At 37.9% G+C, this 144,179-nt stretch overlaps 3 protein-coding genes across 7 annotated transcripts; 1 reads left to right on the top strand and 2 right to left on the bottom strand.

Annotated features, from left to right (window-relative positions):
- Positions 1 to 5,489: 5,489 nt before the first annotated feature.
- On the bottom strand, positions 5,490 to 14,359 carry LOC116445492 (sterile alpha motif domain-containing protein 9-like). 2 transcript variants are annotated; one of them, XM_032112117.1, is made up of 3 exons: positions 14,209 to 14,358; positions 13,924 to 14,024; positions 5,490 to 11,774 (listed from the first exon to the last, which is right to left on the bottom strand). In XM_032112117.1, the coding sequence occupies exon 3, from the start codon at positions 11,771 to 11,773 to the stop codon at positions 7,010 to 7,012; it is 4,764 nt and encodes a 1,587-aa protein (XP_031968008.1). In that variant the 5' UTR covers position 11,774; positions 13,924 to 14,024; positions 14,209 to 14,358; the 3' UTR covers positions 5,490 to 7,009. The 2 variants fall into 2 exon arrangements, with proteins under 2 accessions (XP_031968008.1, XP_031968017.1); XM_032112126.1 differs by lacking the exon at positions 13,924 to 14,024 and having other exon boundaries at positions 14,209 to 14,359.
- Positions 14,360 to 21,764: 7,405 nt separating this feature from the next.
- HEPACAM2 (HEPACAM family member 2) lies at positions 21,765 to 47,913 on the bottom strand. 2 transcript variants are annotated; one of them, XM_032112095.1, is made up of 10 exons: positions 47,650 to 47,913; positions 41,792 to 42,142; positions 40,375 to 40,659; positions 34,532 to 34,828; positions 31,530 to 31,655; positions 31,421 to 31,445; positions 31,258 to 31,295; positions 29,886 to 29,959; positions 27,613 to 27,725; positions 21,765 to 24,396 (listed from the first exon to the last, which is right to left on the bottom strand). In XM_032112095.1, the coding sequence occupies exons 1-10, from the start codon at positions 47,717 to 47,719 to the stop codon at positions 24,387 to 24,389; spliced, it is 1,389 nt and encodes a 462-aa protein (XP_031967986.1). In that variant the 5' UTR covers positions 47,720 to 47,913; the 3' UTR covers positions 21,765 to 24,386. The 2 variants fall into 2 exon arrangements, with proteins under 2 accessions (XP_031967986.1, XP_031967996.1); XM_032112105.1 differs by lacking the exon at positions 21,765 to 24,396 and having other exon boundaries at positions 27,609 to 27,725.
- A 2,435-nt stretch (positions 47,914 to 50,348) lies between these two features.
- Positions 50,349 to 135,284, top strand: VPS50 (VPS50 subunit of EARP/GARPII complex). 3 transcript variants are annotated; one of them, XM_032112061.1, is made up of 29 exons: positions 50,350 to 50,487; positions 52,839 to 52,907; positions 59,080 to 59,202; positions 59,816 to 59,887; positions 64,471 to 64,524; positions 69,966 to 70,036; positions 70,444 to 70,561; positions 70,658 to 70,693; positions 73,090 to 73,172; positions 74,781 to 74,823; positions 77,579 to 77,677; positions 80,666 to 80,806; positions 83,931 to 84,066; positions 88,696 to 88,793; positions 89,489 to 89,583; positions 90,230 to 90,328; positions 93,575 to 93,665; positions 95,185 to 95,361; positions 100,318 to 100,436; positions 101,783 to 101,889; positions 109,174 to 109,295; positions 110,319 to 110,375; positions 113,251 to 113,331; positions 125,196 to 125,344; positions 127,080 to 127,176; positions 127,322 to 127,480; positions 129,894 to 130,015; positions 132,929 to 133,118; positions 134,532 to 135,284. In XM_032112061.1, exons 1-29 carry the CDS (start codon positions 50,455 to 50,457, stop codon positions 134,649 to 134,651), a joined length of 2,961 nt encoding a protein of 986 aa, XP_031967952.1. In that variant the 5' UTR covers positions 50,350 to 50,454; the 3' UTR covers positions 134,652 to 135,284. The 3 variants fall into 3 exon arrangements, with proteins under 3 accessions (XP_031967961.1, XP_031967952.1, XP_031967972.1); XM_032112070.1 differs by lacking the exon at positions 70,658 to 70,693 and having other exon boundaries at positions 50,349 to 50,487; XM_032112081.1 differs by lacking the exon at positions 110,319 to 110,375.
- The last annotated feature ends 8,895 nt before the right edge of the window (positions 135,285 to 144,179 follow it).

Here is a 144,179-nt window from a genome sequence, read left to right as displayed (position 1 = left end):
AGCACCAGTTCTGTTGAAGATTTATAGGCCAGAATGGAATCCAGCTCTCTGGCCTTTAATTATCCTAGCTCTATACTGCTAAAAAGCCTAGGAAAAAAATATCAAAAGCCACGGAATTAGGCAGACATAACTTTACAAGCTCTTGGGACATACTAATTTCTAAAGACAACATAGCAAATCAAAATAAAAAAAATCCTAAGTTTCAATCATATATGGACTTGAATAAATAGAAACAAAACACGAAATCTCAAATTGCACTGTCAACAATCTACTGTCATAATTTTCTTTGGAGACCTTAGCTTTTAAATGCCTATTTCATTTTGACTACAAATTAGTGGTGAAATCTTGAGAAGTTAAAATGGGCAATATGTAATAGTCACCTAGTTAACATGAATGTTTTCTTAACTCTGTTAAAGTCTGCAAAATGAGAAACAACTACCTTAAATCCTAGTTTAACTCAATAACTATTTTGCCTCTGAATAAAGCTATTGCATATTAAGTGTTTGATTTTAATCTCTTTGTTATAACTGGGAATTTACTCACCAAATTACCATGTTCATGTCAATATAAAAAAATATTGTATGTGTATCACAGGAGAGCCCCTGAATTCAAATGGTAATGAGATCTTTTCTTTTCTGTTTCTGTGTTACTGGACTGGATTGTGCTGTACTGGGGCTTCTTAACAGTTTGATGTCTGTGGAACAGATGGCTGAACAGAATGAGTTACTGATGCAGATGCAAAGTTGACACAGAACCATCTCCAGGCTGTGATAATAGAGATGGATGGCTCTGGGAGGGAAAGTTCACACAACAGTATATCTTATCAGCACACTGTAGACCCTAAGTATCTGACAGTTCAGCTTGCTCTCAAGAAAGATGATTTCTCTTTGCTATTATCCTTAGTTTCTTTTGCTGCTGGCCTTTTCAGGGGAAGTGCAGACTGAAGAAATTTAACTATAAAGATTAGTTGTTATAATATAAAAACCCTACTTGAAAGACTAGTTATAAACAGCTTTGCTAGATAGGACTTTAAAACACCATTTTGTTTCTCCTTTTAACAAGACTCTCATTCCTGCTCTATCTTTGCCTTCTACGTGGCCTTTTGGGAGAGCAGGTCCATATACTAACATGTAACTCACAAATGATCATCATCACTATCTTGAAATCTATACATTGATGCAAATAGGAGTTTTACAAAGGATCTCAGCTGTTTTTTCTTGTTTCTGTTCTGTGCAGTCCATTGGGCAGTCTATCATGAGGTGGTAACTCATGTCTGAGGTATGCTTTGTAACTCTTCCTAGGTTTTGTTTCATTGGAGCACACACATTCCATCATGTGCATAAACTGGATCCATCTTGACTGCTTGTAAGAAACCAGTCAGTTTGTATTCTTTACTCATTTCCCTTAGTTACAAGACTTACACACAGGAGTTATCATTGAAGACAGTGGAAGTTAGCACAAAACCAGGTCTCCTTTTTTCCCTTCTTCCTCACTTCTTCTTATTACCATTATTAATTCATAAATGTTTCTATATTCTTTGCTATTGCAATTTTCTCCTTTAGTCTTCCACATGCTGTGAAGCCAAACCTCTCCCAACATGACCATAGCTGCACTGAAGCTGGTGCTCCAGTTTACTCAGCCAGAAGTGGTGGAGCCCTAAGATGCTCTCAGGGAACACAACTGCTGAGTAGGAAAGGGAATGGATTTCATTCTGAGCTTTTAAGCAACAGTGAGGAACAAGCAAGGGCCTACAAAGAGGAAGTCAGAAGTCATCTTGTGACAGGTTACATAAAGTGAAGATTTGTGGTTCCAATAGCCAAAGGGAAACCAGAAGAAGATTTCTGCAGCAGACTCCTCAAATAAGCAATATGTATTTGTCACAGCCAACACTCCTTTCACTGAAAGGGGGGTTGTGCTTCTAGCCTGAATCAGCCGAGTGAGAACTCCTTGTGGTGTGCTGGCTCTCCTCATTCTCTTCGGACAAGGTAAGTCTCTCCAGCTGAGCCCAGCCACTCTCATCGCTCAGGATGCATTAACCCTTGCCACACTTGACACGTGGGTCGGGCCCGTGTGAAACTTCCCAACACGGGTGTTTGTGTTTAGACAAAGTCCATGTCACTTATTGCAGCCCAGTCGGTCTCTAGTCCTCCTGCTCAGCATCTGCCCAAACAGTGGCAGCGATGGAGAGGGACATTTGCCACGGCCCTGGCACAGATGACACCCTCACACAGGTCCACGCCCAGTCCCCTCTCGGTACCACCGCTAATTCCTCTCACATGGGTTCGCGATGCAGTCGGGAAGGCCCTGTCCCGCCCAGGATGGATTTCGCTCGCGGTTGTCCTTGTGCAGCTCTGGAGCGATTTCCCCACCTCATCCGTGGGGATGGCGTTCTCCGTATCTGCCTCACGCAGGGCGAGGGGGTCTCTTGCTGCAGCGACCAAAGCACGTGGCAGGAGCGTGTCTTTCCAGAGGCCATTGTGACTACAGACTGTGACAGTCTCGCCACCACCACCCCTTCAGGCGTACACTCGGAGCACATCTCTGCAAGGGTGTAAGCCTTGAGTCCAGCCCGCGACTCTTGTCCCTGGTATTTCTTCGCACAGGCTGCGATGACCGCCGCGCCCCGCTGTCCCCGCCCCGCTGCCGCGGCCCCGCCATGGCGCGGAGCAGCAGCGCCCCCTGCCGGGCCGCGCCGGCAGCTCGGCATCCCGGGTTTCGCGGCTGCGGCTGTGGAAGCGCGGCCCGGGAGCGCCGGGGTCGCCTCTCACGCAGCGCCCGTGCGGGTCAAGTGTGTGAATCGTCTCCGTCGCTGCTGCCATGCATCACTGCCCGTGAGATAAACCCAGCGCTCATTTTTGATAAAATCCCTCCTGCCTTATTTTCTCGTTCCATGGATGTATTAGTTTATTTCAGCCCCAAATCTTTTACGTCCCGTACACATTTGTGTGAGAAAAAGCCCCGAGAACCCATAAATAAGCAGAAGTACACTTGTTCTGCAGACAAACTTGGGCCACGCAATTTTGGTTTGAAATAGGAGAGTGAAGTGTGAGAGCTAGAAACACTACTCATTGCACCAGGCAGAGGTGAGGGGAGGACTAGGCAGCAGCAGTCCTATGTTATTTTAACATAAAAATACCAAGTAAGTTATTCTTACATCTGTAGTATGAGTAAGTATTAATATGTTTCATTTCACAGATAGAAATACTGGCATAAAATTGCTTCCCTTATATCCCATGGAGACTAAATGACAGACCTAAGGTTTCAGTTCAGGCATTACCAGGTAACACATGTGGTGCATGTGGCTACCCACCTAAAATTTAGGAAAAGACAGTTTTTCCTATTGTGTAGATAGTCATTATAAAGAAATAGCCATAAAAGGATTAACATGCTTTACTCAAATCTCATACTTTTGCAGAGATATGCTCAAATCTTGAAGTGGATAGCTGGACTTATAGAGGTTCTGGTGACAAGACTGTCACAGTCTGTAATCACAAGAGCTTCTGAAGAAAAAGGACATGCTCTTCCCATTGAATTACTCACATTTTCATAGGCACATTCTTGGCATAATTTTTATCTCTGCCTCTAAGAGAATATCCTCTGGTGTTGAACAGCTAGGGGATGTCCTTTTATTCCCTAGGAGTATCCAGCATATACCAGTCTATCACTTTTACTGATACACTTCTAAAAAACTATTATTGTGGTATAGCTTGAATCTTTCCTATGGTATGTTTTTACTCTCACTCCATGGCCACCTTGGGCATGTAGAATATTTTTCTACCTTCCTTTTTATCCACTCCTTTGCAGAAGCCCTTTATCTGTTAGAAGACTGTATCCTCCTCTATTTTTCTTTTCTAGAAAATCTCCTTGTTCTGTCTTACCTCATGAATCCTACTGTTCCTGCTCTGGCCACAATCTAGAGAATATTCAGCCCAAGAAGTATTCCCTTCCCTTTTTCCTTCCCTTTTTCCTTCCCTTTTTCCTTCCCTTTTTCCTTCCCTTCCCTTCCCTTCCCTTCCCTTCCCTTCCCTTCCCTTCCCTTCCCTTCCCTTCCCTTCCCTTCCCTTCCCTTCCCTTCCCTTCCCTTCCCTTTTTCCTTCCCTTCCCTTCCCTTTTTCCTTCCCTTCCCTTCCCTTTTTCCTTCCCTTCCCTTTTTCCTTCCCTTCCCTTCCCTTTTTCCTTCCCTTCCCTTTTTCCTTCCCTTCCCTTCCCTTCCCTTTTTCCTTCCCTTCCCTTCCCTTCCCTTCCCTTCCCTTCCCTTCCCTTCCCTTCCCTTCCCTTCCCTTCCCTTCCTTTTTTCCTTCCCTTCCCTTCCCTTTTTCCTTCCCTTCCCTTCCCTTCTCTTCCCTTCCCCCTTCCCTTTTTCTTTCCCTTTTCCCTTGTGATCCATTTAGCTTCTTTCCCTTGAGCATCATAACTCGCCATATCTGCCTCTTGTTTCATCACCTGTTGGTACCTGTTTCTCAGCTCTTTTCCCTTCTTGCCTAGTCTAGACCCTGCCACAGTTCCTCTCCTAAATCTTACCAGCCATGCTCCATTCTGTTTCCCTAAGTTCTCCTTAGTGAAAATTTCCCTTTCTGTTACTGGTTGTGAAGCCCACTCCATGTTGTGCACTTCTAGCTCTTTTTAGACAGGGAAGGTTCCTCAGTACTCTTAACTTCCACCCCCTAAATACACTCTTCCAAGAGAGGATTCCTCAGCCTCTGTTCCTATGCAAGAGTTTGCAGTCCACAAATGCTACTTGAGCATGATGGGAACCCTGACTGCTCCTCCAGCACAGTGGAGGGAGCTGCTGAGAGAGCATCACAGTGGTTTGTGAAAACCACACAGCTCCTTGGGCCTCCCTGTCTCTCCTCCTTCCTGCAGACCTGCCTTTGGCTCCTGTACAACCAGGCTGTATCAGGTTGTCTCCTCCAGGTTTCTAGCCTCAGGACTGTCAGTGTGGGGCTGAGCTCTTCACACTCAGCTGGCCCATCACAGCCCAGATCTGCAACTTCTGGGGTTGCCACCTGTGTATAGACTCTGCTGTTAAATCCCAAGTTTGCATATGCCCACCTAGCCCACATGTGATTGGCAGTCTTTTCAGGCCTTGCAACTTGGCAAAATTAGGCCTGTGCATACAAATTTCCCCTCTCTTATACCTTTTTCCTTCTAGCAGAGTAAAGCCTTATTTGAACATGCTCCAAAAAAATTCCTGAGCATGCTGGGAAAAGCTGGTAGAGGTGTTTAACTTAGGCAATACAATATATTCTTTTCCTTGACCTCACATTTGGAGGCTACTGAGGCTTTTGGCCTTAATTAACACAAAACACATCTGAGGTAGATATTTTGTGTGGGAAAGCCTAGTTTTCAAAACACAAAGATTGATCAATTCACAAGCCGTGTAAAAAAAAGTCTTACAAAGTAGTGGAAAATAGGAAATTCTTGTAAAAAGCAATTCTGTCAGTCTTTTTCTGTGATACATAATCAAATAGAGTTCCACACTGGGCAAATAAGATTGTTATCAAACATCTGCATTTATTATTGGACTACTGCTAAAAATACAATTTTATAACAAGCAGACTACTGTATACAAATAATAAAATCTCTAGTTCTGTAAACTAAGATAGGTATAGAGTGCAGTGTTTAGCATGTAATATACTGTACTAGATCCCAAGGGTTATTAGTAGATGTACAAATCTTGCAGGCAGAACAGTCTTGACCTGGGGAGTTTGACAGTTTATTGCCAATTGCAATAGTGCAGAGTGGTCTGCTGCTTTATTCTATTTGTCAAATTGTTTTTACGAGTCTATCAAGATGTCACTTGTTTTTGTCTGGCTCCCGAAGAGCAAAGAAGACTTTTGGGGTGAAGAAAGAGTTGTCCTGCAGACCTCTTTCAGGCAGTTAATTGCATTGAACTCCACTGATTTTCATGAATCATATGCACATAGACAGTAGAAGTAGCAGTAGTAACTTCTTGGTTCTGGTGCTTCACACCAATATATTTTAATTTTTTTTTTTTAAAGTTAATTGTGTCTAAACATAGCAGGCAGTTTTATACATATGAGGAAGGCAATGCAATCAATGGCCAATTTAAGCATTTAAATTTCCTGGTTTTTGCAAAGATCAAAGTTGATGTGAAATCTATCACCTGAAGAAACTAATGAAACTTGTAAGTAAAGGAATGACCAAACTGGATCAATTTTATATAGAGCAGAAACAGACCCACTGTAACAGAATAAAATCTACTTAATATGGACATCAGATTCCAAATGGTAGGTGTTTTTGTAATACAGCAGAAAGTAGCGGTATCTTTAATAATCACATATTTAGAAATGCTCTGGGTAAGTTGGAGACCAAAGCTTCTGTCCTCCCACAAGATGTATGTTTTGGCTCTTCATACAGTCTCATATACAAAAGCATTACAGTCAAGCATGTACATAAACAACAGAAAAAATCCCACTGCTTTGCAATTGAATGGCCTTTCACATTACCCTTGTGCCAAAATAACAACAGATAAAATGGAACATCAGGAAATGTTACATAATATGTGGTTTCTAACATATATGCCTTGCTCTTACATTACTTATACAAGAGTATGAAAATCGTGTTGAGACATCTGCAAGCAACGGCAAAAAAGTTAGCAAAGCAGTAAGGTTCTCAAAAGTAATAGCATTTAAAAATAACATTTCCAGAATATTATTTTATTCAGAATTCCCTTTTTCTTCCCCTTATGATTTTTCATGTTGTTACCAACTGAAGAACTTTGAGCAATAGTGACCAGTCTGCAGAACTAACTGCACCAACACTTCCATTTGATTGACTGTCTGAACAGCAGTTATGACAGTAGAGATAATTCTGCATGGAACTGGAAGACTAACATAGTGAGGAAGGAAATACAACAGAGAGGTTGTGATTTGTGATTACTGACCAAAAAAAAAAAAAAAAAAAAAAAGCCAAAAAACCCCAACCCAAACACTAGTTAAAGGATAATTTTTACTGAAAAAGTCTTATGACTAAGAAACTGAAATACTTATTGTTTTAATGACAGGCTTTGTATGTTGTATGCCAGGAGACCAGCAACAGAAAACGCAAGGTAAAAAGACACTCTTTCTATGTTTGGGTCATTTTTCACTAGGCCTGAGGGAACAGGTTGCACTGGTATCCTGACGTTTTCATTTCTACCACAGTCTATGTAGATAAGGTTATCCTCAACTTTTCCAACCAAAAGAAGCAAAAGATCTTGAACAGCCTGATTCTTCCAGATATTTCCACTCTGCCAAAGGGAATTCAGTTCCTGTTCTGGAAGTGAACTAAAAAGCTGATCTATTTTTCCTTTGTGAACAAATCTGTTCAAACCTTTGCCTTTTGCCAGATAAAAAAGAGCCAGAGGCTGCCTTGAATGATGCACAGTTCCATAGACCTCTTTGAAAGACTCACTTAAGCGTTGAACAAAAGTTTGCATTTTCCCGGAATCTTCATTTAGTTGTTTTTTATTTTGGGGCCAGAACAACAAGGAGGCTAGGAAGAAAGGCTCTACACACGTTTGTTTCACTTCCTGCAGAATGCTTAGAAGCAGACTCTTCAACTCCTTAGGACCACGTAACTTGGCAGATTTAGGTTTAATGCAGTTAAGAACAATATTTGCCAAAATCAAATTCTGTTTGTCTTTCTGAGTTGCTTGTTTATCCTTCTCACACAAAATTGCATATGCTCCTACTATGTCTTCTATTTCTCTGTCAGCATTTCTGTGGTTTCTGTGAAGGTAATTCAAAATGCCGGAAAATGAGTGTGCTTTGGAAGCTTCCACAGCATCCCTGTATGCTTCTATATACTGAGAAATGGACCACTCTGAGTCCTGTTTATTTTTCAGTTGTTCAAAACTGAAATCACAAAATATTTCTGTGTATTTGGTAAAACATTCTTGAACCTTCCCATACAACTTTGCTTCTACCATTTCTTTTTCTCTGGTCTGTGTTTTGAAAAGCACAAAGTAGTCTTCAAAAAAGTCAAATGCCCTTTTCAACCTTGATCGCAAATGACACAAAAAGCTGGAATAACGTCTAAGAACCTTGAACATTTCACTGTCTTCACTGGAGTTTTCTACATTCAAAACGCTATTTCCTGACAGATAATTTGTCATGCTTTTTCTACAGTGTGAGTCTTTTTTGCTGAAAAAAGGAACATGCCAAAGGACATCAATAACATAAAGACCAGTTTCTATTTCTCCCTGATAGCCAGCAGTATTGTACACTTGAAACTTCCTTTTAAGTTTTTGATTCTGCAAATATTGTTCATTGACTGCATTTTCAGCTTGCCTCTGAGATTCTTGGAAAGCCTGTGAAGCATTCTCAGCAAGCTCTAGCAGGTTGTCCAGTTTCCCAGCTGTCAGGGCTGCACTCTTTTCTTTGCACTCTACCCAGTCTCTTAGCTCACCTTTAAACACTTGACCTAGTGTGTCTGATATGTATGAATTGTGTTGTGCTCTTTCTTTGGCTGCTTTGGCCCAGTGCAATGCAAGGTCAAATTTCCTTTCTTTAATGTAGAACCTTGCTAGGGCTTGGCAAATGTAAACATTTTGCTCAAATCTAGCAGATGCTTGTTCTAACACATGTTCCACATCACCACGCTTTTCCTCCTTATGAATGGCTTCAATTAAGGGGGAAAATGATGTGTCAGACTCATCACCATGCTCTTTGCGCTGCCTAGTAATCAGCAGGGTTTGTATATCACGAACAAGTTTGTCTTCCTTTAACAATAAATCTTCTTTCAACAGCTTTGATGTAATTTCACTTTTAGACAAGCCATAGGTTAGTTTCAATTCTGTTAGGCAGTGAGATGCTATCAACGGATGAACGATACGAAGACCTTTGTATCTCATGTGTTTATGTGCCTGATCAGATATTAGGATATTGGAACAAATTCCCATCTTTTCTATTAGTTTATCTTTATTGCAGACTGTGTCTCGAGAATTAATTCCTAAGTATTCTTCGCACAGTGATAGTGAAATCATAGATGTTGTTAAATACGAGTTTAACAGAGTTAGATAGCAAACAAGTTGTGCTGGTTTAGAGGCAGTATCTAAGTCATGCAAGGTATTTTTTACCACTTTTTCTATATACTGTGGATCAAAGTTTTTCTTCATAATCATAAATGAATAGAAATTGGCAGAATTTGAATGCACCTTTTCAATATATTCTAGTTTCTGGTCAAAGGCCCTTTGCTCTTTTTCAGAAAGCATTTGTTTTAAAGAAACACTGTTCAAGAAATTGATGGTCGAACTTTCATCAGGATTTTGAGATCTCATACAGTTTAGAATTACCACTAAAGGTTTTACATACCGAATGCCTTTTTCTGTTATAGCTGTCTGAATTTCTTTCTGCAGAACATTGACATTTTCTTGCTCTTCAAAATCATCCACAAGAAGTAACACTGGTAAATAACCTGTGTTGTCATTTGCTCCACAGGTGAGTAAAGTTGTCACCTGTGTTCCAATATCATGTGGTTTACTTTTCAGAACAGCACATCTGAATTGCTTCCGTAAATTCCAAAGGATATGCATAGATAATGTTGTCCCACCACATCCTGGGTGGTGGTAAATGTTGATAATTTTTACAGGTGAGTCATTAGCACTGTCAGATGAAGACATGATTAGGCCTTCAAGCTTTTCATAACTGTCCCTTCTGATAAAATCTGAAGTATAGTTTTCTTCTGAAAAGTAGAAATTCCACCATGATACTTTACCACCTCGATAAAATTCTTCTTCCCGCTCTTTCAGGAAATTTTGAAATCTATCTGTATCCTTTTCTATTTCTGTGTCTTTGCATTCATTTTCACAAAGTATTTCTAATCCTGCCATGGAATCTTCTTTGCTCTTTAGAAGACGAACAGTAGAATGATCAACAGAGGGCAGAAGTCTTTCAGAAGATTGCATGTCTGACGCTAGTTTTATGATGGTACCATTTACCATTTCCAGGGTTAGAGTAGAAATACATTTCTTTGAGAGTGCTTCCTCATGGATGCCTCTAGCTTGAAGAAGATCTTTCCATCGCTGGTGTGTACCTGTACCTATGCAAATGCAGACCATATCTTGTAGTCCCTTTAATTCTTGGTAAAATGTCATAAAAGTTTCAGTAAGGGGATCTACTGAATCTTCTACTATGGAAAGCAAAAGAAACACTATTAAAAACTTTTCATTCTGCTTTACATCTTTGTGTGAAAGAAAGGAAATCATTTTTCTGACACCAGCAGCTCTGTCTCGTTGCCATAAAGTTGAATCCAGTGGTAGCTCATTATTGCCTTTGAAGTCTGATCCACCATTGCATAAAATCCAGTTGGTCTCTTGACGTAGTTTTAGCCTTTTAGCTTGTTCAGAAACGGAACCCCCCATGTGTTCATAGTAATCTGGGAAGTAAAGTTTGGCATTTCGATGTTTTTGGTAAGTCTTAAACACACCATTCATTTCTGATTCAGAATCAAAGTCAAGCACAGCAAACCATTTTATTTCATGTAAAAAGTCTAAGTCTGAAGTTTGATTTGGGAGGCACTTGTTTGTTACCAAAATGTAGTAGTTATAATAAGAGTTCTCTAGTGAGTCCCTGTTACCCGTGAGCAGACTAACTAGCTTTAGTCCTTCCTTTGGTGACTTCTTTGGCTTAAAGTTATGCTCTTCTTCTGCTCTTCTACGACGATCTGCTAAAGTTGTCAAGGAACGTTTAAATTTTTCGCATTCTTTTGTATTGTAAATATTTGTGGAACTAGCTCCATCCCGGATGAAAAAAGCTTTTTTCCAACTCTTACTCTTATATTCATATGTGTTGGTGCAGAAATATTTTGTATCACAGAAGCAGTGTTGGGGAACCACATCTATTTCAATGACAAAGAGATCTGCTGAAGTTCCATTTTGTAATAATACTTCCACAAATCTAGGTGGTCTAATGCAATATTCTGCAATGATGGTGTAGGGGTCATTAAAGTACTTTTTGATGTGTATATTAAAATGCTTAATGTATACTTCTTTGTTGGTAACTTTTATTCCTTCTATTTTCCCATGTGGATTGTCATGTACTCCAAAATGAATAGTGCCATTTGTGCGGGAGTTCATGCAGGCTGCAGCAAATCGAAATGCTTCATTGCTAAATTTCATCAAGATTTCATCTTCCTGTGCATTCTCAGTGTTGGTAAATAATTTGAATTCGTGTGCTGGATCCATGAGATTGGATGCCCCTGTTTCAGGGACATTAAGAATATTATACTGCTTATATCGACTACCATCACTGAAATTATCAAAAGGATGTGGCATACACATCTTTCCAGCTGGCTGCTGGCTGCTTGACAGTGGCTCATCTGTTTCATTCTTTTTGCCAGCTTTGCTTGCTTTTGTGTCTTCTATGGGCTTCATCTTAGAATCCTTCAGTATACTGGAATTAAGTGATTCACAGTTCTTCTTGCACTCTTTCTTTGCCATTTCTCCATCTTTTCCTCCTCCATCAAAACTCTCTTCAGTGCCTTCTTGTTCCACAGCCTGGTTTGAACCCTTACCTAGAATGTCAAGCTCTTTCAGGACGCACGTGATCTGAAAAGCAGGCCCATGAGGCATACCCATTTCCACAAGATCTGCTTTAGTCATCCTCTTCAAAGCAAAGCCAGTCACAGCTTGGCGAAACAGGATTTCTGCATGTTCCTGGTCAATCTTAGCTACTTCAGTTGCCCATTGTTTGACTTGTTCTTTTGTCCACTGTTCAATATGCTGATACGAATATGATTCCTCATTTTTTTTAGTGGTTGCCTTTTCCATTCTTTAAGGGAAAAAAATCACAAAATTACTAAACAAATGAGTGAAACAGTTGCCTAATAGCTGACTAACACATATTTCCTTGCTGTTATTAACCATTAATTTCTTCATTTTAGGATGTGACAGGAAGAACAGCATCTTACATTCTAATTGGTCTCAGTGAATATGGACTTCTGCAGAAAATTTAAAGAAAGAGAAAAAAATTCCCCTTAATAGCATCTAATTTTGCTTTATCCTTTCATTTCCTCTGGGAGAATTATATTCATTCTTCTGGAATTTTAAGCTTATGGAATTGCACCCACCTATAGTTGTAGCATTAGTAGTAATTGCCCCTAGGTGTCAGGCACCTTTTCCTGTTCATAGCTCAGTGTTCCTGAAACCAAATTGCTGGGGAGGATGAAAGTTTGGTAAGAAAGTTTCACAGGTATGTAGGCTTGGCAGAAAGATCTCTGAATGTAGAAACTGGGGATGAGATAGAAATGAAAGCAAGTTTTGATATAGAATAAAAGATGTTTTGCTGAAACAGTGATTGATGAGTAACTGAGAAGGCAAAGGTTGGAGATAAGTTGGAAGGAGATTTTTAAGAGTAGGACAAAGGTATGTGACTACAAACAAAGACATGTTTTTCACCAACTAAATAAATCTCAAAAAGAGCATAAGTAAATAGAAAACATGTCTTTACCAAAAAGAGAGATATAGCAGGCAAACAAGAAGTGTTGATGTAGCAAGAAGAAGAAAGGTCTGAGAATTTTCCACTGTAAGCTTAAATTGTAACTTACTTACTCTTGTGATTGGATAATAATGACTATAATGTGGTGACGGTAGTAGTTATGATAGGCTATAGGCAAATGTAAAGGTATTGTGTATGGTGTTTATTGGTTGTTATGTGTTAAGATACTCTGCAAAGAAAAGTATCTAATGCTTTGTAACTTGAACAGAAAGGGGCTTCAGGTATGCCTACAGCTGGAGCTGGCAGCTGTAGGGCTGGCTCTGGATACCCACTCCCTGAAATGCTGTAACTTCGCCTATGCAAGAAACAGCTTTCAAGAGAGCCACCTGAAGTCCAGACATCCTTCGTGAAACTTTCTCCTATACCAAATGACTTCTTAGATTTTTTCAGCAAAACTTTGTTTTCTGAAAGTACACTTGGTTATCTAGGCCACTCTAGTGACATGCTTTCCTTAAATTACTATTTGATTTCCTAAACTGTAAACTTTATTGAGATGCAATAGTAAAGATTTCTTATACCTGGTAGGGGAAAACAGCTGTCCTACTTTTGGCCAAGCTGCCTCCTGTATTAACAAATGATGAGAGCAGAGAAAAAAGTGGGGCTGTGAGCTATGGTAGACTGCAGTTGCTTTTTCGCTTATGGAGTCTTGCTCTTGCTCAGAAAAACTAGTTTCTAGTTCCTTAAAATTCTACTGTGGTAAGCACATATTGTCAAAAATTGAGGGTGCAGGGGGAAAGAAGCTCCATGTTTTTATTCTGCGGCTGAAGTAACTGCTGCTATTCACTGGTAACTCCACCCACGGTATTTGAAAGCCGAGAAAAGAAACTGAAACTAAAGCTTTTCGTGGAGACAGACTTAAACCCAGCAACGTAAAAGAGTGATTTGAATTCCCACCCAATCCATACCTTCTCATAGAGGTACAATTTAATCCTAACATAAAAGCAAACATTGTTATGTCCTTATAACAGTTTTTCCATGTTTTAGTGTTTGGAATCCCCCTGATGAGATCTCTCCTGCGCTGGAGAGAACAGGATACTTTCATTCCACAGACATAATGCAGTGTTTGTATCTTTCATGGTACGTGCTGGTTAATGATTCTGGCCAAATGAAATAGTTGAAAGATGACCTTTTTCCAACATGGAAAAACTGTATCACATAATATCTGCAGAATAGTTTCTTTGAGGTCATATTCTTTAGGATTATTTCACTGTAATCTCATAACAAAAATTTTTCATGTGCAGACATTCAGCAGATTTGGAAGACTTTATCTTAGTAGATTATGGGCAATTTTATATATAAAATTTATGTCCCAAGAAACCTAAAACCCCAAACTGCAAACCTCAACCAAAACACATGGTATCAAAATAAGCCATCAGATCTTCATAAAACTTTTAATCCTAGAAGTAAATATGCATGTACTTACTGTAACTGTTCTGTTCTGCAGGCTTTTTCCTATAGTTGTTCAACATACATATTTTCTTCAAACAGGAAGCCCAACAGCTAAAATTCAGCTGAACTGCTCTTCTAGAGTATGGGAGAGAAAACCCTTTAAAATCACCTTGTAAACTTCTAACATAAGCATAAAGTCAGAAAGAGAAGGAAGGAAAAGAGTTTTCATAGATGTATGATCAGTTTTCCCCGTGGCAAACATTCATCTCTAGAGGAGACAAAGAACAGTGCCTGATAGAGAATATTTATTATTCCTTACCTTTCCCTTGGCAAAATGGACCTTCACCCTTCCAACACTGTGTCTAAATGCTGTCAACTGGGCAAGTCAAGCTGGGTGTTGCAGAGAAATGGGAGGATATAGGAGCAGGGTGTATGGGAGGTCCTTCTGCTCCTATTACTTCCTCTCTTTCCAAACAAAGTTGCTTCCGGTCTGCTTCTTTCTAACTTCCTGTTTGGGAAATCATTGTTCTCTTAGGAAATTAAGGTCAGAATCCTATTCTGGTATGTCTTTTTAAAAACACTTACACAGCACTGTCTTGAGCTGTTATCCAGAAACTTGAGAAATTAGGAAACACCATCTGAGTAATACTTGGCTAATAAAATGCAGAGAGAAACAGCTATGCACTGACCAAACTGTTATGAACTGACCACAGCCCCCCATTCTCCATGCCACTGGGCTGCTTGGGGTGGCAGATGAAGGAGGTAGGAGAGTTGGGAAAGGAGTGAAGTTGAGGCTGGGAAAATGGAGTAGGATGGAGGAAGATGTTTTTGGTTTTTACCTTGTTTTTCACCATTCAACTCTATTTTATTTGACAACTAATTAAATTAATTTTTCCCAAGTCAGGTCCATTTTGTCCATAATGGTAACTGGTAAGTCATGTCCCTGTCTTTTTTTTTTGACCCAGAGATTTAGCATCTTATTTTCTCCCCTATTCTGCTGAGAAGGCAGAATGGGAGGGTGGCTGCATGGGTAGCTGGCAGCCAGCCAAGGTCAACTCACCACAATCCATCAGAATGATACCTGCTCTGAGAAAAATTGGGTGAGGTCATCAGAACACCGCACATTTTAGACAGCAAAGAGCATCTCCAGCCACCACAAAGCCAGCTGTGGACAAGCCAGCATCTCTTTCAGTTGTTGATGCTGTTAATGCTACTGTTGCTTCCTATCCTTATATGCTTTCCTGTGTACTTTAGCTATGGGTGTTTCTGAAGTTCTGGCACGCACCCATCTGCTATTGCACAGATTCTTACTAGGAAAATTCTTACACCTTGAATCTCTAATTGCTGCACTTGTCTGGAATGCATCCTCAATAGATTGAATGGTATGGCTGTACATTCAACAATCCTGTATGTTCTCATGTCAAGGCCAAAGGAGACAAACAATGCTTGATCTGATGTAACAGATATGTCACCTTCCCAGGATATGGTACAGCTCTGTCATTATTCTAATCATTCTGCTATGAATAATTATAAGAAATAATAATACTGTCATTGACTTAGCATGTGGGACTCAGAGAACCCTAAGAACCTTGAAATGCAGCATCTGCTTTAGATGCTGCTGACCCTGAGCACTTTGTATGTGAACACTGCTGCACCCTTTTTGCTTGGGGGAGAGAGACTGCTTTCTCTGGCAGGGGCCTTTGTTTACAGAGGCATAGCCTGCATCCCTGGAGATCATTCAGATTTTCTTTCTGTAGTTGAGTGTGCTTGCTGAGGCAGCTGGCTACTTCTCATCTATAGGAATCCAAGTGATGCCCAAACCGAGCTGTTGTCCCAGAGGGACTGTTGAGTTTCCCCATCTGCATCCCAGTTCATAGGGTGACAGCTCTGCTGCCAGCTAGGGAGGCTTGCTCAGTGTCCAGGTTGCCTACCCCATATTTGAGGTGGCTGGCTGGGAGGTTGTGCAGACAATATATCCTGATATTAACCACATCATTGTTGCTACACATGGATATCTGCAGTTTTTTCATCTGTATCTGTGTATATGTTAGCTATTTCCATTAATCAGTTAACCAGGTCTGCTGTTTTGGTATGGTATGTTTTGCTTATTTGGCCATCAGCAGCATCCCTTCCCCGCAAATTTTGTTCCTTCAGATGCTATTTGCAGACATTAAAGCATGGAGTTTATTTATGTGGTTCTCTAGCATAAAATCAATTCTTCTGGAATGACTTCATTAAAGTAAAAATTCTTATTGTGCATCAGGTCTACCCTGTAATCTCATTATTCAGCAAAACTGAATCAGAAATACTGTCTTGTTTCTCAGTGACTGGTGTGGAAACCCACCATTGAAATCCTATTGTCCACTGCAACTCACAGAATTTGTTCTCTAATGTATATCAGTAATTCCTGTAATGTTACTGTTCCTTCTGCATTTCTTTACCCACTGAAATTAGAGATCACTAGTTATTTCCAGTGTGATCTGTAGATCTGACTGCCAGCAGTTCTCCAGTTTCCAGTTATAAAGATTTACAGAGTTATTTTTATTGCTGCTATTTCCTCTAATTTCGTCATATTTGACAAATCATTACATGTACAATATTATTCTGTGATTTCAGCCTTTACTCTATCTTTTGACACCTCTAATTCATGATTATTACCTCACTGTATTTCTGTTACCTTAATAATTCCTCCTATCATGTTGTGCATTGGCACCCGAAATAATCCAGTCAGCTCCTTGAGCTCTTCTCGTTAGTGAAAAAGCACCACGTTTGCCTGATCTTTTACAAAACTTGCTTCTTCTTCCCTTAAAAAAAAAAAAAATTAAAAACCAACCTCTTTTCCTTACTTTGTTTCCTAAGTTATTACATATCTTCTATTATGTTGTTTCTCATTGCTCTCCAACTGGTACTCACTGATATTTATCAGTTCCAGCCTCTGCTCTATTTCTTAAATGTGGGGGTCACAGAGAGGCCTCCAGGGCTTTTTGTCTTCAGAGGAAAATAACTTCTGTGTCCACTCTGGCAATAGTCTATGAACCTTTCTTTAACAAGTCTTACTAGTCACAAAGGTCTGTATTTCCCTGATGCTGATGTGACTCTGTGTCCATGTCTGTCGTAATTTCCTGTTTGCCTATCATCCTCTCTCAAAACTTCCTGCATGTTACTCTTCCATGTAGGATTGCACTTCCCAAGACTTCTCTTTAAAGAAAGGAAATGAGAATGAAATTTCAATTGCAGTCAGAAATACGCACAAATACAAATACAGTGATCACTGCATTGCATTCTTCATGTTCTCTTGCCTGCTGCCACTGGCCTTGCCCACAGGAAGATCTATTCCCTGGCCTTAACTTAAATACTCAGTTTCCAAATAGGAAAAGTTCAATGAACTGAAAATGATCCTTTTCCCTGGGAATGAGTCCTGCAAGCACTGTAATGATAATAGAAACCAGTCCAGAGACAGCAGAACCTGCTAGGAGCAGTAATCAGGTTGGTGTGGATACTTTCTCTGTAGTTTTCGATTTATCAGCCAGCAGAATTGATGTTCAGATTGAGACTCACACCAGCCTTTCTTGGTTGTGCACTTTGATGAGCTCACAGCCTCAGGGAATCCCACAGGCACTAGCCTGCATCTACATGATCTCAGTGCTCAGGCAAAGAGCAGCTGTACTCCTTTGATTTTTGCAGGCCTGTTATCTGTTGAGCCCGTCTGTGGGTGTTAGTATCATTTTCTTAAATTGCAGCTGTTTTCTGATTGTATGGTGTCATACTGTGTTTCCCTGAGCTGTGTTGTATGGGCTGATGTGACAATCATTCCTTCCCCCAGTTCTGGCCTCTTCCTTTGCACTAGATGACTGTGGGACAAGCTGGTCCAAGGAACTGCAGCAATGTTACAGGTCAGCTTAGTCTATGGACAGGTCAGATCTGGTCAGCTTTCTCTGAGGCTGCTTGAGCTCCTTACCAGCATGGAGCAGACCATGCCAGTGGAAGGAGTCCTTTTCCATGTCTTATTAAAGATAGAGAAAAAGTGATCACAGCTCCTTTTGTTAGCATAAATCTTTCTACATACTGGAGGACTTCATCTTTCTTTGTATCTTTTTACTCCAAGATAAAATATTTTTTAGGCTTATTCTAAACTTTTTTCCTCATTTATTTTGCTTCTCAAAGGCTTTCCACATTTGGCTGTATTTTTCAGACACACTTCAAAAGAATTTCAAATAGAATCTACTTTTCTCAGTGTCCCAGCCTGCTGTTTAGAAAGGGGTCCTGAATATTCGAAGGTACTTGGAATTTTCTGTACTTTTAGATACAACTTGTGGATGGGACTAAGCATGAGGGACTTAAAGGACTTGAAAAGTGATTGAAAGTCAAGTTTTGATTTTAATATGGTTTGATAAATCAGCATACCAAAAATCAGCAAGCTGAAGTTAAAGAAGAAAGTGTAGTTCTAAGGAAAACATATGAAAGATGCCCAACACAATTTTTGTTTTCTCCCAGATAAACGTTTGTCTTGACTTTTCAAGACATCCTTATTCCATTATTATTAGGATGAAAAAAAGTTATATAGAAGCTACTTTTTAGCCCTACAAGAAATATAAAATTTGTAGCTTGATGAAGATATCAGTGTTGACATTGGACAGTACTTTCCTAAATAAGAACATATGTTATATTTGGTTGTGGTATGCTATTGTAATGAGGTACTCTAGTTCAGAAGCCCTGCCCTAATATTCATACATTTAATTGTATCTGAGTCATGAGATGCTCTGTGACCAGCACTTTGGACTTTGCCCTGGAACACAGCACATAGCCTGAGGAGATACATACATATTATCTTTTTAGGTGGAGCAGGATTTCCAACATGCTGGTATTTGCATTTCATGTTTAACTGAACTGGGATACAGATTTATACTTGAATGGGCTCCTTAGATGTCTAATCTTTTATTTGTCTTCTTTGGTCCTTGTCTGTTGTATATTTACCACAGATTCTAACCAAGAAATGATCCTTTGCTTTTTTTCCTCGATATTTAATGACACAGCACAACTGTCACTTTCCATTGCAAGGCTGCATCAGTTTCATTGCCTACAATGGGATCCCTTTAAATCTGTCTGTGATGTGTTTGGAAACTTTTGCCACAGTTCCGTCTCTTTCTACAAAAGCCTTGTGGTTTCCACAGAAAGGCAGTGACAGAGCTAGACTCCTCTGTAAGAACTGGGCTCATTTCATACATTCAGGAGTTTTTACAAAGAACTACTTGTTGAGAAAAACATTTCCGTACAAACTGACATGGACTTTTATATTGTCAGCCAGTGATAAATTTTGGGTACTGCACATTGTTTTTAAAAGATGCTTATGAACATTTTGAAGTGTGTACATTTTTGTGTGTGAGTAGAGAATATACTCAAAAATACATCATGACTGACTAATGTGTTCTAATATAATGGCATTAAAAAACATCCTTGGCTGGATGCAAAAGTATTCTCAATACAGACATTTAGCCACCTAGAAAGTAGCTTCTATTAATCAGGAAGCCTCTTACAGGACACAGCATTGAGGAAACAGTCCCCCTTCAAATGTACAAGTCACATGGGACATGATCAATTTGCACATCTGTCAGAAAGTTAATGTTTACTAGTATTAGCTCCTTTCCCTTTGTCCTTCTCACTGTCCCAAGCATAGTTCCCATAAACTCCTGCCATGTCCTGTGGGAAGCTGTTGCCCTCTAGCTCCCAGAAAGATGTACGATATAAATGCATTGATAGCACCACACTGGTGACAGATTTCCAAAGGAATCGTGCTAACACTGAAGAAAGTCCATAGAAAATATTGTATTTTAGAAAATTATATTTTGTCTGAGTAAAGCAAAAAGTAATAAAAAAGAATAAAGCTACTTTAAAAACTTTTAACCTGAGATCATAAAACAATGAGGTGTCTCCTTTTCAAGGCTAAGCTTTCTACAGGTAAAGCATGGAGGTACATGCACAGTATTGTGTTTGTATTTTGCCATCATATCTTGCTTAGCTGGTCATGCATATTTAAGGAGGTGTTTAATGGAAGCATACATTCCCTTTTCATTAACATGAACTCACTGTGTTGTAACTGCTGCTGTCATTTTTGCTGAGATCTACCTACTAATCATCTCCCTCCCTGAGCTCACAGAATCAGTGTGACTGAGGCTGGAAAGCACCTCTAGAGATCATCTGGTCCAACTCCTGCTCAAAGCAGGGTCTCAGGAAAATCTCATTCCCTAACTATTATACCAATTAATCTTTGTAGTATAAAATAGTATTAACTTTCTTTAAACCATATGTATAGTTTACCTTGGATACTGAATAGTCATGCTTAAGCAAGCAAACTAAAGAACCCCAGCTCATTGTAAGAAGGACAACCTGGTTCACAAGATAAGGACTTTGCTTCTTGGAATTTTAATACCTGTCCACGAAGAATAAAAGATACTCCTGGGCAACCAAGATAATGCTAGCATTCTAGCCCCTCTAACATGTATTTGAAACCCTCTCACTGTCTGTCGCTATAGATAAGTAAGTACAGCAAGACTGACTCTGGGTGCATCTCATCAATAGAGAAGCAGGAGGATGAAGACATCATCAAAATGTAGTTGCTTTGCAAAGTTTTATTATGATTAGTAAATATTAGTGTGTGTTTGTTAATCAGCAGTAAGTGAAATATGCACCTGAATGCCTGCACTGCTTTGAATGGGACACCTCCTGTGCATGAATAAAAGAACTACTCTCATAATTCTATGCTTTGCATCACAGCTGGTCTCCTTATATGGCATGGTCCAGTGCAAATTTTAGTACAAAGGTCAACTACAGCAGGTTGCCTGGGACTGCATCCAGTTGGGTTTATAGTGTCTCCAAGTATGAAGACTCCAAAGCTTCTCTGGTCTGTGACCACCTCGACAGTATAAAAAGTTTTTCATGTATTATGAACATTGGTAAGATCTCCCTGAGGCATCTCTTCTTCAGGTCCCAGCTCTCTCAACTCACCACTGTATGTCAGATGATCCTCATCATCATTGTGGGTCTTTGCTGAATTGCTCTGGTGTGTCCATGTCTTGTACTGGAGAGCCTAGCACTGACTGGACTCAGCAGTCCTGGCGTGGCTTCAGCAGTGCTGAGGGGAAGGGTCACCTCCCTCAACCTGCTGGTAGTGCTTCTCCTAATGCTGCCAAGGATACTGTTGGCCTCCTTGATTTTGCTGCAGTCTTAAAAGGACTGTGGAATATAGTCTGGTGGCCTGTAAGGGGTTAATATTTCAAAGCCATAACAAAGTGCAAGATGGAGCATTCCCATATGAGCAGTGGTGAAAGCTGATACTCTTCAGTATACTTACAAATTGCTTTTAAGATGTGTAGTAAGAAAGACCAAGTACTACACACCACCTTGTGATATGATACAAGTGCCTGAAGGTGCTGTGACTTCTGTTGCTGTTCCTACACTTCAGAATCCCAGAATTACGGCTTATCTGCCCTACCTTTGATCTCAAGTCCACACCACAGCCTTACTTCATCAAAGAAAGATGTTCTTGACCCTCATCAGCAGGCAAATGAAACGGCAAAAGCCTCCACCAAAAGGAATGGGGGGAAAAAAACAAGAGAGGATTTTTTTAATTCCCCCTGTCCCATTTCACATTGCTTTCTCATTATCCCCATCTCATATTTGAACTTCCCAGTGTATACATCATCTAGTTCAATGGACACACACTCCATTTGCTTTGGTAAAATTTGGAATAGATTTTACATCAATAAATAAAAGCTTATCAATCTCTTTTGAATGTTGTGGTAGCAGTGAAAAAGGGGCAAGCGTACAATATGTAAAGGTTTTCTTTGTCATCCATTAAGATTCTGTGACATTTCAGAATTGGTTTTTTCCTCACAGTTTATTGTTTTTATACCTCCACCAAATGGATTTCTCCACCAAAAGTAGCTCAATGCACTGTGCAAATTTTGGAAGAACTGTAAAGAATGAGCACAGTTTGAATAGGAATTTATGCCAGCCTATTTTTGGCTAACATTCAGTAATACACAAGACACAATGAAACAAAAACAGATGAGAACAATATATTATAAGCAGAAGATGACTTGCTTGTGTTTGCTCTCTGTCTGTTTCAATAACGTATTCCTATTTGCAGAGCTGGTTCTGCTGCCATAGCTAGAAGAATTATTTAAGACAGTTTTTCTTCTTTCTGTAGTAAAATAAATTTCCCTACCAGTTCAGTTTTTCGCTGTGAATTTTTGTTGTAAGTGGAGAGTAGGAATGTGGCAGCCACGACCAGCATACGGGGCATCCAAGGAACATTTTACTTGCAACAGGCAGGTTTTTGTTTCTTATTTCCAACCTAATGATAGGTGTCCTTTCCAGTGAAAATGCATGGACACACAGAACTGTTAGACATTACATGATGCATAAACAAAATTGTTTTATTAAATTTACAGGTATTTTTACAGGCACTTTTCAGAAGTTTAAAAGACTGTTATGGTGGACTTTTGTATTGGACTGCTGAAGTCATCTCACACTATTGATGAATGGCTTGATCCAAAACACTCTGCTCATCTTTTACTGGGACATGAGCACAGATTCTGAAACAAAATCTTTTGGGACCCTTAAAATGCACTTAGGCATATATATATAGGTGAGCTTAAAAGAATGTAGACTGGAACTGAAATTGACCTGATTTCTTTTTTTCCCCCCACAAAACCTTAGAAAAATATATATGATTGTCAGTTTTGAATACAGAGGGTCCAGAGGTGGAGAAACTACTTTTTCTCAATTTATCTGCATTTCCTGCCCTGTGGCCTGCAGTGACATGCAGTGTGGTAAGATGGAATGGTCTCAAGCACTTCAGAAATCAGCATGCTCCTTTCAGAGCAATTAAAATTATTGCTCCACCAAGAAGAGGAGGAAAAAAGAGCGTGAAAATCAGACTTTGCAAATCCCAAAGAGCTGTCCCAATTTGAAACACACATGAAATCAGCTTTGACTGAACAACGGAGGAATTTATGCGGAACTCTCTAAGTTTCTCAGTCTTTCAGAGTTCTGCCCAAATGTTCCTACTTAGAGCCTCTGCCTTAGATGCCTTCATGTCAGATGGCTATTTCTTAGGGAGCAAATCTGGTGACTACGTTATCTTTGAGATCATGTCACTACTTCTTGCATATTTGGGCTTCACCTGCTGCCTCTGTGAAATGCCAAATCCTATTTTTCTCATGCACAATGGTGCAATTGTTTTTTCCCTTTTTTTTCAGCCTCACAAGATCAGAATGCTCACTGAAAACCATGTTATTTTTCCTTGTCTTTGAAAGATGGAGACCGGAAGAATATTTAGTAAATATGGATTAAGGAGATACTTTAAATAAGTGCAAATTATTTTTCATAATACAGAGTGCTCTAAATAATACCATACAGCCCATCTTAAAGCGTGGACACACTGTATGCTTTCTCATTTTGTGCACAATTAACCATTCCTGAAGTATCTTTTTTTTTCCTGTAGTTTAATTCTGTTAATATTTCTTCTTTTCCCTGACTGCATCTAACTGACACCAACTAATAGCTGACCTTGTGGAAATAATAGTGAATTTTCCTGCAGGATTCAGAAGTCAGCTAACAGAAGCTTCTGGAAGAGTGTTCTTCTATTTGCAAAGGGACTTGTAGCACACTGTTTAAACAGAGTAATATTGGTTTCATTTGCACTGGAGAATTATCTTAATGTACAAATACCCTGAACTTTCTGCAGCTTTTGGAAATAACTTGAATATTACTTGCTCTCCTAGTCAGTGAGAAACAGGCTCTTCATCAGCAAATAGAAAACCAGTTAAAATGCAAAGGAAACAGAATTTAATGAGAACACATTGTTCTGAACAATATATGTATGTACATTTTAAAACTGTAACTGCCTGACAGATCAATATCTATGCTTGTAAATTATGTCACATTAAATGAGTTAAAAGACTGACTTTACTTTAAATCCCAAATGTATTTTGCCGTCTGACATACTGCATTTATTATTTTTCAGGCCAGTATGGAGGTCTTCTCCTGTGAAAACCAACCCAAATACAAAAAACTCCTGTATGCTATTTTTTGCAATTTTTTAAATAAAACAAGCATGGATGGCATCTTGGGCCTGATTCCTACTTGTGCCTCTGCCGATTGTTTTTAAAAAAAAGATGCATGTTTTATAGTGCATTTTTTAAGCTATCCCTTTGTCTTTTGTATTCAGTGATAAGAAAAAAAAAAAGAATTAAAAATATCCATATTTTCCAAGGAATTATTACGTAAAAAAAAGAAAAAAAGAATTAAGAAATGGGCAATTTGGAGCACCCCAAGGAAAGGGATTGTCAGTCTGAAGAGAAGTTGCTATTTCAAGAAAAGGTGGCATAAGCCTTTGCTACTCTTGGAGTTGTTGGCATTTCCTTTCAATATATCATAAAGAAAGAGAAGTAACTTTGGTATTTTCAGATGCTTTGATTTCCTGTTCCCGTATCTTCATATACATCTAGGAAAGAACATACATATATATATGACAATTGTCCACAATACTGTTTTTCTGTTCTTTAAAAGAACAATTGCAAACATGTAAACAAACCAGCAGTTCTAAACACAAAGCAGTTCTTCAGCCTGAATAAGATCTCTGGGGACATATTTGCAACACACTGATTTTTGACTAAATTTTTAGTATGCATAGTATGTCTAGTTTTTAAAAGACAACAGAGGTTTGAGCCATAAATAACATAATGCTTAATATGGCATCCTGCATTGCTGCTCTTTCTGTACAGCGATTTCAAGCTGCTCATATTGTACAACAATAGTGTGCCTGCCAAAGGGTGGTGGTAACCATGAACTGAGCCAGTGCAGTCCACAGTACAACCCTGTGCCGAATGCCTGGCAAGGCTTTGCATCCTTACTGCTCTTCAACAGCTGGCAGAGCAGAAAGTTGTGAAGTGGTTAATGCTAGATATGAGAGAAACAGTAAGGATCAGAGGAGAGGAAGATGATGTAAAATTATCTTCATTTGGAGTGAAAATGAAACTTAAGTTACAAACAGTTTTTGTAAGCAATACAGTTATGAGCTGTCAGTGCTTATCTGTGAAAGCTGGCTAAACCTCTTGCTCATTAGCTTTGGCAGTCATTTTTGGATTTCTTTCATATGAGGAAGAACCTGTTGTTCAGTTTGTCACAGGATTTATATTTAGTGTAAAAAAATGTCCAAGGATGAGAAAAGAATCAAACCAAAATGGCTTAAAAGAATCTGTTTAATGAAATACTTGAGTATGTGACTATCCCGTAACTCCCTGTGACTATGGAGTCCAGAGATGGAGCAGAACAATTTCCTCAAAATCTGACTTCGTGTTTTCCCTTTGATTCTCTGGAGGAGCAGAGGAGGTGAATCTACAAAGGACTGTTGTGAAAAGCAACTAATGGAAGCACATGAATGTAAAAGTGCAAAGCCAGCTATCATCTCACCTCCTGTTCTGACTGCAATTAAGTTGTAAGTCTGCCAGTCCAAACCCAAGAGGGTTAAAGAATTTAATTATTTTCCAGTAGTATTTCTACCTTTCAAGAGCTGGTGTGCATCAAAAATTTTGTAATTATTTAGTGTCAAAGGCAAAAGTGCATTTGTGAATGAAAGGATAAAAAGACTGCAAAAAGCATGACGAAAAGTGGAAATGGCTATTCCCAGGTGTTAGGCATTGACTAGTCTGCAAATTTTCTGATACTGTCACTGGGATTTCTAAGAGCAAGAGAGAAAACACCAGCTAATTCTGGTGAAGTTACATTCAAAGTGAGGATTTGAAAGATTCTCAAACTGTAAATCTGAGAATTAAACATTGCTTTTGACTGATTTTTCTTTACATATTTATTTTAAGAAATCAGTGAAATCACAGCAGTTCCAGTCAGAAGCACTTGGAATAAGAATAAAGTGACCACTTAACCAACAAATCTGTTTGGCTCCCATAAAATCTGTTCTCTTGCTTTTTACAAGGAGAGATTCCTGCCATAAACAGAGTGCAGACAAGTTTTGTATCATTTTTCCCATGAATATTGCTGATTATTGTACAGATGATTGCATACCAAGTCTGTGGGATTCATCCATAAGCAATCATTACTTTGCACTACAGGAGTCTGCAACTACTTTCCCAGCTTCATTCTCTGTTCTGTGGTGTTTTGTTTCTCCCTTATACTGAAAGCTGAAGCATCCTGCTGTAAGCATCAGAATTGACTTAGTTGTCCTTATTTATTTACCACTCAGAGTGCTCCTTCTCAGCAGATCAGGGAACTGGAAAATTCATGAATGTGGTCTTTCTAATCTGAGTACTTTACTCAGCATCATGCTTAGCAGATTTTGTGCTATTAGTGAAAATTTTTCCTATGTTTCCTTTTCAAAATATGAAATATGAAAAGAGCAGAAAAAATTGGTTTATGCAAATGAGTCCTTTACAACTACAGAATATGCTTTGCAAAGTTTTAGTTGAACTCTGAATTGTCACAAAGTTCAAGTTACGTTGTTGTTGCATTTATTCCTTTTTTCAGAGAGGTCATGTATCAGTGAGAAAGTTGAGAAGGAAGGCGTGTAAGAGGAAGAGTAAGAAAACACGTACTTTATGAATGGTATTTTTTTACATCTGGCTTTAAAAATCTTAGGGTTCAAAGTGAAAAATCCCAAGCAGAACAAAAACATCATTAGCAATTCAGTGTTGTTTTCTCACTGACCAGCTTGTTTTGACAAGCATGGCTGCATGTTTTCATACATAACTTGGACACACAGTTGAAGATATAACCTGCACAAAATTTTTTGTAGTTTAAGTACTGCATACTAATGTAGTCACATAAACATTGTGATTACTCAGGCAAGTGATTAGCATATTGTTAAGAGTGTGTACTTTTCAAGTATAAAAGAAACAAAACACATTAAAAAATCATAGAAAACGTGATATAATAGGCTTGTTACCAAATAAAGTCTTGTGTGCTGTTCTTAATTTGTAAGAAATATGTTCAATATTCACAACAGATTTATGGCAGCTATACCACAACTACAGAAACTTTAGTGTATTCACCCTTCTTATGCCAGTAAGTGATAGTAGGTGATTTGAACAAAACCAGGTCTATGAGACATAAGCACAATGTGCTGGGGCCTTCCTGGTATTTAACTCAGCAAAAGTGTTTCTGTGGAGTTCCCAGCCAGGGTAGCACAGAACAAGAATTCTTTTGCTATGGAGACACTGCTTACTCAAGTACTAGTCTGTTAATATTTCAGTGACTATTTCAACAACCACTGATTATTATACAGCTGACCAGTTTCAACATTGCAAAAAACCCCACCCTAACTCTACTTGGCACATGGCTGGCAGGTCTGGAAGCTATGTGCCAATTAAACTGCCTTGACTGAATATTTAACCTGCTCAGTAGGAAGTGCTGATGTTTTGGTGCCCTATTAAATTAAGTGGGAATTTTCATTTGAAGCTGTGTTCAAAGATCTTACCTTTTGTTTTTCACACTTTAACAAAACTGGCATGATGAAACAACAGACTGGAGTCTTGAAGAAAAGTGGGGGATTGGATAGGAAATAGTGGAGGAATTAAGGTAGCTTATATCTTTCCTTCCATAACGCTCTCAGTGGAATAAAAAAACATCTACCAATATGTAAATTGTTCTGGGTGCAAAAGTATTTGTCTTTGAGCTACCACGTGAGTGAACACAGTCTGTAACTTACTGTTGGTGGTCTTGTTGCGGCTGCTCAGGAATGTGCTGAATAACTTCATAAACCGTACTTAGCATATCCTGGCCTGCGACAAAGTCAGAGCCAGGAACAGATTGACTTGAAACCTGAAAGCAGCAAAGTGTATTCCTACTATAAGTACAAATAGGAAAAGATTCAACAGAAATTAAACAGATAATGTAACTTGTAATTTTTTTAACTTTTCATCACAATTTTGCTTGTGGATTGAACAGGTAATCTCTGCTAGTTTACATTTCATTTTGGGTAAGTTCTCATCACATTAATAGTAAGGCAAGTAATAGTTTTAAATACATTTAGCCCCTTAAAAGATTTAGGATGCAGCTTTTGCATTTAATACAGCAAATACTTTATATTAACATACCACAAGTCAAGAAAGAAACTTTTAATAAAGAGCAAAGCAGGAGAACAGACAGTAAAAAAGCAGGAAATATTCAGGGCATGGGCTCAGCATAAAGCTCCTACTGGCCGGTCAAAGAGAGAGAAATGCAAGTAATTTTCATAAGTCAAGTAATACTGACTGTTCAATATGTTAAGTATATTAATTTCCTCTTATGTCAAGACAGATTTACCTAGACTCTGCATCCATAAGGAAATACCAATCTTTCTGCCTATACCCAACCTCCAGTTCTTCATTATCACCACTTTCTTATTTTCCCCTTTCTCTGCGGACTAAAATGAAGCAGTGGATCAGATGTGGACTTAACCTACAATGCTATAAATTTGAGTAGCTGAACATAAACCAGTGGAGTTTCTCCTCTTTCTTGAAATTTTACTGGAAATTATAGTAGATTTCATGGCTTGTTCATCCATCCTGTTGTTCTTTACACTGCTCTCTCCCTCCTGACCTACATAGGCCCTGATCCTGCAAGAATGTGATACTGTGATAGGATCAGCTTAAGGGATATAGAATCATAGAAGGTTTGGGTTGGAAGACCTTAAAGATCATCCAGGTCCAACCTGTCTGCCATGGACAGGGACATCTTTCACTAGACCAGGTTGCTTGAAGTCCAGTCTGACTCTGAACACTTCCAGGGATGGGACATCCGCAACTGAGGCAACTTGTCCCAGTGCCTCACCATCCTCACAGTAAAGAATCTGTTCCTAATATGTAATCTAAATATACCCTCTTCAGCATAATATCACTTACGTGTGATTATCACTTAGTGTGCTTAAGGCTGTAATGATTTAGGGCCTGATCTCTAAACTTAATTAGACTCTTACTGGCACAAATTATAACAGATACAGTTCAGCTCCTCTGTTTTCTAAAAGTCTTTTATCTCTGCTGCTGTAAAAGTCTGTCCTCTCCACTAACATTTGTGGTAGCACTTTAGCCCTATAAATGTGTCTTTCAAACATCTAACTCCATCAGAGAAGATAATTAATTAATATATGACTGGTTTTTGACATCATGTATTATGAGTACTAATCATAAAAAAAATTAGGTGTGACCATGTGACCATGCTTTAAGAGCTCTCCCTTACCTGACCAAATTGATGCTCTCCGAAGGAACAAGATTACATTGCTGACAATTTTCCCCAGCAAAGGGAAAGTCTTTCTTCTACTTCCTCCAAGTTTTACCGTTGTCCCTAAATTTTGTGGCTGTTTCTAATTTTTTTCTTTGTCCTTTTAAATCACATCAGAATGATCTCCAACTCCTATACAGTAATGTCAGCAAAGACACAATGCAAGGAAGCAGCAAATGTTGCAGGATTTTTTTATCTGCAAGGAAAATTCCTTTGCTTAATTCCTCCCCCACAATACATAAAGCTAACAAAATAATTTTTGTGAAATATAGCTGAGACTTAGCTTACATTCAAACTTTAAATACTCCCCCTGAGCCTCTTCTGCCCTGCCATGGTTGAATGCTGCATGAGCAGAAATATTAGGGTCAAGGAAGAAAATGGCGTCACAATAGTACTCTTGTCTGTGTGACACAAGTGCTTCAGTGCTACCCGACTACTCAACACTGCAAACAGCCTTTTAATATAGGCTAGTTGACTGGAGATTGCTGTCTTTAGAGCTTGGTTATTCCTTACTGCACTATGTCGATTACAAAGTACTGAACTACTAACACAGGAAGGAAAGAGCAAGTACTGGGTGAACAATAGCCATGAATATGGTGTCATACAGACATCCATAAAAAGCAACAGAAGCAAACCTACAGAAGGATTCTAGTACAGATTTTAGTATACTTAGAGAAATAGAAGAGAAACTAAACTGTCTGTTTATGATATAAAACCACATACCCTAGAACCACTGGTAAGATCTGGAAATGTGATGAACTCATATATCCCAAAATCATCTGAAGCACTTTCATGTCCTGAAGTTAGAACAGTGATTAAAAAAAGAGACGCAATATGAACCTGGAAAATAATGACTGGCAATGTATTTTGCCCTAATTCTTAAAACACCCAAATACTGGTTATGTGATCTGCTTTAAACCACTTCCCTGCCAAACTCCTAAACTGGTATGGAGCAAGGCAGGACAGCTGCAGAGCTGCTTGGTGATTTCCCACACCTTGGACCAAGTGAGGAGCCTCTTCCTAACCTCAACCTCTTCCTAACCTCAAAATCAACAATTTTGATAGAGACATTCAAACTCTCTATTCTGGAAGGCTAAAATGACCAATTTACTTTCATTTCCCATAGAAAAGAGGCTGAATTCATAAATTCAGCACAACTATAGTGTAGTGAAGCAGTAGCACCTGAATGTTTTATAATGCTGAGAATAATAAAAGGGAACATGGTACTAATAGGTGCCACAGTATTATTTGGGTCTTCAGATACAGCGTGTATTTAGGTGTAGTTAGTCTCTTTATCTACCCTCGTACTGTCCAGGAGATCTGAGGCTCTTGGTTGTCTCTTGGGCATTACTCCACAGCAAAGGTTGCAGCACTAACAACAGGGTTGAGATTCCAGCCTTTGATATGACTTGCCAGGGTGATGGGCCCTCTGTGCTCAAGTGAATTTCTTACCTTCCTAAGCTTCATATACCTCCCTATCCTTGTGCATGTTTATGGTCTGCTCTGATGCTTTGGTAGAAAGGAATGGGAATAAAAGTGATATCCTTCCAAAGGATGGCTAGTCTCTAGCATCTCCTGCCTAGGATCATGTGGGAAGGATTGTGGAAGGAAAAGAGGCAGTGAAAAAACCACTCTGGGTCCTGATGACACAGAAAATAGTACAGAATATGGTAGAAGGTATGTATACTGCAATGTCATTGTCTCATGATTTTGGTAACAGTTGATGCCACAAACATTTTCAATTGTAATCCTCCCACAGCGTATCACCTCTCACTGCTATCCCAGAATAACACTGATTTAAGTCATTTTGGTCACAACAGCGGAATACAGGTATTCCAATCCCAGAATACTGGGACTAACAGATAGAATTCAAGGCAACAGTACATACTGCTATGAGCTCCAGACATGAGCTAAACCCATGCTGACTTCTCATTTAGGTCTTATCTTAATTAAGTGATTATAGAGGCGTGCAACCCAACATAAAAATACACTTTTATTCCTTTTCTTCTTTTTTTTTCCTCTATGTGGGGATGCTATTTTTCTTTTTCAGGAATGGATTTTGACCTTATGCTCACACTTATTTCATTACCATTACCTGAAAAGGCCTGTGCCTTTCTGTAGTCAGCCTCTGCCCTAGAAAACATAAACATGTTTCTCAGTTTGACATCATAAGCCAAGGAAAGAAAATTAATATTAATAAAAATGCAATTCTCTGGATGGAAAGGACTTGTAGACCTAAGAATGAATTATTTTTGTACCTCCTCTGTAGCTTCTGTTGTATCACTGAAAAGAAGAAAAAAAGAAAAATTATTCTTTTTGCTCCAATGGTCCAAAAGAAGAGCTGGACTGTGCTTAACTTTTACATACCTTTATGTGGCTGATAGCTTTTCCACAGGAATAAAAAGGCCATAGCTAGGATCAAAAATAATGAAATTCCTGTTATTACTGCAAGAGAAGACAAAGATTTTCCTTTCTGGGCCAGCTTTTCCAACCCTGTGACAAAAAAGATGAGTATTGTATTTAATTTCTTGTTCTTTACAATGTGCTACAATGACACAGAAAAATTCATCTTTTTTAAATTAATCTGAAGCTAGTAAACCTGCATAGGGATACAAAACAGATACAAAATGTGGGGTCTTGTGAATGGGTAATATCTATTTTTCCCCACAAATCTCCTGAACTGAAAAAGCAATGATATGCATATCAGATAAGACTCCAGAGCAAATTAGTGCCTAGAGCTAAATGAAAGTAAGTAAATGTAATCCACAAATTACAGCACCAGAAAAAGATGCATATTATAACTTGAGGCATAAAGACACTGTACTACCAAAAAATAGGGTGAGAGAGCAGCTTGTGCTAGATTGGAGGGAAATCCTCCTAGCAGTAGGATCTATAAAGGAGGAGAGGACGAAAGATCCATTAGGCTTTTTCTAAAGATTTTCAGATCACTGACAGTCTGGTTGTTTATCAAACCACATCAGAAACCAATAAATTATCACAGAATCACAGAATTAATTAGGTTGGAAAAAACCTCTGAGACCATTGAGTCCAACCTATGGCCAAAGACCACCATTGCACTAAGTTCCATGCACAGTCTTGCCTTAAACACCTCCAAGGATGGTGACTCCACCATGTTATGTTTGTTTGTATTCATATCTAAACATATTCAAAATATTTCTTTCCTTTGCTCAGGCCTTTTGCTAAGGTATGCATTAGCAGCAGTTTTCCAGCAGGATTTTCTGATACAACACAAACACAAATTGCATAGATTACATACTTAAAAGCACATGGAAAACATCTGCAGTGAGTTTGCAAAGACAAGAATGTGAAAGTTAGGAAACGCCAGACATAGTTGCTTGTGCACTCTTAATTTCCTCCTTTTGCTCTGAACTGCGCAGAATTAATGTAATTAGAGGACGTGTCACAATCCATACAGGTAAATTAATGTTGCATATTTGCTAGTGCCAGATTTATTAGTACAATTAAAATGTATATTATTTAGCTGGATATGTTTCCAGTAGTAGATGAGCTCCTGTGCAGAGAGCTAGAATTGCTTACATCTACTTACATCTCCATGTAATTCACTGGCATTGTGCTGGCTAAATATGCAGTGGTTTTCATGAAGATTAAATATGAGGATTTCTAGCCAGATGTGTCCTAAAGACATGGGAAAACAAATCACTGCAATTTCACCAATTATTTTGTAGTCCTTCAGTGTACTGCTTTCCTTAGAAAGGAAAAGTCCAAACGCTGGAGAATCAGATGAGTCCTTCAAATTGTTCTTTAAAGTGAGTCATTTCAAATGGAGACTCAATAAATCACATCTCCATAGATATATCAGTGCAGAAAACAAAGACATGCTCTTTGCATGCATTTAACACACTCAAGCTGACTAAACTTGAAAACTGAGCAATGACTTGTGTACATGAGATACCGCATCTTATTTTAGAATGTTGGCTAAAACTGGGTAACAACTTACTGCAATTATTCATATCATTGTAACTTACTAAAATCATTGTTTCATTGATAATTTTTAGGGTTAATTAGGCAGCTGTCTATAGCACCATATAGGTGAGTTTCTGTCCCATGGGGAAGTTGTGTAAGATCTTCTGAAACATCAGAGTTCCTGTCGCTACTGAAAGTGGGGTTTCCACTATTTTGAATGCCATGGTCCAGGCTCTGTATCTAGGATTATGGGGATAAAGAAAAGAAATATAGACAATTTTCATAGTCTTTGCTTAGTTGGTTTATTCAGTTGCAATCAGAATTTAGCCTGAGCAGCATCACTGAGAATGAATTATGTGTGAATTCACACCTCCTACAATCAGTCAGTGCTGCTCTGCAAAGTATAGCCTTGACATCTGGGTTTAGTGCTATTTGAATAAACACTCATCAAAAAGAAAATGGCTATAGAGGGAGGAAATTTTCTTTTTTATATTTTAGATACACAGGATAAAATGTTTTAATAAGATTTAAGTAAAATATTTGAAATTAGCAAATCTATTATTTTAAGTGCAACTAAACATGAATCTGTGGAGTCTTTCCTTCTTTTTGGCCTCTGAAAGGAAATCTCAGCTGAATATCATAGCTTACATGAACTTCCTGGAGAAATGTCATGTTTATTTCTATCAACACAGTTCTGGTTGCATTTGCTTTCACTACTAACCACAATATTTAGTTTTTGAGTGCAGTATTCTTACTACGAAATTGCAACACATCTTCCTTCCAGCATATTGAAAGCCCTGGATTTATGATGAATCAGTAAGTCAGCCTGAAAGATGGACATCTCCTCTTCTTGTTTACCAGACTAACAAATGGTTGACCTCTTTGCTCAGCACAAGTGAAATTGCTTTGTTAAATTTTCCAATAGGCAATCTTAGTCTATCTTGTTGAACATCAATAGCATAAACTCCTTATTTGGAAATACTTGTATCCACCTGTACTGAGAAGACATATCAGACTTCCTCAATATCTTGTTCTTCATTCTATGCTGCTGGAGATTTTCTGAAAAACTGCTTTGTTGCTGTCGAACACAATTGTACAGGAGCTGAGATTATAGTGTATGAGAAATAAAGGCATGTGTTCTTCAGAACCCAGCAATCAATCCAGAGATTCATAAATATGACAGGGAAATCATTTGCATGAACATTGTAACAAAATCCCACAAAACTTCAGTGTCTTAGTGGGTTGTGTTCTGAGCAGTGTCATACTGCAAGTAAAACCTGTATCTCACAGAATGTCCAAAAGCTCCTTTACTATATACTTAGCAAGACCTCAATTTTGATACATACTCTAAGAATGACTTCCTTTTTCTGGGGCTGACGCTCCACTCACATGTTATGCTGACAGCAATGAAGTTACATTCTTACCTACAGAAGTAACCACAACTGTGAAACGAGTTTCATCTCGTTTTCCAGTCACATTGTTGAAAGCACAGCACATGTAATCGATTGTCTTCTGGGCCACCTTATCAGATACCACTTCCAGATGGGGTCCATATTTGATTACTTGAGTGGTATTGTCATCCCTCTGAATCCATGAATAGATATTTGGTGGATTTGAATCTGCCGAGCAGTCAAACAGTACAACTTCCCCCATGTCAACGGTAAACACTGCCCCTATATTCAGACCTTTGTCTGATTTGACTCTAAGTCCATAAGGTCCATCTGCATTGGAAAAAAAAAGGGAAATATAGTGAGAAAATGAAAATCAAATCACATAATTAAACTTTAATCAGAAGTGTATCTCTGAAGTCAGAATATTTAAATTAAACTAGCCTTTAGAATGGCTGGCATTCAGTCATTTCAATTAAAAGGCTTTCTGTTCAATAACTGGACTTGTGCCAGGCTTAGCTCAGGCTAACCCATTTAATACTGGTCTAATTGCTGTTTAGGGAAAAAGCACGATTATGTATTTCTCAGTATGATAAAAAGAATGAAAACTGAAATCAGTTGGATTTCTATGAAGTAAAGGAGCACATCTTCAGGGACATAATTAGATTTCTACTTCAATGTCAAACTTACTGGCAGAAGTGATTTCTCTGCACATTTAAAAGTGTACAAATTAGCCTTGGAATATTACATTCACTGCAATAATTTACAGTATAATAATTATTTAGGGAACTACCTTACAGGTATAATATTGAGTGGGATGTACCTTAGATAAGTTCAGAAAAATGTTTCCATAAATAACTGCTAGAATAAACTTTAACTTTCCCTCCACTTTAGTAGGCTTGTACTATTCCAACAATTGTGTTTTTTTCAAGAGTAAGCCCTTCTGCTGAAAGAAAAGTTGTTTTCCTGAATATACTTAGAAGAAGCATATGTTGTTCCATAGTCATGTGTTCATTACTCAAAAAATTTAGCAGATCAGTATTATTAGTGTAACCTGCATAGGAAAATAAAAAGGGAAACAATATACTTAAATATTAAAGGAATATTTCTCATGCTATTTTTACTAGAACATTTCAGATCATTGGGGCTTTTATTATCTTTACACATTAAAATTATTTTTACAGTTATCAAAGTAAATTAATGTAGAGCATATAATATTTGAAGTGTGCCTTATTAAATCACTTTTTCTAGTTTAAAAAGCCCCAAAACAACCTAATGATTTCAATGTTGCTAATTCCCTGAGGACTTACATGGATAACCAAAAATGTACAGACCTAATACTGAGAGAGCCAAAGAAGAAAATATGCAGAGTATCTTTTTGGTAGGATCTCTGAAGATCAATAAAGCTGCCTCACACAGAGTGGTGTAGCACAAAATGGGGACGGTACAGTGGAATTGAGTAGTATCTCCACCTTCCTATGGCTGTCTGGAAGAATTAAGATAATGTTGCTGGGTTTGAATGGGAAAGTCCCTGTTACATGAAGCTGCACACTGGTACATTTCAGACTCTATTTCCCACCAGGAAATCCAGGATGCTGTTAGAACTTCCTCTAATATACACTTCTATTTACTGTCTTTTTTTTATAAGACTCATTTATTCTCAAGAACACCTAAGCCACCAGCACACAGCACAAACCAGGCCATTTTGTGGTTTTTTCTGTTTAAGTCTTAGACAAGAGAATATAGATCACCACGTATGACCTCAGTTTAGTCCACATTTAAGTAAATGTCCACATTTCACAACATAAACTTGTCAACCTTTCCGTTTTCTCTACTTACTTCCTAGTGGTAAGCTTTTTGCAGTCTCATTTTAAGGAATGGCCAACATCACGCATAATATTTTCTTGGGAAATGAAATACAAATTCACTTCAGCATGAATTAGTGTTGCTCCCACCTACATTGCAGCAGCCACTCTGAAGAATCAAAGCATTTCTTAAAGTTCTAGATGCTGGGCTGCTTCCTCACAGGCTCTGCAGTTCCTGAGCCACTTGCTTTATTGTCTCCAAGAGCCAGCTGACTCTGTAATGACCATTTCTGTGAAGTACAGACCAATACCCCACTGTTTTGGCTTGGCTGACCTCACTTGGGCTGCATGTTTCTGTGGAAGGGGAGGTTTTCACAGGGGCTCACCTCATACAGGTATTTACTTCCCTTTTTTTTCAGATCCAAAAGGAGAAGAGATGTACTGATCTTTGACACTTTCATAAATGAAATAAAGCCCCTCACACACTATTTATAGGCAGGAACATACTTTTTTTACTTTTCAGAGCATTCCATGGTTCTTCCAATCCAATTCGCCCTTCTTAAGAAAATTAGCTTTTATTTTCACTGATAATATGGCTTTGATATGCGTTAACAGAGATTAATGGTAAGAATAGCTGACTGGTTCCCATGCCCCCTCACTGTAGTGGGTGGTTTGCCACAGCCTTCAAAAGAATCAGAACTGAGTTCTGCTTTTTTTGTCAGTATCATAACAGTGCAGCATAAAGAGATAACATGGAGAACTAGATTTTAACGAAAGCTGCAAGTTGAAAAAAATCATTATATAAACACTGACACACACTGGCTGGGGAAGTAACTTTGAAAAAATCAAAGAGAGATTATCTTAAGAAGTAGCCAAATTTTGGCAAAATCTGAAAAGTGGCATTCCTTGCTGAAGTTAACACAAGGATCGGGTTACCCTTCTGCTTTGCCTGGAGCAATCTTTTGCCTCTCCTGGGCACTGTGTACATCAAGGTCCCTAAACACGGTGTAACTGACAGATATACACAGCTTCAAGGATGATTCTAAAAAGCAGGCAATGAACCATTACCTCTCTAGTACTAAGGATACTCTATCTTTTGGAAGACTTGAGGAAGAGAATCCCACTTGGTCTGCTAAATTCAACTCTATCAACACAGTACAACAGTGTCTGCTGCAGCCTACAGGACAGCAGCTTCTTCCTGTCTTGAAATAACTTGTTTCTGAGTCACACGGCTGCAATAGCCATGTTCCAGGCTGCATTATCATCATAACTAATGGAGAAGCAGGATAATATTAATAAAATGCGAATTAAAAAACACTTCTCATACTCAGTAAAAGCCCACAATTACAGCCTTCATGGATCCCTCAGCTCTATTTTCCCTTCCCAGTATTGTTCTCTACAGAAAACTGCCTCTTGTCTCAGTAAAACCAGTTAACTAAATGATGTGTAAAATAATAAATCAATCTTTCTGAGTAACAATTTACTGCTCTGTGGGAATATTTCCAATTGCTCCTGTCACTACGAGACTCTTACAGTTTCCAAGCAGATGGCAGGTATTTACCATGAGTGACCTTTTCTTTATCACCTCCAGTAACTCCCCCACAGCACTGACATATGGCAGACAGAGATCCCGGGGCCTGTTCTGGATTGTTATTGACAACTGGGAGCTGGGAGACAAACTACTTCTGCAGGCAGAGGTTGAACCAAATTAGGTGACTTCATATAGCTCAGGAAGTAAGACCCCAATTCCCATCACTGACTTGGATATAGAGAATACCATATATATTTGCAGCCTTTCAGCATTGCATTGTTTGCTCTTAATACTTTTTTTTTCAGATTTTACATTATGCACAAAGCAAACCCTCAGTTCTGATGAATTACAAAGGACATTCTGAAAATGCATACACAATAATATTTACACACATGGAGAAAAAGTGAATCTCAAGGTTTTTGATAGAGATGTATAGCACAACCACTCAAACAGCAGAAGATTCAAGAAATGTGGACACTTAAGTAACTTTGCGATTTTAAAATTCTGGTAAACAATAGGTCAAAACCAGGTTTCCAATTTAGAACTTGGAAAGATTCTACAAATTTGCTGACAAATGCATGTAATTGAGTGAGGAAGACGGGAAGAAGCAGTACCAGAGCTGGGACTGAAGGGCACACACGTTGTCAGAGCAAGTGTCCCAGGCACCTGTCAGCGTGATCAGTGCTTTGGAGACAATCCTGTGTGCAACAGGTCAGAAATTCAAATCTCATACGGGCTGTGCAACAAAGAGCTGTCAGAAAGGCAGCAAGAGTGGCAGATGTTTTTCTAGCCTGACCTGACTTTATTGCATTGGAAGAAGGCTGTCAGGCTGGATACAGTGTCCCAAGTTTGAAGAGAGACCTGTATAAGGTTGATTCACAGCTCATTAAAGTGAGAAACACAGTAGAGGAACTGCATTCATACACCTTCAGCTCTCTTTCTTAGCACTTTAAGCACATAAGTGAGCTGAGACTGTTTTCTACAAAAGCAGGCATATAAAAATGTGCTACCTTGAGGAAAGAATGTGGTTTTTTTTTTTAATTACAGTAGTGATAAGTAAAAGCTCCATCAGTACTGGTTATTTCCTTGTAGATCAGAGTATCATGATTCCTCTGTATAATGAGATGAAAGGTCCATTAATATTTGCCCTGTTTAGGACTCTTTGAAACTGCTTCTTCAAGTCTGCACTGCTGTCAATCTTATAAGCTTACATCAGCTCATATCTAACAATGTCCTTGTTCACCTCTGCTAATTTAGGCAGTCTTTTTCTCTTCTGGTGCAGTGTGGAGATTTCCCTCATAGTTTAGATGCAAGTCACCCCCTTACCCAATTCTTCCAAGTTACAATTAAAAAAGGGTAGCAAAATAGATAATCAGAGATGAAAGGAGATAAAAGGAGGAGGAGGAAAATATGAGAGCTAGAGATGTAAGAGATGTAGGTTTTGAATATATTGGGAGTGCAATCATAACAAGTTGAGCATGGGCTGCCTACCAGCTGCCAGATGACAGAGCCTGGTGAAAGCAGGAATGAGCACCACTCCTTGGCTGGACAGGAATCCAGTTCCAGTCCTTGCACTGTGCCTTCCACACTGGCCCCTGGGTAAACAGGCTATATATGAATAGGACTGGTGGCAAAGTAAGTCCTAACCTAATTTCAGCTCTCCTCTGAGAAGGATAATTCGACCCCTGAGGACATGAGGATTAGAGCATAGCAGGGTCACATATGTGTAGCATGTGCTACTTGAAAATTGAGGAGGCACTGGGAATGCCTGACATGGACCAAAATGAGAATGCCCTAAGATTTATAGTATAATTGTTGAATGCTGATTAAATCAATCTTGTTTCCTGCAACTCAATTGGTTTTTCAGGTGCCTTCATTTCCAGTCAAAATACATGGCTGAATCATGCTATCAGTTCATAGATATCGTGTGATAGCTCAATCCCCCAGGCTCACTGCCTTGATTACTTTCCAATCAATCTCAATCTTATCAGCAGAAGTTCATGTTTTTTATTCTCTGAAAGGGCATATCCATTTCCTTTTCTACTAGCAAATTTCATCCCAGCTCTATTATTTTGTCACTGTCATTCAGCCCTCCTATTTAGTGTCATAAATGAAGTTCATTGAGGTGCTCCCTATCTTTTTTCTGGTGCCATTAATGGAAATATTAAAAAGGACTGGACTTGAAATGATTTTGAAGAAACCCATTAATAGCAGTCCTTCAGCCTGGTACTTCCTGTGCTTGGCTTTTTGATACTGTTTGTTGTTTCCATTTTGAACAATATTTTTATGTAGACCAATCTAATTATTTTTTTCCTTTGAGTCACATCTGAAGACATCTGTGAAAATCTTGAAGTTCCTATTTGAATTCCGCAGTTGAGACTGATCTTCACAACTACACAACACTGAATAATTTTATTATCCCATTTTAAGTTAGAGCTATTACAAACAAGCTCAACTGTTTTCTGCCTGTTTTCCTATTTGGAGGCACTCCTTCCAGAGAAATTATTCATACAAAGATAATAATGAATATTTCATATACTCACAATATATGATTGGTGCAATTATCTCACTTTCCATTGCACTGACAGGGTTAGATACCAGACAGCTGTAATTTCCAATATCTTCTTTTACAACAGGAACAATTAGAAGTGTAGCATTGTTTGATGAAAAGATATAATTAGGGCCAGCATGGAGATGCTTCCCATTTTTCATCCACTGGTAAGCTACCCTTGTACCTCTATCCACAGTACATTTTAGGGTAATATTCCCTACAAACTCCACTACCCCTGAAGATGGTTCAGTATGTACAGTTGGCTTTGTGACTGGAACTGTAAAATAAAGAGATATGAAGAGTTGTTAAAGTGATAATTATATTACATTCATGATTACATGATTATATTACAGTCATCATGGTCAAGATAGTTCAAATAGCAATCATCATTCTCTCTGGAAATTACTCATATTTCAAGTTTTATCTCTTAAATGTAGTTAAAGGTTAAAAAAAGAAGGCCATATTCTCAGCTGGTGGCTGTAAGAATTGTTATGGTGCATAAATAAAACCAGACTGTTTATATTACTGGTAATAGGATAAAGGCTGCAGTCAGGTGTACCACGGCCTCTTGCCTCTTGTATACAAATCACTGAGTCCACAGAAATGAAAAGAGCGCAAAGCATGACATTGCCCACTGTGTGTGACTTCTCAGCACAACTGCCCACAGCTTTGCCCACACTGGGCACCACTGAAATATGGGTGCTCCGGTCATGAAGATGTCTGCAAACTGGGATGGGTTTGGGAGTAAAATGGCAGCTACAACTTTGTCACCTCAAGACGTCATTCATCTCATTCCTTTCAAGCCCAACAGCTACAGGGCTATATAATCCTCTGTATATATACCTCTGTATAATCCATACATTACAGAAGCCTCTTGTCATCCTTTTAGATAATTCTTTCCCATTTCCACTTTCTTTTAAGTCCCCAATACAGAAAGCAGAGTCTAAAGAGAAAATTTCAGTACTTCATGAATTCAGATCTGGGCTTCTTTTACAGACACAGGGCTACAGTCACCAGCAAAAGTCAATGACTTCTTTTTGTTACAGGAGGTAAAGCTGTTCAGAGAAAAAGACTATTTGAAATTCAATGCATCCTCGTGATAGCACAGCAGAAACTTATCAAATCATATTTTTTAGAAGTCTGTCTAATTTAATCTTAAGTGTTTCTATACCTCTTCAGTTTTTTTCCTTATGATATAGAAACATCAGTGAATATATTAATTTTGCTTAAAGATATATTTTAGTATTCCCTCCAGCAGCAGTAGAAAACAACATCACTTAATTGTTAGCATTTATTCATGTATGGTTGCATTAAATGAGACAGTATCATAACCGGATACTAAGAACCAGTACTTCAAAACTATTGTAATTTTATTTTCGAAATGAAGATACTATCTGTCACTGACTTACCATCAACAGCTACTTGAATCTTTTGACTTGCAGCTATGGTCCCATTTCCACGGACATTGACTTTTACAATGTAATTGCCTTCATCACTGATATGCAATGGATTAATCCTCAAAGATGCATTCGGTGGTATAAGGGTAAATTTATGCTGGTATTCCAAGTCTGGAACTACTCTTTGATTTACAGAGCCAAGCAAGTATTTTGGATTACTTTGAGATTTCTCAAAAAGCCAAATTATCTGGATTTCAGAAGCTGTAGCATTGAAATTGTAGTCAACAGTAAGATGAAGTGGTTGCCCCTCAATACCATGGACGGTATGAGATGGTACTGTCAATTTTAAGGCAGAACAAATACCTGCATAAAAATGAAAGAACAAACAAATAAACAAACCCAAAACACAAATGGAAAACCAGGAAAATTCAAATGAAAAATTCTCACTGTGGAAAAACTCTCAAGGCTAAAACTTACATTTTTTTGCATGGTTATAACTCAGATTTTAAGTAAGAAAGGGGCAAGAGCTCACTGACCTTGAAGCTGGATCTAGCCACAGAGCTCTAGCCTCAAACTATACAAAAAGCCAAGGGAAGGATCTTTTACTGTTGAAAGTTTGACAAAAATGAGATAATGTACATTTACCTTAATGTATAAAATATTTTTCCTTCAAAATATTTCATATTTCTAGGTCTTACACTAACAATCTTGGATTGATCACTCAGTTTTTAGGATTTTTTCGGGGTTGGTTCAGCTACAAAGGAGCTTCTTAGGTACTCTGCCAGTTATACTGAGAAACTGACTGAAAATCTGACAAGCAGCACTTTCACAGATGTCTGACTAAAACTACATATTATTATTGTTGCTGTTATTATTGCTGACTGCTCTGTACCTGTAAGACTAAATTCCAGAAACAATACTAAGCTTGCAAAAGTCAAGCATTCCAGTCTTAAGAAATTGGCAGAATTAAGGCTTGCTGTTGATACACACAAAAGTGAAATATTCAGCCACATGGTTAATTCTGTATTCCAAGAATTCTGTCTCTGTTATGGTGCAAAAAGTTCACTCCTCAGTTAATCATTGCCTTTCCCATATATTTTTTAAATAATTTTTCTTGTGCTGGCTTAAGACATATTTATAGAACACCATTAAAACTTTAGTCTTGGGACTAAGCGATTGATTTTCACATTAACTTTTCCATGGCACTCACGAGAATAGCAATGAACTGATCTCACAACACCATTTTAACTGATAGAACTTTACAGATGAAGAATTTAAGCCCAGAGAAAATTAACAGCAAACATACAGACTCATTTTGGATGATCAATTTGAAATATTAAAGACAAGATTTTTCAAAATACTTATAAAGACATTTTAGTATGTTCAAGATGCAACCCCAATTGACTCTAGTTGCAGGTTTGATTGCTCAGATTTGTGTTCAATCTTGCTGAAAAGCATGCTGCAAGTGCTAAAAAACCCTAGGAAAAAGAAACCCCTTACAAGTAAGAAATGAAAAAACTGTGATTTAAGTAATCCATCTGCTACTGCATAAGAACACACTGGAGACTGAGAACACACTGCCCAGGACAACATGCAACATTTTCCACCATTCACCATCTATTCTCGTCCTGCTAATGATCATTTTTGGTTGGACCTTATGATCCTTGACGTCCCTCCAATCTGAGATTTTGTGATTCTTGACATGCTCACAAATACCTGTAATCAAAAAGTAACTTCCCAGCTGATGTACATGGAATCAATTTCTACCTGGAGAGAGGAGGGTGGGTAGGGAAGGGCAGAGGGAGCTATGTATGAAAAATATGTGACTGTGTTCATTAATATGATGCAGAGGTAACTTTATTTCTTAAATTCCTACTTTCATATCATTATTCTTTATGACAGAAATTGTCAAAGGTTCATTTTTGTCTAATTTCCTAGGTTATGTGACAGAAAAAGATAAAAATATCAACTCAGTAGCATAATATGGTATCTGTACATACCTTTTGGGTTAGAATGATCAAATTTTAGTGCACGGTTTGCCACAACTTAATTGCAAGGAAAACCTGTTGGGGATCAGGGTGGGGACACAAAAAGGGGGCAATGGCTACAGATGCAGCAGTAGTGCCAGTAATTATTGTCAGAAGTACTCTGGAAGGGCATGCAAAGTAGCAGAGCAGATGTGTGAGGGGACTGGCTCATGGGTTGCCAGCAATGCTGTACAGAATCTACCCCAAGAAAATAATTTTGTGGCTGGCTTCACTTTTCATAAAGCTGAGCAGTATTACACTCAGCTAAAGATAGCTCACAGCATTTCTGAGGGCATGACATGAAAACCAAAGGAAATGCTGCAGAATACTAACAGGGAAATATACAGAAAGTGAAATCCCTTGACAGAGTATCTGGCAAGCCCTCACTAATGGGGGCTAAAGAGGAAGCAGGCAGAGGGCTTCAGGCTGCATGGACTTTGACTTGCAAAGAACTGGCTGGGGTTCAGCTGAGACAGGAGGAGAACAGGGTAAAAAAAGTGTAGAAAAAATGTGAAATGGCTTAAGTGGGGGTACATAGGACAGAGATGTTTACATACTTAACTTTCTAGATGAAAAACCTAAAACGGATGATGCACATCAAATTGAAGGCTGCTCCCCTAGCCCTTTTTAACACTATTTGTAGCCTGCTGTTCTCGCAGTTTTCTAACACTGCACAACTCTTTGAGGATTGCTAGACTCTGGTTAACAGGAGATTAAGTATTTTGTTGTTCTAACACTTCTCAGACGTTAGTATGCTCCCTGACAACCTTACAGTACAAATCAGATTTAAACTGCTGTTGTCCACTTGAAAAAGAGAGACTCCTTGGGAGAATCCTTCACAAAATATTTAATGCTGGAGATCTATTTCACATAACCCACCAATTATATAACCACCCATTTCAATTTTTAGATCAACTGAAACAAACACATCTCTCAAACACAGAGAGATCTGCAACTAAAAGATCTGTCCATAAACTTACTCATTCTTTATGCACAATGCTGTTCAATTTTTGGGTTTATTTAGCTGTAAATAGGTGATTGTGCTGTTGGACAACATGCCAGTAACAGAAGCAGTGCAGTCACAAAATATGGAAAACAAATAATATTTCTCACAGATCTGTTTGTGCAAAAAATTAGCACAAAACCTAAGCAGATCTTGTGAGCACCAGGATAACTGGGACCACCAGTATGGAAGGTAACAGCATAACAGAGTAAAGAAAAGAGAATAGGGGCTGGAAAATCTATTTTCTCTGCAGTTAAAAAACTGTGGGAATAGAAACTGCAAATTAACTTTGTCCCACTTGATTCACAGGGAAAATTGGCTCTGTGTAATGTCTTGGAAAGAGATTTTGATCTGCAGTTACGGAAACTATTTTAGCTAGGACCAGAGGCGGTGAGGGCAGAAACCCCATTTTCCCCTCAGTCCATTCAGGAGTGGCTTTGGATAACTCCAGTTCTTGTTGCTCTCTCTGGCTTTGCTGGGGTGATTTTGTGGAGTGCCAACATCACACAGGAGCTTCTCCATGGTTGGCAGGGCAAGGGAGAAGGCAGGCTGAGAGTGGGGCAAGTTATTAAATAATGGTGTTCTGTCAAAAGCACGGGTTTTACAGGAGCAGCGATGGCAGAATTCTGGTCTTCGCAGAGATCGTGTCTTCTTCAGTCTGGAATATTCTTTATTGAGAGGGTTATGCTCTTCACCAAAAGTGTTGTCAGGCATTGGAATGGGATGCCCAGGGAAGAGGAAGAGTCACCCTCCCTGGGGGTACCTAAAAGATGTGCAGATATGGTGCTCAGGAACATGCTTTAATGGTGGAAATGGCAGTGTTGGGTTTATGGCTGGACTTGATGCTCTTAAGAGTCTTCCCCAACCTAAAAGGTTCTATGATTCACTTGTGTTAGACTAATTTTAATTTTTAATTTAAACTGAAGACTGTTATGACTAATCCTTGAATTAATGTTAATAGCAAAATCAAGTCAATGTGTCAAACTAAATTCGTATTTATCAGGCACAAATTCCATAAAATTTAAGCCTATCCCTACAGCTTTCCAAATATAATACACTTTTTTCGAAGACAATGGAATTCCAAAACCTAGTTTTTGTAAAATGATCGTAAGGGCTGTACCACAACGACCTCCATTTGGAGCTCAGTGATCTGTGCTTTGCTTCCATCTCACTTTGCTATCACCAGTATTAGCAAGCACAACAGAATTGTTGTTGACATAAAACAAGAGCTGCAGTTTTAGTTTAAATAAAAAACTATGACATAACTTTTGAGTTTATGGCATAAACTGAAACCTGCCTAGCGAGGTTTTAGCATTCTCTGAATTTAACATGCACATCTCCTTGTCTAAGTGAGTTTGGATTCTCAACGGCTTTTCACCAGAGTGTTCATTTACCCTTTCAGCTCTCCTGAAATGTGAGAAATGAAAATGTTTCTAGATCAGTGATAATATTTTTTCCCCCCTTTTTACAGGTATGTTCATTTATGAAAAAAACCCCAAACAACCCAGATGTAATGGTCCAGGGAAGCTGCAATTTCTATACCTCCATTTATATCATGGAAAACTCAGGCATACTCTTCCCTGGATTGGGATTTTTGCCCAAGAAAAAGTTCCAGTGAGCTTTGTTACAGGACTCAGTTTTATTTGCTGAGGTCAATGTCTTCAGTGGCCTTTGTGTCATGTCTCCAACGCACCTGATTCTCATCATGATATAAAGTATGAGCAGCAATTTCCCTTACTAGAAAATGAGTATGGGTAAGGGTGTGAGACTTCCTGGTGAACAAAGATGTACTCTAAAGCACTCTGCTTGCATGACAATAGCTCTTGTAGGATTTTAATGAGAAATAGCCAATAAAGTGATCAAGTAGGTAAAGAACAAAGTCACTGGTTTTTATCAACCAAATATTTTTCATTTTTAAAGAAGAGATCCAATATTCGTCATATAAACCATCAATTATTACGAAGCCAAAAGTCTTGAAAAAGTATTGAGCTCAAAATCAAGGAAACTAAGTGACTCTATAATAAGCTAGAACTGTGACGTTCACAAAGATGATAAAAGAAAAATTGTTCTTATACGTGAATGATTAGAGGAAGCACTGCATTTGTAACATATATTTCCTCTGTTGACATTTACAGAAACAATTAAATATAAAAAAAGGTTGTTACAGTAGTTTGTAGAAATAAGTTTATCTAACATTTGATCACAGGATATTTCTGCCAAAGTACATAGAACATCTATTTTTTATCCATTGCACGGATAACAAATGCACCCTAATGAGAACTGCACCCAGACACCAAACAAATGCACTATTAACGGGGAGACATTCTTCAGTTGACTAAAAGCTTAACTTAGTTTCAATACCAATTACATTTAGGTATTACATATAAATTAATCAATCATAAAGAAGTGAAAAATAATGTTATCAGTGTTGTCTCAATAAACTTTTAAAGAAGTGCAACAGCTTCTGTATAATCCTTGGTTCAGAACCTGTCCAGCCTGATTTGTCAAAAAGAATGCACAATGTATATATTACTCAATAAAATGTAATGATAGATATTTAATCAATACTCAAGTTTTAAATGTAGATTATATATATTTAATCAATACCCACGTTTTACATAGAGATTATGTATAGCATTCATTTTTGTTCAGCTGCTAAAACTTTAGCTTCAACTACAAAACAAGTTGCCACTATCTGATGAAAAGCTTTTAGGCTACCTTCCTGAAATAAAACATCTGACAATACAACAGAAATATCTTTAAATTTATAAAGATAAATCTTATATAATCAATTCACATTTCCACAATGGCAATCAAATATAATTCATATCGTATCTTACCTACAAGCAGAAAATATATTTTGCACTGTAAGTCCCAAAAGAAGTTTGCTAAAGGGCTCCATGGAAGCATCCTGTCCCACACAAGTGCCACCTTCTCAGCACTAAGCCAGGGCTTGGACCTGCAGCTGCTGGTTTATTTGCTAGGGAAATCAGCAATGAGTTAACAGGTCCTATCCTGTCCCCTGCCTTACGTGATTTGAATATGTGTATACAAAGAACAAAGGGAGTGGAGCACCTGTTAGATGAGCACCCATCTTCATTGCCTCTGACTTTATCATAACCGTGCCCCGACAGTCACAGCAAATATGACACAGAATGTAATAAATGGGGCACACAATACAAAGTACATTTAATTAATAGAAGTAAGTAAACGCACCAAGTGAACAGGTTATACAGTTATTAACTTCCTTTAGTTACAGTTTCGTAAAAAATACCATGATGCTACATGCTTCTGCTTATTTCGAACTAAAACTGGTATTCAGAATATTTTTTCAGATCTTTTCTAATGACAACCTCTCATTTTCTCTTAAAAAAACCCCATTAAACAGCTATTAAAGAGCCTTACTAATTTTTTTCCTTGCACTTTCAAACCCATAACTTTTCTGTATTTTTTTCCTTAACATAACTCAGCAAAGAATGAATTCCCTTTCTCTAAACAACATGTGATGCCAAGTGCCTCTGAGACATCTTTGAAATGAAAATCCTATGGCTGGAGTGGTGAGCTTACTACAATTGTTAACTGCTGATTATTGTTTCTTCTCCATTAACTTACATCAGTTTAAATTAATATTAATGTAGGGTTTGGATTTTGTCCAAAGCTGTCACTCACCATACAAATCAGCAGCAAACTGGACAAAACTTCCCAGAGCTGTGCAGCAACAGTTTGCAGCAGCAAATGTTAGCGGTGACAGAGATGGTTTATCCATACAAAACCACACAATATTTTTCACTAAACAGCACTTAGGCAGACTATTACAGATTAACAAATATCAGGCTAGACTTGTATCCTGCTTTGTGCAGGAGGGACTGGCAGCAAGGTATTGCCTCCCTGTCACTGTGTGCTAGGAGCAGGGATCCAGCAAGGTGCTAAGTCCCCATCAGAAGGGCTGAACACTCAATTTTTACCTCAGTTAAAGAGAGGTGAAAGCACCCAGATGCTTCCAGGTCCAATTTAAGAAACACAAGGGTTATTTCAGGTTAATAAAGCAGAAGTACAGTGGTCCCACCAGAAATAATATCACCACCTGACATATGTCAGGAGATGATTAGGGTATTTCACATATTCCCAAAGGCTTTCTGGCTCCATTGTCCTGCCCACCTGAATGTTGTTGTTTATAATCGGCTTCATCCACTTAACTGTAGGCTAGATATATCAAATTGCAACCTTTTATAAAACCTAGGTTAGAAATTATTATCTACTTGATTTCACTGTGTAAGAAAATATTGGTCATAGGTTCTAACTAAGTTCTAACTGAAATAATGGGACCTTTTGCATTGGAATAAAGCCTGGGTTGGTACTTTAAATGCCCCATATGGGCAAAGAAAATAATAATAAAAAAAGGAACAGATTAGCACAGTTACGTTTTTCAATTTCAAATTCCAGCATTTGAATATATTCTTGATGTCATTAATATACTGCAAGTTTTTACACAAACTCACACAAATTTAGTGCATGTGAAAAATGGGTATTTCTTCCGTAGAACTGTAGCTTGTGCTAGCTGTTAAATGGCATTTAGACTTAATACAAATCAAACCTCCCTCCTTTTGAATAGAAGCAACTGCATTAAAGCAACACTATCTGCAGCACCAACAATCTGAAAATTTTAGTTATTTTATTAATGAGAAATAACTTTGTTATGTGCTAAACTTGTTAGAAGTTTTCCACAAAACAATTACACGTTATTCCCAACGGTAGCCAGAAGTAATGAGCTCCTACTAAAGAAAGCAGGGAGGGACCATCGGTCCTGACCCTCCCTTTGTCAGTGTGTCGTTTCAAAGCCACCTGCTCTTACTGCCCTACCCTGCAACAACACACCAGCAGCTGGGGCGCTGAGCAACAGCAGGATCAGGAAACACGCTGAGCTGACCCATGTGCACTCTAGAAGGAAAAAAAAAACCCCTTTTTCTACAGGTACAACCGTGCCACAGTGGATGTGCCGGTAGTCTTACCATCGAATGCTGTCTCCACTTAAGTAAAGACTGCAGGATAAATTCTTTCTTTTGTTGCACTGATATAAAGTAGATTTAAAAAAGCTATCTGGTGGGTTTTGGTGTAGGGTTTGTGGCTTTTTTTTTTTTTTTTTAATTGCTATCTGTACAACTAAATAGAGCGACACAAGTCTGTTACACAAGTCTGTTTTGGCGACGCAAAACTACCTCCGTCACTCGTGAACAGGCCAGGCGCGCTTTGTGCGTAACGCCCGTAATAACCCGGGACAACGGGAAATGCTCCTTGTCTACGTGTATGCTTCAACTTGTCTCCATAGACAGAGTCTCGTTTTTCCCTCTCAGGCAACCGCTTTCGAAAGCCACACAGGCGAACTGCGATGTTCGAACACCCCACGCAGCCGCAGCGACTCCCGCTCCCCCCCGGCCAGCACGGCCCCTCAGCCGCAGCACCCGGGCCCGCCCCGCCCGGCGCCCTCCCGGCCGCGCTGCCGGGACTTGTAGTCGGGCCGGCCGGCCGGAACTACCGCTCCCAGGGAGCCGCGGGCGGGCGCGGTCAGGTGGCGCCCAACATGGCTCCGCCGTGCCCCGGCGTCTTGCGCGGCCGCTGAGCGCAGTCGGGGCGGCGGCGGGGCCATCATGCAGAAGATCAAGTCGCTGATGACCCGCCAGGTGAGCGGCTCTTCTCGGGGGGGGGGAGGGCGGCGGGGTTCCGCCGCGGCGGTCCCGGGCTCTCCTCGGGGCCGCCGTGCCCGGGCACTCCGGGGAGCCGCCGGTGCGCGGGCATCGCCCTCTGCCCTGCCCGGGGAGGGAAGGCTTGGGGCGTGCGAGCTCTTGCTGCACACGCATCCACCTTGTTTTTCCCATTACGCCGAGAAATGGAAGCGTGCGCAGGTGCCAACGCGTAGCTTGTGTCACAACAGAGAAATCGTTGTTGAAGATGACAGGGCCGGCCTGTGTCAGTTTGCTTTTTTGACATGTAATTTTGAGCGCTGGACTGTGGTTCTGTAACATGGCTTTGTCTGGCAGCAAATGCTTTTGGTCCAAAGGAAGGCGAGGCTGTGGAGGTGTCAGGGGCATATTTGGCTGGGCACATAATGAGTGTGTGCCAGAGCACTCGGTGTGTGTCTTTCAGCCCGCTGCTGTATGCCACTTGTACCAGTTGTCTGCACGATTATGTAGATCTAAGCCTACGTTTGGACCAGTACTTCTAAGGTTGAGACTCTTTTTAAGGAAGTGTATCAGCAGAATATTCCAGTCATTCACATATATCAAATACCTTTGAAAAGAAGCCTGTTTATCTGTGTGTCTAATTGGAGAACTTAAAAAATCACTTGTGTCACCCACTGCATCAGATATTCTAGATAGTTGTAGGAAAACATGGGAAAGTCAGAAACTTTTATTTTCTAAATCTATGCCCTCAGAGTTGTGATGCATATGCAGGAGACAGGGCTTAAAAATGAACACTGACATGGAAATGAAATTGCCAAAATAATGCTCTGTTCCGCTTCAGTAGAGGGGTACATGATTCGTTTTCAGCTTGACTAAAAGGAGTGCTGGGAAGCCTGCCCAGTGTGGAGATGATGTTGTCTGCAAATGATATAACTTAGGCAATTTTCAGGCCTTGGGAAGGTTCCATTTACCATTTGCTAAGTGAAACCTTTTATTTCTTCTGGAGATAAGCCACTAGAACTGTATATTTTTGAGAGGACTTGGGGAAGATTTTGTGTGAAGTATGAGGAGCTGCAGCAGTTGCTTTGCTTGTTCCTTACCTTGAATTTGTGATGTGTAGAGGTGAGTCACCTTTGATGGTGGCAACTGCAAAGGGAGGATGTTTTGAAATGATGTGCAAAAAAATCTGAGAATCAAAACCAAAATGGAGAGGTTTTGCATCTTGGGAAGATGAAACAATTGTAAAATGATGTAGTTAACACCAAACTGATGTACAGCACTTTGTCAGTTTCAAAGAACAAATACAAACTTTCTCACCATAAATTAACATAGTACTTGCATAGGTCCTTTTAGAAATTCAGGTACCAAGGGCCAGAAAGGGGCTTGGGAAAAATACTGTTAACGTCAATCACAAGAGCAAGAGGGAAGTCTGCCTGAAACTCGTGACTCACAGGAACACCCAGAAGTCTCAAGGGAAGCTGCAGTCAGAACCATATCTGAAACTTGAATGTATAGATTCATTTCTGCCTAGGGAGCTGGTAGAAAATATGCTCAGCAGGATGTTCTGTGGTATTGCTTCATGAAATGGTGAGATGCTGTTTCAGGTTGTCAAGAGAAGTTATGGATGCCCCGTCCCTGGAAGTTTTCAAGGCCAGGTTGGATGGGGCCCTGGGCAACCTGATCTAGTGGAAGGTGTCCCTACCCATGGCAGGGCTTGGAACTAGATGATCTCTAGATTCCTTCTAATGCAAACCTTTCTATGAAAATTGTGAATACATTTGATATTCAACAAACATACATGCTATTTGTGTGGCTATTTGTGCTTTAAGGAGTAATAATTATATAAAGCAGCTAATGTGGATTATGCAACCTTTTCAGTTCAGTTACGTATAGGAAAAGCCAGTCCTAGAGTATGGTAAGTACAAAAATATGCCGTCAAGCAAAAATAATCTTTCTATAGACTAGATGACATTCATTTATTTGATTCCATTAAACCATTAAGTTAGTGGAACAAAGTATGCTATGGTTTTTGGACACATGCTCATTCTAAAATTTAAGATAACATCTGGACATTGAGAGGAGGATGCGAGTGAATTTTATAAAGAAAATGTTAGTGAACTGTACTGAAAAGGTACACATTCCAGCATAAAACTGGAAATGCTTAGATGTTTGAGGAGCATAATTTATATACCAATGGTCCTGCTGAAATGTTTCTAGAATGAGGTCTTAACCTTCCAGCTACATGTCAGAGTGTTAAGGGACCTGTAGATATCTATTCAACATCAGATAAAACTTGATTGCAAGATACATAAAGCAATCAAACTTGACTGATTATTAAAATTCTTTTAAAGGGTCTAAGAAGTCCTCAGGAGAGCGTTAATGACCTCAGTCCTATTGAAAGCTTTCGGATTCCTACTAAGGTATGATACAACATCCCTTCCCTCCCACTCTCTTTGGGTTTAGTTTTTCATTTTATAATTAAATGACACTTAGTTGTGTCTCATGCAGCCAACTCACATTGGGAGGTATCTCAGTAGGAAGTAAGTGTATAGTAGTTTGAGTCTGTGATAAAGTCTGTAGAGAAGCCAAATCAGAACTGCAAGGCTGGATATAACAGGTTTCCCAGAGAAGCTGTGGATGCCACATCCCTGGCCGTGTTCAAGGCCAGCTTGGATGGAGCTCTGAGCAACCTGGGTCTAGTGAAAGGTGTCTGTGACGGGGGAGTTGGAACTAGATGATCTTTAAGGTCCCTTCCATCATTCTTTGATGATTCTTTGATGATTCTATGATACCTAGAAGAGGAAGTTGTCTGTGGAAGGACATAATACCTTTTTTGACTGAGATACCTTACTTTATTGGCATACCCTGATTGCCCAGGGAAACTGTAATTCTTTTTCAACCACTCTGTTATTGTTGTTTCCCAAGCTGGTAACAGTTTTGTTTAGCAGATTCTGTAACAAAAGGCTGAGGTAGGTATTTTGCATGCTTGAATTAAAGTGTGTTGGGTTAATGGTGAGTTGACTTCGAATTAGGTTATGTTTATTCTCATGATAATCAACTCATGTGCAATATACAGATATTATTTGACTTTGTAGCTTATCATGGTAAATAACACTGAAATTTTACTTTTTTTAATGCTTTTTGAATAGCTATAGAAGTGTGGCTTTGTTAGTTTGTGTGGGTTTCTATTTCCCCAGCAGTAGCTGAGTGCTCTTCAGGAGGGCATTAAGTGGTGGTGTGGCTGTGTTCTATGGATAAGCTTTGTTGTTCTCTCCATCAGGAGAGTTGTTTTCGAAGTATAATGTTTGTTTTGGTAGAGTGAGGGCTTTTTAATTAGCACTCTCTATACATACTGAACAAGGAAAGATCAAAAGGAGGTTCTGGGTATTTTGTATCAAAGATAAGGAATACCACAAACTTCTCTGTGGTACTGCCTTTCCTAGCTGGGGAAGGGGGAGGGAGGGGTGGGGCGGAAAAGCAAAGTTTATAGATATAGTTATACATTATATGATACGATTTTATATACATTAATTGTTATATAAAATACATAGAGATATATTATATTGCCGTATAAAATATATATAGTTATATAATATATGTGTGTATCGTTATATTAAATATATACTGTTATAATATAGTATAATACATAACAATATAATATATACGTTAGGTTAGATACTAGAGAAAGGCTCTTCACCCAAGGGTGGCTGAGCACTGGAACAGCTCCCCAGAGTAAAGGTCACAGCACCAAGCCTGGCAGAGCTCAGGAAGTGTTTGGACAGTGCTCTCAGGCACATGGTGTGAATTTTGAGGATGGTCCTGTGCAGGGCCAGGAGTTAGATTTAATGATCCTTGTGGGTCCCTTCCAACTCTGTATATTCTGTGATTATAAGACAAATATAATCTATATCTTTGTATACAGATAAAATTAAAGGATTGTGTTTGCATGTGTGTATACAGATACATATATAAATGCTTTACTACTTCTTTTATTTCACAGTGGTACAATGTTGCACTATACCTGCTGATTGAATCTGTTGAGCACGGCCCTCATCCTGGTATTTAGGATTAGCTTTTAACACAGGTGTTATCCACTTTCAGAATGGAGGGATATAAATCAGCAGCATATTTGTTTGTGTGTTTTTGGCTCATGACAAAGAGGGAGGCTGTGTCCAAATGAGTATAGCACAGACTTGGTCCCTGGAAATCTCTGGATAGAAGCGCACAGGCTGTTGCTGAACTTTAGCTTTTAACTAGATTAGAAACTGTTTAATTTTTTTTTCTCTGTGTAGTATCAGTTAGCTTTTTTCAATGTCTTCACTTCTCAGTCTTTTATATGGTAGTGACTAGAATGCACAAGATGTTTGCTTGTACTCCTTACCAGTAATGCTTCATTCAACAGAGCAGTATTGGTTTTGCTGCTACAGGCTACACAGCATACAAAGAGTGTGGGAGTGTGACACACTGGGAAATAGCTGGGTAGACATTTAAAACTTGCTGAACTACATTTCAGATGAGTCTGCAATGAGATGACTCTTCTGAAATATATTTCAAGGAATTGCCACAGGCTTCTAGACTGTAAACTCCTTTTTCCATAGAACAGAGAGACAAAATGATGCGAGAAGTGTGTGGATGCAAACACTGTGTTTTATTTAACAATGGCTTTGAGTACGCAAAGCTGACAGACTTCTTTTTCCTTCTTTCTTTTCCTTCCCAGAAGCTGTCTTTCACTGATCTATTTAGGTGGCATTATGAGAGAGACCTGCTGCTGTGGGTTTCACTAATGGTAACCTGATGGGATAAAGTGTCTTTCCATGAAAGTATGATCCCAAAGTACTGGGGAAAAAAAAGTACAATTGGTACCACAAGTGACACAAGTTTTAGGTAGGAGGTGAAGCCTCTTGTTGAATAAAACTTTGGAAAAATGAGTAGCCTGTGAAACAGTATCTTAGAAGGCTATGTTGGCCCATTATTGCTTGGAGAGTTCCTGCTGTGGAATGTGTGGATTAACCTAGATATGTGGATTGAAGTGAGTACTGTGGGGTCCACCTTGCCAGTATGCTGCTCTACCTGGCCTCCTATGTATCTAATTGATTCAGTTTAGCAATGGCAAAGTTCTCTGCAGGGGTATTATCATGAGATTCCCTCTGTGGCAATTTTTTATAGTTTTTTTTATTCAGAATAGCACTTGGAATTGCTGAATTAACATAAAATGTTAAATGTGTTTTAATGCTTTTTTTTTTTTAAGGAAGATACTTATATGGCAATAGCTAGAAAGGTTTTGAGGTGGAAAAATACCTTGAGGGATTTAATAGAACTTCTCTCTTTCCTTCTACAAAGTGTCTGAATACAAATAGACAGAGCTAACCCGGCCCTTCGCCAAGACCCCTGAAACGATGAGCTTATTTCTATATAGTAAAATCGTTTTTGTGTATCTAATTGAAAGGATGAGGAAAATGAAAAGGAATCAGCAAATAAACTTTAGCTAGGAATTGTTGCCTCCTTTAGTGGTGACTCAATAGATTGGCCTTCCCTATGTTGGTTACTTCAAACTACTGGAGCATGATGTGCTGAAAGCTGCCGGTTATCATGGCAAAAAGTCTGGTGTCAGATATTGTAATTCATGTGGCAGCTAAAATTTATCCTGGAGAGTTGTTCTAACTAGACTGCTTTTCTAGAAGAAAATGAACAAGGTAAAGAAAAACCTTAAATATTTAATAAATATTTAATAAATATTTAATAAATATTTAATAAATATTTAATAAATATTTTCCTGGGTAGTGTTTTAGCAAGAAACACTGAGACAGGACAGGATAAAACGGTTTCTTAGTAATTTTCCTAGTCACTTCAACATCAAATCCAGAATATATGTCCATAATGGCTTTCTTAATGCATTTTTAGCAGATGTAAATCACGACTGACCTATTGCACTGAGATATTATTTCACCAATATGACAAGATATCAGTAGTCCAGAATTTCAAATGATCCTAGGCATTTCTTCTCTGGTTAGTTTTTTTTCTTTTTTACTTTCAGGAAACAGCCATGCAGGAACTTGTAGGCAAATATCAGATGATAAATTCAGTTATTCCATTTGCAATGGTTCAGTGGACCCTGTTGCCTCTCTTGGATAATTTTTAATTTTAGTTTCATATAGCTAAAACTCAATGTACTGTAAGATGTGAAACTAATTTACAGAAGGATGTACAATATAAAGCTACCATTTGTTAAGCAGTCTAGAGGGAAATAATTTTTTTTCTGTTTTAAAGGGCAGGAATGCATATGGCTAGTTAATAGCTCCATTGCTTTTTAAATTAAATTAATGAAAGAGCAGCATGCCATTGAATCTGAATGTGTGCATCCTCGGCCAATGCATGCACCCTCACGTGGGAAACCGCAAAACCATACGTTAAAAAATTGAAACAGACTCTGAAGGGACTATTTTTCAAAAATCTTTTTGCTCTCATCCCTAACCAGCCCTCCTCTCCTCTGTTCCTCATGATCACAATAAAATGTGAGGTGGAAAGGTGTCACTGCTGGTGAGCTGGGTGGCTGGAGCTGACAGGAGAGTCCTGCCTGCCTGGAGTCCTGTGTGTCTCTTTGGTCCCGGTGTGGAGCTGCAGGCTCTTCCCTGCCAGCTTCCTGCAAACTTGTGTTGGCACCTTCTGTCGCCAGTGGTACGGAGCTGACCCAGCCTGTGGCCCGGTCTCAGCAGAGCCACGTTGTGGCTCTGGTGCTGGGGACGTGTGCTCGCTTGAGAGCGGGGCCACATCCAAACGTGCCTTTGAAGAGTTTGTCTAAAGAACTGCATCAGTTTCCTTTGATATTGTTATTTATTTTTGTTATATATATAGTTATACAGATATATAACGATATAACTATTATTTCCTTCTTTCTCTCGGTCTGTCGGTGCAGTCCATGCCCTTCCTCTGGCTGCGGGTGGGTTGCTGCGCTCATTGCGTTGGTGGCAGTGACTGCATCAGGCGTTTCAGACGGAGGTCGGAGGCGCCTGGAACTTCACGGGGAGGGAGAAGGTGGCTGCTCGAGGCTTTTCTCCGGTTCCCGGCTGCTTCCTCGATGGTTTTTCTCCCGTTCCTTGCTGCCCCATGGCGGCACGGAGCCTCCCGGCTGCGGGCTGGCCCGCGGCCCAGCGGGGGGCGCCCGAGCACCGCCTGAGGCCTTCCTTCGGTGTCGCTAGCGGGTGCTCGGGGACGCTAAATACGCTTGAAACCCGTTTTCCTCTGTATCAGAGCCATTGCTTTTTATTTCCTCACCGCCGCGCCTTTATTTTTTTCCCCCTTTTTCCCCCTCTTTTATTTTCTTGTGAGAGGTATTTCAGAGGAGCAGCAGCTCCTCTGATGTTGTTGCAAACCGTCCACTTGTGACCCCTTGGCTGCCTCTAACTGCATAGAGAAACAGCCCCTTGCTGTGTATTGTAAGTGTCGCTTTGCCTCGGAACGCGTACACATTGACCTTACCTCGGCTGACATGCGAAATAAGCAAGTCAGTGGTTGTTCAGTCATTTAATCTAAAATCGGATACCACTAGCTGGTGAAATAAACCTTTGACCTCTTTGTGGTGAAAATACCAGCGCCTTGCCTCACAGTAACAACTCAGCGCTGTTGGGAGGCTCAGGGTCATTATGGGGCTCTTCAATCTGCTGGATTGCTTCACCACAGTTTAATTTCATTATCAAGCAATTTGATCTGTGTAATTTTTTTTTTGATGAAAGAATATTCTAACACTTCTCCCTTTCGAGTCCTTGATAAAGGATTTTTCATTCTTTTTGAGGGAACAGCATCCAGGGGAGGGCCAGTATTAGTTGCAATGTGCAGTGCAGCAGGGGAATAGGAGGTTCAGGCTGAGTCCTTGGTTTGCTTCAACCACCAGAAGCATCTGGATTGTTGCGAAGACCTTGCAGAGGAGATAGTGACAGCAAGGATGGGGATGCTTCTCTCTTGAATATTAGCTTTCAGAAAGCTGACAGCACATCTCTGCTTAGACCGCTGTGCTAAAATCTGAGAGCTGTTAATCTTGTTCAAAGAAGGCAGGTCTGTTCTGGTTTTACCTGTAGAAATTCGAGTGTTTAATGGCATGACTTGTATTTCAGTGAATTGTGAGGGCTGAGCTGAAAAGTTATGCATTTGTAGTGACACTATCTACTTGTCACTTACAAAGAGGGTTCTTCTGTTTTTAAAAGTTCAAGTTTTATTAGCTTTGTTTTTTGCAATTTTTTTCTCCTTCTGGAGAAATAGTCTGCCAGTTTATTTTTAGTTTATTATGAGAATTTCTAAAGTTAAGGAGGAAAAAACTGTGGACTCAACATGCACTTGGTGCCGAAATGTATCGAGGAAGAAGTGTTTAAGTGGGCTGCAACATTGAGGTCTACACTATGTTTTTTGAAAAGTTTTTAATGTCTTTCTCTGCCTAATGGGAAGTACCAGCCACAGTGTACTGATCTTTCTGGTTTTTTGCCATTGCTTCTTGTGCTAATGTTGGAAGTAGCTTTTGAAAGATGCTTGTTTTGTTGAAACATTGTTCTTTCTAGGATGTAATGTTGTTACATTATGGAAGTTCTTTTTTGTTTTGTGCAGGAGGAGCTCAGAGAACTGCATGAAGAACCAACTGATCCTCAGGCACAACAGGAAATAATTAACAGCATTGAAGAAGTTTATTTTTCCAATGACTCCTTTGATATTGTGAAGTATGAGTTAGAGGTGAGCTGTCATCTTAAAAGAAAAAAATGGTAGCTTAACAAAAATGAAGACCTAAAGTATGCTTGTTTTAATGAGCCGTTTTTTGTTTCTTAGATCTTGCATTAATACAACACTGTATTCCCCTACATCATCTTGTAGTTGTACGGAGCTTCTAGCATAGAGTATTGGTGTATATATATATATAGTATATCATCTCTTCTTTTAATGTGGTAGAATTAATATCAGATGTGCTAACAGGCATTTCATAATTTAAACTATAGTGAAAAAGTCAAGAGAACTGAGGAAAAAATCTGTTCTATATTTTGTGTATTTTTTTAGCAAACTGCCTGAGACTAATTTCTGTGATTGGGTGGTTGTGTGTATACATAAATGGCATAAAATAAAGTAACTCTGAGGTAATGACATTATTTAATGAGGCAATTATGATCATATGTTGTATAACAACACTAATTGATTTCAGTATCCATCGTTTGAAAAAATGGATTAATTCTGTAAATTAGATTGCAGAAGCCATAAGAATGTTTCTTTAATGAAACTGATTGCCTAGCTTATACATTGAGTGAGTTAACATTCTTTAATTTATCACTGATTTTAATTTATTGTTTAAATGCAGAGGCTTCCTCCGGTACTTAGTCTTCAAGAACTGGAAGAGTACAGAGACAAACTAAAACAACAGCAAGCTGCTGTAAGTAAAGTTTTTTCCTCCATACCCTCACACAATTTGTTGTCTTGTCTGTAAGTCTAGCAAGAAGTGTAACTGAAAAAGTTTTGATTTCTTAAATGCATTAGATATTAAGTAGTTTTTTTAATATTATGTTGTGTGCCTTTATAGTGGAAAATCATCACCAAATCATATAATCATATGAAATCATGGAAGTAAATCTTAGTGTTAAGTATTGTAACAAGGAGCAAATGTGCTATTTCTGTAGAAACTTGACTTCTTGAATGTTTATCTTGCAGTGTTCAACACGGTGCTGAATAGTTCAGTAGTATTTCTTTGAGGGATTTCTGGCAATGTAAGACATAAAATGTTTTAAATACTCTCTCTTTGAAGATGCTATTTTCTCTTACATTTCATTTGCCAATATGTTAATTGTTTACAAGGGTTTTTAGTGAACATTGATACACAGTTACTATGTAATAAACCAAATGAAATGTAACGAGTAGTCACTATGAGGAATGAAGAGAAATCGGAGTTGCAGCTTTTGAAAGGTGCTTGTTACATTGCAGACTTTAAAATTTTCTATTCATGTATTAATTGTTGTTCCATTGCTCTTTTGAGATGAATAACATAATACGGGAAACAAATCTATTAACTGTGGAATTCGGAGAGTATCTGCAAGTAAAATAGAAGTAATAATCCTAATTCATGTCTTTAAATAAATGAAGTGAGTTCAACCCAGAATGTTGCATTGTTAACAATACATAGAAAGCAAGTGCCTTCTGCCTTAGACTGCTTTCCCCATAATATACCTATGAAGTTTTGTGGAAGATTAATGAGAAGTTGAGGAAATGAATACTCCATGTTTCTCACCAAGATTTATAAGGAAAGAAGTTGGAAGTGAGTGAGAGGTAGTAGTTTTTTTGTGTTTGTTTGTGTGGTGTTGGTGATGTTTTTTTAAGTTTAAGAGGACATCTGCCGGTCACCTTGTTTTGCAAGGAAGTGCTCTCAAGACTGAGACGACTTCCCTGAGATATGCTACATAATCCCAATACGTGTTATCAATGTCATGGCCGTTTTTGCTTGCAGAACGGAAACTGGCTGCCACTGGAGGAGCAGTTTCAGGGCATGGCTGCAAACATTTGAACTGGAAAGTGCGTGCAGCTAATGAATAATAGGGGAGAGAACTGAGCACAAGGTTTCCAGTAAATGTGACCAGATGTGTCTTTCTTTTAGAATAAAAACAGGTAAAAACTCTCAAAGCCAAAACTCTTGACAAGAAACATGTGCCTGGTTCTTCCCTCACCATCCCCCCCAGTCAGGATTGGTCCTTGGTTGTTTCTTTCTTAATCTCACCAAAATGTGTTTCTGGTAAGGGAGGAATTATTTCCTCCTTGGGCATGTGCCAAGGTGCTAAAATTTATGATATGCTGTATTTCATATTCTTATGTCATATTTTCGGGTAGAGTGTGAGAGACTGTTGCATATTTTGTTCTTCTGTCTCAGTTATTATCCATTTATCTTGTGATGGATCATTTAGAGTACTGTCTGCCATAAAGGACATTAGTGTCTTTCTTGGAAGACAAAACTGCAGGATTTTATATGTTGTTATTTCAGTCCTAAAAATATTTTGATGGTGAATAGATTATTAGATAGAGGATTCAAGAAGCCTGTTGACATATCACACAGTACCTTTCTTTTTGCAAAAAACTAAATACTGCCTTTTTCGCTTCAGTGTCTGTATCTACAGCTGGCATAGGGATTTACGATAGTAGTTTGGAGATAACAGCAACTTCTAAATTTCTCGAATGCAAAGCACTTATATGAGCATGAATTACAGGTACTAGAGCTCTGATCTTCCACTTCTTGCTGACTTTTACCATCTGTTTTTGCCCAGCTGATCTTGGTCATCCCTTCGTTTTCAGGGTCACTATAGACTTCTTATTTTCTGTAGTTTGCTCATTAGTTTTCCATTCCACTGGAAGGATCCCAACTTGCTCAAACTTTTTTAAATGTATGTATCATGACAACTTTAATTTGTAATTGTCTTGGTACAGACTATTTGGATTAGAAAGGCTTTTTAGTTGTATGTCTGCTAGACTTCATTTTAATTAGTAATCTAATATCCTTAGCTATATTGTTTTTTCTTTTTCATCAGGAGATGAAATATTTTTTACTGATGTGATTAGGAAAGAGAAAATATGTTGTCTCTTCAGCAAATGTTGTTGGCAGGCATTGATAACCACAGTCACCTTCAGTGCTGGCTAGCAGTTGCAATTCAGGATTCCAAGACTTAGCACAATTGTATGGAAGATGCCAAAAGGGGTGTGACAGTTTGGAGATGACTGAAGTAATTTGGGATAATATTGCTCATCTGAAAAAAGTATTTGAGAGAATAGCTTGGAAGCTCAGAAAGAAAAGTAGCATCACTAAGGGAAAGGAAAAAAGTGGCTGTGGCAAGTGCTTGACAGTGTTGAGGTTGTTATTAGTTAAGGGTAACTGAGGACTTGCAAAACAAAAAGAGTGTAAGAACTGAAAATGAAATGTATCTTTTATTCACGTGTACTGCTTGAACATTGTTTAACAGTGAAGAATCAAACAGTTAAGTTTGTACTAGAGCATTGAATAACTAGCAGATATATCCATGTCCTAAAGTTTTTTATAGGTACAGGACTAGAATGAAGAATATGTTGAAAAAAAGAAAGTGAAAATTTCACGGTGCATAGACTGTGGAGTGAACAAAATTTCTTAAGAGCCACAAGGTCATGTAGGCTTGTGTAGCATTTGGCCTGATAGTATCCTATCCTGACCCCACCTCCCTCTGGAGTGGTTCTTTTGCTGTCCTGCAGAGGAAAGCTGTAGTAGTTATAGAACACCTATGAGGTTAAGAACAACTGAAAAGTTTTAAAATTGCTTTGTGATTCTGGCCTGCTTTTGCTAGGGAAGGAGGAAAGCGTAGCTGGTTATATGCTCCTTGTCAAGATTGCCAGCCGATGACATCAGAATATTTTGAAGACCATTTATGTGCAAGTGCTCTTCCAGAGGATGGGAATGGAGCTGGTGGAGCCAATATGAGTTTGTTACAGAAATGCTGATTGAAGAGCTCAACTTTGTGCTATGTTTGACTAAATAGTCAAGTTTAGAAAAACCTCTTTGTTTCTCTTCGCCAGTAGTGCATTGTGGGCTGGCTGTCATAGCCAGTTTTATTTTATTTTCATTTCTGGGAGTATTGTTCCCCCAAAAGAATATAGAGCAATACCGATAATTCCTTTGTTATGTTTGAAACTGTTTCTTAAGTATTTTTAGTCCCTGCTGAAAAACAAAACTAGATACACTATTCTCAAGCTTGCATTTATAAGACTGGTAGTGTTGGTTTTCTTTTTAAGCTTCTGTGTTTGTGCAGAAGAGATTGATTAAGGTGGCAATGCCCAGTTTTTAAGTTCAATACAGACAGCAGATTTCAGGAGCATTCTACTTAGAATTCTACTCAGAGCAATGGAGAAAATTTTAAAATATACATATTCTGTGTTCTAAAGAAAGGGTATAATGTGTAGAGGGTGAATATTAATTTTGACATAGTTTTAATTTAATGCAGTATCAATCTGAAAGGTAGGTGTCCTCATGGCTCTCTTAGATCTCCACGTGTTGTGGTTTAACTCTAGATGGCAATGGAGTATCACTCAGTCTCTCACTCACTTCCCCATGGGGGGGAGGGGGGGGTGAGAATGGGAGGAGTAAAAGTGAAAAAGCTCATGGGTTGACATAAAGGTAGATAATGCAAAAGAAATAGCTGAAAAATAGGTGAAACATAAGCAAGTGAAGCAAAACAAGGAATTAATTCACTGCTTTTCATGAGCAGGCAGCTGTTAAGCCTTCTCCAGGAGAGCAGGGCTCTATTGTATAGCAGTAATTTGTGAAGACAAATGCCATCACTCTGAGCATTATTCCCTTTCCTTCTTCTCCCCCCGGCTGTATATGCTGAGCATGACACCATATGTTTGGGGTATCCCATGGGTCAGTTGGGGTCAGCTGTCTCAGCTGTGTCCCCTCTCAGTAGTTTGTGCACCCCCAGCCCACTTGCAGGCGAGGTGGTTCGAGGAGTAGAAAAGGCATTGATCCTCTGCAGGCGCTGCTCAACTGAAACACCTCTGTGTTATCAAAACTGGTTTCAGCCCAAGTCCAAAACAGCCCCATACCAGGTTCTTTGGAGAAAATTAACTACCCCAGCCCAAGCCAGCACACCATGCTGTATGGTTAACTTAAATTTGTACTCTAGCAATAGCATGAGCAGAATGTAAACATTTGCAGTGTCCCAAATTATTTCTATTTGCTATTCTAGCATATTGCTCAACAAGCAGAGAGTTAAGTGAGTAGTCTAAAAATGCCCACTAATCCCTAGATGGAATTGTGAACATTTTTCTTATCTTGGCTCTAAGGAAAGCTGATCATAATTTTTATGATTTTTTTTAATGTGTTGTGGAATATTTATTAATACATTTGAAAAATGCAGAATTTAATGATAATCACAAACGTGTAGAACTTTAGTATGGGGATAGCCTACTTAATTGAGATTGCTATGTATCACATGGAATATTCTTCTTTTTAAGGTATCTAAGAAAGTTGCAGATTTAATCCTTGAAAAACAGCCTGCATATGTTGAGGTAAGATAACTAACAGTTACTTTTCAAGAATAAACTGCTCAATTTTGTGCTGTTATAATGCTGCAGTTGTGTTGTTATGGTAGTACTATTTGTAGTAGGGATGCTAGTGCCTGGTTGGAACCAGCTATTTTTGTATGCTAAAGCTCTATCTCTGTAGTGGAAACCAAGGGTGTATTGAGTTGAAGGTCCTTAACATGATAAAGGTTTTGGCATATGCTCATTTTAAGAAGGCTTTCTGAAGACTTGAATTCATAGGCTTGGCTAATACCTATAATGGACTTGGAACAGGAGCTGCTTTAGTGCCTGTGCTTAGGAGTGGTTTCACATCTTAGTCCATAAGAGAAAGCAGCAGTGACCTTTCGTAAGATCACTTAACTGCCACTAATCTCAGGCAGTTGTGAGAGTCACAGAATCACAGAATATGTTGTGTTGGAAGGGACCCACTAGGATCATCCAAGCCCAGCTCCTGGCCCTGCACAGAACTGTCCCCAAGAGTCACACCATGTGCCTGAGAGCATTGTCCAAATGCTTCCTGAACTCTGGCAGGCTTGGTGCTGTGACCACTTCCCTGGGGAGCCTGTTTTAGTGCCCAACCACCCTGTGGGTGATGAACCTTTTACTGATATCCAGCCTAAACCTCCCCTGCTACAACTTCAGGCCATTCCCTTGAGTCCTGTCACTGTGCCCCACAGAGAAGAGATCAGTGCCTGCCCTCCTCCTCCCCCTCATGATGAAGTTGTAGGCTGCAGTGAGGTCTCTCCTCAGTCTCCTCCGGGCTAAAAAGACCAAGTGACCTCAGCCACTCCTCATACAGTTTCCCCACAAGGCTCTTCACCATCTTCATTGCCCTCCATTGGATGCTCTTTAACTTCTTAATGTCTTTCTCATATTGTGGCTCCCAAAACTGCCCCCAGCACTCAAGGTGAGGCTGCCCCAGTGCAGAGCAGAGCTGGACAATCCCCTCCCTTGCCTGACTGGTGATGCTGTGCCTGATGCCCCCCAGGACACGGGTGGCCCTCCTGGCTGCCAGGGCACTGCTGACTCACGTTCAACTTGCCATCGACCAGGACTCCCAGGTCCCTTTCCACAGGGCTGCTTTCCAGCCTCTCATTCCCCAGTCTGTCTCTACATCCAGGGTTGTTCCCTCCTAGGTGCAGAATCTGGTGCTTTCTCTTGTTGAACTTCATCCTGTTTGTGATTGCCCAGTCCTCTACAGTCTCTCTGCAGGGCCTCCCTGCCTTCAAGGGAGTCAGCAGCTCCTCCCAATTTTACGTTGTCTGCAAACTTGCTGACTATCCCTTCCAGTCCTGTGTCCAAGTCATTAATGAAGACGTGGAAGAGCCGAGGGCCTAAGATGGAGCCCTGCGGAACCCCGCTAGTGACAGGTCACCAGCCTGATGTCCCCCCATTGACTAAACCCTTTGTGCCTGAACTGTGAGCCTGTTGCTCACCCATCATGTGATGTGTTTATCCAGCTGTGTGCTGGATATTTTTTCTGGAAGGATACTATGAGACAGTATTGAAAGCTTTGCTGAAATCCAAAAAGGTTACATCAACTGGCTTCCCTTGATCAACTGGGTGAATTACCTTGTCATAAAAGGAAATCAGGTTTGACAAGCAGGATTTTGCTCTCATGAAGCCATGCTGGCTGTGACCAGTAACTGCGTTGTCTTTCAGGTGTTTTTCAATACCTCCCAGAATAATCTCCATAACTTTACCAGGCACTGAAGTGAGACTGACAGGCCCATAGTTTTTGGGGTTCTCCTTGTCCTTCTTGAAAATTGGGACAATGTTTGTCAGCTTCCAGTCAGCTGGGACCTCTCTGGATTCCTGAGACTGCTCAAAAATCATTGAGAGAGGTTTTACAATGACTTCAGCCAGCTCTTTGAGGATTCTTGAATGAATCCCATCAGGCCAAATAGATTTGTAGAGATCCAGCTGGAGCAGATCCTACAAAATTTGAGGGTTGACTAGGAGTTGATCATTCTTGCTGTCGTGATCCTCCGACTCAGACCCCTTTGATCTGTCATCCATGTTGAAGATGAAAATGAATAGAGTCTCAACATGTCAAAGATCTCCAAGAGCAAAACAAAGCAAAACTGGTTTAGCTGCTTGCTGTAGAGTATTGGCATGGCTTCTCTTCTTTCTCCCAAAATGTATTTGCAACAGGTGTTGTAACAGTCCTCTAAGGGAAGGTGCTTTTTTTCCTACTCATTTTGTCTTCATACTGTCCCTATAACATTTGGTCAGGACTTCCTGATTTTATCTTATCTGATCATTACATGAAACGACATGGAGAATTCTGCAAAGTGAAAATGGTGATTAAAGTTAGTCCGAGAATGATCATGTGGTGAATACTTTTGTTGGTACAGCACCATGTGTCACCACTGTTAAACTGGTGATTATGGCAGTTCTCATTTTGGGCAAGAAGCTGGAGGGAGTGTGGAAGAAAAAAGATGGCTTTCTGGCTATTAACCTGTGGTAGATATCAAGGAGCTGCAAATATTTTCCTCTTTTATCCAGAGGTCACAATGTCCTCTTCTGTTCTCTTGTTCTTATGGCCAGCTCAACCAGCCTTAGAGAAGTTGCCATCTGTGTTCTGGCACATTGCCTGGTAAAAGGAGTGCTGCTGTTTAAAGAAAAATGGAGGGGGGAGAAGTTACCATTGCTTGCGTCATATCCTGCAATAGCAGGTGGAAGAAAAAGGCTGTAACAGTAATGTTGTTTCAGTTTTAGTTAACGGAGTCAAGTGGGAGGCTATTGCAGAAGGAGGCTGCTAAGTGCTACTCTGGTTGAGTCTTCACAAGATAGTGGAGAAGGGGCAGAAAGGGTAATTGTATGGTATAAAAATCTTCTGGTATTTTTTCACTGTTGTGCAGGTTTGAAGTTGATGTTTTTGAGTGAGTGCTGCTTTTTTGGAATCCGGCAGCTTCTGTTTGAAAACCTCTCACTGCATAGTGGAACTGCGGCACATGTTCTTGCATTTTCCTGTGTAATGTTCAGTTTCATAATCTGAAGGTCGTGAGTTCGATCCTCACATGGGGCACCAGTTATGAATTTTCCTGTTTTTTGCTTTTCTCTTCTTTGCTTCTGTTTCACAAGTTCTTTTACTCAGAGTTTGAATTAAAATGCAGGAGACCGAGAATTCTTGTTCGGACTTAGTTGTTTATTATAGCTTATCTATAATACAGCTGCACGGGAGTATGCCTCCCAGGTAACAGGGTGGAAAATGGCCATGAGTTCTAACTTTCAAGGCTTTTTAAGGTCTGAATCAACCAATTATGAAATACCAAGTAACTTGTTTTTATTTATAATCCAATTACTAACTTTTCATGTCCTGCAGTGAGGGACTTTTGACCCAATAGCATAACCCCTAGATTTGTGAAGAAGAAGGAGAAAAGAGAAAGGAAGAAGAAGATCCACACCCAAATTCCTCCATATTGTAACCTAATATTACCTATATCCCCTAAATCTAATTTTTTACGTCTCTACATATTCCACCCAGTGATATAAGTTTTAATTACACAGCAACAACCTCAGTGTTATCACACAATTTAGGGAGCTTTTCCCAAGGTTTCGGGTCAAATACAGTGTACTTCTGAGGATCACTGTCTGTCAGCACTGAAAGGCTGAAATTCTCAGAACCCAGGGTTCCAACATTCTTACTGCAGCAACATCTTAGTGAGCCGCATCTGTTTTATACCTAGAAGTGCTTTCAGATGTTCCAAAGGGACAGTTAAAAATCCATTGTGCCAGTAAAAATCTTATAAAAACTTTTATTAAATGCATCTGTGCCTGATGTCAGTAATTCTTCAGTGTTACTTACGGGCACAGGCCTGCACAGAGTTATTCTTGTCAGGAGACTTATCGGAGATTTCTGGTGGGCATTATAGGACTCACTTTCCCACTGATTCATGAAATGAACCTCCTGATGTGCTTTGTGAACTTGTAATGGCAGCTCCAGTTCAGTGTTCAGCTACACTAACAGATCATTAGAAGAATCAAAAATGCAGCTGAACACATCTTCTGGACCCATTTTCACTGTGCAAAGTGTAGTTTAGGGATATCATGGTTTGAACCCCATGCCTGGTATGAAGTACTGGTCTACCGTACACTCCTGTGGTCACAAGAGGCATGGCACAGACACGTCATAAGGGATTTACAGTTTTCTGTTCTTGGAGGAAAGACATGCTTTAGGAACACCCAGTGGGTGGAAGATTGTTTTTGAGAACAGAAAAACTGTATTTAGCCCTAAATGCTGGGCAGAGGACTCCCTCTTTGGGGATCTTTAGACTGCACTCTCTTCCCATTCCATCCAGTCATGTTTAAAGGAGAGATTTTACAGTCTTTGCAAGAGGCAAGACTGGAGTGGAGTTGCTCCTTACTGTATGCAATTCCTCACGAACAAGGGAACAATGGCTTTTTGAATAGCTCTGATATTTGCAAAGTATGTTTTTAGAGAGAAGTAGGTATTGAGGAAAGTAATCTTTGAATTTGGTTTGTTAAGATATTTTGCATATCAGCAACTAAGCTGTCATTTTTACAAAAGCAACGTTGGTAACATAAAGGAGAAGGTTTTGGTGGAAGATGCAGCTTAGTGATTTGGGGGCTGACCAGGAGCTGCTCTGAAACTGAACTGAACTTTGAACTTGTTTTTGCTTGTCATATTTTTAGAATTAGATTAGTTTTCAAAGTGAAAATTTCCCTTCTCATGGAAAGCACTTTATAAGTTTTGAAATTATGAGCAGAATTAAAAAAAAAAAAAAATAAATAAAAAAAAAAAAATATATATATATAAAATCTTTTTTCCTGTAGCCTGGGGAAAGAATACACTTTTCTGCAGTGCTGTTCCTAACAAAAGAAATCCTAATACTTATATTAAACATTTATTTTTTTCAAGGAGTTGAGATTATGCTAGGCACTTCACTAGTCAAAATCAAGCTAAATTCAGGTCACCTCTGCTGAAGAGTTTTCAGCTGAAAGTCAACAGGATACAATTAACATTCATTATGATGTGACATCTATTAAGTTGGTAGAACACAAGTGCTTCTGAAAAAGAAAATGCTGTGTGAAACACAATATGCTTTTTTTGTTTTGCTGTTCTCTGGCATATTAATGCAAATTAAGCCCTGTGCTTCTGTCCCTGAAGCTTTGATCATTATGTTGTAATACATTAATGGTACAGAAATTCTTAGGCTAAATGTGCAATATAAATGTAGAGGGTCCCACTGCAATGAAAACAGATTTCAAATATCTTCAAAAGAGAACTGTATTTTAAAATATCATTTATATTAATGTTACATTGCAGTGCTTAGTGTGATGAAACAAATAATATATAAAGTAACTTTACAAAGTCATTATAACATCTCAAGAGAAATCTACTAATCAGTCCTCACTGGTGTGTAACTTGTATGTTTGTTTAACCCGTTGTCTCTCTGTAGGAACTTGAACGTGTTACATCATTGCAGACTGGCCTTCAGTTAGCAGCGGTTATTTGCACAAATGGAAGAAGGTATCTTAAGTAACTGCAGAGATTGAAAGTGGGGAAGTATTTAAGAAGAAGTCCGTAAACGCAGGATGTTTGCTTGCTGATATTTCCTGTTTATGTGCTGAATGCTATTAACGGTAGTAGTTAGACATACTCAAACAATTGCAAACTCTTGCAGCTCTCACTCTTGCAATTGGGAGTTCTCTTTGAAACAGAAAGCTTTTGAGATACATCACTGGTCCACAGACAAATGCAGAAGGGAGGATGTACCTTCTTAGTAGTCTGTTGGTATAATCTTGTTATCTGAGTTTCCCTAACAATGCTGACAATCTCATTTCTACCATGTATTTTGTTGGACTTGTTAGAATTGATTAGAAGTAAGTTTTATTTTATGAATTGTTGAAGATTATGTTAATTTTTAACTTTCGCAGACACCTGAATATAGCAAAGGAAGGCTTCACACAAACTAGTTTGGGGCTACTTGCAAATCAGAGGAAACGACAGCTGCTTATTGGACTGCTAAAGTCTCTGAGAACAATAAAAACACTGGTATGTACAGTTGTTTTTGTTCAGTGACAAATATTTTTCTTCATTTCTGTGTAGTAATGACTGGATTTTTTTTTGGCTTTTTTTTGTTTATTTTAGCAAAGAACTGATGTGCGTTTGAGTGAGATGTTGGAGGTAAGTCCCTACCAGACTGGTATAATTTGAACCTATTCTAAGTTTACATTTGTCAGCCATCTTAATTTTGTCCGTTCCTTTCCTCTTGCAGACAGGGTGTCTGCATGGGATGAAATTATATTTTTATTCTTTTAAATTGAGAAAAGCTTCATATCGAATTAGAGAGCCCCGCTGCTGGGGGAGAGTATTTTTTATCAAAAACTCATTCCTGCCTTTCGATCTGGGCACTGAAGCTTGAATTACTTCAGTAAAAATGCTGTGGAGTCTTCACTTGTCCCTGCTCTCAACTTATACCTCTTTTCTTTAGCTTGATATTTAGGGAAAAAAAAAAAGATGAGATTTAGCTGTTTGTTGATATGCTGGGTCTGGATAAGGAATATCTATTGGTATATTCCTGTACAAATTTATAGATGGGCTCCCTGATTAGTATTTTATTTGTAAATGTAGTAGCCTTCTCTCCTTATTCATTGGATTCGCTTTTTAATTCAATTGTAGAAAACATTGCAGCATGCAGGCCATGACGCTGAAAATTCTGATACTGTTATGTATACTGCCTAAACATGCAGTAGATACTGCACAGAGCAAAATAAGATCTTGTCTTAAGGTGATTAATTGTCTGAAAGACAGCCTCAGGATTTTATTGACAGCTATAGTACATGTAGTGTAACAATTTCAACTTGCTAGTTTGCCAAGTATTTACAGCTAATACTGGATGAAATGTCATGATGACAATCCTCAGTTATTAAATTTGGAAATTGAATCTTAATAGTTTTAGCTTAAAAGATTTTGTGAATTTAATTCCATTGAGTAAGTCACCTTGTGTCAGCAAACTTTCTTATTCTTTACCAAGCAAAACTACACCCATTTTCAGGTGGCATAAGTGCTGCTTTCTGCTCAGTAATCCCTGTACAATGATGAGCTTTTAATTTCTGTGCTGTATTTTGCTACACAGGAAATCAACTCTTCACTATCTACTGGCAGGAGTTGTCCTGAGGAGGTGTGGGTGTTACATCTACACACAGACCCTAATGTCTGTTTATTGTAATTGGTCAGTGCTTTTTAAGGGCTGGAACTCAGTTTTTGGCTGAGTGCAGTTTTAGAGCTGTATTATTTTCTGTACTCAGAGGAGTTAATATAGGTTGGAATATGCAGGAGAGCTGTTAGCAGCCACTCACAGAAGAACATTTTGAAAGGGTTCTCAATTAAAAAAAGAACAAGAATGAAGCTACAGTATCTTACAGGGCTGAGCTGCATCTGGAATATATTAGTAACATATTTTATGCAAGCAGGCTTTCTGATTTGAGTTCTGTTAGACTTAATGGAGCAAGTACCAGGTTTCCAGTGGAGGAAGATGTAAAGAGCTGTAAACACAACCCTCATTTTAGACCAGTGTACTGTTCTGTTTTCATCTAATGGATAATGTATTTGGGTTTTTTTAATGTTTTTTTTTTTTTTTGCTAAATTTGATCTGCATTAGAACGTTGCTGCTAAAACAAATTTCATTTCAGAAACTCCTCTATGATAATAGCTGAATATAAATTACCCTTGAATTTTTACTATTCAATCAATGACTGAAATTCCAGTAACAGCACTGCGTTTGAGCTCTCTAAAGCACGTAATATAACAGATGTAATTACGACAAAAAATGGAAGCTCTTAGCTATTAAAGAGGGTTTTCCTTCCTCCTTCCCTTTCTGGTCTCATGCCTAATAGAATAAAAAATAACACGTATATCTGAGGCAATGCCCATGTTTTGTTGGTAAGATCCTTGGGTTTTACATTTTTGTATGTTTTTGTTTTGTCCTGGCATCATCGTATACTTCCTGATTGAGCTGTCTACCTGTTGGATATTCTTCTTACATATTAGGACAATGTGTCCATAGTGTGTTCTTTGTTTCCTGAGGCCTTCTGTGAGTCAGTTGTATTTAAGTTAATTTCTAATGAGCTATAGAATGTGTCAATTTAGATAGTGTTTATTTGGGTGTACTGTTGGGAGTGTCTTCCTTGTTTCCTTTTAGGTTTTATAAACTATGGGAACAGCCTGCCAGTGCCTGAACTAACCTCTTTCCATGTTCATGAATAGATAGATAACTGAGAAGATGTTAGTTGTTCTGTAATAAAAACTTAGTGATGTACTTTTTATGTATGCATAAGGAAACTATACAGCAAGTTGTTTGCATAAGGTAATGTAATACATAGTGTTTTTTGATGTTGCTAACATCTGCTTCTAATTCTGAACTACTTGCACATTAAATGCTGCAGTAGATGCTCACTCTTTAACTTTATAGACAGAAAAGGCAAAATATTTTATTCTTAATATTTATACATAAGCATGCATGCAAAAATGGGTATTGCACTGTTGCTTCACGTGAACTTTCAATTGTATTTTATCCTAAGGAAGAGGATTATCCAGGAGCTATTCAGCTGTGCTTGGAATGCCAGAAAGCTGCCAGCACTTTCAAACACTACAGTTGTATAAGGTAGGGTGACATTGTGCAGGTTTCAGCTTCTGTATTATTTTATTTGTAAATAGTATAAAACAGTGGTCATTAATTCTCATTCTCTAAAGAAAGTTTAATTGAAAAGTAATTTTCAGCTTAGAAAAGTAAAATTGAGGCAGTTATAAAAGCATAAGTATTCTCAGTGGTTTCCCACCTCCCTCTACCATGACTAACCAGGCTTCACAATCATAACAGTATATAATCAATGTTTGGACTATATAATTGTTGTAATATGTTGGCAGGTAAAGTTTCAATTTAAAGTGAATTATAACTGTGCTACAGCCTCCAGCCTAGAGATACCTGAGCTGAGTTTTTAATGCGAAGTTTTTATTCTCGAATTAATTTGCCTATAGCAAGATGGCTTCTGCAAGATAACTTGCCCTGATTCTTGGCAGTGAAATTAGCAAGTGCAGAGTTTCATGCTGACATGAAGAAATTGCTTTCAGAACCAAAACTAATCTAAATATCTGCAGCTTCTAACTTAGAAAGACTTGATGTTTCCATTGCCTTAAAAAAAAAAGGAAATTGGAGGAAATGCTCATAAACTCCAGCAGGAGATGTAGTAACATCAGATTATTATGGAGGTCCTTCTGTTTGAAGGCTCATTGCACGTGGAGAAACAATAAGGAAATATTGGGTACTCTCTTTGGTATTTATTGGCAGCTCTTTTTGATGCAGTTTTTTTTTCTATTTGAACTTTTCTTTGGAGGGTGTTGTACCCATCTATCTAATAGAAACAAAAAAGGAGGGTGATGGGCCTATCATTTAAACATAGAGAGCTAAGTAGAGAAGCTAGAATCTGTCTTTTGATAATTAACGTAGGTAGGCCTCTTAGGAGAAGAGAAGCATGGAGAGGAGTACAGAAGGAAGTTGTTTAAAATTCGATATGGTGATTATTTAATGCAAACTGTGCTTTCTGTGCTTGAAGAGAATATCCTGCCTATTTCTTTGTTGCTTTGACCCTTCCAAACAAAAGCATACTAGTCGTATTTTTTGTCTTTTTTTTAAATTGCTGCTGTTCTGAAATTTTTAAAGCTGATTGTTGCAAAGGTGCAGTGGTGCCTTTCTTTGTCCTAAATAGTTTCTCTTCTGGTAGATATTTTTGTTAATCTTTTATACCAACCTTTAATTTTTTTCTGAGAAAGCTTAAGTTCTCTTTTCCCTATAGCATTTCTGTAAGGGGGTCCTGAGCAACAAATAAAAATTACTGTAGTTTGCAAAGACTTGACAGTCCTGACCCTTCTGGGTATGTTCTGCTGTAGACCACAGTGCCACACCAAAGCATTTAAAGGAAGTTTCTTCGGGGTTGGGAATGTCTTTGAATACTTGGTTAAATCCTAGCAGGATGGGGTCTTGTCTAGGCCCTCTTAACACTGTTGCATTATAAACCTAGAATAATGTGCTTTTCCACATAGCAGTGGTGTGATGGTGCTAGTCTGACACAGCAACAGCATCTTAATGGTTTATGATAAATTACTATGTTGTGGCTCAGTAGCAGGGTTTTTGGAAATAAGAAATGGTCTGAAATGTTTATATAATCAGTATATATATAATTTATTCTAAACATTTTTTTTCTTTCATAAATAGTGAATTAAATTCAAAACTGCAGGACACCTTGGAACAAATAGAGGTAAGAATTAATATACTGATGTTTAGTATATGTTAATATTTAACCTCTAAGTATGTGTTAGTATTTAATCTCTAAGTAATAGAGCTTTCTAATACAATTAGAAAAGCAATTTTGTTAGTTAGCAATTACAGAATGTGTACATTTCTTTCAAATACTCTCTTTGCATGCTGTAGCCATTGCTGTTCATGTAGAATTTAGTGCTGTAATCAACCTAAATGCTCTTTAATATATTATCCTGTTATGACCCAGTTCACTAGTTGTGCCCACTATAAATGGTAGAGCAGTCAAATTTAAAAAGTCACATAACATTTGAAGTACTGAACTTCTGTGAATTCTTTAGACTACTTCTCTAAGTAGTTATGAAAATAAATTAACAGCAAGCCAGTAGGTTTGGATGAGATATACGAGAGATCACAATTTCACAGGAATTTTAGAGCTCAGCAGACTGGAAAGTGCTGAATAGGGTCTGTGCTAAGCTGTAGGAAATAAGACTTGAATAGCTGTGAAGGGTGCAACTAAGGTCAGTTTAAGTTGGTAGATAGTATCACAAAAGCGAATGAATATAAAATGTTAAGTGTCTTGCTGGAAATTGGTGCAAAAAGAGGAATTCAAATTTAAACTCCACTACTAAGCAATTTTGAGCTGGAACTTGGCAAGCTTTTTGTAAGAAGTCTAGCAATGTAGGTATGTATAATGTTTGTGATGCACGTAATGCACACACATGTAATGTTTAGCAGGAACCTGAATTAGCTACTTCAGCATCTGTCTACACCTGTTGTCATATGTTCGCTAAAAGTCAGACATGTTTTATTGTACCTTGTTATTCAATTCCCTGTAAAATTAGAACTTTGTATATTTCCTTCAGTTATGTCTTTGTATTTCAGCTTTTATGCAAAGCCTTTTTTGTTCCTTTAGTCTTTCTCTGATAGTGCTTTATTCAGAGCATGTCTGGTTCAAAAGAGTTGATGGACTGACTGTTTTCTTCTCACTCTCACACAGGCCTTGTGAGAGTGAGCACGCTCATTTTCTCCTTGTGGGCAAATACTGATATTGCTTGAAAGGAGACATGCATCTTTACTTCCTTCTAGTAACAACTTTGAAGAGCAAATTCTGGTCTTACCAAAATATGATAACATGTGCCATATTGGTTGGTGAGGGCAATTCACAGCTAGATAAATAATCACATTCAAGATTTTTATTACTTGTGAATTTATAAAAATATCTTATTTTCTTTTGTGAAAGTATCTTATTTTCTACTGGAATTATGCCTGTGCATATGGGAGAAAAACATAAGTCATCCTTGGGTCCATGGAGTATTGCTGATATTAATATAGAATAATATTCTGCTAGTTAAGATTTCAATAATGAGTCTTTTAAATAGTTGAGTATCTTTACTTAAGTCCATTCCTTTTTCCTTGTTTTGTCTTATTTTAATTTAGGTTTTAATATAGAACTTACTTTTATACTATGTTACAAATAAAATACAAGATGGCTAGTGGAAGGAACTATTGAAAAATGTAACTGAAAAGATTAATGTTCTCTGTGTTTAAGAGCTCTGTTCATGGGCAGTTTGATATCCCAGTTTTTTTCTTTGTACAGCTGTTCTGCAAGAAACAAGAGAAGGAATTTTTTTTTTTTTTAAAATCAGTATGTGGCTGAAATTCAAATTGCTGAGTAATGTTTTAGAGAAGTTCTGAATCTTTAGGTTGCTTGTCCTTTTACCATTTGGCTTAGGGAAGAAAGTAAAACAAACAACCCCCACCAAATCTCTAGGATTAAAACCAAAAATATTTTGTGACTAATGATGTAATTAATGAAAATTTTCCAATGGAGTAAGTAAACGTACATGGGGGACTAAACACCCATCTACTGTGGTTTCTATTTTTAAGAGCAAGACTGTACTGCAAGATTATTAAATAATAATTGAAATGGCTTTAGTATCTAGCAAGGAAAGAAAATACTTGCTAGCTGTGTATGTTACTGTATGTTACTGATTCATCCTGCTTTTATTTTTTACATTGTTGGTTGAAAATAGCTAGAGTTAGGCTGTGTATCTGAATATATTACAGCGTCTAAGTGAGAATTATGTTTTTAAGCTACATAGTCAAATTCTTGAAAGCTTTATTAGTCATTAAATACATGACCCTATGGAAGTTTTTTTCACTTAGTTTACATAATAGCTGAACTTCGTTTATTGCAGAGCTGTTCAGTATGCTCAGACACAGCTCTGCTGGCAAAACCAGTAATTGTGTGTCTACTTTCTTTTTTGACTCTCTCAGGTACTGATTGTTGTATAAATGGCTGTCTTGCCAATGAATTTTTAATTCAAATAGTGTTAGTTCCATCTAAGAGATGCAGTCAGAGGGTTAAGAGGTCTATAACTGAATTGCTTGAGCTGAAACCCCCAGATCTGGGTTTTTTAAGGGGTGGAAGTAGACCAACTTCTTTATTGAGGTGCTAGGCCTTCTAAAAGTAAACATCACTTCAAATTAGACTTCAGTGAAATAATGTTCTTTTTCTTGCTTGTTCTTGGGAGTGCTGGAACTTTTTGGCTGACACTGAAGTACTTAGAACTGCAAGAAGTAACATTTAAGCACCTCAAAACAGTCAAGTCCCATACAGTCTTGGTTACTTTACAACTATAATTATCAGACTGTTTAAATAAATGTCATCCTCACTTGCTGTTGTTTAAGTAATGTATTACTTGGCCTGTTTTTATTTAGTGTTTAACCCTTTTTTTCTTTCATTTTTATAGGAACAATTGGATGTAGCACTTTCCAAAATATGCAAGAATTTTGATATCAATCATTATACAAAGGTTCAGCAGGCTTACAGGCTGCTTGGAAAAACACAGGTTAGTACTTATCTTCTGAGGAAGTTACAGAGAATATTCAGCATGAAGCTTTGAGTACTGTGATGGAAACTTATTTTCCTAATTGTTGTGGTTTAATCCCAGGTGGCAGCTTAGCCCCCCACAGCAGGATGCTTCCTCCCCCTTGGTGGGAAGGCAAAGTCAGATGGTGTTCAGCCATCCCCAGGACAGCAGGACTCCATCATGTGTTAACAGTGACTTGTGAAGACAAACTTCATCACTCCAAACATCCCCCTGTTCTGTCTTCTTGCCCCAGCTTTTACTGCTAAGGATGACACCACATGTAATGGAATATCCCTTTGGTCAGCTTTCCTGGCCGTGTCTCCTCCCAACTCCTGGTGCACCCCCAGCCCGACGTGCAGGGTTGGGGTGAGAAGCACAAAAGGCCTTGACCCTGTGTAAGCACTGCTCAGCAATGGCTAAAACTTCCCTAAGTTATCAACACTGTTGCCAGCACAAATCAAAAACACAGCCCCATGCCCCATAATAGCTACTGTAAAGAAAATTAACTCTATCCCAGCCAAAACCAGTGCACGAATGCTGATGGATATTGCTGAGTATACAGAGGTTTTTATAATGCTCAGATAATTTAGCAGTACTTGCTAAAGGTAAGCTGTGTGTTACTGCAGCATGTAGCTTTTTGGACAGGTTATAACTGTAACTGTTGCATATTTCAGCTCTGTTTGTACTACTCTTGGCACTATTCATTCTATTTGGTCATGTGAATGCTATTTTTTTATAGCTAGGTCTGTGTTTCTGGGTTGTGCACAACCTCTGCCTTGAGTATTTCCATTTTATATTGCACTCTTAACATGGTGGGAATGGTACATGTGAGGAGGTAGTTTTTTTGCAGTAAAATACATCCCATGGCACGTCAGACACATACTGTGAACGTGTCCTGAAAGTTACATCTGTGTGCGCTTAGAGCATTTTCTATGTAAATAAGAGAAGACCCAAGTTCTCCCATAGGATGGAGTTCTCTTCTGTTTGGTGCACTGCCTTGAGGCTTCATACTGGCTTGTTTTTCTGAGAAGGCAGTCAACCAGTTTCCTTCTGCAGCAGGTCTGAAGTATGGGAGATAATATCAAGGTCCTGTGAAGTAAAGAGAAAGGGTAAGGAGACTTGAAAGTCTTGGAGGCATGTTTTGTCAGTGATCAGTGTTCATAGCACAGTGAGGCTGCACGTGGTGGTGCCAGTGTAACAGTGATGATTTACTTAGGCAAGAGATTCTCCCAGAAAGATTTAGTTGCTAAAGATCAAGTCAAAGAACCTGTCCCCTGATGAGCACAGGACAAGAACCCCATTAATGTTTTATTATTCTTGTTTTTTTTAATGGTATTTCCAAATGTCAGAAGCATATCTGATATAAGATTGCCTTTCTTGGGTTTGTTTTAAATTTTTGTTTGTTTGTTTTGCTTCTTTCTAATTAGAACCTTTCTAGCAAAGTTGGGTTCTTTTTTTCCTGACTTGGCAGTGTAGCTCTGCAATAGGATAGAAATGGATTTATCTTCCCATACTTTGTTAATGTGCAGAACTATTGGAATGCAGCTTAAAATCAGAGAAGAAGATTAATTAGACTTTTTCTTCTTTTAGTGCATTGTATGCAATTTCTTATTAACTGAGCAAAAATGGATACAATTCATTCACTGCTCCAAGTCAAGTGCATGGCATGTTGAGAAAGGCAGATTTTTTGTTGGAAAGGAGTGAAGTTTCTGACAAAACTGAAGTGTTACTTGTTACTGCATGGTTTTGCCTGCTTTGTTCCATTTAGAGTGACTTGTTTTTGACATTCTTTTTATTAAAGTAAGTATTTTGAACTTGTCCTGAAAATAATTTAGTTGCATTGTTATTGAAATATCTCCCATACTGACCTCTTTGCAGTAAACAAAATGTCAAGATCCTTCGGTATCTTCAGTACTTTTCATTATTTCATTTGTCATTCTGTTTTCTTTGGCTAATTCAAGTCAGGACTAGCTGTAGAAGATGGGCTGTTTCAATAGAGTTTAAGCAGAATTCTTCTTCATTTCTTATGGAGTAATTGAGTTCTCAGCTCTTGTCAGTAGGTAAAAATGTCAAATATGAAGTAGTGAAACTGAACATTTTCAAATCTGCAGGATCTGATAACTTTATTCTTGCATATGAAAGACTATTTTTATCAGTTCCTGTATACCATGTGCTGATTATATGTATGTCCTGAAACAGTGAGAAAATTCAGTTTCTGAAATGAAATAATGTTACAGTTTATTAACAACAGGGACACTTGGGAAACACCCTGACCTGAAACTCAGACATGATTATGGCAAAACTAATATGTTATGTAGTCATTAGTCCTTAGTATGTATATGTAACTTTTTGCTGGAAAAAGTAGTCTTTTTTTTAAAAACAAATGTCTTTTTTTTCTATCAAAAAGAGGAGTTTTATAGGAAATTTATTTATAAGATGTGCATGCCTTTCTGTGATACTTAATTCTACTTTGGGTTCTTCGGTCTGGCAAGTGGATGAAGACTTTGTAATCATGCTTTTAATTTTAATGATTGCAAAGGAAATACTTTTTATGTAGTTGGAAGTGTTTCCACTGGGAGAAAGAGCATGAATCTCAACTAATTTTTTTTTGACACATTATCAGTATTTGGGAGGGTAAATAAATGAGTGAATAAATTCTATAATTAGCTATATTATATAGCTGTAAAATTAATATTTATTAGTGACAATGTACAAAAAAAAGATAAATTATAGAGGGAAGATGGCAGAGGAAACTGGTTTTACTTGTAATACCTGAACTCTTTTATGTGACCATATTGTAATATCGCCAAGATCTATGTTAGGTATTTTTGAGACAGAGATTGGAGGACATGCTTACAAGTGTTCAGTACTGAAACAGACTTATGTTAAAAGATGGTGGCTAAAAGGTGATGGTATATGACAAATTGAATTTTACTATTTGATTTTATGTTACTCCATTTCTTTCAGACAGCAATGGACCAGTTACATATGCACTTCACTCAAGCCATTCACAACACCGTGTTTCAAGTAGTCCTTGGATATGTGGAGCTGTGTGCAGGAAACACAGACACCAAGTTTCAGAAGTTACAGTACAAAGACCTCTGTACAGTATGTAATTCTTGCATATATGTATGGTTTTTAATCTGATTTTTTTCACTGTTGTAAGTGTACCTTATGTCAGTACACTCAGTTGTTAACCCTGCAGCTACTCTTGTTTCTTGATACAACTTATGGCCACTTGAGGTATTTGTTACTCACAACTTAATGTTGATTTTGATTGCACTAAATCTTAGGACCTTGGAGTTACTTGCACTCCATCTAACAAACAAAGAGCAACATTTCAAAATGTGTCTCTTCAGTATGATATGCTAGTTATTGGAATAACTATTATCTTTGAACTTTATTCCAGTGCATTTAGGTAGTATTCACAATTTCTCTGATACTGCATTTCAGTAAGAATTTTTGTAAAGATGCTAATTTAACTGGAGTCTTCCCATTTTTCCTGACTTTGTATCATTCACTTTTCATCCTCACATTTAATTTCACTCTTTTGATATCGGGGTAAGGGGCAGCTGTAATACTGAGATTCAAAAGCCTGATGATAGGCAGATCACGGACTGGAAATATCCATGTATTTTCTTCTAGTATAAATTTTAAGTGCAGCTTCTTGCATAGTTTGTAATGTTGTTAGAATGAATTACTGTAGTTTGGGTAGCATTTTTAGTTCACTCTTTAATATTTTCACTTGTGATTTTACTGTTACACTTTGAGAAATTTTCTAAAACTTCAGTTATGGGGAAGAAGAATGTGAGATATTTTAGGTGGTTCTAACATTGATTTACGATTTGGTATCGTAAATGTTCTTTAGGATGTTTATTTCAGTCACAGATTAAGCCCTCATCATACTTCATCAACTTAAGGACCCATCCCATCAGTTCCAATTTATTAAATTAAAATACAGTCACAAGGACATTGAAATTCATATTCTGATCTATTTTCTGTTCTTTCACTTCTCTTATCTCCTGGGATCATGTAGCTTCCACTAGTAAACAACACATCTGCATTGAAAAACATTTCATTTTAAAGAGGTGCCGCTTTGACTTAAAAAGCTTACATAATCTAAGAGCCTTCATATAAATGAAAGTGTGATATGCAAAATAGATTTATTGGAAATAATTGACTTAAGTGTTCATGAACATAATGAGTAAGATTCTGGATAGGTGGTATTTCCACTTCACTGAGATGCATTCTAGCTGCAGAAAGCCAGCAAACCCTGATCTTTGTTGTTTGGATTGCAGTCTTCCATTTTTTGCTATGAGCCTTCAGAGTGGTTTTATTTTCATTTCTTAGTTTCTAATGAACTTTTCTTTTAAGTTTCTCTTCTTTTTTTGGTTTATAATTCTGTATGCCCTTCAGATAATTCCTTGATAATGCTAATGATACTAAGCCCATTTATTTACACTTACAAACTACTACTGAGCTGCTTCTGACCACTTCTAAAATACAGTTTGTGTATTACTGTTTATCCTTATATTTGAGCGTGTGGAGGAATCTTTCAGGTGCTTGGAAATATCACATTTTGTATTACACAGAAAGAGTGTGGTTTTAACTGCATGGTTACAAAATTATTACCTCATTATTTTTATTTGTTTTTACTTATGCAAAACCTTAATGAGATGATGCTTAAGTTATGTGACCCTTCAATAGCTGGCATTCTGTATAAAGGAAGGTACTCAGACTTTGGGACTTTAATGTACTATGAATGTTGCTGTAATTGCATTGAAATTTGCTTTTTAAATTTTTCTTTACTATCTTGGTAACCATTAGATATTTAGGGACAGGCTGCAGATGGGAAATTTTGGTCTCTTACAAACCATGCTGTTCGGTGTTGGTTGTTACCTATTGCAATGCATTTGCGAAATCAGGATGCTGAATATGATGAACTATCATAGCAATTCAATTTCTAACTTCCTGTAGAAAAAACAGCAGGTTTTCATCTCATGCATTCGGTTGTTGGGGAATAAATTGTTTAAGACTGAAATATGAGCCTTCTTTCCCTTTGTTTAGTTCAAGTGAGAGCCCTCTTCAGGCTACCTATGCTGTTAAGCCAGGATGCCCTTAACATATAAAGGGTTATGGAGTACTTACTCTAATTAAATAAGGGAAATAATATAAAATTGAGTATTCCTTTTGAGGCAGATAGTCTGCTGTGTGTTTCTCAAAATCTGTCAAAATGAACTCATCTAGCTTATTTCCGTTGTATATGGTTAGTGGGGGACTAAAGTGGCTTTTTTCTTTGTTTTGTTTGCATCTTTTTGGAAGTTGAATACTGGATATTGTAATAATGTGAGTCTTTTAAAAAAGAATAATATTTTCAGAAATTCTTAAGCATTTATCAAAGTTAGTGCTTATACATTCAGAGTTGCTGTTTCATTGTTGAGTGTTTCTTTTCGTAGCAATATGCCATGCTTTTACATCTTTTCTCTTTTTGAATATTGCTGGAGCAGGGCAAAGCTTGGCTGCTTCAGTCTCAAGATTTGATTTTCTTTATTCTAGTATAAGCTTAAAGAAATTCAGTTGTTTCCTTAGTCTGTATTGAATTATCTTGGTATTTAGTAAGTAATCCTTTCTTCCTGTCCACCTGAAAGTCAGTATGTCTTCAAGTATAGTGATCTGCACAAACTTTCGATTTTACGTACTAAAAGCCCTGAAATACAGCAAGAGTAACATTTCCTGATAAGGTAGTAGTGAAAATTGCTGAATCAGCAAGTTTGTTTGTTTTTAGACTACTTCTTTAGAGCTCGTTCAACCCAGTGGGGTATTTGCCAGGAGGGCTTCTCTGTAGCACTGAAATACAAAAGTCTGTATCATTGAACTGACTCACTGGGGTGGCTGCATCCTTCTGATAGTGAGATGTGCTGACCGTTAGACTTCATGGCTTTACTTCTCTCTCTGTGTCACTGCAGAATAAATGTAGGAGGTAGTTAACATACAGGCCAATTGAGAAAAGGAAAAAAAAAAGCCACTAACAAAAGCGCTTTGTACTTTTGAACAGCATTTGATCAGTTGACCAAAATCAGGAATCTGTCACCTCTTAAAATACGTTTAAAAATGAAATTGATGTATGTCAGCTCAGCTGTATGAATTTGGAGAGTTTTGTATGGTTTGTGTCACTGCAGCAAAAAATGAACACAATTTTGAAGTTTCACAATGCTGTTTTGTTTTTCTGTAGCATATTACATCAGACAGCTACATCCCATGCCTTGCTGATCTCTGCAAAGCCCTCTGGGAAGTCATGCTCAGTTACTACCGAACGATGCAGTGGCATGAGAACCATGACCAAGATGAGGCAGCAGTTGTGTCTTCTGGTAAGAAACTTCTGGAAGCAAAACTTGGATATTTGGAAATAACTTTTCTTGTGCTCAAGTTATTAGTTTGTGTGTTGGTATCTTTGAGGTCTTGGCTCAGTGCCTTCAGCATTTGTGCTTATAGTGTGCAGTAAAGACTGAAACACTCACTGGATTTTTTTTGCTCTTCAGTATAAGGTTAATTTTTTAATGAATATTTGTATGTGCCAGTCTAGCAGATACAAAGTATTTTATTTTAAACAGTGCTTAAGCTAAACGTCCTTCCCCTATTGTGTGGAATCTTAAAAGCAGTTAATAAAAAAATTTTAAAATGTGTTTTTGCTGAAGCTGTTTTTTGATTTGAGGCCATTACTTGAGATGAAAGTTTTTATAACTATATCAGACGTAAAATTCAGAGTTGAAATATTTGTTTTTGAGATGCACTATGTGAAGAAAGATTCTAAAGTTTTGATTGAATTGCCCATTGTCAATAATATTTATATTTACATTTTAAAAAAGTTACATTTTCTTCTCTCGTTTCCATTTTGCTGTGGTTTTTGCTGATGTAAAACCAAGCAGGTACCATAAAGTACTTATTTCATGGAAAAATTATCACAGTAGACTCCTTATTCAGCCACATATGTACTTATAAAACTAGTTCCACTTAGTGTTGTTACTTGCGCTGCCCTGAGGAAAGAAAATAATTGGCACTCTAAAGCCTTTTACAGAAACTATTCAGCCTAATATATATATATATATAGAGTATATATCTATATATCCCTAATAAAGTGATATATACAGTCACATGCATAATTTTAAATGCGGTGCTTTTAAATGCATGCCGGAGTGTTTTGGTATGTCTATTACTAATCTTCTGTCACTCAGTTTTTAATTTTCTGGAGGAGATGTGGCTTAGCCATAATGTACAACTGAAATGTAGGTCTACTGAATCACTTTTTCAAATACCTCGGCAATGATAAAGCGCACAGAAGGGAATTTTACAAGCACAGTATAATTTCAGAGGGACTGTAAATATCTACTGGTTGGTTTTTTTTCTAAAACTCATTGCTCATTCTGCGGTAATTATTAAACCTGTACATGGAATTCTCATTTCATACTTGTTGATTTAATGGCTGTGATATGTGGTAAAGCCAAAGCAAAATTCCTGTAAAAAAGGCATGTGTGTCAGAAGGAAGCAGGGAGGCAGTTCAGGAGACTATGCTAAAGTTTTTCCTCAAATAAGCCTTATAGACTGGAGCAATAGTTGTACCACTATGTCTGGCTTTTATAATTTTGGGAACTCAAGGCTGTCCCAGTATTGTCCCAGTTAATGTCAGCACTCTGAGAAAGTACCTTAAATGTGTCAAGGGACTCTTGATCTTAGGGCACAGGCACAACTGTAGAAGTTGGACTTCAAAGACATTATTTATATAGCTCTTTGTATTTTAATAGTGAAACTTATCCAAAAGAAGTCCTTAGAAAGACAGAATTAAGTATTTGTATGTAGAACTTTTTCACACATTTTCTCTTCAGTAAGATTAAACTAAAATTATCAACATAACATGAAATTATTTCTACGTCATATTCAATGAGCTGCTACTTATTCTGTGATTTTGTTGTTTGTACAGTAAACAGCAGATTGTTGTAATTTGGGGTTTCATCCCTGAAAATAAACTACTTACTAGAAAATTTTCCATTACACTGTTTGTTGTAGTCAGAGCACTGTTTATGTTTTTAGTAAAAAGTCAAACAGAAAATGAGTTTTAATGGGACCTATGCAGATCATTTTTGTCTTTCCTGCTCGAATCAAAGTTAACTTCGAAGTCACTGGTTTGTGTGAGGGCATGCCTGGTTCAGTTGGATTTTCACATACCATGAAATTTACTATCATGTTGATGCAATTTACATGTATTCATGAGACAATGATTTAACAGAAGACCTGAAAGTGAGTGGTAAAATGATCACTATGGCATTTAAACTCCTGATTTCACAAGTGTAATCCTAGGGGTAAAAGTTGGTAACAACTCTAGTATCTATAAAAGATTCAAAGAAAAGCAAGAAGAAAATGATGTAGGATGTAAATTGAATTTCAACCATTTTAATTTTCAAAATGTTTTATTTATAGTACTGTGTAAATTCTGTGCAAGACCTGCTTAGTATTCAAAGAGTGAAGCTAGAGGACAGAGATTTGATTGATTCCTTTTTTTGGCTTTCCTCTACCATACAAGGATTAAACAAAAACCTTTTGTTATGGGTGAAAGCAGCCTTTTTGAATTTTTGAGAAATACTGAAAAACCTGAAGAATTACTGTATTTAAATCAGGCATCTAGAATAATAACTCCTGGGTGGTTTTGTTCCTTATTTTTATGTGTAGTTATGAATATTTATATGTTCTCTACCTGTTCCAAATTCCTCAATGCAGAATGTGTAAATGCTTGTCCAGTCCTTGATTTTCAAGGAAGTTATCCTAAATTAATGTGTTTGCATGTGTGAAATTAGCTGCAGTGCAGTTCATTCAAAGACTGGAAACAAGACATTCTAGCATGACTGGCCATAAACCAGGAGCATTGGGAGACTGACAGAGAGAGAATATTGCATGATTTTTTTGGTGAACAATAACATTTATGTTGCAGTGTCTGTCCAACCATTCCTTCATGAACGGCAGCTTGTGAGTACAGGTACTATGGTCTTAATCTAGAGAACTGGTCAAAGGCACTGACTTGTTTAGGATTGGCTTCAGTCTGCAGGAGTTTAGAAGAGAGGAGGTTGCAGAAATGTATGAAGAGTGTGCTGTTGCTAGGATTGCTGGTTTTGTTTCCTTGGACAGTCTGAGAAAGGTTAAATCCACTTAGAGGTTTTCTGCTTGGGTTATTCTTTCTGTTTATGTTTCATTTAATCTTCTGTGGAAGATCAGGAAAATGCATTTGTCAGAATTATTGCTTTCAGAAGATGAGCATATTGAGGTACAGTTACTAAATTATAATTTATGTAGGCAGTAGGTAATATTTGTTTTATGATTTTTCTTTCATAAGTAAAATCTTTTTTGCATGCCCTGCAACAGTAGATGTAGTACGGAATTATGTTTAAGGCTGTTTTATGTGCAAACAAGACATTCATCATCTCATTTTGACTTATTAGGGTAAATTCTCAGTTAACCTGCAAAAGCAGTCTCAATATCTTTACACAGGAAAAAATTGAACACAGCTTTGCAGCCTTGGAAGAAATTAATATCCCTAATATAAACCCAAATTCCCAACTGTATTTTATTATGTTTTTAATTTTGATGAGGAGTTATTCAATTGACAGTACTGGAGCTTTTACATTCTGGCTGGTTTTTATGCTGGTTCTGTGTTCTTGAGTTCCAGCTGAGTGGGCAGACACTTTAACTCAACTGGCTTGCCAGTTGTTCTTGGTAGTGTTTGTATGTTCACTACTGTAATCCCTAGCTTGCAGGTAAAGCTTTCTCAGTGTTTGATAAAGTTCATAATTTAATAACATGTCCAGACACACCTTATGGCTCCATCTGCAAGAAATCAAGCAAGGCCAGCATCCTTCTCAGTATTCATATTCCCCACATAATTTAAATGGAGGTGCAGATGTAGAAGATACCATATTTTTGTCGTTCCTGTTAAACTTACATAAACATAATAGGCAATAGTTCTTGTTCTGAGAAACATACGCTGGAAAGGTTCGAATCAGAAACCAGATGGTTGATGGGGAGAAGGACAATGTAAATGATACTCTTTTACTTAAAAAGAGTCTGGCCTAGGACTGGGAGAATGAGTCACTGCTAAGTGCTGTTTATAATTGGTGATTGTTGCAGAAGGAAACTCTGCTCACTTGACAGTGAGCACTGGATGATCTGAAGAAGATACAATCAAAACATGGTCAGACTGCTGTGCTCTTGTGTATTTTGGTTTAATTGAATTGTCAGTGTCTGATACAAGTCTTAACAATTCCCGTTAGTGAATGTTTTTTCTTTCCTTCTCTTAAATATGTGGTAGTCCAGGCAATGTTGCAGGGTCTGTTCTGCACACATCTGAAAGGTTGATCAAAATCTTGTATCCAGCATCCCATTCCTTACTGGCCTCTTTAGTAAGGTGCACACAATATTTACATGATATTCACCTAGACTGCCAGTTCTGGATTCAGGGCAAGGCATGACAAGGAAAGAGCATTTACTTTGTTGATGAAAATTTCTGAGTGCTGACAAATTGAAGACAGATGTACATTCTTTATGTTTCTGGACTCTTCTTCAGTAGACAACAAAATTAGACATGAAAAATTGCTCTTTTCTCTAAGGAAGGTGAAACTAAACCAGGAGTTTTTCTGGAAAAAGCTGTGAAGCCTAGTAATGAAGAACTGCAAAGGTCAGTCAGAGTTAGCTCTCAGTGTGATCCTTGTAGCACATTGCTACCTAAGGAACAGTATTGGGACAGGTATTTGGTATGCAGGTGATGAAACTTTCCTGGTCTGCATTAGTATATAATGCTTATATGTGCATTATTCATTTCCGTTCAAAAGTTTAGAGCAAAGTAGCTCTTCTGGAGTTTGCATAATTGATAATATGGTAGTAGCTAAAGAAATTTGATTCTGTGTAGGATAACTTTCAAAGCTTTTGGAAATATTTACAATGCCTTTAACTTGAAGTTTCAGATGGCAACAATGTGATTGGGACTGAAGAGAACAGTTTTGACCGCAACTATGTAAAAAAGAAATTGGAACATGGGCTTTCACGAATATGGCAGGTATGGGTTTTGAATTTTGTTTCCCCCTAAATATTTATTCCCTCCCTTCCAGCTCTCAGGTATTAATTACAGTTATATTTATACTAATGTTCTTAAGAAATTTCTCCAGGTTTTTTTTAAAGTGATTTGTTTTGATTTGAATGTATCAAGACCATGGAAATGCAATTTCTATGACTCAGTGGTTGCAATGCTTCCAAACTCAGTCAAGATACCAAAACACAGTAACAGGACTTTCAGTCTGATTCTATTTCTTTCAACCTTTGTGCTGCCACACAATCTATTTTCTTATCATGTGCTTTTCTCTGTATACTGCTTTATATTTCTGGTATAACCATAGCTATGAAGAACCTGAAGCCTTGTGAACCTGCCTGGTTTCACAGTTTTCCTGGTGTGACTGCTGGATCAGTTTGATGTGCAGTGTCACCCAAAATGTATGATGAAAAAGCTGAGTTCTGTCTTTGTGTTGACAATAAAGCATCTAGGATTGACTCTGTGTTATAGAGTGCTAAAGACACTGATTATAAAATTATTTTAGAGAAATTACCCATGTTATAGAAAATAGAATTCTACGCTAAATCTCGAAAAAAGAATTTATAAGTGCAAGAAACCAAAAAGTGTTAATAAACCAGATATCCAAACCTTCACTTTTTGTCTTCAGTGTATTAAGTATACAAACACTTGTTTGTGTTTTGCAGGATGTTCAATTGAAAGTGAAAACGTATCTTCTGGGAACAGATCTGTCTAACTTCAAATACGACGACTTCATATTTGTACTTGATATTATCAGCAGGTATGCTGGTGTGGTCGTAAGACCTTTCAGTACATGTCTGCAAACTTGAGCTCTGATAAGATAGCACTGTTGATTAAGGCTGATACTTGCATTTTGATGCCAGTTTCATTCAAATGTGCTGGTAGCTTGAAGAGCAATTCTTTTTTATTGTGAGAGTTTATGAGGATGTATTTGGGAGAGGTAGCATGAACTGCTTTGCTCCCAAGTAGTGCTTAAGCATGATACGATTTCAGTACTGTCTCCCTTTAAGGTTTGGGATGCACAGGTCTAATGATTGTTTTTCTAAGAGCTTTTAGAAGGAGTCTCAGTTGAGCAGAAAAATACTGTGGTACTGCCAACCTGTACAATATTATAGCCTTCTATTTTGGTAATAAAATGACAGATTGAGACTGTGAACTGACAGCTTTCCCTGTGTAGTGGGCTCTCAGAAATACGTTTATTTTGCTATGGCTCTTTGTCTCTCTCTGTATGATACACAATGATAGGATTTGAAGGAAAATGAGACATGGACTTTTGTGGAATGCAACCTTAACATTACAATGTAACACTGATGCTCTCCGTTTATGAAGATACCTGTACACTCACAGTTGGAACACCAGTATTAAGAAATCAATAAATAATTCTAAACTCTGTTTTATTACTCTAGGCTGATGCAGGTTGGAGAAGAATTTTGTGGCAGTAAGTCTGAAGTTTTGCAAGAATCTATCAGAAAACAAAGCGTTAATTATTTCAAAACATACCACAGGTGAGACAATTACATGTGCAGTGAATGATTCTAATGACGTTTATTATTGTTGGGTAAACGCTTTCCAAAGGAATTCCACTGCATAATGTGGGATGACAGAGTATGTTTCATGATGAGAATAAGGCTCTGAAGCCTGCAGAAGGGAAGAGGATAGAGAAGCGTTTGCTTCCACCGTGTTTGTGGGAAACCATAGCTCTGAAGCAGGCAAGCCAGATAAAGGTGAAAAGCTTTTTTATGTAGAACTTCAGTAGTTTTTTAGGTTGCGTCTTGTCTCCTGGCATCCTGAGGAGGAATGCCTCTGAAGTCCATACCTTGTAGCAAAATTGTGACTTCCTTTTCTATGCTATTGCTTAAGGAGACTCATCATGTATGACTATGAAATATTTTTTTTCAATATGCAGTTCTGTCTTGCATCAAATAAGGTATTTAGAACTGAGTCCATCCTTTTGAGTTGTGTTTTCACAGCTTTTTCATTGGCAGGATTAAATTACATTTCAGTCAGCTCTTGTCATATCTGAGGCCAGTCATGTGTTGTTGTGGACAGGCATTCTCTGGACTCAGATATGTATATGGCTATGACAGCTTCAAGACTTGTCTTTTTATTTGTTTGTGTTAGTTGTCTTGATTTTCCAAATGTTTTGGTTTGTGTCATTGATAACTTTTTAATTCTAGTTGTCTAGCATTATGTTCTTTCTGCATGTAAAAAGCTAGGAAGATATGAGAAGAAATACAGCACTCCATGCTCTAAGAAATGCTTATTTTCCTAGTCTTGATCTGTTGTCCTCTGTTTTTTGGGAGCTGTCACACAACTAATACATCCAGACCCATTTGAAAAGTCTGAGACTTTCTGCCTAAAATGTATAAAGTATGAAAATTAGGGCAGGAGAACATGAAGCAGTGTCTAAATTCAGAAGATCAAAATGTGGTTTGGAATTTCTTCCAGCTTTTGTAGTTTGTAGCTAGGAATTCTTTCTGGACATTTGATGAAGACCTCAGTTTGAGTTGTCTGAAAAACTTGAGCCTTAGTCAGATCCACATTATGTCTTGTCAAGAGATAGCACCTATTTTTATTTCTTGAAAGTTCTCTGAATCCTGAACTGAATTTCATGAACTGATTTTGGTCTACCTAACCATCTTTTCCTACACTGACTTACCACTTAATGCCTTATTGGGTTAAGTAAATATCATTTTTACTGTTATGGTTTTGCTTAACAGCTTAAGGACTCATAGACTAATTTTCTGAATTATCTTTGAGTAAAATAAAGGTTAAGGAGCATTGATGGAATATGTATAAAAATAATAATTTTTTGAAATAACTTGTGTTTTTTAGGATAATGTAGTTCTTGTGAAAAGAACATGAAATATTTATTGACATGACTTAAGTTATGTGAGACCTTTTAATAATTTCTACATGTTTTATGCTGCATGGGTATTGTGAAGATTAATTGAATGATGTTTTCATCCTCAGAATGAAAAATATAAAAAACCCCTGTCTCAGAGCTGTATCCCCTAGGTTGTATTAAAAAAAAGCTTTAAGCATCTTGCCTTTTCAGATCAAGCCGATGTGGCTTTCACTCCTCTTGGGTATTTAATTGGAGGGGAAAAAAAAAAAGCAGTAGTGCTTTTAAGGATTCATTAGTACATGAAAGCTACACAGAGCTGAAATACTTAGAGTCCAGGAGTAATCAGTTCTTTGTTTTTGTAATTTGACATACGTGGCCTCCTGAGCCAGTGTGGTGTTATAGAGAACGGCCAACATGGAGAAAATATTGAAAGGAATTGGCCATGTGTTTCAAAAAACATAGAAGGGAACATAGTACTAGAGCATACATGAAGGCTTTTTTTTTTGGATGGAAATTGATTGTTCTGATAAATCAGAATGGGCTTTTGGCAAAGAGCATCAGTAAGGTGATTTTTGAAATGCAATTTACTTTTTGTACTGATACACTTGTAAAAAGGTGTGTCTGATCACTAAAGCTTTTCAGGGAATGAATGCATCAGGTCTTCATGCATTCCCCTTTCTAGATGTATATGCTGGTGAAAATTTAGAGCATTTATTCAAATATTGTCAGAACCTCAGTTTCAGATTTGAAATGCTACAAAACCTGTTGTGTGGCTTTTAAATGTTTGCTTTTCTATGACTCTTTTGCCTTAGTCTCCCTCACAAAGAATTTTAATCTGTAATGCTGGTTTTCACAGCATCTCTATCTACTGTTTCTGTTGGCTTTACTGTGAGAAGATCTGCAAGCTATGGGTTCTCAATGCCCTGAAAATAGCACTTGTAGTCTATTTGTATTTAGCTGGTGAATTTAAATAGACGCAGCACAATTCAACACATTGCTTATCTCATTGTGGCAAGCAAATTTTAATTTTAGTGGTGGTTGTAGTTCATTATTGAAGTTGTGGTATTGCTAGAATATTTTATTGCCTAATTAGAAACCCAGTGCATAATTTACCAACTGTTCCTTGTTAAACGAAACAATATGCCCTATATTAAGAAGAAAAGATAGAGCAATATGATCCCAAAAAGCACTTATTGCTGTCTTTTCCTATGTGTGTTCCACTTATGTGGCAAAATTTTTTCATTATTAAAGATATTTCTGCTTATGACAGAGTGGAGGCTTTTCTAGTGATTAAAAACAGAGTACAAAAAATGCAGAGATGTAATGGCTTGATTACTTTTCCTTATTACTGTATTGATACCAAAGTAAAATTAAGCTATGAAGAAAATTAGAGATTTATAGCCATTTAACTTTTTTTTTTCTCTGACAAGCTGAGACGTCTGTAGAATATTAGTTCTGTCCAATTCCCTTTGCTCTCTGTTGGCTTCAGTGTGTTTGAAAAAAAGCATCTGTCCTATGTGAGCTCTTGAAAGCTGTTGTGCTGCTAGTAGAGGGTTTGTATGTATTATATTGCTTTCTACAGTTTACAGAGGAAAAAAAGTCCAGTATTTCTGCATAATTGTAGGTGTCTATAATTTGTAATGGTTTCAACCAAAAAAATTTGTTTACAAATTTTGGAGATAGTCTCAAAGAATATCTTTCTCAGAGGTGTCATAAAAAATACACTGTTTTAGTATGCACACCTTTTGGGTGGTTTGTTGGTTGGAAGAATTACTTAAATACTTGTTTTAAGGTGTAACTTTTTGTACAGGTTTAGAAGGAGTTTTTCACTGCAGAAGTGAAGTAATTGACAACTTTGTGATTTACTCTTTCTGCCAATTAAGAGTATTCATTTGTGTTTCAGAACCCGTCTTGAAGAACTAAGAATGTTTTTGGAGAATGAGACCTGGGAACTTTGTCCTGTTAAATCAAGCTTTAGTATTTTGCAGCTTCATGTACGTTCTATGAATAAAACATACAAATGTATTAATACTTGAATAACTAAGAGTCCAGGTGTTCTAAGAAGCAGTAAGATCCATGAACTACTGTACAAGTGTTTTTAATGGCTTCTAAAAGCTCCTCAATTTTACTTCTATGGTATTAGAAACTTAGGGTCAAATGGTTTTGAAACAGTAGTGTCTCTGTTTCAGGCAGGCAGAGGTTTTTGTGGAAGATGCTAGAGTTGTAAGCATAATGTTAGCCTTTATTTTTCATGTTTCAATGTACTGTTAATATGTCCGGTTTTATTTTCTAAATTATTTATCTGACAGTAAGATGCTAAAAGATGGGTGCTTAAAAGTAGTTGCATGAGCACTCACTAGCTTGTACCAATTTGGCATCTGTTTCTGAAAACATAGGTCATATGGGCTCATTTGGAAAGGAAGAAAATTCTTCTGTGGTGAAGCCAAACAAGTAATCAGTGTACTCACCTTCTAATCACCTGAAGTGATTTTTTCGATTTTTAGCATGTGGTAGATGAAATTAACTTGTTTTGCCAAATAAAACATGGTGCCTGTGATTAAAACTATGACTAAAGTTCAAAAATCTTTTAGCACAGCAATGTTAAGCAAGATCATTCTGCAGCTTCTGTGGAGTTAACAGCAGCAGTAAGCAATAGGCTACTGGGTCACTAAAAGTACAGAGGGAAAGGAAGGGAGGACCCTCAGCAGCATCTAGCAGCAAAAGAAATAATATTTTTAATAAAGAAATGGGATCATAAATCCATACATACTGCTCAAGGGACTGGAGCAGCCAGAAATGGCAGGAAGTTACTGATTTGTTTAAGCAAACAGAAATCTAACATTGTAGTCCTTTTAGCTGCGTGTGTTTTGATCTTTAAACCTTTAGTAAATTGAAAATATACATTTTGCCCTTATGAATATCAATAGCTAGAGTTTAACAGATAAAAATGGTATGTCATCTGAGATAAATTGTGTTTTTTAGAAAAAAAAAGTCAAAAATCATGCCTCATGGATCCTGGTTGGTCCATATACTTGCAAAAGTTTGTGCACTCACCCGGTGATCAGAAACTCTGCAGTGCATTTGGGAAGTAAAAAATTTTGAGAACTTTTTAAAAATAAAGTATCAACAAGAAAATTTCAGCTTTAGTAAATTACTAGGTAACTTGTGTAAAGCAAACTGCATTTTTGGTAGAATTTAAGTCTTTTTCTATCTCCTTATTTCTGTGAAATAAAGAACCCAATTAGTTTTCACCTAGTTTTAGACAGTGAATACTTTCAGAATGCAGATGTATTGCATGTTGTAGCAGAAAACTGCTAAAATTACAAAGACAAGCAGTGTAAGGTTGCCACTTTCAAGATTAGCTTGAGCCAGCTTGAAAAGCAAAATAAGCAGCAAACTTTGGCTAAAAGTTAATTGTCCACAGGTTTGTTGTTATCCTCTGTTTTTATGGAACTGGAGTCAGAATAATATTGAAAATGCCTGATTAAAATTGTAATTTATTTCTATTGCTAGGAATTTAAGTTCATGGAGCAGTCACGGTCCCCATCCGTGTCACCGAGTAAGCAACCTGCCTCAGCAATTTCATCAACGGTAACGTTGTTTGAGCAGTACTGTAACGGAGGAAACCCCTTTGAAATTCAGGCCGACAGCAAAGATGATGAGACAGAAGACGTGTTAGCTTCCAATGGGGTATGGAGTGTTTCAGGAAAATAGAAAAAAAAAATAAAAGCAAATGGTGCTTTCAGTAAATTATGATTTATTTTGTGTAGCAATGATGGCAAAGTGTCTTAGTACAAGAATCTGTTGCCTGCAGTACTGTGCTGCTTTGCTTTTACACATGCCAGAAAGCCAGGCATCCTGTTTAAAGTTCAGTTTGTTTTGCACTGAATCAGCACTTTTTTTCCACTGAAGTCAAGTGTTCCTGAAGGTTAGCAAGACATGTTCCACCTAAATTAGTATTTTTCCAGGGGTTTAAGTTAGCTTTCTTTGTGGAGATAATTTTATCATTTTAGGACTTGCTTTCTGGCTTCATAGGAAAGAATCATTGTGGGTTGCTCCTTTTGTTGTGCTTGTTCACACCTACGTGATTTGCTATGGATTTTCTGATGTTTGTTACGTCATTTTTAGTTGTAATTTAAATGCTCAGGACACTCTCTTTATTGTGAGTTCTTCTATAAAACTGAACAACAACTGTGTGGGTTTTTTCAGAAGTCTGCCAAAATCTAGCAGTGATCAAATGTGTTTTAATGTAAAGCTTTGTACCATTCTGTTAAACACTACTTTAGCATGTTTTTGTTAAAGCTTTTGTTCTTGTTTATCCCTTTGATGAATAATGTTTTCTTGAGCTTAACTTGTGCTACTGAGACTGGATAACATCTCAAGAACAAAAAAGAATAATTGCTGGTTAGTGATTTCAAACTCCTCTGGTACCTTGCAGGTTGCTGCTAGTGAATGAGAGCCTACATTGTTCCCATATTTTTTGTTTAGTGACTTGTAAGCACATACTTGCACTTGTAGAAGGCTAGAATTGTCTTCATTTCTTGACTGTGGATATGTTGAGGTATTTTTATTTCTATCTGCACATTTGTATGAGGTATGAAAACTCTGCAAACAAGTTAGAACAGACCTTCTTCGGTTTTTCCGTTTCTAACATTTTATGCTGCAGAAATCTGTTTCTCCTAGCTTCAAGAAAAATTTAAAAGACATTGTCTTACTCTGTGCTAAGCTTTTGTTTTGACAAGCATGAAATCATTTGATGAAAAAACTAAATAGCAAATGCTGATGAATATGTTGGAGACACTGTTTTGTTGGCTTTCGCCAGCATGAAGTGTCACATTGCTGCCAAGCAGTCTTCTATCAGTAAAAAAGAATCACAGAATCAGTGAATTGTTAGTGTTGGAAGGGACCTCTGGAGATCATCTAGTCCAGCCTCCTTGCCAAGGCAGGGTACCTGGAGCAGGAATGTGTCCAGGTGGGTTTTGAATGTCCCTGAGAAGGAGACTCCATGACTTCCCTGGGCAGCCTGATCCAGTTCTCTGACACTTCCTCATGTTGAGGTAGAACTTCCTGTGTTTTAGTTTATGGCCATTGCCCCTCATCCTGTTGCTGGGCACCACTGAAAAGAGCCTGGCACCATCCTCTTGGCATCAGCCTTTGAGATGTTTATATGCATTCATGAGATCCCCTCTCTGTCTTGTCCAGACTAAACAGGCCCAGTTCCTGCCGTATCTCCTCATAAGAGAGACCCCCTAATCATGTTTGTGGCCCTCCACTGGACTCTCTCCAGTAGCTCCTTGTAATACCTTCTTCTGACTTCAGCTGAATATTATCTTTTCCCTCTTTCCTCCAAAGATGAACCTCTTTTCAGAAGTAGTAGTGCTTGAAGTCTCTTACGGCATCCCACTTCTGGTACCATCTGGCACAGACACTGCAGGCTTATGAGAGGTAGTGGTCCTGCAGGTCTTTCTGGCACTCTTTGTAACCTTCATGAGTTACAAAACATAAATGTAAATCAGACAGAAATTTATCTCTGTGAATGGAGGCACAGGACAGGTTAATTAACTTGTCAGTAGGTGTACAGGACATCTACCAGGGCCGGTACTGGAATGAAGGTATTTTGTGACTGAGGTGACTATACTCCGCAGATGACCATCCTACTTTCCATTTTGACATTTTTAATCTTCTCTCTCTGTTACTATTCCAGAGGCAGGGTAACTGAGGTTCTTGTTAATAGATCCCTTGGGATGGATTAGAGTGAAACACCACTGAATGATTGGTGTTTATACATACATATACATGGCAGGTTTATTTTAGAACAATTTGGTTTCAGTGGAAATGAGGTATGTAGCAGTTTTATCTAGCATGTTATTATCTATAGTAATATAACAATATAAAAGTATCAAGTTATAATTTAAGAAAGCATACAATGAAAAGAAAGAAGGAAAGGATAAGAGTAGATAGTGGAAAGATAACATCACTTGTGGATCCAACCGAGACTTGATTTTTGCAATTTCAGTGTCCATTGGTCAAAGTGATGGTCACAGTCTTGATCTGCTGGGGTTGAGTGAAACCCACCAAACATAAAGTTCACTGGGTTAATAGACATTCACATTCAGGGAGGAGCACCCAGGTACCTCCCCTGGGGGGGTGTTTTACACTGTCTGCTACAACACTCTGGATCATATGCAGTTCTTCGGTGGAAGGCCCCAGAAATGAGTCTGGGGGCACTTTGGGGGTCTTCGATGGTTTGTGGCCCCTTCTAAATGACCTGACTGCTATTTGGCCCTGCTTAGTTGAGCCAGCTATGCCTTATCAGAAGGGGTGAATACCTTAAGGCTTGTGATACCTCCTCGTGGGAAGGACATTGGCATGATAAAAAGCATTATCCTATCTCACAGGATCTGCTTATTCTTGGCCTTTTCCCTTATCTGGCTCAAAAAACGGCTTGTTGCTAAACAAAGGCTGGTTTGTTGTGGTCATGCTCTGGTGGTGGGTGTGCACCCCCTCTGTCTTATGTACATCAGGGGTTTTGTCACCACACAGCTGGGGTGTGCAAACCTGGCCTCAGAAGTGCACCTGCTGTTCTTGCAAATTGCGGATTGTTCGAGCCATTAACCTGTAACATTTCAGTCTCTCACGACTGTTGTTCCAAAGTGCTGACACAGAAAGGACTCCTATTTAAAAAGTAGAAGGTACACCTGTTTTGTTATTCTTTACATAGAAAGGTAAATAACCTGCTTAGGACAACGTAGGATAAAATTTTTACTGAGGTTTTGTGTTTCGGTGTCTTGGCTGACCAGTTAAGGTCGAGGCACATTTTAGCACTGAAAATTGGAATTATTTCAAATGGAGGTTGCAAAATTTTGTTTCCAGAGAATGCAGGCATGTTACCAAATATAGAAAGAAGTAGCATGATAGGGACATAAACAGATAATTTACTTGTCAGTTTATCTGTAGGGTGGGAAGAACTGTCAGGACTTTTTTTGAGAATTTTAAAGTCTTTTGAAGTGCTTAGTTGTTGCCCCTGGACCCAGTCACCTCAGCTATGTATCTTGAGCATCAGTGAGATGCTTTATGTCCCTTTTCTGTAGCTTCTTAAAATGTCTTTGTTGTGATACAGTTAACTTCCAGTATTGTAACACTCTTCAACTTTGATCAATCTTACCACTGCCTATGGGTTGGTTTGAGTGGATTGCCTAAACACTTGTAACTGATTATTGCTACAAGATGTCTGAATTCATTTTAGCACTTTAAAATTTACTGCAGACTGTGCATGTTCAAAATAGATTTATAAGGTCTCTTCAGGTTGAGGTCACTATTTAATTTTTGTGAGTTAATGCATACTTTAAAATACAGATGCATTTGTCTCATAAATAGCTTTTCCAGATCATTAATAGCATTAGATTGAGGAAACTTAATAAAGTATTTTTCCAAGTTAAAAAAAAAATTCTCAAAATAGCTCTTATTCTATGATGTTAAAACAGTTAATTAATGTCAACTGTCAGATTCTTACATGAATAGGAATTATAGTTAACAGTTTTTAGTCAATTTATTGTTCTACTCTCACTGGATTTTAATTGAATCAGCGCATCATTTATTATATTTTAATGCATAATAAGTGGTGGTAATTCTCTGTGCTGATGTTCCAGCCGAGTTAGTTAAACTGTGGTTCTTTTTGCTCTTAGTCAAGGCTGACCTCGGCTCGTTTTTGAAATAAACTGAGCTGCTTTCATTACAACTTTCCTTTGTCTAAAATGTTCATAAGGCAGATATTTTGCCTGGGAATACTAATGGTCTGAACATTTCTCTTGAGTGTCTCATACTATATTCTTTTTTTTCCACTGGAGCTGTTTTTGTTTTTAATTTGTTTGTACAAATGGGGGGTTCTTGCATTTATAACATAGTGCTTTCATAGTGCTAGCCTTTAAAAGTCTCAGCAACTTGGGGCTAGGGCATGCATGACTGAAAAAATACATGTCCTAGTGTGTTTTGGCTGCCAGTTCTTAAGGATCCTGGAGCCAGTGTGTTACCTGTGTCACTACTGACTGTTTGTATAAAGTGGCTTCAAAGCGATGTATGTGTTAAGGAAAAGTCTCTCTCTTCAAGTCTCTCTTCAAGTGCAGGTACATTCTGGAGTTGTGCAAAAAGACTGCAAGTTTTTTTTTGTTTGTTTTGGTTTCTTTTTCTAATTAAATGTGTACAATATAAACAAGTATTTTTGTGAAGCAATAGTTTTTTTCTTCTTGCAATAATAATTAAGTATTATGCAGTGCCAGGGTTTTTTTGTTTGTTTGTTTTACTGCCACTGTATAGATGAATTTTGAGGATTTATTACCCTTTCTTTTTCAGATTATAAAGCAAATTATAAAAGCTCTAATATGTGGGTACTTTATACATCAACTAGAAAGCAAAGCAAACTATTGGTAGCTGAAATAGAATGATGCAAATATTTACTCAATCAACATAATATAATTTGCCTGCTGCATTTTTAAAGAACATGTCAGCAGCCTTTCAACCAGCAAAGTTATTTGTATTGCAATCAAGGTAAAAGCCAAAAAGTGCAAAAAGTGCAACATTAATGAGTGACAATATTATAAGAAAAATAATCGTAGTCAATTTATTATTTTCTTTTTTTTTTTTTAACAGTATGAATCAGATGAACAAGAAAAAAGTGCGTATCAGGAGTATGATAGCGACAGTGATGTTCCTGAAGAGTTGAAAAGAGATTATGTGGATGAGCAGACAGGAGATGCCCCGATAAAAAGGTAAGTAGGCCATGTGCATCCTTGGTATAATTTATCTGCTTTTCATCTCAGTATTCTAATTAGTTCAGTTTGTGTAATCTTCAACAGTGGAATAATAATCAAATAATCATTATGCTGCCTGCATAGTTAGAAGGCTCAGCACTTAGATCTCCAGAATGGGGAGGAGCATTAAACCTCTCATCATTATTGCAGACAAAACCTGAAGAAAGGAACATTTTGAAAGCATATAAAGGCTCTCTGAAGCAGGTAGTGGAAAACTGATTAGTGAGGATTAGATGTTAACTGAAGGTTCTTCTATAGCAGCTGTTGTGTATATGTGTAATTTCTGTTGTGTCAAAAGCAGTTGTTTGCAGACAAGTGGTTTGAGTTTTGGGCTTCTGCTTCTGCAGAACAGTAAACTTCTTCAGGTTAAGAAAAAAAAAAATAGATTCTTCCATAGCTTGAAGGCAGTAATTTTGAATTTTAAATTCTCTTTTTCTTTACAAACACACACGTAGATATATAAATGAATATACATCTTCTATTTTGATGTATATACAAGAGTATTTTATTTATATATATTCATATAAGCAAAGCCAACTTCGTATCCTTTAAAAGGATCTGAAAACAAGTTTCTGTCTAGGACTCTGTACAACTTGGATGTACATTCAGACTTTGTGAAGCAGGCTAACATTTTTTTATGTAGGGTTTGCAGGACAACTAGAATGCCATCACCTGGGTCAGAGCAGAGTAATGTACAAGAGTTGCTGTCCATAGGTTTGTGCTGCGAAATTGAAATTTTTCTAAGAATATAATTTTGAGGTATGGCAGCTGGTAGAAGGTTTCTCTTGTAGAAAATGAAAATGTCTCTAGTTGGATAAATATCAAGTCTAACTTCCTGCCTCCTTCAGGCATTACATTTATGAAAAATTTAATGACTATTTTAGCTTAACCTTCCTCAATATTACTTCTGTGTCTAGATAGTAACTTTCAGCTGTAGGTGACTAATCTGCCTCTTTTTGTTGTGACTTGTGTTGTTTTTATTCTCTTTATGAATTATGAATTTCGGTCAGAGTGATTAAAATGACTATTGAGGCAAGACAGAAGCCTGCAGAACTCCAGCATTAAAATAAAAGTCAAAAATTCCTTTCTCCAGCACAATTCTATGTAAATTAGATCAGGCTTCTCTCTAAATATTAGAATCCTAACCCAGTTGTGCTTTGGCATAAATAAAATACTGCACTGGAAGACATACTGTCATGTGAAAGAAGGGGGGAGGAATAATATATTTTCCACTAAATTTTGTTTGTATATCTTTGAATGTTTTCACATTTGGTGTGTTTTGTTTTGTTTTGTTTTCTTTCAAGTGTTTCTCGAGAAACTCTGAGGAGCAGAAAGAGATCAGATTATAACCTCAATAAAGTGAATGCACCTATTCTAACAAACACTACACTGAATGTAATAAGGCTTGTTGGTATGTAGAATAATTGTAGTTTTTTATAAGTGTTTTTGATTTTTGTGCAAAATTATGGATTATAGCAAATATGTTGAATGATATTTAAGGCCCTGAAAAATATGCCTAATTGGGCTCTATTTCTACTCTTTGAAAATGTTAATAAAATAGAAATAAAGCACTAAACAAATATTTTAAATTAAATAGATAAATTTGCTTATATCTTGTGAGTTATTTTTAACTGGAAAATTAATCTGCATGCATATGTTGGGTTTAACCTATAATGGTAGTTTATTTGTCTAAAATATTGAATGTGTTAGAAGAGTGGAGATAGCAAGCAAAAAGATGAATGCTCTATGTTGCTTAATGTGTTTTATTAAATGCTTTATTTTAAAGTAGAATAGTTGCACAAGTAAGAACTTTAAGACTGGGGGTTTTTTTTCCATTTCATTACTCAAATCCTCATACTCAGAATAACTGTTTTTACTGCATGGTAATCAGCTAGAAGAAAAGAGCCCTCTCATACATCCTAGTAATCCCTAGGGAGTTTAGGGAATCTCTATCCTTGGAGGTGATCAAGATGTGACTGAACAGGCTGTTGAGCAGCCTCCTCTCTTTAGACCTGCTCTGAGCTGGAGGTTGCACTAGGCCACTTCTTGAGGTCTTTTCTTGCCAAACTTGTCTATGTAAACACTGGCCTCCAGTTCTAGATGTGATGGGATTGATTTTTCGTGATCATGCCTTCTGTGTGATGATCTGGATAATTGTACGATAGCAATTTTCTGCTACTGACTTCTGTTTTATTTATAGAGAAGGGGAAGTAACTGCTAAATTTATCTGAGTAGGCAGAGGAGAGAGGAATTCTGTATGTGTTACATTAATGAGGTTTGCCTTCAATGTTTGTGTGCTTGAAAATGATTGTTGCACTTCAGAGTAAGCCCTTTTGAAAGAGGTTACTCCAACACCTGGTTAGTACCTTTTGCTGTCTTTGAGGGCAGCATGAGAGTTGGGAATTAATTTTCTAAACCTTTTTTGCAGGTTTGCTAAAACCTTTTTTTTCACTTGAGCATTTACCGTAGAGACCTGAAATGAGAGTTCATTCTGTTGTGACTTTTCTGGCATTGATCTGTGACTTAGGTTGGAGAGATTTGTTTGCTGCTTTCTACTATAAGGTTTTGCTCTAAGAAAATTTAGGATTGAATCTGGAAACCGCTCATGGCACTTCCATACAAACTCCAGCCTCTGTCCCTGCCATAAAACATTGTACAAGTAGGTGAAGCAGTAGTTGTGGTTTTCCAATTTTATGTGAGGAGTCTTTCTATTTGTGGATTGTGTTCATAACCCCAAAATTAAACATTATTTTAAAAGCTCATATATATGCTTTTTTCTCCTTCTGGAATTATTATTAATTTTCATTTTTTCTGCTGTTTGGGGTGTTTTATGTTGTTTTTGTAATGAGTGATAGTAGTGCTATTTATAGCATGGAATTAGAAAGGGACCTCGTGCATGAGGAAGATGTCATTTAACACTGCCTGTAAATATGCTTGTTTTGAGCTTGAGCTTAAAAATATTTCTGTTCCCACCACTCATTCTAATAGGAATTCTATTCCAGAAACCTATAGATTAAAAAAAAAATCCACCTATTTTCTGCTGACTTGATCTTATGACAAAAGAAACTTTCAGGATTAACGGATCGTCTTGTTTTTTGATGTGTACTGTTTACAGAAAGCAATCCTATTTCTTCTCAGTCTTTGATTTGCTAAACAATGTGCCAAGATTTTTAGTATCCTCTGTATTTATCCACTAGAAACTTAAATTTTCTGTTCCTTTTATAATCTTACCAAAAGCATGTGCAATACTTTGGATGAGATCTTCCTGCATTCTCTAATTTTTCTGTCATTGCATCATGGTCACAAGCTCCTTCCATTTTGCACCTCTTTTGATTTCCTACAGCTTCCTTGTACTGGCAGTTCAATTCATGTGTAACAACCTTGTACAGCCAGCAGATCCTTCACTTTCCCAGTTTTTCCCAAGAGAAAAGCTGCTAGCTTATAGTAGAAAGATGCGTGTTTTTAATTGTCCCCTAAATGAATAGATTTACAGTTTGTGCTACTGGATTTCATCCAGTTTTTATTACAACAGTCATCAAGTACTCCTGTACATATGTCAGTTCTTTTCTGTTTTGATGGTGCCCCTTTATTTTTTTCTATTGTCACTCATTTTTGTGCCAGAGTAATTAATGACAATATTAAAGAAATGGCCTATTGCTGGGAGCTCCACTAGTAGCTTTTTCAGTTACTTCCCTTTTCAACACACTCTAGCTTCACTTATTTACTGTGCAATATTTTTAAATTAATACTTTCACTAAATCCCAGATAGTGAAATGTACTGTGTCCTTTGTCTAGAGAATCATGTACCTTAGTCTGGTACAGTTCACTTCTGTTAGATTTATCTTAATTTTGCCTCTGTATTTCTGTTTCTGTAATTTCCATACTTGCTTCAAAACAATCTGAAATTCTGCACCCTAAAAGTTAATACAGTAGATCAGTAGTTATTTGGATGACTGTTTTCCCTCTTGAATATGTTTTTCTTTGCTCTTTTTCAGTCATAGTGATGAAGATGCAGATTTATGTTGCCCAGTCAAGTAACAGAAATCATTGCCTTACTTTTTATGAATGTAGTAGTACCCACTGAATGAGTATGACAGTGTTTGTTAACCATTTTGAACTATTTCTATGTGCTGTATGCTTTGTATGTAAGCTAGATGAATAAAAAAAATGTAGCTTAATATTTATAAACTACATAAATGAGTTACTAATGTATGATTTAAGTGGGAGCTGATACAATTGTGTTTGAATTTCAAGTGAACAATTCATCAGATTTCTCTCGCGTTAATAATCCAATGTAATTATTTATCTTTCTAGTATGAAGTAGCCATTAGACTAATTTATAAGGTTAATTTTTCCTATCAAGCCATTGCATGTTGACTTAAAATGTAAAGGAAGAGTAAACTTGTGTTAAATTTGTGTGGAATATTTTGACTAAGCGCTATATATAAACAAGAATAATTAATGACTATGTCATTATGTATATTGATTCAGTGATCTCTTAATTAATATCATTCTGACCTAAGAAATAGGTTAGTGGGTATTTCTTATGTTGAAGGGTTTTAATGCTTTTTCAGCCTCATTTTTGCATGTGTTAAGAATGGGTTTTGAGGACAAATTCTTAGATTTTGCTTTCTTTAAACCCCATTATCTTTTGAGAAGATAATAATGGTGATGACAGACATGCTTCTCACAGCAGAAGTCGGTAGCTGAAGTGAGTGATTGATCACATAACAGATCCTCACATGACAGAAAAAACCGTAAATCACATAGTCTTTCAGAATGACTTAGCTACAATGGAATTTGCACTTTGCACTTCAAAGTGGCATCTTGGCTCTTAATGTATGTCTTCCTTCCACCATTCCTTTTTCCTGGTCCCCTGGGTCTGAGACTCCCGAGGGGTGGTCTTGTCATTGAAGACTGATGACAGAAGGCATTTGATATGTCAGCCCTTTCTACGTCCCCTCACCAGGATTACTTCTCCATTTAGTAGCAGGCCTTTTGTCATTGATGTATTTGAAGAAGCCCTTCTTGTTGTCCTTCATGTTCTTGACCAGATTTAATTCCAGGTGGGCCTTGGCTTTTCTTATCTTACTACTACTCACTCTGACAACATCTCTGTATTCGTTCCAAGTGGCCTGTCCTTGCTTCCACCTCCTTTATATCTCCTGCTTATTACTGAGTTTTGACACATGTTCCTTGTTCATCCATGCTCTTCTCTTGCCCTCTCTGCCTAATTACTTGCTCATCAGGATGCACCATTCTTGAGCCTGGAGGAAGTGGTGCTTGAATACTGACCATCTCTCTTGGACACTTCTTTCCTGCAGGGCCAATCCCCATGGGATTCTTCCAAAAAGATCCCCAAGAAGCTAAAGTTAACTCTCCGGAAGTCCAGGGTTGCAATTTTGCTTGCTGTCCTGCTTCCTTCATGCAGGATGCTGAACTCCACAATCTCATAGTCACTGTAGCCAAGGCTGTCCCCAACCTTCACACCTCTAACAAGGCCTTCCTTGTTCATTAGCATAAGGTTGAGCAACACACCATTCTGCATTGGCATCTTTCACCGTCTCTGTCAGTTGTCAATGCTTTACTGTTTGTGCTTTGCTGTTTTGTTCTTCTAGCAGATGTCAGGATGATTGAAGTCCCCTGTGAGAACCAGGGCCTGTGACCATGAGGCTACTTCTACTTGTCTGTTAAAGACTTCATCCACTTCCTTCTCCTGATCAGGTGGCCTGTAGCAAACACCCCTGACAGTGTCACCCTTACTAGTGTGCCCTGTTTCCTGAAAATTTAAGCTCTCCACTGACTCATCATCCACCCCAAGACACAGCTTGGTACATTCGAAGTGTTGCCTCACATATAGGGCAACTCCACCATCATGCTTTCCAGGTCTGTCTTTCCTAAACAGCATGTAGCCCTTCGTGACAATATTCCAGTCACACAAGCTATCCCAACATTCCTCCTGTTTGTTCCCTACACTGTGTACTTTGGTGGACAGGCACTTCACAGAGGCACTTCACAGAGGCACTCCCAGTGGGAGTGCAAAGGGATGTCCCATAGTCCTGTCTTATACTCATGTCTTTGGCTGCTTGTACTTGCTGGAGGTATTCCCACTTAAACCTTATTTTGCTGCATGTGTGGTCACTATAACTCTCCCCTTACCCCATCTTTCCTAGTTTAAAGCTCACTTTGCCATGTTGACTTGCTAAAGATTTATTGGCAAAGATTTGTGTGTGCTAATTTGTGAGGTGCATCAGTTCTATATAGATTAGTCTTAAAGAATACTTTCTACTTGCTATCCCTAAGGACAGAAGGAGTTCTGCAAGAAATACTTCAAAAGAAATCTGGCAAATGTTCAGCAGTTTCAGCTATCTAGAGCCTCTAGAAATTCAAGCTGCTTTCAGTTGCTGAAACTTTAATTGTTGCTTTCAAGTATTTCTGGAAGTTTCTATTTTGATATTGATCCTGGAGTGTGTTTGTGCTATTTGGAAATGTTCTTACATATCCCTTTTTAACCCAAAATAGTAACTTTAGCACAAGTAGGTAAAAATGTGTAGACGTTAAAAATTGGTGTCCTGTTAGAGAGAGCAACGAGGAGGAAATGTTCTTGGAACACTTGTTGTGTCAAGATGCTGAGTGATGTAGTAATAGAGAAATGTTCTTGGCATTGGAAGATTTTTATAGGGACAATACTTGGGCAGTGTACAGTGCACAGCCCTTTGGAAAAGCATAAGACACTGCCCAAGAGATTACCTTCAGTATTCATGCCAGCTGCACAGATGCTTGGAAGTCTTAACTGTCCAGAATGTGACTTATCACTCTTATATTGTGTTTGGGTTGCAGGCAAGTTTAAAAATGTGTTTATCACAGAGTAAGTGGAAAAAGTCAGCCTGTGGCAGTACAGAATATTCAGATAGCACAGATGAAGGTGACACTTGAATTAGGGTACCAGTACCATCATTTCACAAACATCCAAAAATTTCCACATTGGACTGTGCATTTGGTTTTCCCTTTTAGAAGACAAATAGAATTTTTTAAGTCCACTTTTCAGTTTGTTCATAGTGCTGTGGGTCTCAACATAAATAATTAAGTATTATAGAGTTAACAAATGGGCTAAACTAAAAAATATTAATTATTACAACCTGTGTCAAATCTCCAAAAATAATAAAATGCATTCTTGCGTGTCTTAGCAAACAGGAGCATAGTCACATAGTATTCAATAGGGAGTCTAAATTAGATAGAAACATGGAAGGTAGCAATATCAGGCTGTTGCTTGATTCTTACTCTAGTGCTCTACCATTTTATCAGTTATGTAGCTGTATCATGTATTTTTCAACTTGGTTATCCTTGCTGACCTACTCAATTACTTGCTTGAAAAATTCAAGTAACTCCCCCATTACTAAAAGCTAGCTTTTATTTCTTTGTTACCCAGTTTCTCTGATTAAACCAATATTTTCTCTATCTATTACTGGGCACAGTATTAACTTGAAAAGGAGTGTTGCTGACTACAAGAAAAATAAATTGTTGTAGCACCTTCCTGTAGTTTTTCCAATCTGTCACATCAAAACACATCTCGAATATGACGTTTTGTGAAACGACCTGCTGTATCCTACATGCTGGGTAGTCTGCATTTGTGTTTTGGTTCAAAAGTTGCTCTCTGTCTTTTACTATAGTAACCAAAAGCTTGTTACGTGTTCTTTATGTTTTTAAAACACTAAAAGAGCAAGTAGGATGTCATTTTTGACGTAGCCAGCAGGAAATGTGGGGTCTCTGCAATATCAGCGTTTTCTTTAAGTATGGTTCTTTTATGACCCTTTGAAGAGCCATGTCCTATGCTGGAAAATAAAAATGACTGAAAACTATTGACCCTATGAGCTAGGTCTGTAGGAAAAAATCCCTTTTGGTGTCCAAATCCTATGATCAATTTGATTCACATAACATATAGGTGAAGGTCCTGTGGTTGGGGTGTTTTTGTTATTTTAAAAAAAAATTATTTACCCAAGTCAAGTGTGTTACAACAGAGACAAGGAATGAAGAGGAGGAATTATTCTTCTCCCTGGATGTGCCAGGGTACTGACATGCTCCTTTACTCACAGTCTGTCCCCCTGGAAACATTTCAAACTTAAAACTACTTGGGATTCTTACCATACGATAAAAAGGAAGGAGAGCAGAAAATGCTATATCACCAATGTGAAGCACGTAATTCCTGGAGTTGTTGAGTAAAATCCAGTCTTGGACATATAATTTTTATACCGTGTTTTTCTGTTGCTTGAAAAAGATCCATATATGCATATATAAACACACTAATACATAAAATCTTCAGTGGCTCTATATAGCATTTGCCAGAGACTACTTTAGCAGATTACTATTTTTTAGCTAAATGGAGCTGAAACTTGTAGAGGATCCAGAAAGTTGTATGTTTTGAATTTGGTACTAGAAGGCCAAGAATGGTTGAAGACATTTTGGTATGGTTTAACATCTACATTTTGAGAAGTCTTGAGACAATTGTGGTGTCTAAGCCATCATTTTAGCTTTGTTTTTAAACCTCCCAATCTGTAAACTATTATTAAGTTGTTGTTAATCAACGTTGAAGGCTAAATAATACACTTTGTAAAGCTGGTTTTGAGTTTGGTAAAACTGGCACTGTCTTTTTAGCACTTGTGGTGAGGAAACTGATCTTCTATATTTAATTTTTAAGGGAAATACATGCAGATGATGAATATTCTGAAACCGATTGCATTTGATGTGATCCACTTCATGTCCCAGCTCTTTGATTACTATCTGTATGCAGTCTATACATTTTTTGGCCGAAATGACACGGTAGGTAGAAGCATTTTTCTTTTTCACGTATCACTGTATACACAGAATGAAAATACAGAGGAGATCTCTTTGCTTAAGATACTACCTAATATGTAATCCACAGAAAAATTAGTGGCAAGAGAATGGATTTGAATGTAGGAGAAAGAAAAGGCTGATTAGATCAGCAATAAGGGAAAGAAGTATTGGGAGCATTATTGTCACTGAGACATTAATCATATTATGTTTTGAATCGATAGATTCCCTATTCTTTTTTCCAGCAGTATTGAAAAGGAGGAAAGAAAATGTTAAATACCTAAAAGTAGTGGTAGAAAGTGGGCAGCAAAGCAAAGGAACAGTCTGCACAAGGAGGGTGGTTTGAGGCCAGACAGTATAAGGTGATTGAATTTTTCTATATGGATTTCTCTAGTTTACATAAGAATAGCAAATGTAGGAAAAGGGAGGGGGCCCTGAAAGTTAAGCAGTAACTCAAGTTTAAGGTGTTTGAAAGAGACTCTTTCAGATCTAGTATTCTTCTGTCAAACTACTTGCATTAATGAAAACAACGTTTTTTTGAGTGATCTTGTAGTTGAAATAAATGCTTGTTGGCAATGTCTTTACATAGCATAGATCAACTTTCAATAGAATTGTCTTAATAGCTGCGTGTAAAAACAACTTTCTCCTTTCTTGGCCCCTAAATTACTCCACAAGTAACACAATTTTGGGGATTCCAAATCCATCATCGTGTGTTGGCACATCGTAAGGAATTTTCAGACTCAACATATGGTTCTAAAAGGTTTTGAACTGTTCTATTTGGCAGGGCAAATGTATTTACAATTTGTGTTTACAAGATGGGTGGGAGTTTTTTTGGTTTTGTTGGGTTTTTTGTTTTGGTTTTTTGTTTGTTTTTTTGTGGTTTGGGGTTTTTTAGGTTTTTTTGTTAAGATAATGGATTTCCATTGGCTTAGTTGCTCTGGTAATCATATTGTGTTGCATTTATTGTTTTGTTTGGTTTTTTTTTGCCCCTCCTGTTTTGTGTTTCTAAAGCCCATACTGACTTCCTCACTCTGTGCTTCTAACAGAGAACAGCACAGTGCTAGGCAGGTAAATGTTATAGCAGATGAGTGGTAAAATTGTGATGTTTTTGTAGTGTGCCTAGTATTTGTTTTGACAGATTGTTTTCCGTGGGAAACACAATGCTTACAAGGGTTTATGATTGTAATAAATCCTCTTGTAATGCTGCTTAAATGTCCTCACTCCCCGTAGTAGAAAGTAGAGATGGGTGATGGTATGTGATTTAGACCACTCAGAGTGTTCCTGTTTTATTTTTATTCAGAAAATAATGTCAAATGGGATTCTTAGAGTATGCTGGTATAACTTCCTTAAATGTTTAAAATTATTTGTGAATACTTGTGGTTATGTTGTATATGTCAGTTAGTACACACATAAGGGGAGTGATTGATTATACAGAGTTCATTCCCACTCAGTGAAAACCAGGGATTTAAAATACACATGTTGAGTTCTATGTCCATTCATGATGCTGTCATTGCTCTTTCCAGACCTCTTTAGAATCATTATCCTATGTAGTCAGTATTTAGCTTTCTTCACTGCCAAAAATTAAACATGGTTGTAACTAGAATCGCTTTCCAAACTTTCTTTATCTGTGGGATGCAAATTAAACCTGCCTTATCTCAAATTATGGAGCAAAACAAAATAAAATTAAAAGGAATTCCTTGTATTTAACATCTATTCACTAAAACGTAAGACATTAATGAACATGCCATAAAATAGTCTTCCTTAGCAGAAAAAAATTGAGGTGAGTTTTATTTTTTTTGACAGGACATTGCACTACTTTGTAAACTTAATGTTTTTTTAATAACTATAAGGGGATATGTAAAATTTGTGGTGAATAGAAATATTCTTCAAATTGTTTAATGCTCTGCTTACTAGCCTTACTAGGCCATCAATTTGTGGAATTTAGAAATCTGTAGTTCTGCATATAGAAATAGCAGAATCTTGTATGAAGCGAGTCGGATGTACTGATGAGTGAAACATTCGTTGTGAAGCCATGAGGTTCTGTCCTTGTGGAAAAATTCTGAGCAACAATTACTTTGCTTCTTGTTTTTTTTCCTCCCTCATACATATGGACGAACAATTCTGATTTCAGGGTGTAACTGGTTGCCTGGTAAATCTGGAGTACTGTGAACATGTAAAGTTTCATGGAAATTTATGTTTGTTTTTACTTTCTTTTTCATTCAGATATGTTTCCAATTCAAAATTACCAGTTTTTAGAAAGAAATATATCATTATAGAATAAATAAGTAGAAGTTACTGATAGCAATTGAAAGTTAGCAATTGGAAGTTAGCAACTGAAAGGCAGAAAGAGAAAGAATTAATGGTAGATTTGATGATGCAAATTCCTTAAATGGCTGAAACTTGCAAATATATTTTTAACATATGTGGGTTTTTTACATTTAAGCAGGGCTTTTTTTTCTGTTTGTTCTTACCTTAACAGAGGGAATAGTCAGTCTTGAATTTGCAGTCCTTATGTCCATGTCTTGAAAAAGTACTATATGATGTTAAGAAGGGAAAAAAGATAACATGGAGAATCAAGGATGGATTTCTTTAAGGAAAAAAAGTTATTTTCTTTTTCACCCATACACCTGCAAAATCAAAGACAGTTTAGAACTGATGCTTCTACAGTAAATATTTGAAGAAAGATAAAAATTTTTTTTGTAAAAAAGGTTACTTCACTTGCAATAAAATAAAGGCATGAACATTTCTATTTGTCAGTTTATCAAATGTGGATGTATCTCCTAGATCAGGTTTTAGATTTCATCAGAGTATACTTCTGGTGGGAATTCAACTCAGATGTAAATTGTCATTTAATATATAGAAGAATTGGGGCAGATGGACATCTTAAATCAGAAACTTTAGATGCAGTAAATGGGGACCTAAATTATACCTGTTTGTATTCAAAAGGAGAGGAGGAGGTCACGTGAGCTCAAATACTTCCTTGCCTGGTTCAGCCCACTGAAAGGAAGTCTAATAATGCAGTGAACAACAGTGCCCTAAATATTGTTCAGCAAATTGCCTTTTGGTGTGAATCACATACCAGAACTGTATTCAAATCCTTTCAGGTTGTTGACTTAAATGTGTGTTTCTTACATGTCCTGTTTCCACTTTCTTAACTGTGTTAGTTTGTTGGGGTTTTTTATTAACAGTAGAAGACAAGTAGTTACAATAATTATGCATGTCACATCAGACCCTCAGCTGGTATAATCCATTGCACTTAGCAGGAAATTAGTGTAGCTATATATATGTGTGTGTATATGTATATATGTATATATATATATAAAATAAATACATATATATAGCACAGGTGTATATATAACTATATATCCCAGCTGATATTCTGCCCCATACACTCCTGAGCCATGAACATGAAGATGGCACATGTCTGAGGTAGATCTTTATAGGCATTAAGTAATAATGACTGTTTTATAAAGATCAGTAGTTACAATTTTTATAAATGCAAGATATATATTTGATAATACAAGAGATTTTATAGCTAGAAAGAGCAGTGAAGCCCATTTGACTTGGGTGAGGTGTGAATGCAAGGCTCGGAGGGGGCATCGTGGGGCACCATTCCGGGCTCATCACCCAAATGAGAAAATCCAGAGTCCTGCAGCCAAATACAGAATTACAACAATAAAAGATACTGGATGTTTTATTGGTATGAATGATACACTGTCATCTTCATGAAGGATACTTAGGTCATTCTTCACACCAGTGCAATGTTGAGTGCTGTGACCTCTGTGGATTTTCTTTTCATTTTGTACGGTTATGATTCCGTGCTAAAATTTTAATGTAAGTAAGTTGTAGATAGTCTTTACAAACTTAAGTTTTGCTGTACAACTTTAAAGTTTAAACCAATGAGATTTCCTTTCCCAGCTTAAGTAGAATGTATGTCTTCCAGTTTGAATCAACGGGACTGGGCCTCAGTAGCAGCAGATTACGCACCACACTGAACAGAATCCAGGAGAGTCTGATTGATCTGGTAAGTACCTGGATTTTGTTAATGCTCAGTGGGATAGAGGTCTGTGTACAACATTCAGGAATTATATTTCATCATGGCTTTTTGATTATTTTTTTCTCTTTTCACATTCAGTGTCTAATAACAAAGGCTTAGTTTCATGATGTAGAGGTCATTATTGTATGAAATCACTTGTTTCTAATGTGCAACAAAACTAATTAAATAGATTTTGCTAAATGTAACAATGAAATTCTGCATTTAAATCTTCTATTATGGTTCATGTAATAAAGAGAGTCATTCAGTTATTATCTCTACTAAGACAAATTTTATAAAAAGAAATAGATGACTCATTTTTCTTCAGTTAAAGAATAGCAAAACAGTAAGCTATCCTGAAGATTATTTGCTTTTCAAGATAATAGAGGTAGTATACTAAGTCCTTCCTTAATTTTGGGGAACTTTCCCGGATGTATTTTTTACATTATATCCCATCAGTCATTTCATGATTTATTTTCAGAATGTGAAGAGTAAATATGGTGCTCGTGTCACACTGGCAGTAGATTACTGTCCTTCACGGGAGGATGGTAAAGGAGACTGTAGGTAGTTTTTGTGGATTCAACTGAACAACAGATTATAAAAAAAAATATTGCTAAAAACTACACCAGAAATGGAAGTTTGAAGTTCTTATATTCCACCTAAATATAAAACCTTTGAAACATTGTGAAGAAGTTTCCTAAGGGTATCATAAATGGCTTGTATAGCAGTTAATACCATGGATGCTACAGGGAGGTTTTATTTTCTGAGGCTTCTATCTTAGAAGGAAGAAAAAGATGTTCTACTCTGACTTGCACAAGGATTTGACACTCCACAGAAATTTACTTTATGCTTTTTTAATTCCTTGAAGCATTATATCGAGTCCTAAACTGTTCTCACAGAGAAGCATCTTAGAGGGTTTGGGGGCCATTTCTTACACAGTCAGTAGAGGGAGCATGAGATAACTAATAACCCTAGGCCTCTGTAAAACAGAAAACTGCTTCTTGATATTCTTCTCAAAGGCAGTGTATGCAGAAAGAAAAATTAATTCTAGGAAGAACTTGCAAATGAATCAGTTAAAGATTATGGAAAAATGGAAAGTTATGGAATTAATTTTTAAAATTTCTCTATAGTGATGGTTCCTGACTGCTTTACAGACTTCATTTTTTTTAGCAGTTAAAATGATTAAAAAACAAAAGAAACATTTCTAGGAGTGAAATGGAAAAATAACAGCAGTTTGTTTTCTTCCTCAATCATTAATAGTACTGTAACAGATAATGTTATTGACATTTGAAATTAATAGCTATATACAATGTGAGATTTGAAAGAAGAAAGAAGTCATAGCTAAATGCTATTAACTTAAAGACATTCCATGAAATTTATTAATATCTTATGAAATTATGCTAATCTTATACTATAAATGGAAATTTTTCACTTTTTGATTTATGAGGAAGTAAAAGTGTTCTGGGTATTTTTGTTTACTGTTTGCTTATTTTTAAGAGTTTGTGGAAGTCAAGGTTCATTTTCGTTGTGTCATAAAAAGGGTATTTCTCAAGACCGTAAGGACAGTTCTGAACCGCTCAAGGGATTCTCCTATCTTACTTTAGATTTTTGTAAATTGCTTTCTGAAAGTATTCGTGTTTGCGTTGTGGCATTCAGTCCCCTGGCCTGATGGGAATTTAAGGTTGTTGCCTTGTCTTCTATGCATAGTACCTTTATTAAGGGCTTCATTTCTGTCACATTTCAGTTCCTGATGGCAGCATCAATATTTTATTTCCATAAAGATAGTCTGAATCTGACAATACTGAATCTGTGACCAAAGCTCAGCCAGACTTGCATGTAGATCAGAATAATTTCACAAATCTGTCAGTGTCTTTGAAGGTTGAACTACATGATCTGTATCCAGACTCTTCAGTAATTTAGACTGGATCATTTCTAGCTTTCCTCTTGGACTTTGTTCGTTCCTTTTTTTGAGATATCAGTGGATGAAGGCCTCTTAACTCAATATTTATTGTCAGGAGTTAGAGGAATAATTGGAGGATTTAGTGGCCACCCCCTCCGGCTTTGTGTAGAATTCTGGGAGTTTCTGTTTGAGACTGAAATAATGCTATCTAGTTTATACCAGATACCTTTTTTGTAGAATACTATTTTATTGTTATTGAGCTGAATTTTAAGCTTCCTTTGTGAAGGAAAAAGCGATGTGGTGTAGGAGTTCCACTTCTGGCAAGTTAAAGCACTAAGTGTTCTTCCTTGCATTTTTGTAGCATGTTCAGTATGAAGAGTATGGAGGTCGATTGGAGGCATTCCCTGTAACTCCTTATGGAGCTGCTCTATTTTCCCATTATTACAGTGCAAGAGGTTTCTGTCCTTTAGCATATACTGTGCTTACAGCATACTAACCATACTTGGAAAAGAAGTAAGTCTGGTTTTTATTTGGACCACTGAGAGACTAAGTCAAATTTCTGACTTGTAGCCAGTGTGCAAAAGGGTGCAGCAATTTAAAGCACTTCCTCTACTTCCATCCATCCCTTCCCATGCATCACGTGCCTCCTGCTTCTGCTGGGGGTCCTTGTCCCTTCTGAGCAGTATTCAACTATAGCTGAATCACTTCTCCACTGTTTTGCAGTCTAAAACTTCATAGCAAAAACTACATAGCAAAACCAAATGTACTTTAATAACTGCAGCAAGTCCTCCTGCAGTTTAGATTAATGTTTTAGACAGTGGACAGGAAATAGCTGAAATGTGAACATGTGTTTAGTCCTGTTAACTTCTTTGCAAGGCAATACTGTGACACCTCAGCTGCGATACATACTATTCAATGTCAGTATGTCTCTCCTACACTGATAAATGATAAACCACATTATAGTAAACAAAACCCCCCAAACAAAAAGCAATGACCAAACCACTTCAGTTGGTAGTAAATGTGCCCCTGCTGGTTGTAATTGTGATACAAAAGCATTTTTAATTTGGACTTTTTAAAAAATTTGGATGTTCTGTATGATTTAATCAAAATGACAGTTATGAAGGTCTTTATGATGACAATGATGAAAGGCCATAATTGAGAAAGCAGGTTCTTAAAACACTACTGCTTTAGATATGCTTCCAATTTCAAAGTGTTACAAATTTAATAATAATGAAGTCCAATTATGGCTCTTTTTAAAATCTCTGCACGGCTAATACAGATACTGGTTTAAGTATGATCTGAAATTTCTTTTGATAGATAAACAGGCTTAATTTAAAAAAAAAGAGATCAGGCCTACGAATTAGCAAAACTTTATTTGCTTTGTTATAGTAAGTTATGTGGAAGTGTGCTGACAGCTTACAGAGATTGAGTAAGCATTTTTCTGTGTATAACCTACTTGTCTTTGCCTTAAAGAAATACCTTTAGGCTAAATCAAGAGTATGAAAAATAAAAGCACTAGGAATATTTTTTTTTAAGCGGGTTGGAGTCCAGTTTAATGTCTGAGAGTTAAGAGAACAGTATGACTTTAAAAGATTTATTTGGCTACACTGTACTGAACTTCATATGTGTATCAGAACTTCATAGTCAGGTCTTTCCACAGCTAGCACAAAGCTTTCATACAGATTTCTGCTATGCAGCAGCTTCAGAGTTAATTTAATAGTTACTTCTGGATCCTCCAAAAGTAGCGCTCTTCAAACACTCTACTCATTCATATAAGCAGATTGCATTAAAAAGAAAACACAGAAAGAGAAGAGTGAAAAGGGGATGAAGAAGTGCTGTTCTTTCAGCCTCACTCAGATGTGGTTTAGATTAGGCTAAATACACCAAAACAAGCCCCTGTTTTGAGTTGCTTATATCTCCTCACTGGCAGTTTCCGAGTCAGGTATGTAGAGGTACCTGCACACATTATGTCCTTGTGTTTGTCATTTCTAACAGGAATGTGTTTTTACACAGTAGTGATGTCCATGTTAGTTCACTGAGACCTGTGAGCCCCCAGGTACAAGGCATCAGTCAGTTTGTTGTGTGATCAGTTTGTTGTGGTAATTCGTGCTTTGGAAGGAAAATGCCTACTTCTGATTCCTTGCTTTGTCGGTTTTTAAGCAGCTTCCTTATCTTCACAAAATGTAATGTAATTGTGATACTGCCATTGCTTAGATGTTGTTTGTGAATGTCCTGTGAATGTAAATAGCTGCTTTGAGTGATATTGCTGCAAAGAGAGATTTGGGGGGCAAATAGCCATGGAATGCTCATAAATAATTCATTGCAAACGGGTTTCCTCAAGCAAAACTGAAATTTAGAATGGAGTTTCTTAGAGTTACTGTGTTTTACAGCAGTAGAAAATAAATCAATGTAATAAAGTATCTAAGCATTGCAATGCAATGTATAGAAGAGTAGATGGGAGGAACTGCTGATATAAAATAGCATTGGTCACTGTATCTTAGAACCTGTCTTTGCCTTTTGGACTCTTTCCCCAGAAAGTATATGTCTTTTGGCAGTGTCAGGTTAGAGATTGATGGTGCAGAGATGGAAAATGAAGATTTTTCAGCTGTACAAATAAGATAAAGATTGGTAGGAATAATTTTTTTTCTTCATGCCTGACTTCCCATCCCATTTTGGCTTTGACTCTTTGATCCTGTGAAATGGTACAATTCAGTTACATTAGCCCCAGTGCTGGAAACAAACCGTTTGGTTTTACTTAAAATGTCACATCACTGTCCTGCATTACCTACTGTGGATGGGTGCCCTGTTATATATGGTTTGGCAAAATACTAATGGCAAGCTCTGGAGAGTCTTGGCTGTGGAATTGTTTACCTGACATGGCTGTGCCTAGCACGGGAGGCAGCTCCTAAAGGGCGTAGTTAAGGTCCTCAGTGAAATCGTAGCTGTGATTCTTGGTGAGGTTTTATTTGGCTTAAGATAACTTGTGCAATGTTTCTAATCCATACTTGGTCTCCTGCTGCTTAAAAGGAAAAAAAAAAAACCTAAAGAAAAAAAGAAGAAAACGCAATTTGTGAGTTTTCTCTTTCCTCTATTTAAAAAAGATTTCTAAATGTACATAATGACAATTTTTAAGGTGTTGTATGAATTGCTTGTCAAGGGAAGAGAACTCTGTGTATACAAAATTCTGACATGACAAGCACTTTGAAATTATGCTAGGACTTCTGCAGGTGTTTTCCTTCCTCACATTATTCATTTAGAGTTCTTCATACATCTTTTTTTTTGTTTACTTGACTGTATTACCAAGTAGACTGGAATAATATACTGAAGTTTTTGAGCTTATTTAATTGGATACATTTTCTGAATTTTGGCAATTGCTTGGTCTCTCTTTAAGCAGTCTCTGCAGACATCTCATTTTAGTCACTTCAGACTCTTCTTGCTGGGCACCCAAAATGGGCTGGTTCCAGAGGAGTGCAGGTGCCCACAGAGTCACAGCTGAGCACCTGGGAACCAGCAGCAGCTCTTCCTGAGAAACTTTCTTTGACAAGAAAGTCTGCAGTAAAAAATGTGTATGAGCAGACCAGACCAGCTTATGTGGGTTTTTTGCAAGGTTGTGGTTCAGGTTCCTAAGGTTGCCTGTGTGTGTGCTTTTCTGTGGAGTCTCATTTGGCATTTATTTTTTAGGGTGTAGTTAATGACTCATTTTCTCAGTTGTCTGTCAGTACACAGTGGTTCCTGATAGAGGCATTGTTACATTGGTTGAGGCAAGATAGTAAATAAACTTTCCAGCTTCTTGTAATTTTTTATGCAAAAAGTCTGCCATTTAACTTTGAACATTAAAAAACAAAAGAAATGCAAAGATCCCAGAAGTTTCAGTGCAAACTTTATTGAACTCTTTTACTGAAGTCAGTGGGACTGACCCAACTGAAGTTTAGGACATGCTTTTTTTGTGACAAAGAACATGGAGGATCCACACTCATGTCTGCTGTGAGGCAATGCTGATCAATTCAACCCTGGGGACAGTGTGAAATGTGTGTGCTATAAGTGTTGGGAAGCTTGGGGATCCCTTTTATGGCTCTTCAATAATGCTATAAAGATATCACTGGCGTGGAAAGGATTGAAAATAATAGAATATTAGAAGCATTATTTCTCCAGATGGTTTGTTGTTTGGTTTTTTAAAGATCTGCTTTCTTAAAGTCTGTAGAGTGGCGATCATTGTAGTAGCTTATATTGTTTATGTTAGATTTACTTTCCTGAGGTTGAGGCAAGATTACCTTCTTGGTAAGTTTTGTGCCCCTCAGCAAGAAAATACTAATCTTGCAACTTAAAACATAGTAGGAGTATTGTAAAGTACCATTTTAAAACCTTAACACGTTTACAACATATTCAAGATGTACTTTTACCTTGAAAGCAGTGTGCTTTTGCAATTGGCCCTACCTATAATTTTCAGCATTCAGTTTCAAGAAGAGTTAGGGATGTGCAAGCTGAAAGGGGAGGAAAAAAGCCTTCAGTGCATTTCTTGTGATAAAAAATTCTTGTATATTAAGCGTCTACTTGGATTTAGTTGAACTTATTTTCAGACAGCTTTTGAATACAATAAGGCGTTATGTTTTCTTTGATCAGTTTGTTTTCTTGTAATCTATGCTCATGATATTACAAAAACTATTAATTACAGTTTTATAAACAGAGATGATAGAGCTAGCCTGTTTTATGTAAACATTTGGGGTTAGTATGCTTTTCTTTGTCCATCAGCACACATCAAGTTCTTGGTAACAGTGTTGGTATGTCACAGGTGCTGTAGACTCTTCTGCTGCCAAAACCTTTTCAGATAGTACCATTTTGTCCATGCTTTTTGGACACCACTGACTCCTTTAAGATCAGAATTTCTTCAGTAACATTTAGAATTAATATGAAATCAAACCTAAAATTTTTGCTATTGTGTATGTATATTAAATCACAATGATTCTGAAACTGGAATCTTGTGCAAAAAGTATTAGGCCAGAAAAAGTGCAGTTTTAAAAGATTATTGGTTATGAGTGTGATCTGCAGCACTTTGTGTGCTGGGGACAGGTTGTGGAGTTTACAGTATTTTGTTTAAAGTTAGTGAAAGTGCATGATTAATTAACTGTCAGCTATTTCACCATAATTGGCAGATAATCAGTTACTTCAGTTATAAGTTCTTTATTTCTTATAACTGAAATGAGTGTTTCTGTTCTCATGATGAGATCAGACCTGTAAAAATGTCTCTCTTGCAAACTGAATGTCAAATTTTTAACTCAGATAATTACGTGATATAGTTTATACTTCTAATTTAGGTAATTATTTTATAATCTCCTGTTCCCATTGAGATGGAAGGCTTAACAGAGATTTACCACTGGGTTCAGCCAAACTTGAAAACGTTCTTTTGTTACAGATGACATTTTTAGAGGAAGGGGTTGAAGGAGAGGCTTGTTCCTTAAGCAGATAGATTTTATTTTTCTACCTGTTCATTAAAAATTTCCTTCTTGGGAGTAAACAATTAAATGATAAAGTGAAATACCCAGCAATTAAACAGTATCATGCTCCCATTCATCTGATACCTGTTATTTGCTAACACATACCTTTTTGTTGTATTCAACTGTAGGTATCTTACAAAGATACTTTGCAAAGTAGTTCACACTACTGTTATTAGCAATCCTTAAATAGGCAAAGCAGTCATAAGCCTGCTTTAACGCTTCATCCTGATATTTTCAGGCCTTTATAGCAAAGCAGCTTTTATAAATAATTGCTAGTTGGGTATGCCTATCAGGTATGGCATTACAAAACTCGGTTCTTTTCCTATGACAGTATGAGGAAATTAAACTAAGGCTAGAGAAAATTTAATATGCAAGACCTGCTGTAAGGTGTCTGCAGGCAATGCTGGTTAACCTGTCCTGCTGTGCCTGCTACAGTTCATTGGGTTATTGTTCAGATAAGTCTGGGGCTTTTAATAATTTTTAAAAATTTTTTTTAACACTTTGGTTTTTTTCCTATTTGTCATGGAAGGAAAAGAGCACCTTGTAGTTTGCATCAGTTCCATGTATACTTTGAAATTATTTTATTAAATCTATTTTGTCCAGTTTTCTTACAAGGATGTTGTGTGGGCTGTGATATGTCTTTGACATATCACAGTTCTGCTGGATCAGCAAGACCTACTAGTCTGGTGCAGGGAAAAGCTAAGCAAGTTTATTCTGCTTTAGTATTGCTCTCTACATGCTTAATACTGGGTGCTACAATATGTTCTCAGTGTAACTTGACATTTCTTGAAATTAAAGTTTGGCTGGCTGCTGTTTAATTTTCTGGCTTCTACTCCCCTCCTCTCCTCTTCCTCTTGAGGCTGGCAGTTTTACAGGACTCATAATTGTTTTCTGTGGTACACAAAGGGAAACTCTGGCAACAGACATTTTCTTCCAGATTTTCTTCATTACTGGAAGGGTTAACTTTAACAAGTCCACTACGCTGAAAAACATCTGATTTCTTTAAATAGTCTGTAGCCTTATTTCCTGTTCCAGCCTGTATGTTTTGCCCCTTTATCTTCTGCTTTCAGTCTTTTGATCACTTCTGTTAATGAAGGCAAGAGGAAAAAACACCTGCATCAGTAAGGCCCTTTCAGAGTGATCTTGTGCTTTTTTGGGGTATTGGCGCACTGGCTGTTTCCTTTTTGCTGTCATCATGCTTTTGCAGTGCCTGCTTTTTAGAACAAAGTAAGAGAATGAAATGCTCATGCTATTTGGCCATGATATTTGAACAAGAGTTTGACTCCCTAGTTGAAGCTAGCATGTCTTTGATTTAGCTAGTTCTCATGTACCTTTTGTGTTCTTCAGATACAACACAATTTTGGGTTTTAAAAGATTCATTAGTTACTTACCTTCATGGGAAGCAGAAAGGAAGAAAAAAAGGTTTAAAATGTGTCCAAAGTGGCAGGCTACTCTGAAGTGCGATAAATACAAAATGAAGTCTTCATAATACTCAGTTTTTACATAATTTGTAATTAGTCTTTGAAAGAAAGCAAGCTTCTTAAATGTTTACTACTGATACTCTTCCCCCAGCTCTGTCACTCGCTGTCTCTCCTAAGGATAAGCATTGCTTGGTGGGCTGTGGGTTTGGCTATTTTTGTCTTGTGTAAACACTTCAAAACATCTTTGTTTGTTTGTGTTTTGGTTTGTTTTTTTTGTTTTGTTTTGATTTGGGTTTTTCAGAATGGAATGAAGTGAAAAAAGAAAAGAGGGCAGATAAAGAGGGAATTTTAATAGTTAATCAATATGGTCTTTGGCTTAGTTAATGCTGTCAGAGAATTGATTGCTGTGGCTAGATGGTTAGATGTCATTGCCTATCTGCAGTAAACATGTGGATGTGCTCAGGAAATACCTTTGAGTTCTCTGAAAGAGGTTACATGAGCTTTAGCAAATATCCAGGCCTTTTGGCTTGCTTATCCATTCTGATAGACTCAGCAGAATGCAAACTTCATAGTGTTGTGAAGCATCTAGTCAGTTTAATTCCAAGTTTATCCGGCTGAATGTGAATACAGATCAGAGCAAAGAAAGTTAATTTTTCAAATAACATAACATTATAGCTAGCCTTTATAATTGTTCCTGTGCTCAGTGCAACTGTATCTGATTGCATTTACCATAAGCTTCTTTTAGAAGTTTTATCTTCTGCTCATTGATGTATTTCTGTGAGATGTTTTAGTGCTACAAATGATGTGTTGATGGTATTGGTCAGTCAGCAGTCCTTGTTTTTAATGTCAAAATTTCTGTGGGGAACCATCAAGGTTCCCTGCTTTATTTGCTTTTTATGTCTGTAACCTTATTACAATATGTTTTTTATAAGTCCGAAGGTACTTCCTCACCCTTATTAGTGAGAACTCTGCCTTCCCAGACTGTGCATTGTTCCATCTGCTGTAGCCCATTTTTATGCTTGTGTTTGACGTCTCTGGAGATGCAGAACTGAAAGAGCCTTTCTGATTTAGCAAATCCACCTCCCTATTGCCTTGGGCTGTCACACCACGGGAGGAAACTGCCAAATAAAATCCGAGAGAGTTAAAGTAGAACTTGTGAATTTTTGTTCCTCCACACCTCAAACCACTTTTAACAGCTTGCATGCTATTATCTTCTCAGTTGTCGTATATTCTTAATGTCACTTTTGGTTTGGCTTTCATCCAAGCAGTAAACACATTCTGGTGCTGCTTTGTCTATAGCAGCAAAGTTTTGATCTTTCTGCTCATCCTGTATCACTTAAATTCTCACCAGGTCCTTACACATTTGACATAATCAATTTTCACCTGCCTTACCTTTAATTGCTGCAATACAACCACAATGGGTCTGTCAGATATTTTGCTATCAGAATGACCGCCCTGTTGGTTTTCCAGTTTTCACCTGATCATATGTGCAATACTTTTTCTCTTGGCATTTCAAGGTCTGCAATGAAATATTCCTCTTTGTCTGAATCCTGACATATAGAATGAATGACACCACTACTAAGTTCCACCAGTGCTTCAGGTGCTCACTGCTCTCCTCTTCTCCTTAAGCAAAAGTGTCTGAAAAAAACCTGTTTGAATAGCAAGTACGCTCTTTCAGGTCACTCTTCACAGTTGTTCTCTGCTGTGAAGCCCAGAAGAAATTAATGGCTACTGTTGTGGTTAGCTTGAGTCTATTTTTCTCCCTCCTTCCTTAGTTACTTCACTGCAATTTCTTCTATTTTTATTTCTATCTCTAGTTGAAACAAACAAACAATTCAAAAACTTGAAAGCTGCTTTTTTTCATAATGTTGTTTTTGGCTTTATCTTTTTCCATTTTTTAACAGCGATTTCAGAATTCCACTAATTTTTTTTTGAGTCCAACCGTAAATATTATGTTTAAGCATTATTGTTATCCTCTTGGTTGGTTATTTCTACGCTGTTTACAGCAGCCATGTTAGGCCGCTGATTTTACTTTTGTAGAAGTTATTTTTTCCACTACTTTGGGACTGTGTTACTGTTATTTGTTTTCATTCTGTACATACAGGCTGAAACGTTGTAGCATCCATAGACTGTAGACTATGGCCACAGTTTCTATCCCTAGGGTCTTGAAAGGCTCTGATTAAATCAGTGCCAAATCCTGTCTTCTTACCTGTTCTGGACGCAGTATTACCTTTACTTTGTAGCATTTCTCATCTTCTTGTGGGCTGTGTATAAGCATGGTATGAATAATTAATCCAAGCCAGCCAGAACTACCTTTATGTTTTCATGTTTTCATGCCTGAAACAGTTTGGGGAAATAGCCAGGCTTCAGAGGGTGTCCCTTTGTACGCCTGCTCTGGGAATTTCTTCCTTCTGTGATTCCTCCACTAGCTGTACCTTGTACTTATATTCCTTAAATGTGGGGGTAGAATTTTTCCTCTATTTTTTTCCTTTAATTTTGCAACAAGGCACTGGTATAAACTGTTTCTCACTACGGATTCTATTCCTTTGCTGTGAATATTTCCTTGCTTTCTAGCATCAAGATGTCTGCAGGATAGAAGTTTCCATGGAATGGTAGCTTGATTGAGAACATCAATTGTATTTTACCTAAGTTAGCCACAGCTCATATAAGCAGTAAAGCCCATGCATAAGTAACATTCCTTTGATACGTCTCTCTGTTTGGTTGCTGTCAGCTTGAAGATGCTGTCTCCAAGGATGAGAAGTCAGTCTCCCAAAAGGCAATTGGGGTAAAGCCTGTTTGGGTGTTAAGGTGTAGCGAGAAGATTGTTTGCTGCCTTTCTCTTTTAATTTATTTTTTCCTTGGATACTGATTTACATGAGATGATTTTTTTTCACTTATTTTACTATAATGTTCAAATAGAAATAGGCTTGATTTAAATTACACCTTAGAATTTGAAATATTCCTTCATCTTATCTGGCATCTGAAGCTGGAGCCATCCTTGCTGGTTTTGTGGGGTTTAATTGGTTTGATCCTTTGTTTCAGGAGGTGTCTGGTGATCCTTCAGGAACTCTCACAGCTGCTGAAGAGAGAAAAGAGAAGGTGCCAAGCCCACATCTCAGTCACCTCGTAGTTTTGACATCTGGCAATTCGCTATATGGTTTGGCAGAGAGAGTGGTGGCTACAGAATCCTTGTAGGTTGTTTACTGTACTCGTTGTATTTGTGATCACTGAAAGCTATTGATTGTTTAAGAAATTGTGGTTACAATCCAAGGCCTTCTTGACAGGTCAAAAATTCCTATCTCTCAATGTGATTTTAAATATGAGTGATGAAGGTAATTTCTTTATTAAAGGTACAGGAGTCTTAATTCTTTGGTCTAGCAACATGCAAGCACAAGGAATGAAATTTTACTGCAGATGATCCAGTAATTTGTGGCAATACATGGCCAAATCTAACAGGACAATGTTTCTAATGGGAATATTTAATCTGCATGGTTCATTTTCACCTTATATTAAATACTTGACTCAGAACTTCTTAGTTTAAGTTGGTTTGGCTTGAGTTACCATGTTCTTTGCAATGGGTGGAAGTGTACCTATGTCACAGCACAGGAGAAGAGGAGATTATAACCAGCAATTAATGCAAGTGTTACAAAATTATTTTTATTTGATAAGAGTAATAGTAAGAGCCAGATGGGAATTATTTTTTCCTCACACGAGATGACACTTAAAGATTAGAAGTTAGTTTTAAAAATATTTTTTTCCATTTATGCTTAGATAGAAATGTATTTCCTTCTTATGTTGTTATTAACAAATTCTACCCCTGAGAAGGAATATGAGATCAAGTTCTATTTTATAGATTCACTAGTATAAAATTAGGTATGTTATTTTGAAATTCTGAGATGGATTTATTAATATTGATGTTGACTGTCCTGCAGTGGGAATTGCATGACTCTTGGTCGCTGACTGTTCTGGTTTGGCCAAATTTAGAAATACATTCTCTGAGAGAAGGCAGGCCACAGACCACCCCTCCCCCACCAGGTTTGGGAAAAATTGAATTTTACTCGAAAGAAAGTGAAAGAGATAAAAACTATTTATTTAACAAACACACAGGAAAAGGATAATGATGCTAAATAATAAAACCTCTCGCTCTGCTGAGAGAAACCTGGGAAAGTTTCAGAGTCCTTCCATAGATCTCTCTCTCCCCTTCCTTGGAGCTGGGACGGGATGGTGGGCTCACCTCCAGGGCCAAGGCCTCAGTGGAAATTCTTCCTGATGTATTCTGATGTTGAAACAGTCCAGCAGAGGAAAAAAAAAAAAGACAAAGTCCCAGGAAAACAAAAGTTCAACTCTCTGTCTCTCTCTGGAGAAAGAAAAAGGAGCTGAAAAACTGGCTGAAAACAAGCCGGGTGCTTTCCCCACTCTCTCTCTGCTGCCGCAGCTGAAAAAAAAAGCCTCTATCTCTGTGTGACCTTGAACAAGCTGCAAACTGCTTTGAAGAAGTTTTGCTCAGGTTTTCCTCTCCCCTCTCAGGCTCATTTTAAAGGCACAGAAAGACACAAAATTAATTTCTGGGCATGGGGCAGCGATAGGGGATACACATCACAAAGTCACCCCAAGACACTGACTTTACTAGACCTTGGCTCAGACTTTTGCAGTGTATCCTCAGTAAAATAGAAATATGAATTGTTGATATTCAAGCCTTAGTCTCTTTATTCAAGTATTTTCTTGTTCGCAAGTACATTTTAAAATTGTCAGAATTGAGAATGCTAGTTGATATGCTGGCGTGCAACTGATACAGTTCTTCTTGGGACTAAATTTTCCAAAGTTGCATATTGTTTTTGCCAAATATGTCAACTGTGGAGTAAAAATTGTAAGGACACATGCCAAACATTGCACTTAGTTCACAATAAATTTTCTTTGCTTTCAAAGGGTATTTCTGGCTGAGCAGTTTGAATTTCTTCAGCCTCATCTTGATGCAGTGATGCCAGCTGCCAAGAAGCCTTTTCTTCAGCAGTTCTATTCTCAGGTCAGAATTGTGTAATTCACAGCTGATTTTCATACAGAAGATTTGAAACTTGTACATTATAGTGCAAATACTTGTACATCATAGTTATATATTGCTCCTACTAGCCAGAAATTTAAAGCATTGAATTTTTTTTTTTCTTTTTCAGACAGTGTCAACTGCCAGTGAACTACGTAAACCAGTTTATTGGATTGTTGCTGCTAAAGCCATTGACTATGAACAAATGCTGCTTCTCATGGCTAATGTGAAATGGGATGTGAAGGAAATCATGTCACAGCACAATGTATATGTAGATGCTCTTTTAAAGGTGAATAGTTAATGGGAAATGGTGTGCTAGGGTTTATATAAACACTACATTGCTGTAATACTTCACTAAAACTGTTAAAGTGACATGGCTAGGACAATACATCATCCTGACAAATGGGAAATTACTATGAGGTCTGTCCAGAAGTTTCATTATTCTTGCTTCTAAAGCATTGTTTTCAGTGATGATTTTTTTGACTACATGGTGTGTGAAAGTGACCGCAAAAGTTTCATGAGTCTCATGTCTGAGTCTTGAATGGTAGAGAAACATGTAGTAAACAGAGTAACACTGAGGGAAATCCAGTGGCCAGAGATAGCCTTTAGCTGGAGATAGTTAAAAAAACCCAAACCACACTATTTGCTCTTCCAAATAATTTTGCTGATTGTCTTTGAGATGTATCATATGAGCTGTAGGTCAATTGAGCACCAAAAATGATCATGCAGTATCTGACTGAAGTTGCTGTATTTAGAAGTTAACATTTGAAAAGGAAGGGAAGCTATTCAGCCAACTTGTCAATTGCATTCCGTAGATGTCATTATACAATTGCCACGTCTTATGGCATACAGAACTGGTTCTTGGGACAAGCCTTTCCTCATCCTTTTATATATGCCTAAATAATGTTTCTAAAAGTCTTCAGAGGGAAGTTCTGGCAGTGGTAGAATTCTGCAAATTAATTATACTATATTAATTACTAATTCTTTTCAGAGAAACTGAAAATTTTATTTTAAAGATGTGTGAAGTGTGAATCACAGAATAAGCTACACATCTGTGTGGAATAACAGTTTGGATAACACCTTCGTACTTTGTAGCTCTTCTCTGCTTAAAAAAAAAATCAAGGCAAAGAAAGAAGAATTTGACAGAGGATATATCATTGCACTGAATTTGATGGAATCCTTGTGGTTATCCTTGTTTATGCTGCCGTGACTTTTTGAGACCAGTTTGTCCTTAAAATAGTTGATCTCTGGGGCAAAACTTTTTCCTTCTGTGAGTATGCAACTGCTGGTGAACTTGCTTCAGAACAATCAGAGCTAATACCATTTAAAACCAATTTTGGTCTCTCTATTCTATAACTAGCGCTAGTTGCTACAAAAGCTTTTAGATAACTGCTAAGCAATGAGTGATTTTCTGTGTACACTGGGGCTCCAGGGACGTCAAATGTAAGCACAGTGTTTAAAGTAATAATCAACTATTTTCAGTCATGTGCACACATACACAAAGTTTTATATTCAGTCATAGTATGTTGGAAGCAGATAAAGTGGGGAAAGAGGATTGTTGAAGAAATTTATTATCCTGGAGCATTAGGCATCTTCATCTTCAGAGGAGTGAGCTGTATGCCTGTTAAAGCATGACATTGTGGTACCCTGCATCTTCTTGCCAAATTAATCTTTCAGAAAATTTGTGTTAAATGCCAGTTGATTACTGAGATTCTCTTCTACTGAAAAAATCTCTTCTGATTTTCTTCACTTACTGAATTTTTAAGGGGGGGTGTAAGAAAAAAAGGAAAAGGAAGAAACCGTAGATTAACAGCCTTGGAAGTAAAATCTCTGTGGGGCAAATATGATCTTAAAAGAATGCACATCAAATAGCTTTTGCTAGTTATACAGAGGAGTTCATTACCAGTCTGCTTGATATTGAAGTCATTTGATACTTTTTTAAATGATAAAGGCTTTAATCATTGGCACAGGACTTCCCTTTCACTTTATTTAAGTCACAAAATCATTGTAGCAGTAATTGCATTTAGTTATGACTAGTTTCTCACTTGTAGTATCAGCTCAAATCCATCCAGTCCATTGATGATCCATGTGGAAAGAGGTGCCTTCCTGTAATTGGAATTGTTATCTAAAGCTGCAGTGTGGTCCTAAACTGTTAGATTTGGCCTCTTTCACTGGGTGCTCTCAGCTCCTTCTAAAGCACTGAGGAGTTATCTAATGTGAAAGGTTGAAGAATGAAAAGTGGTTACAATATTTCTGAGCTTCTCTTCGAAAGCTGGTGGGGCAGGTATTTAGAGGGATAAAGAGATCATCACTGGATTTTCTTCAGTGGCTGTATATTGACTTAAAGAAGCTAAATATAAGTGTAGGGAGTGAGACAGTGAAAATAGCATTTGAAGGATAAGCTACTTGGTTCATTTTCAGAGGTGTCAGTTTCACGGAGAACTACAGCTCTGGAGAACAGAGCAGCAGTTCGTTTAAAAAAAGTCACTGAGGTAATGTTGTGAGTGATACACTAGAAAGTGCTATGTTTTCTACTTCACACATTAAGTTCTCTACGTTTTGTGCCTATTAAGCCTCTCTGCTTTGCTCTTATTTTTCAGTATTCTCTCATGTGCATTTCTAATTGGTTGTTGCTGTTGTTGGATGTACAGAGTATGATCCATTTTATGCTAAAGGAATAAACATCTTTTATGTTTTATCAGGAATTTGAAGAATTTAACAGGAGGTTGAATGATGTGTCTAAGAGAGTCCGTATTCCATTGCCAGTCTCCAACATCCTTTGGGAGCACTGCATACGCTTGGCCAATAGAACTCTTGTGGAAGGGTAAGTATTTATGAAAGTCTTGCTTTTGGGTAAGTATGTCTAGAATGATAATGTTTATTATTAGAGTTAAAAATTCTAATTTTATAGTGTTCTTGTGAGTTCATGTTCTTCTGGGGACCCTAAAAATTATCAATGCTTAAAATACTCCTTAGCAGTTGTTTCACAGAGTCTGGTGCAGCATTGAGCCTAAAGGGGGTGGTCTTGTTCCTAGATACTGCTGAAGAATGACAATGAATGTTTTACGGAAGCATATGAAAATACACTACTCTTTCAAAGAAACTTCTATCTGAAAATTATGATTTCCCAGCAGAGCAAAGAAGGAAGTTAAAATATAGTTGTCAGTACTTCTATGATGATGCCATTTATCTTTGCCAGGAAGAAAATTAGTTATCTTAAAGTAGCCATGGAATATGATTTTTCCAAATTCATCAAGAACAGAGAGGTATCTTAGTTGGCTTGATCAACAGAGGCTCGAGCCCCTTAGTCAGGAACTGCTACACCTTGCTCATCCCTCTCTCTTTCAATCAGTGTCCCAGTCTTTTCAGATGCAATTTTGTAGCCTGAGTGTTGCAGACTTTTCATCCACTGCATTTATTTTTATGGTTTTGTCCCCTTGCTACGTGTTTGGACTCTTATCGGAACTTCTTCTGCATCATAGAATATGTGCTGTCTTCCACTCTTTCTACATATGTTTCCATGCTTCTTTCCTGGTTATCTTTACCCTGTTCACTTCCTACTACTTATTTTACTTCTTTCCATCCCACTCTCCTGCTGTCTGCTCTAAATTAGGACCTCAACAAAACACCCTTCTTCTCCAAGTGTTGGCTGCCTATTGAGGATCATCAGCTTCCACTGCTTCCACAAAGCCATCATTTTTTATCTCATGCCCGTTTGTTTTCATGCCATCATCCTTTTGCAGTCTCTAGAGAAATCAGTTCATGTTCAGGGTGACTAAATCGATCCATGACCTGCTTCTGGCTTCTCAATTCCTTCATATGACATATAGCCTATACAACTAGCTTTCCTTCTTGAAATTTTATTTTTCACTTATCATGCCTCAAATAAAAGGAAGTGAAACAAAGGCATATCTCTTCTCCTCCCCCTGTTCCTCTTACCTTTCAAATAGGTAAGAGTCAGTCACTATCAACCTCCTCTACCTCAGCCTTTGTGTTTGTTTTCAACTTGTTTCCTTTTCTTACATCACATCTCATTCATCTTTTGTGGCTTCAGTGTACATGAACCATTTAATCCTTAGCTCTGAAGATCATCACTCATATGTCTTGCTCCATGCTGCAGTTTAGGTTCATGCTTGTGACTTACCATGAAACTTTGACCTTTACTTTCACCTAAGCAGGGTGAACTAGGAATACTTTGCTGATATAATTTGTCCTGTACCATTTCTGAGGATGTAAAAACTACTCATTATCATCTTCTCCCAAATATTTGCCTGGAATTTCTTATTCTTGGCCAGTTCTGTTATTTTTACATGTCTTGTAGGTTCTTTTCCCACTGTGGAAAAGGAAGGAAGGTGTTTTGAATAGCTGACTCTCTGAATACGTTCATAACTTCTTTTATCTCTGAATTCAATGAATGTATGGAGTTAAAAGCCATGAAGGAGATGTTTCTCATCCAGTCATGCAGTCAACTGACATTGGTTTCATCAGGCTCTTCACTGAATGAAGAATTACCTCCACTGCAGTCAGCTATATCTTTCTTTAAATTTTGTCCTTCCCTATCTCCTCGTTCAGTGTTCTCTCCTGTTTCCCTGCTGGCTTCTTGGGCCTATTGAAAATCATCTTCTAGTCTTCTATGAAGCTCCGGAGGACTTTTGCCTTGGTCCTCTCTCTTTTTGCCTCTGTTAGTTTTGCATTCTGCAAATTCCTTCTGTGTACCAACTCTAAGTGTGAAATTTCTTCTTATTCTTTACCTGACCTTGCTGTGTATCCAGTTCCCAGCTGCATGTTTCTGCTGCCTCCTTTGCATCAATCCTAATAGTCTAGGGACTGTATAATAATTAGGATCAGCTTCATGAATCTATGGAAAAACTGAGCTTGTTTTATATTTGGTAGAGGGGAAGAGTGGAAACAGTTAGGGTTGTCACTTGTGGGTGCAACTGGTGGATGAGCTGGATTAAGTTGCTCAAGACACTGTGCCTCAGACCCTGTACACAGCTGAAACTGGCATTCTTGAGGCCATTGCAGTGTCATTTCCTTTGATCTTGACAAATGCAGTCCCTTATCTGTTTGAAGAACTGCAAAGATCATTTTCCTTATTTATTGCCTATCACTCCACTGTGATCCTTGCTAGTATTACCCTGCTGTTAAGCTCATCTGCTGTCTCCTCTAACCTGTCACTAGTTTGCTGTCAATCTGTTCTCATTAGAACATCAGCTTCTCACAGAGATGAGCAGTGCTGCTACTACCCTTTATCGTCTGCTTGCTGTGGCTGTTTTTGAACAAATACCTTTGTGTCTTTCTTTGATGCTCCTACTTGGTTCAGCAAGCTCCTGGTGACCATTCCTAAAGCTGCCGTGGTACCTTTCAGACTCCAGTGGTCATGCTCACTGGAAACCACTGTCCAGTGTGCTAATGAGCATTGGTTTAATTTCCTCTAACCTACTTCTAGTAAGTTGTTCAATGTAGGATGATTTTTAGTGGCTTTTGGGAGAGGAGAATGTGATTTTTCTAAGTATCACTGGGTACAGTGGGGTTCTGTTCGATGACTGGGCTAAAATGTGTTATGCTACTGCGAATAAAGCTCTGCAGCAGACATCCTAAGAGAAGTACTTGTCTGCTTTTGACTTAAGACCATAATTTTGCTCCCCTTCAATGTTCAAAAGACTAAGTTAACTTTGATAAGCAAAATTCATTTTATTTCCTTCTAAGTTTTGCTTTTCACTGTTTCTCTTTTTAGTTATGCTAACGTAAAGAAGTGCAGCAATGAAGGACGTGCCTTGATGCAACTGGATTTTCAACAGTTCTTAATGAAACTAGAAAAGTTAACAGACATTAGGCCTATTCCAGATAAGGAATTTGTGGAGACCTACATTAAAGCATACTACCTGACAGAAAATGACATGGAATGCTGGATAAAAGAACATAGGGTAACAGTTAAATTTGCATTCTTTTCCTGTCTATTGAGAAAATTCACCATGATGATAAAAACATGCTAACAACTATAAATAATCAATCCTTCCATATGTTAAAAATGAATATAGGCATATATAAGTATATTTTCATTTATTACAGTAGAACCTATGTAGGAAGCAGTATAAATATAAACGTATGTGTGCATGTACATTTTCCTTTTTATCATATGAAGTGAGTATGTGCTTGAACTGGTTCAACATCTGAGGACTGGGGAGGATGACTGAGCCAGTCACACCTGCCTATTGGATCAAAAAGCGCAGAGAACTAGGGCAAAGGGAAACCAAAAGCATTTGTGAGCTGTTCAGAATATGCCAAAATGCACAGCTTGATCATCAAGAATTATGTTTTGGGATCACACCATTAGGTTTTGTATTGCCTTTGGGAGTAGATTGCTTAAACTAAGTTGTATGGCACAATGGAGAAGATTTATTGCTTTTTCTTCATTTGATAATGCTTAATCAGCATTTCTTGCTGAGACGTCTGTGTTTTGAGAACATTCAGATGCTTTCACTATAGCATGAACTAACAATTATAACAGGTCTGTGTAAGTAATAGTCACATGCTATTGGAGATACCCATCTTTAAAGTAAGTCTTTTAAAGTGGAGCACTTGAAATCTGTATTTTGGGATTACTTTAAATCCCACTAGAAATGGAGGAAAAAGTATGTCTTTGATAGAATTTTCCTTGTATTGCCTGGAGCCCCAAGAGAGGTTGTGAGCTATGGGGTTTGATGACCTACAGGGAAAAACTTTTTTAAACTCATTGGTGGAAGCTATGTTTTGGATAGTTTTAGACATAAAGGTAATACTGGCAAATGTGGTGTTTTCACAGGTGCTAAGAATTATTTTCTTCACATTTTTGACATTTTTTCTTCCTTTATCATGTACTGAAATCAAACTTGTTCGGACACTGCGGACAGAAGCATTTAGAAGCTTATTGGAAATGGGAAATCAAAATAAAAAAGATCACCAACATTTATCATTGTTAAAACAAAGTTTTTGTGTTAAAAGCTTAACCATTTGCATACGTATTTCCCACCAAGCCTCCCAAAGAAAGGGAAATACATTAAAAATTGATTTATAAACATGTTGCCAGAGTTACTTTCTGTGAACTCTGTCCAGTACTTTTAAAGTTATAAGCATTTTCCATTATAAGCTGCCATGTAGCAAAATACAGTTTTGTCCTCTCTGTGCCTCAACTATGAAAACTATCCAGACATGACTTAACTACAGCTTTAAATCTCCCTTGTGTACTGATGCTTCTATCAGTTGTAAAATCCACACTGAGTATGTCTGCGTTTTTTAAAATTTTCTATCTTTGTCTGGTGTTTTATTCTGCTCTAACATGATCTGCTTTTGTTTGCCAGGAATATTCCACTAAGCAGTTGACCAATCTGGTGAATATTTGTCTGGGCACCTACATCAACAAAAAGGCAAGACAGAAGCTGTTAGCTACCATTGATGACATAGACAGGCCTAAGAGATAACTGGCGAAAGCTGCTTTCTTTCTGACTTGTACCTTTTTCTGTTCATGTGAAGCACACGGACATTTCTCTCGTGGACTAATGACAACATTAGAAACATTGTGCATGACCTTTCTTACCAACATTGGAGGCACTCTGAAGTGACATAATGTTCTAAAATATGAGTTTTCTAATCTGTAGATTTCTTTTCTGTTGTACTTTTTTTTTTTTTTTTTTTCTGGTTACTTGCCCTTAGTAAAGGGCCACCATTTGTGTATCATTCATGAGCTGTATATTTTGCAAAAGTGTATACTGTAAGTAAAATCAAAATCAGAGAGAAACACATTGGCTTAATATATCATTGATGCTCTTTTGAAATAAAAGGGCTACTTGAAAATATGATTTCTTTCTTCCCTGCTTTCACCTTCAGAAGTTGTGCTGTATTATGGACCAGTGTAAAATGAAAGGATATGTATAATATTTGATTGATGTATCCTGCATGTGGATTAAGAGTGCAGATCAAACAAATACCCTCATGTTAAAGCCCATCATCTTTATATGTATTTAAAATGTCTGTTTATTTCAGAATTAATTTAGTCATATCAAAATTATTGACTTCAGATTAATAGAAGGTAATAAAATTGTATGCTAATATGATTTCTTTGTGAGACTTCATTTTTCCAATTCAACAATGCAAAATGGCAATAATGCCAGGGAACTGGAATGTTTTTTTGACTGAAGTTTTGGATTGATACTAAGATAATCTTCCTATTTCCTGCTCTGCTGTAGATATCCTGAATGATCCTGAGGAAAGTAAAATGACTTGACTGCATATGTGTCCTAGAAATCAATTTGTCAGAGCATCACTGACTTCACTGGAGTTTTCAGGTTTACATTTGTTTTCAGTATGTAAACTTTCAGGAATTTTATTTTTTATTGCACAATAAACTTTTTGCAGTGCTCTCAGACCTTTTTAAAGGAAACATGGAGCTAATAGGTAATTTATAAATAAAAATAAATTACCTAGGCTGCAATCCACTAATGTGTACAACATGGTAAATGCTCAGTTTGGGATTCATACTTGCCATTGTACTTTAATTCAGACGTGGGGGAACCAGGACTTAGCGAATGTCAGCAGTAGTGTAGTGACAGAAAATTGCCCCATGGAGTCGTCATAATTGTTCTTTTCTGTGGCCTAAATTCCTCCTCAGAAGTGTCCTGAGCATCACTGTGTGAGTTTAGAGAAAGCCTGTGTACAGTTTTAGACGAATGATAGAATTTACATTTTAAATATTGACTGCATGGTATTCAGCTTCCTTGTTTATCTGTATTTTAAAGGAAATAAGATTTAGAACAAAATTTAACACTGTTCTTTATTGACCATGCTGTCTTGCCTAGTTCCGTTTAATACTTGCTTAGTGGTTTGTTACCATATGTGTTGAAGCTGAATCAGTTTCACCCTCATTAAAAAGGTGATTCAAATGAAAGTGTGGACTTTTGCGTCAGCGTATCTGCCCTGGAGTCAAATCCTGAGCGAGAGCTCCTGGAAGAAACAGAAACATGTTGGGGACTATTAGTGTAAAATATCTTTCAATTTTCTTCTCTTGGATGAAATAAGAAATTCAAATATCTTTACCAGAGCTTTGGTGAGCTGAACACATTTAATTTCTTCTGAACTGCTTAGGTCACTGTAATTTTATTGCTTACCAGAAGGTAGAGGTGTAGTCATTGGAATGCAAGGTCAAGGTGAGCAATTGCATGAACTGCAATCAGGAGTGGTTTTTTTTGTAGTGTATCTGTAGTTTGACTTGTTATTTTTAAGCAAGCCCCCAAATAAAAGAATGTGCAAGAAGCAGTGTTAAGCAACAAGTGTTTGATCTTCATTCATATATGCCTCAGAAATCATTATATTTTCCACAAGAACCTTCCCATGCTGTCCAGGATTGATGCCAAGGAGGAAGCCACACAGCTAAAGGGCCTACATACACTCTTAGATACATGTTTTTAGGTTGCCCTGTTTGAAATCAGGTGTTGGACTCAGTGATCCTTGTGGGTCCATTCTAACTCAGAATATTTTTTATTACTTTGTTCTGACTGACTAATGAAGCTAAGTTCTTGCTGAGTGCTGAACTGTTACCTTATTAAGGATATATTTGGTAGTTTCCATCCTCTGATAATGAGAATTTTTTATAAACCATTGATTTTTGAGCATCTCTGTGCATCTATGTTCTCCTGTGCAATAAGAAGCCTCTTATAACTGCTTTTTCTGCAGTAGAGAATATGGCTTAAATATTCTTCATGTTTTAGAGGAGTGTTTTGCAATACTTTAATAATTGAAGAAAATTTCCTTCAGTCTCCAAGAAGACTGAGCAGCAGTGCAGAAGTGGGCATTTGTCAGTCCTTCTTTAGCCTGATGAAGACTTTAAATCCTGGTGCCCAGACACGAAGTACTCTGATACTTGTCAAACTCAGCTGGAGCACAGATGAGCAGTTTTCAAGTCTGGTTAGGCAAAGCCTATCCTTACACACAACTGGCTTTTCTACAGTCAGCTTCTCTCAGTTGTATCTCATGGTGACACTGTTCTTCAAAAAAGCAGCTACTGGGACAAAAATAGGGGGAAGCCAACTGAGTGCTTGCATGGCCCTGGTGTAAGATTGAGGTCCTTGCTTCAGTATAGGTTTAATTATTCAAAGCAGAACGACATTAATGAGAAAGAGCATCCTGGATCAGCAGTGCTTCAGCTGAAGGGATAGTACACAGAGCAGCCCCCAGAGGTGTTAATTCAAATGCCTGATCTGGGTAGGCACGTGGATGTTCCATGCTTTCAGGCAAGTAGCTACATTTTCAGGTAATTGACTGTTCTCGGTTCCATTGACTCGCTTCTGATCTTCAGTGGGAAAAACTAGGCCCTGTCCAGATCTGCTTAGCAAGCCCTTGATGTGGAGTGTAGATTATAGCTTGTGTTCGCTGAAAGAACAGCCTCCCTTCTTTGCCCTTAGGGGACAAAAGAGGACAAGTGATCAATGGCTGCCTCAAAGCTTCAGTGAAAGGTTTGCATTCCCTCTTAATTTTTTGCAGATGTGAATGATAAAGGTATGTCTTGTGATAGATACCAAATGCAAAGCTGTGGATGTGGTGATGCCTTTTCCTGGTCTTAAAATCAAGAGTCAGACATGGTTAGAAGGGGAAAAGGGATTTTACCTTGGTACTTATTTTAAGGATCCTTAGGTGCACTATGTCCAGGTCGAATGCACCAAAATGCACACCACAATGCACACCCCAAAAGATCTGGTGTAACATCATAGGTTTTACTAATTAGCATATCTATCAAAGATTCCCCAATGAGAGGCTCAAGTGAGCCCCCCTCCCCAAGGAACCTTCCCCTGGATGGTTCTATCTTGGTTTACAGAATGTGTTCTGGAGAGGACCTTGGGGTCTGGGGCACACTGATCCCTAGCTACGAAGCTTCTAAAATGTTTAGTCTCCTAGCTGAACAAACAAGTCCAAGAATGTAGGCAAAAAGCACTAAGAATACAGAAGTTGTAAAAAAGGTGTAATGGGTATAAAAGAAAAGGCAAAAAATCTTCATGGCATGAGTGGGTTGTGCTCTTTGCTTGTTATTGTGTCACAGAATGTACAAAATTATAAGGATCCCCTCTTCTTACGATGAAAGTGATCTATTTGGGGTCTTTCCCTGTGTAAGACCTGCTGTATTGTAAATGACACAAATGGAGATGGACAAAAATTGCAGATTTATTGTGGTTTTGATGGTATCTATTTTTTTATAACCACTGCTTGAAACAGCATAGCATAAAGGCTAAATGTACTGACAGTGGGATTATGGTGCAAATATGGAAATAATGCAGTTTGCAAGCAGCAGGGTTTCTGTGCTTGCTGGCTATTTAAGGATATTTGTGAGTGTGTTGTTTTTGCACTGCCAGAGCTGGTTTTCATCACAGCAGAGACTTAGTTTTTAAGGATCTTCTGCTCATCCATGAGATCATGAAGTGTTATGTGGAGCAGCATCTTTAAGTAATACTCAGGACTTCACAAACATGTGTTGTGTTTTGGTTTTTTTGAAGTAGGCAGAAGTCAGTACCATGCCATATGATAAAATACATGCTTGAGAAATAAATGATGACATGAGTAACCTTGGTTTTTGTGTTGTGAATCCACTGCTTAATTTTGTGGAGTATTCTGTCCAGTCCCAAAGAGTTTACATGTACAAGCTAAACTAAAAATGGTTGTATGTGAACTAAACTCGAGTCTACTTGGCTATTCTGCTAAACAAAATCTCTACAGTATCTCTCAGCTGTGCTGGTTTGGTCTGAAACTCTGGATCTGGATATGAAATGGATGTGAAAAAAATCTACTTTCAGAGCAGAGATGTACAGATCTGTGTTACATTTGTAGATTATCTTGCACAGATTTCAATATTGCTAGATTTAAAGTTGTCAAATAACTGTCTAAATGTGTTGAGCTTTGAAAAACAAAGTATATGAGCAAGCTGAAGATCTAGGGGAAGAGAGGCAGTGAGGTACCTCTTGTCACTAAGCACAAAACGAATGATCAGATGTGCAAAATGACTGCAGGTATTTCTGAATATCTTTTTCTGGTTTGTACCTGTATGTATTTCCTACCCTATATCACCAGTAATTTTTATTCATACATAAAAAGTCATCCCATTCATTGCATTTCAGTAAACAATAAAAAAGAAATGTCACTTGAGCCTTAAAATAAAAAGAATCCTTGTACAGGATAATCATCCTGGGGCTGCTGTCTGAGAGCTGCAGGGATGGCACGTGAGATATGCACCATAAAATTGTGTTCCTTGAAATTCATCCATATAATATAGCATAAATATGTACACGCACAGAGCTTTGTGTGCAATGTAAGGAACTACCTAAGAAGAATGGCAAAACTGAACAGGCCACATGCTATTGATTTCTCTGCCATCATTGACACCGACCCTAAAGCCTGGGTAGGTAGAGCAGATGTGTTTCTTTGTGGGAGTAATGGGTGTTCACTGAGGATAAGGTCATAATCTGGGTTTGAATTCTGAGCTTTGAGTACACCTGAGTTACCATTCTGCTCCCACTGCCACTGCCTGTGTGTGCTGCTGCTGTGTGCTCTGCAGGAAGCACCATGCGTGAGCCGGCTGAAGAGGAGCTCCAGCACAGCCCAAAACATTGAAAGCAGCAGGTTGGACACTTGGTGGAGCAGGTTGCTCCTGCCCTGAAGGAAAGCTCATGGATAGCCATGCTTGCTGTCCTGGCTGCTTGGGGAGGATACTTGTTTGAGATGCACAGCACTCCTGGGTCTGGGCATGGGCGGATCAAGTGGAAGGGCACCCTGGTGAAAATGTAGCTTGCTCTGGGGCAGCTTGCTGTCCTCTTGAAACCTCAGACCCCAATAAATGCAGGACTTTAGATGCCTGATGCAGTTATTAGCGCAGTACTAAGCATCTGTGATTTTTCAGGACCATTTATTTCTAGAAGTGTAGGAAAATGTCATTTATGTAAATGAATTTGACCTGGGGCTGATTCCTGGCCCTGAGCAGCTAGTTCAGCTGTCTCCTCCAGCACAGTTAGAATATTTAAGCAGCCAAATAGTCTAACCAGCTGGGTGGTCATGGGTGGTTTATAGCGTGCTACATTTCACTAGAGAAAATTTTTGCCATGAATAGTAGTGGTGCGTCATGGCTGTAATGCCATTAGCCCTTCCTTCCCCCTTGCAGATGCAGCCCAGTGCTGGGCTGCTGTCTCTGCTGTTCAAAAAGGCATTTCCTTCTCAGACCTTTATGCTGAGTTCTGTTTATTTTTAGTGAGGTGTTTACTTCTGCCTTCAATTGCTCAAAATATCTGCAGTGAGATGCAGGGCTCTGGGTGATGCACAAGTGCTTTTGCCTTGTGTGCTAAGAGAGCTCTTGGTGGTCATGGCTACCCTGGCCGGGAGGAAGGATGCCCCCGTGGGTGGCACATCAGGGAACATGTTAGAACTGCTGCATACCACAGCAGCCAGGTCACAGACTCATCCTGAGCTTTGATTCAGGTTCTGCTGTGTCTCAGCGCCTGATGTAGGGAAGTTTGTTATATTTTCCTGTTCTTTAGAAATGACATTATCTGTCATGTTTTGTGAGGTGCTGTCAGGCTCTGGTCCATTAGGCACAAGCTGTACTTTTAGCAGCCATTGGTGACTTAACCCCAGGGAAGATGAACTGATTCTTTTCACGGGGTAACAACAGGCAAACAGCCAGTGTGGATCACCTTTTTGTTTTCCCTGAAGCTCAAGTTAGTTTTCTTAAGGTACCGAGTTAAGACCTAAGTACCAGAATTAATATGCAAAAAAGCTAGACCGGGAGGTACAAGGAGAGTGTAGATGAATTTAAGATCTTGTTTGCTCACAAGAAAACTAAGACATAAAATTATTGGGCATTTATTTTTTTCTTAAAAATAATATTTTTTTGTGAAGCCCAAATCTGAGAGTCTTACAAATAAAATAATCAGGTAAAGAGGTTGGAGAACATTTTTTTCAATGCCTAGCCATGCTTTTTTAGATCTATGTCTTCAGTAATGGGAAATGATGGGATAGCTCATGGGACTTTTTTTCTTGAGGCTGTAAATTGATTAGCTTTGGTTGCCTGGGTGAGTACGCAGACTCTAAGCTGGTAGGTTCTGTTTAAGATTCTGTATGATTAGTTCCCATGAACTCTGGTGCTCTTATCTCATGTCTTTAGGTTGAGACTCATTTCTGTATTAAGTTTCAGTTTTCTGCATTTGAAAGGAGGGAATAGTGTGAATAATTAAAACACATTTATTAACCTCTAATGAATGGTCAGTAAAACTGGGAACTGGACTGAATGGCACTCATGCAGGATGCTTTGAACCATGCTCTTTGTAGGAATGAGAAGAAAAATCTTGAAGTAGATAAATAATTTTCTGGAGGTCAGTATGTGCCTGTATCACAACCTGAAAAATAGAAATACAGTATTCTCTGGGGTTATCCGATACTTCATGATGAACCTTTCTGCTCTCGCTATTTCATGAGGTCAGTGAAGGATTTTCAGACTGGGCTCTTCTACTTCATACTCTCACATGTTTTCCTGAAAATGGGGTAGTGTTCATATTTGCTCTTCTATAAACATTGATTTCTTAGGAAAAGAAAATTACAAAAAATGTAGAACACTGGGCTTCTTTAAATATTTAATAATATATTTAACTTGCTTTACTTATACAGTATGGAGGAGAATAGAGATTAAAGCATTAGCTTCTTTTGCACACAACTGACAGGTGAATTTTTGGCATTTTTTTTTCTTTTGCATTCTACTGCACACTGCAAGACCAAAAATAACATACTAATGGTCAGTGGCAGCCTGGGGGGAAGCCCTTTCCCTGCGCTTTACTTCCAACTTGTATGAGTCTTGCCAGCAGCACTTGGGAGCTCTGTTCGTGGGCCCCATCATCACCCAGTTAAAATATGGAATTAATGATTTCTCTTGCCTCAGTAGGGCTTGAATCTAAGAATAATATAGGTTGCAGCTGAGTTTGGCTAGTCTCTGCTAGCTTGTGTATACCCACAGCACAGAATTCTGCCTCATTTCTCCTTCCAAAGGGACGCAAAGTCACCCAATGGAGACAGTTCTCTCCCCTGTCCCCAGAGACTAACCCTGAGAACACCTTCTGTCGAGATACCCTGGTTAGCACTGGTGTCAGCGAGGCTGGAGACATCAGCCCTTGGAGTGGAAAGCAGAATCCAGCTCTCCAATTGTCGAGGTGTTGAGCCACACCTTCATGGGAGCTCTGTGACCTGCATTGTGCCACCCATCCTGGCTGTGTGGATCTTCCAAGGAGAGGGCTGGAAGTTGTGGTGGCAGCCAGCCAAAGAAACCTTGGGAGAAACTGGGCAAAACCCCCAGGCTGGATGACAAGGACCCAGGGACTGGTGGCAAGAGGAGACCTGCCGGCCAAGAGAAAGTAATCTGGTTTGTTTTACTGCCTTCCTTGCGCTGTTGAAGCAGGGGAGCGGCCTGGGGATCCACACAGAGGGCTGCCTCTCTCTTGGGGTCACAGCTCTCCTCCTAGTGAAATCACCAGCCAGTCTCGGCCGCCTGCCCTTTGTATTAGGGGAGCTTGAATTAGGCCATCACTCTGAAACACCAGCCTTTCTTTGGTAGTGATGGATGAGGAGATGCAAGTACAATCAGAGGAGGAAATTAATCTGATCTGATTCATCTAATCTTGGTTTTAATGGAACATTCCAAGGAGACAATAGGGACCTGTCTTTCAGCACATGTTGGAACTTGGGCTCTGGTTACAGAAGCTTTCCCATGCCAGCCCTGGAGGGAGGCTGACGGAGGGTATCAGCAGGATGCAGACTGAGTAGCCAGGCTGCAGGCTGAACAGAGTCACCACCTTGCAGAGACCATATTTCCAATGTGTTCCTGGGCTGAAGAGAGGAACAAATGGTAAAAATCCCACTACGAAATGGATGACTTTTTATATAGATTTTGTGGTGACCAGATTCAGGACTAAAGCAATGAAGGACCAGAGAAATGCAAAATGCTCTGCACTTTTGACGGAATCTCCCATTATCTACCCCAATATATGGAGAGGAGTAGGAGGACAAATGAGCAAAGTGGCCTCTCTGTCCCCTGCCATGGAGAGGGAACAATAGCCCTTCTAACTCCTCCCCTCTGACCTGTTAAGTCGGCCTAATACCTAGGTTTTCCTGTTCATCTCAAATCATTATTTTGTATTCAAACCTATTGAATGAAAATGATGAATATGTTGAACAGTTTCTTCTAGAAGATACAGAAAACATTGTGTTTATATAAGCAGTTATTCTTCACCGTACATTAAATACCTGTCTGGGTGTCAGTGAAAAGTCATTTGCAGAATTGGTGTAGATGTATTGCCTGTTGTTTAGAATGCCTATTTTGTGAAAATTAGGCTGGTCCAAATAATTGGGTGTAATGAAGAGGAAGCATATTCATGCTACAAAAAGGCTGAATGTGCTTTGGAAGAAAAGTTAGAGTTTCATTACTCCTCCTGCAGTCTCTAAGAGCAAGATAATCTGAAAAAGAAAGGGACTACTCTGACAAATAACTTTTATTTTTGCTTCTCACAATAGCTCACAGACAAAAGACAGACTGGTTTTTTTATGCATTGTGCCAGATCATTCTCTCTTCTGACTCAGCCACCCTCCCCCAACCTTCATTTTACCCGAATGTCAGTTTGGTTGTACGTGTATACATCCCACCATCTTCCTTAATGTGGTCTCAAGGTTTACCTGAAGCACCATGGCCTGTATTTTCCCTGTGAAATTTAAAGCTCCCAAAGAGTCCTATGAGTACAGGAGGAGAGGTGGGATCAAGTAGGTGGTGTTGCCCTTGCAACCAGCAGGAACCAGCCCATTGCCAGTGTCCCCTCATGTTCCAATCACGTGCCCTTAACTGGAAGGGCTGAGGAAGAAACCTGAGCAAGGTATAAAGTGTCTGAAAACAGGAGGTTTTTAGAACATTGGGGCATTTATTTCAATATAAAAATGCACAA

The sequence above is a fragment of the Corvus moneduloides genome, chromosome 1, assembly GCF_009650955.1.
Source record: "Corvus moneduloides isolate bCorMon1 chromosome 1, bCorMon1.pri, whole genome shotgun sequence".
NCBI lineage: Eukaryota > Metazoa > Chordata > Aves > Passeriformes > Corvidae > Corvus > Corvus moneduloides.
This window is presented reverse-complemented; position numbering and strand designations above follow the sequence as displayed.

Coding starts and splice junctions, on each gene's coding strand:
- LOC116445492 (XM_032112126.1), bottom strand. CDS start 11,773: ATGGAAAAGGCAACCACTAAAAAAAATGAGGAATCATATTCGTATCAG.
- HEPACAM2 (XM_032112095.1), bottom strand. CDS start 47,719: ATGCTTCCATGGAGCCCTTTAGCAAACTTCTTTTGGGACTTACAGTGC. Junction 34,829..40,374: donor AATTGCACCAATCATATATT/GTGAGTATATGA, acceptor TTTCCAATGCAG/ATGGACCTTATGGACTTAGA. Junction 31,446..31,529: donor AAGCTATCAGCCACATAAAG/GTATGTAAAAGT, acceptor TCTTCTTTTCAG/TGATACAACAGAAGCTACAG.
- VPS50 (XM_032112061.1), top strand. CDS start 50,455: ATGCAGAAGATCAAGTCGCTGATGACCCGCCAG. Junction 50,488..52,838: donor AGTCGCTGATGACCCGCCAG/GTGAGCGGCTCT, acceptor ATTCTTTTAAAG/GGTCTAAGAAGTCCTCAGGA. Junction 80,807..83,930: donor AGTACAAAGACCTCTGTACA/GTATGTAATTCT, acceptor GTTTTTCTGTAG/CATATTACATCAGACAGCTA.